The sequence below is a fragment of the Heptranchias perlo genome, chromosome 27 (assembly GCF_035084215.1).
Source record: "Heptranchias perlo isolate sHepPer1 chromosome 27, sHepPer1.hap1, whole genome shotgun sequence".
NCBI lineage: Eukaryota > Metazoa > Chordata > Chondrichthyes > Hexanchiformes > Hexanchidae > Heptranchias > Heptranchias perlo.
The window spans coordinates 20,812,230-20,956,408 of NC_090351.1; the positions used below are offsets into that span (position 1 = coordinate 20,812,230).

At 41.4% G+C, this 144,179-nt stretch overlaps 2 protein-coding genes across 6 annotated transcripts; one reads left to right on the plus strand and one right to left on the minus strand.

Moving 5' to 3' along the window:
- Nucleotides 1-208: 208 nt before the first annotated feature.
- Nucleotides 209-23,557, plus strand: smim29 (small integral membrane protein 29). Its single transcript, XM_068007826.1, has 5 exons — nt 209-284; nt 10,327-10,648; nt 12,998-13,023; nt 15,483-15,588; nt 22,863-23,557. The coding sequence occupies exons 2-5, from the start codon at nt 10,538-10,540 to the stop codon at nt 22,929-22,931; spliced, it is 312 nt and encodes a 103-aa protein (XP_067863927.1). The 5' UTR covers nt 209-284; nt 10,327-10,537; the 3' UTR covers nt 22,932-23,557.
- An 11,864-nt stretch (nt 23,558-35,421) lies between these two features.
- On the minus strand, nt 35,422-114,034 carry hmga1a (high mobility group AT-hook 1a). 5 transcript variants are annotated; one of them, XM_068007429.1, is made up of 6 exons: nt 113,639-113,917; nt 113,238-113,349; nt 110,814-110,897; nt 92,112-92,162; nt 73,491-73,541; nt 35,422-38,028 (listed from the first exon to the last, which is right to left on the minus strand). In XM_068007429.1, exons 2-6 carry the CDS (start codon nt 113,337-113,339, stop codon nt 37,966-37,968), a joined length of 351 nt encoding a protein of 116 aa, XP_067863530.1. In that variant the 5' UTR covers nt 113,340-113,349; nt 113,639-113,917; the 3' UTR covers nt 35,422-37,965. The 5 variants fall into 5 exon arrangements, with proteins under 5 accessions (XP_067863530.1, XP_067863531.1, XP_067863532.1 ...); XM_068007431.1 differs by lacking the exons at nt 35,422-38,028; nt 73,491-73,541 and adding exons at nt 85,045-85,706; nt 87,477-87,572; XM_068007430.1 differs by lacking the exon at nt 73,491-73,541.
- Between the last annotated feature and the right edge of the window lie 30,145 nt (nt 114,035-144,179).

The following is a 144,179-nucleotide window of genomic DNA, read 5'->3' on the forward strand; positions in this document are numbered from 1 at the left end:
TAACGTTTCCTAGATATTGACAATCCTGACTGTTAATTGAAGCGTTGCTCTGATGCAAATATACTTTCTGCTTTGCAGCTGTCTCCCTCTTTTGTCCAGCACAGTCGCTGCAGTTCTTCCTGACATTTCAGGAGTCCCGCCTTTGATTTTTCCAATTGGTTGACTGCTCGTCTCTAAGCCCAGTGACTCCTTGTCTCAGTGGGCAGATTGACTGTCAATCAGTTGAAAGGTTGTGGAGGGGGATTTTTTTTTTGCGATCTGAAGCAGGGAAGAGCAGAGGGGAGGTAAGAGAGGGTTGGGGTGGGTGTATATTGCATGCTGCTGGATATATCAGGGAGGGGATGGGCTACTTGGCTTTGTGGGGGTTTATGAAGTGTAACGTCTTGGTGTTTCATATGCAATCCCGTTGAGGGTGCACTGACTTCCTGGTATTGAGAGCTGATTGACTGTCGGCCTGCCGCAAAGGGAAACGCAGTAGTAGCGCTAACCTGTTGCATTTAGCAACCTGGCTGCTGTCTAATGAGATCCCGAGAAGCCTCTGTTGCAGTGCTTGCCAAGACCAACTCCAGCTACTGCTCTTCTCCCCTTGCTGGTGCCCCTCCTGCATTTGCTGCTTTTTTAGGCCCTCATTTAACAGAAACAGGAACAATCTTAATGGCTCAAAATAGAAAGGTCATGATGTGGAGATGCCGGTGATGGACTGGGGTTGACAATTGTAAACAATTTTACAACACCAAGTTATAGTCCAGCAATTTTATTTTAAATTCACAAGCTTTCGGAGGCTTCCTCCTTCGTCAGGTTTACAAGTGTTCAAAATAGAAAGAACATCCAAAATAGAAAGAACATCAAAAGCAAAATACTGCCGATGCTGGAAATCTGATATAAAAACAGAAAATGCTGGAAATACTCAGCCAGTCAGGTAGCATCTGTGGAGAAAGAAACAGAGTTAACGTTTCAGGACGATGACCCTTCGTCAGAAATGGAAGAAGTTGAAGATTAAACCGCTTTTAAGCAAGTACAGAACCAGGGGAAGGGGAGGGGAGTTAAGAACAAAAGGAAAGGTCTCTGATAAGGTGGAGGGCAGGAGTGATTAAATGACAAAAGGGATGATTCAAGGGATGACGCAAGGCAAGTAAAGAAACAACAGATCAGTCTAGAGGAGCTGTAAATGTCAACAGCAGAACCATTACCAGCATTTGCTGTCCAAAAAAATGGGAGCAGTGGTTATGATCTGAAGTTATTGAAATCAATGTTGAGTCCAGAAGGTTGTAAAGTGCCTAATCAAAAGATAAGGTGATGTTCCTGGAGCTTCCGTTGAGCTTCATCGGAACAGTGTAAGAGGCCGAGGACAGAGAGATCAGAGTGGGAGTGGGACGGGGAATTAAAATGGCAAACGACCGGTAGGTCAGGGTCACGCTTGCGGACAGAGCGGAGGTGTTCAGCAAAGCGATCACCCAACCTGTGTTTGGTCTCCTCAATGTAAAAGAGACCGCATTGTGAACAATGAATACAGTATACTAAATTGAAAGAAGTTTGCTGTTTCACCTGGAAGGAGTGTTTGGAGCCCTGGATGGTGGGAAGGGAGGGGGTGAAAGGGCAGGTGTTGCATCTCCTGCGCTTGCACGGGAAGGTGCCGTGGGGAGGAGAGCAGGTGTTGGGGGTGATGGAAGAGTGGATCACGGTGTCGCGGAGGGAGCAGTCCCTTCAGAATGCTGAAAGGGGAGGGAGGGGAAGATGTGTTTGGTGGTGGCGTCGCGCTGGATGTGGAGGCTGGTGGGGTGGAAGGTGAGGACAAGGGGAACCATATCATGGTTCTGGGGGGCAGGGGAAGGGGTGAGGGCAGAAGTGTAGGAAATGGGACGGACACGGTCGAGGGCTCCGTCAATTACAGTGGAGGGGGAATCCTCAGTTGAGGTAAAAGGAAGACATATCGGAAGCACTGGTGTGGAAGGTGGCATTGTCAGAACAGATGTGATGGAGACGGAGAAATTGGGAGAAGGGAATAGAGAATAGAATCCTTACAGGAAGCGGGGTGGGAGGAAATGTAATCAAGGTATTTGTGGGAGTTGGTGGGCTTATAATAGATATTGGTTGACAGCCAATCCCCAGAAATGGAGATAGAGAAGTCGAGGAAGGGAAGAGTCAGAGATGGACCATATGAAGGCGAGGGAAGGGTGGAAATTGGAAGCAAAGTTGATGAAATTTTCCAGTTTGGGGTTAGAGCGGAAAACGGCATCGATATAGTCATCAATGTACTGGTGAGAGAGGGGACCTGAGTAGGACTGGAACAAGGAATGTTCCACGTATCCCATAGAAAAGCAGTCATAGCTAGGACCCACACGGGTTCCCATAGCGACACCTTTTATTTGGAGGAAGTGAGTAGAGTCAAAGGAAAAGTTGTTCAATGTAAGAACAAGTTCAGCCAGGCTGAGGAGGGTGGTGGTGGATGGGGAGTGGTTGGGTCTCCGTTCAAGGAAGAAGCGGAGGGCCCGCAGGCCATCCTGGTGGGGAATGGATGTGTAGGGGAACTCGACATCCATGGTGAAAAGGAGACGGTTAGGGCTGGGGAACTGGAAACTGTTAAAGTGGCGGAAGGCTTCAGAAGAGTTGCAAATGTAGGTCAGAAGTGACTGGACAAGGGGAGAAAAAAGAGTCGAGATAGGAAGAAATAAGTTCCGTGGGGCAATAACAGGCTGAAACGATGGGTCTCCCGGGGCAGTCCTGGTTGTGGCTCTTGGGAAGGAGGTAGACGCAGGATGTGCGGGGTTGGGGAACTATCAGGTTGGAGGCTGTGGGGGGAATATCTCTAGAGGAGATGGGATCAGTGATGGTCTGGGAAACTATGGCTTGATGTTCAGTGGTGGGGTCGTGTTCCAGGGGGAGGTAGGAGGAGGTGTCGGAGAGTTGGCATTCAGCCTCTGCAAGATAGGGAGAGGTCTGTTTGGCACACAACAACACCACCGCCCTTGTCAGCAGGTTTAATGACAATGTAAGGGTTGGACCTGAGAGAACGGAGTGCTGCGAGTTCAGAGAGAGTTGGGTTAGAGTGAGTGAGGGGAGTAGAGAAATTGAGACGTCCAGCGTCACGCTGGCAGTTCCCAATGACAAGATTGAGAGGGTAAGAAGCCAGGGGGAGGGGTCCAGGTGGAATGAGACTTCTGAAGGTGGGAGAACAGGTTCGCTGTGCTGGGGAAGACTTAGCCAAAGAAATGGGCACGGAGGCGAAAGCTATGGAAGAAGAGCTCAGCATCATGTCGAGCTCGAAATTCATTGAGGTGGGACGTAAGGGGATGAAGCTATGGCCTTTGTTGAGGACTGAAAGTTTGGGGTCAGAGAGGGGGAAGGTCAGAGGGGATAGTGAAACTATGATAAAGGGGGAGATTGGAGGGAGGGATGGGGTCAGAGGAAAGTGAAGCGGAAGAAGATTAGGAGGGGTGTTTGTTTATTAAGAGTTGTTGAAGCTTGCGGTCCTTGCATCTGAAAGGAAGAAAAAAAGTTTTTTGTTGAAGCACCGGATGAGGCGAAGGATGAAATGGAACTGCGGAACAGGACAACTCTGAAATAGAGTGAGTCGGTGCTGCTGAAGAGAGAGGTCGAGAGCGTGCATGTGGCGGCGGATGGTGTTGAGCGTGGATCTCAGGAGTATCAAAATATGAAAGGTGGAATTTAAGTTGGAATCCTTGCAGAATAAGTCAGAGCCGGAGACAGTTGCTGAACATCCTTATGTTGGGTTTTTAAAACCTCGTCAACGATGCCATGTGCCTGTGATGGTGGCAACATCAGATACAAAGTACCAGCCAAGCATTCTCAAGGACTTTCATGTGTAAGCCTCATCTATTCAGGGACAGAGCTGTGTTAGGGCTTCATCACCGTGTACATTACAGTAGAAAACTGTACCAGGAAGGAATATGGGTTTTACTGGATTTATTTTTTCTGTAAGTTAGATCTTCAATAATGCATTTATGTTTATTCAAAAAAAAATCAAAAGTTGTTGATTGTAGGAGCCTCCTTGAAACTATTGGAAGAATCCACCTCTTGTTAGTTGCTGATCTGTTTCTGTGATGTCCATGGAGCTCTGTACAGTGGTAGGCAAAGTTTGCTGATGTGTTCAAGAATGTAAATAGAAGTACATGATAAAGAATTGTGCGTTGACTTATACCTGGTGAGTGGGCATGCTGAATATATTGTAACTTATGGTCAGTAACATGATCCGTATTCCATGGCTGTTCATCCTCTGTTGAGCAGGTAACATTATAACTACTAATTCTTTTCTCTTGCACTGGTGACATCATTAACTTCACATTTATCTGGCCAGACAACTGGACTATTCCAGCATTTCCAAGAGTGCTGCATCACAAGTGGCATTGTGATGATCATCCAGATAGATCCGGCTGACACCAAACAACCTATTAGGTGTTCAGTCGGTTCCTATAGTTATGATAATTTTTTGCTCAACAAATCTAAATATTTTTGAAGTGAGCTTTATCTAGTGGGGTTTTTGAATGTTTTGTTGGTCTTTTCTGTTTGACATGGCCAATATTGAAAGTGGAGAGTATTCCAATTGAGACCATGTAATGACAATATGTGGTAGTAGATATAGAAAACAAATTGCCTGTTATGACAGTGGTTCAACTGCCCAGGTTTCACTAGTTCACCAGGTCAGTGAACAATGCAAGTAGATTGTAGGCCACATTAAAATAAACATGCTTAGGCCAACATTTGGGCTGAATGGAAAGAAAGGATGTCGTACTTGGTGTACTGGTCATCAAAGGTTTTTGATTGAAGCAGGAAAGTTGTTGAGTTTTGATGAGAGGTTACATCAAAATGTAAAATTGCATTTCCAGCATTTTCTATTTTTATTTGAGGAAAATAGATATTGGATGTGTGCCATGCTATGACAGCCAACCCCTCAGAAAAAGCGGAGTGTTTTTAAAACCCAAATGCAAATAAAAACTGTACCTCACCACCCTATCATTTACATAACTGTACCCCATGCAAGACCTTGGGTAGGAATACAGCAGTGTTAGCCACTTGAGCACATAATCCAGGCTGACACTTCAGTGCAGTACTGAGGGAATGCTACAATATCAGAGGTGGCGTCTTTCAGATGATAAGTTAAACCAAGGCCTCATCTGCCCTCTCAAGTGGACGTAAAAGATCCCACTATTTAAAGAAGAGCAGTGGAGTTCCCCCAGTGTCCTGCCCAATATTTATCCCTCAACCAACATCACACACAAAAAAAACCCCAGATTATCTGGACATGTATCTCATTGCTGTTTGTGGGACCTTGCTGTGCGCAAATTGGCTGCAGTGTTTCCCTCCATTACAACAGTAAGTACACTCAAAAGTACATCTTTGGTTGTAAATGGCTGCTTTAGTATGTCCTGAGGTTGTGAAAGGTGCAATCTAAAAGCGAATCCTTTCCTTTTACAAGCTATTAAACTATGTCAAATGAAAGGAAAGTGGTAATGTAATAATGTCGTCCTCATTATGTAAGTATTCTTTTATCATGTCAGTTACTTTATCACTAATAGTACATCAAATTCTGAGTTTAAAAATAACATTGATAAATATATGATGTACTCCTAGAGCATGTAGACTTAGAACCTATGTGTAGCTGAATGTGAGCTTATGGAGGAAAATAAACTTGCGTATCATAAAAAAGATTGTTGTTGTCCGTAGAACATGTGCTTACATATCTAGAGGGTATCACCCCTCTTCCCATTATGGGTCCTTTACAGACTCTGCCAACACTTTCATCTCTTGTCCTTTTTGATCATGTGAATTGTACGTGATCAAGTATAAATTGTTGCCTTGTGATGTCTTGGTTGTGAAACATCTGAAGCTAAAGGGTTAGAAATGCGTCTTGGGCAGGAGCACAAAACAGGCAGTATCGATTCGACTGCCAGTTATACATTCCGTCAGATATTCAATGAAGTCAATGGGACTGAATATCGAGCGAGGCGTGCAACAGGTGACTGATCTGATACTGACCATTTTGTACTAGCGCCCGAGATAAATTTCTACCCCATAAATTTGCAACTATTAACATGGAAAATTTTGATTATGAAATTGGCAGGAAGAGCTAAAATGGATGATATGATTGCTCTTTTGTAGAATATTTCAGGGTATCTAATCACAGTGGCCTCCTTCTGAAGAGTATTTGAATGCTGATAAGATCAATACCTTCATTGGTTTAATTAAAAATGGATTAATTTTGGAATGTCCAAAATCAGGGGACCTCAGCTCCTGTTTTTTTCATGTATCTGGAGTTATACTGGTTGAAGGCCTTTCCCTTCTATAGAATGTCAATCTGTAAGACCCATCTTGGTGACAGCAGCACATTTATGTCTACAGATGTACTGGATGGGTGTACTGCAGAGATAACAAGACAAAAACATTAGAAATGTAAAACTAAGACCAGAAAATGCTGGAAATGCACAGCACATCAGTTAGCATCTTAAAGTAAATGATTAATATTTTTCCATTACAAAAATGTAGCAAGGTTTCTTATGTTCTATTCAGAGAAGCCTGTGTACTGAGGTTTGGTATGTTTCCTTTAAAGTATTCCATATTCATAATTTGCAGATTGTACTTTTTTTTCTTGTCGTATCTTTTTTAATGAATACTGGTAATTAGATGGGCTGCAGTTGTAAAGGAACAAGGTTTAATATCAGAAATAACACTTTCCAGACAATTTTAAGGTCTCTGTCAAATGCAGGATTATGCCTTGAGGGCTGCTAATAGCTAGAATTTTTGAATTCTAGGTTGTTTCTGGGCTGGGTTGTTCATTGGGTTGCTTAATACAGAGTGCTTACAATAGTAAACACAATCAGTTATGCAAAAGCATATATGCCACATTAAGAGCTTTTCAATGATTCACATGTAGAAACAATGTGCTGCGACTGGTCTATCTATAGCAAGTCTGTCCCTTGAGGTAAATTTGATTGTTTTTTAAGAATCTCCTGCCTTGAGTAGTTTCAAGTTTTCTTTTGTATTTTGTTTACTTGAGCTCTCAAAGTGCGGCTTAAGGGAAGGCTATTTCTTAGGAAATCTTCCTGCGTTTTGATGAAATCTGAGCAATGTTGTTTGACAAGACATTAGGAAGTTGTGTAGCTCGTTCAAGTAAACTCTTGAAAGGTAGTGATGCCATTGATGATGTAGCAATGATAACTGTGCAGAGCAATATGGTCCTTGAAGTTTTACCAACGACAACAGTAACTTGCCTTTATATTGCAACATAACCTAGGATAAGTCCCAAAGTGTTTCACAGAGACGCAATAAAAAAAAGTGGACACTGAGCTAAAGAAGATGATATTAGCAGGGGTAACCAGAAGCTTGGTCAGAGGTGGGTTTTAATCAGGGTCTTAAAAGAGAAGATGGAGGTGCAGAGATAGAGGGGTTCAGGGACAGAATTCCAAAGCCCGTGGACTACACAGCTGAAGGCACGGCAACAGAGGAACAGAGTGTTTGGGGGTAGGGTTGTAGGGCTGGAGGAAGTTAGAGGTAGGGAGGGATGAGACCATGAAGGGATTTAAACATGAGGATGAGAATTTTAAATTTCAGGCTGTGGACTGGGAGCCAATGCAAGACAATAAGGACAGGGGTGATGGGTGAGTGGGGATTGGTGCGGGCTAAATTAAGGGCAACGGTGCTTTAGATGTCACACTTAATTATTTAGTGGCAGCATTCTCGCCTCTGTGTCAGAAAGTTGTGAGTCAAGTCCCACTCCAGAGACTTGAGCACATAGCTAGGCTGACACTCCAGTGCAGTACTGAGGGAGTGCTGCACTGTCGGAGGTGCTGTCCTTCGGATGAGACATGAAGCCGAGGTCAGTCTACCCTCTCAGGTGGACATAACAGACTGTACGGTGCTATTCAAAGGCGAGCAAGGAAGTTTTCTAGTCAACATTTATCCTTCAACCAACATCAAAACAGATTTATTTATCAAGTAACTATTTTGTATGACATAACATTGATTGTATTTGTCATTTATCTCATTGCTGTTTGTGGGATCTTGCTATGCACAAATTGTCTGTCACATTTACCTACATTACAGTGGTAACTACATTTCCAAGGCACTTCATTGGCTGTTCAGTGCTTTGGGACATCCTGGTATTATGAAAGGTTCTATGTAAATGCAAGTTCTTTCTTTCTTGCTTGCTTTGTTTTACTTGTTTTCACATGTTATAGCTGTTCTTCAGTTGTTAGATTTTTGGGGGCTGTGTCAGCTTTTTTGAAGTTGTTGGTCAGATTTTGCTAGTTTTCTAGGTTGGCATGTATGCTGTTAAGTTCCAGAACCTAAGTGAAGACTTGGTGGATAGCTGCTGGCCAAGGTAATGTTTATATGATAGATTAGGAGGGTCAGCTAGGCTGTGGAACATTCTACTTTTTGTGTGAAATCTGTACTGTAGTTTTACTACACCTAACTGTATTTTTGTGTGATTTGACAATTATGCACCACATGCTTTTAAATATGGATAGCACTGGACCACTTTATTTATCAAGTAACCATTTTGTGTGGCATCACATTGAATGTATTTGTTCATTCAGTGTGGTAATTCAATATCCTTACTAAAGCTCAGCATCAGCAGTTTGACAAAGTCTCTTGTCAAATATCCTCAATTAGAGATACTTTCTCAGTGCAGTTACGTGCTGCAATAAGGAATGGGAGAGTTGCTACTTCACATGCACTATTCCCATGTAGAGTAAAAATTGGTGGGCATCTCAGACTAGGTTACTAAGAGATAATCTACAGTTGACCACTTGAATGATGTTTATGGGGCCCTGTAAGTGAGCTGTGAAAACAAACCTACATTTATATAAGCAAAAAAAACAATACTACCTTCAAAATGTTCATGTTTGTTCCACGTCATCATCAGCAGCCAAATACCAAAATAATGCGACTTTACAACACTTTGGGTAGCTGCTGTTTTTGTCACTAGAATTTGTCCTCTTATTGGTCTATTCATTTCTGTATGTGATTTTCTCTTTCCCCCCCCCCCCCATTTGTTGAAGGTTGCAGATGGAGACCTTCGTTAGCAAGGAAATGTAAGAGCATCTTCATAGCAAAGTAACTTTCACACTTAAAAACATACCTTTTAAATATGTCAACTGTTTAGTCAGTATTCACTAGATATATTTTGTGCAGTGGGTTTGTAGACTGGTTATAACAACAATTGCACCCATTTTAATTCTGGCAGCAGTGTATAATAGAAATGGCCAATTTTGTGGCCTGCAAAAATCCTTGTGCTACTTAAAAGAAATTGGAAGTAGTCATCATCATTCTTTGTAGAGTGAGATTTTGTTTAAATTGAAACTTTCAGACTTGCAGTTATGGTTCTCAATTATGTGTTCAGTTATGTTGCCCAACAGGTGTAGCACTAGAGGGGTCTAAATTTAACATCGTTGTGCTGATTTTATGGGCCTAAAACAGGTGCAACAATAACCAATTTAGCGATGCAGAGGCCTGTGCCCGATATGAGATGTGCAAGCTCTGACTGGCAGTTCTGGGTTTTGAGCAGCCTGACCAGCAGTCCTGAATGCTGCTCAAAAAAGCCCAAAAACTTGGAAGATTTTTAGTATTTTGTAGAGTCGGAAGGAGCATTCCTGCTCCTCCTGGCTGCACAAAAATACCTGCAGGCCGCCTCAACCAGCCTGTCCTTGCCTCCCTCCTGATCGTCCCCCTTCCCGGATTTACCTCTGGGCCTCAGCATGGGCCAAAATACGTAAGGCCCCAACAGGGGAGCTGGGTCAGGGCGTCTGATTGGCACTCGCAGCTCACCTGATTTATTCTGATGAGGCCCAAGGACGACAGCTTTTTGTTTCCAGATTTTTAAAAACTTTTCAAACTGCCATGGTGGGATTTGAACTTGCGTTCTCTGGATTGTTAGTCCAGGCCTCTTGACTAGTAGTACAGTAGCATCACCACTATGCTATCGTACCCAGGTTATTATTCCCATAGTTACTGCCTCCTGATCAGCCAGTGACCCGGACACCAGAAAGTTCTTGGCATCCAATAAAAGGAAGGGTGCAAGTGGGGACCACAGAGGTGTCCAAGTCTGGCTCTTGGCCTGCATTCACGCAATTTGATGTGGCAAATGCTGGGTCTAAATATTCACCTGTGTTGCGGGGGAGAGAACTGTAGTTGAAGAGTTCATGAATGTTTGAACATTGAACTGTCTATGCTGTGACACAATGAATCCTTTTACACTAGGTTCTGAGTTACTGTGGTGTAAATTGTGTGTCGCTTCCTATGGATGTTGACAGGAAACTCTCTAATTTGAAATTTGTCTGTGCTTTTTACCTGTTTTGTCTCTTATTTTAGGTGTACTGTGAAATTTCCAAGCATGGCTATAAACGGAGAATTGAAGACCAAATAGAATGACTTAGCTGTGGGTTCTGATGCATCATCTAAATGTAACCAAAGGGTCAACCATCCACATAAGGCCGAGTTCTCCCTTCTCAAAAATCTTGTGAATGAAGACACATAGTTCTGCTGCAGATGAACATTATTCTAGTGGAAGACACATTTGGCTATGCATAATTCTTCAACGACCGTGCCTCCTATTGATGAAAGTAATGCAGTTGCGGGATTTGTTCTAGTGCCTTTCTTTCTTCTGACGTTAATCGGATTCACTGTTGCAATGGTAAAGCACATTTATTATTTGTGCAATCACAGTATAGTTTTGACTTGCTGGAGCTTCATGGATGAGGCTTCTGAGTATGTAGCCGCAGTGAGTGATGGGGTTACGATAAATAATAATATAGGACAGATTGTAAGAATAGCAGATCCAATGTTTTCTGTTTTCAGGATAACTTTATTTTCTTGAAGTATGACAAAAATAATACTGTTATATTGAATGTTAAATGGTTAAGACAATATTGGTAAATGTAATATCCTGGGCCCTTGCTCAAAAACCGTTGGATTATGAAGGATTTATAAAATTTCTTTTTCTTTTCTCTCTATTAGCCATAACAGATTTTTCACATGCCTCAGCAGATTAATGAGGATATTCTAGTATAATTGTTATTTCAAGATTGAGAGTAGTGGATACTAAACTTTGCTTGAAAATAAGAGGACTGCCAAACATGCATAGATATGAAAAATCAGGAAGGGAAGTGTGCAAAATGTAAGGCTATCGATGTACCAAAAAACAGATGACTTTACTGGATTGCTTGAGGTAAAATAGGGAAAGAATAAAAAAGAACATATTCTGTTGTCAACATTAGCAAAGAATAGTTCTTGGTGTAGTATCCAAAGTGAGGATTCTTGGGGGTGTTAATGGTCATGGAAGGAAAAGGAAAGAAATTCTAATACTTGAGAGCTCCAATAAGTTATTTAATGCAATGGAACTATCAATTGAATTTAGGGCCCTGGAAGATGGGCAAGGAAAGAAACAGGCGGTTTAGGAAGAACATATATGAGCAGGAAAGGATAGCAGCTTGAGCAGGAGGAATCACTTCATGTTGAAGATTTGATGTTTACAAATATTAGTTTTAAAGAATAAATCCAAGTTCCACCAAGAATGACACCGTGGCATTTGTTTTGGATGTTTTGTCATCATTGCCCACTGAAAAAAGTTGAAGCCAGCTAGTAATCAAATGAAGATGGTACACCATCTCTCTGATGTAAGAACTCGGTTCATAGAAGCTTCAATTTCGATTAAAATTTGAAATAAACTAAGTTCATTTTTACCTCCTAACATTTCATTTGGGATCCTTCATCAGAACCCATCAGAGGCCTAGGTTTTCTGATCAAAACACCATGGTAAACCATTCATTTTAAATGGGTTAACATCAGTATTATGATCCGAAGCCTTGGCCAGAGTGTCTGTCTAAAATATAAGTAAGTTGTTTTTATTTTTTGGGGGGGGAGGGGGGGAAGGAGAAAGAGGTGGAGAGCTGACACAATGGATAAACTCATTGAATCTCTGATCCCAGCTCAGAGCCTCGCTAAACAGATGTTTGCACTGGAGAAAAGGCTGTAACATGCTTCCATATGGCAAGCCTCACTGAATCTACTTTAATGTCTTGTGCCTTTTTGGTTTGATGTGTTTGAGGCTGATTTATCCATTCTCTGAGACTAGAGACTCCACCTGTAGCTATACCCCCTTTTTAACTTTTTAAAAGGGAACAGTTTTCATTACAGGGGAAAGAACAGCCCAATGTTGCGTTGTCGCTGTGACGTCCAGCATAAAATGATTTTGTGATGCACTGCATATTTTTGATGGGGTTTATGTTATCATCCCAGATGCTTGATCAGGAAAAAGGTTGCCAGGTATTGTTTTATAGAGTTGGCAGCACTTCAGTTGTTTGGTGCTGAAGTAGAGGAAAATTCATGGTATTTTCATACGTCATTACTATTTCCTGTACTAGAACCCTCTGGCCATTCACTCTTGGAATGGATGGCATTCCTTCTCATCAAATTGTTAATAACTATTTTGAATGTTCTAAACAATTAATGTATGAGATTTCCTTAGTGCCCATCAACCAAAGGATCAGTATAGACTGATTGAATTGAATACTTTGAGATGTCCATCCAATAGTAATTCTGAGGGTAGTCAGTAGAGGGTTTCAACTCTATGGCTATCATGCAAGACCCTCTTTCCTGCCAACTACACATTCTCAGCTATTGTGATTTCTCCGTTAGCTATGGATAATAATCGACCAACTTACTGCATTAAACTGCTGGCGTGTTCGTCTTACAATGCCTTTTAGAATTCTATCTTGTCTTGCCAGCAGAGTTCATTCTGGTCTATTGCTACTGACTCTAATGGTTACTGCAGTTAAAAACTCAGTGTTAAGGAATACGATTAGCAAAAGTAGAATGACCGTATTCATTCTGAAGCTGTGCATATAGCAAACTTTCTCATGCCTGTGATTATTTTGACATTACCTCTTGTGCACTGTTGCATACATTCATTACACTAATTTTTTTATAAAAATCAAACTTTGTCTTTACTGAATCACTTTTGTTTGTCTTTTTTTTCAATCAGGTGATGTATATTCAGAAGAGACGCAGGTAACCAATATTAATCTTGAGTGACTAAGATCTGTGGGCTTACTGAAGTTCTGTATCTAAATATAGTTTGGTTTATTGATTTATATTACTTCCATATGTGATAAATGCATGTGATTTGGTTCTTATTTTAATAGGAATGTAGTACAGTTATAAATAGTCCATAAATAGGATGTTACCAGGAAATATATAATGTGAAATCTGATATCATTGCAGTTTATCCACTAGTAAAATAATATCTTGGCTCACCTGAAGATACACCCAGAATTGCTGTCTGTTTGATACCAATTGCCATATGTCAGCCAGTGGACGTACTGCTAAGTATGGTAATGCTGTATGTACTGTAAAGTGTATTATATTGAGATTCAGATGACTGTAAAATACTCCTCAAGCTTCATTCTTAGGTTTGTTTTAATCTGGATCCCCGCCTATAATAAATGTTATCCTGAATACTGCAGGGCTGGCGTCTGTGAAACTGTACTCAAGAGTCAGCACCTTCAAGAGAGAAAGGGAAAAAATTGTGTGGGGAGGAGGGGGAAGTGGAGGGAAGAAATACAGAATGAAAAATGGCAATGACCACAATTTAAGAGATGTTGCAATTCAAGTGACTTAAACTAATTAAATGTAATTACTTTGTGACTCATTTACAGGCAATCACATCCATTTTTGTACTACACTGTTCCCAGGGAAAAAAAAACTTTGTGTACAAGCTTACTATTGTTTACTGTTCACTAGGAAAATTAAATGCAGCAGCTGTTAATATTTAGGTCATATGGAACTAATTTTTAGTTTCCTGCCAGCAGATTTTTGAAACCTAAGTAATGAAGGGGAGAGTACACACCCACATTATTACACAATCATAGATTGTACCATATGTAAATACATTTCCTGTCTGATTGATCTTTATTAATCATATCACTGGATTTATATTGCATAAAACACATTGGGCCAGAATTTGCTGGGAAAATAACAGCGAGTTAAAGGCGCACACCATTATTAATGTATAAAAAAATCCAGCAATTTGTGGCAAGAAAGTGATACGCTGTGAGTTGCAAATCAGCACAAATTGCTGGACGATTTTCACCGTTCTGCCGTTAGCCTCACAAAAATGGGAGCTCACCTTGAACCTCCCCATGAGTTTCAAGAAATTGTTGCAATTGCACTGTAAATGCGAATTAAACTCGCCGCAGAAAGTTAAGGCTGCTCTTTAATGACGTACGGACCCTGTTAATGGGGTAATTTATGTTTCCAATGGTCTTCTACTTTGAAACCAGTTCCCCCTTCCACCCCCTCAATGTATGTGGGTCCATTAATTTGTAAGTAACCAATAATCACCAGGCTGATTCCACAAGTAACATGGTTAAAAACAATGGTAATCTGAACCCAGAAGGCTGTCTTATTCACATGTTTATGTGTCATGTTCCATAGGCAAAAAAACTTGGAATTACACATTTCCTTGCATGTAATTTGTGGATAAACTTTGTTTAAATAATGTCCAAGCTGCCAATTCAGAGCTTTGCTAATCATTCAAATCCTTAAATTTAATTGGTTAAGGAGATAGACTATTGGTCCCATCATTCACCAAGGTCTCAGATGCCCCTTTGACCTCGCATTTCCAGCAATTTGCAGCGCAAAGTTAATTGGAGTTGAAGGGTGAAGAAAATAATCCAATTTGCCCCAAATTCTGGGCCATTGTATTCTTCCGCAAATGAAAAAGAAGGAGGGAAGAGAATATCGGCTACATTTTTGTTTGGTCTTACACGTGTTTGTGTGTCACCAATGTAATGTTTGTCTCATCGGTGTAATGTTTTCCTTTTCTCCAAATATCTTCCCTCTGCCTCTCCTGAGGGCACTGCATCGGGTTGGAATACAGTATCATAAATGCTGGCCGCCCTCCGATCACTGATCCAAGTGGCCTTCTTGATGTGTGAGCAGGGGAGGTTGAGTGCTAGCGTGTTGCACAGCCACTATGGGAGAGGGAGGGAATATAAGGGATACTTGGAGCCCAATTGTGACAGCCCACCATTTAAACTAACTAACTCAGCACAAACTGAGGATCAAATCTGGGATTTTCCTAGTATGTGTGACTTATTTCCACACTGGGCACTGCATTTAGAACATAAGAACATGAGAAATAGGAGTAGCGGTAAGCCATAAGGCCCCTCGAACCTGCTCCACCATTCAATCTCTCCTCATAGGACAACCCTCTCATCCCAGGAATCAATCTAGTATCAATTTAGCAGATCAGCCATCGGGGGAGCCTGCAGCTATATTTATTTTGAATTGGTTTACATATTATTTCCCTAATTAGTCAATAGCATTAATTTTTCTTTTATTTGACTGGGATATTTACATCTAGTTGTTACTCATTAGTTTTGCTTAAGGATGTGTAACCAAAAACAACAACAAAAAATGTAACGTCAGGTTTAATTACGGATTCTTTTCTCGTGGCTTTTTTCAAGGTTGGACAAGCTGCGACACCAGCTGCTGCCCGTTTATACCTATGACCCCACTGAGGAGATGAACGAAGCTGAGCAAGAGCTTCTCCTAGACAGTGACGAGCCAAAGGTGAGCACAGAGTCTGTGAGAGAGTGATTGGTCATTTCACTTTTTTTTAAGAAACACATTGAATTGGCGTCAATGTACAGTGTTCAAGAATCCATTTAAAGATTCAGTAAGTAGCTGAACCATTTGGACCAGGACGGTCCCAGGTTTGATCCCCAGTCAGCAGATTTCAGCTGGGGTGCCAGTAGAATCATAGAATCTTACAGCACGGAAGGAGGCCATTCAGCACATCATGACTATGCCAGCTCTTTGAAAGAACTATCTAATTAGTCCCACTCCCATGCTCTCTCCTCATAGCCCTGCAAATTTTTCCTTTTTAAATATATATCCAATTCCCTTTTGAAAGTTACTATTGAATCTGCTTCCATCACCCTTTCATGCAGTGCATTCCAGATCAAAACAACTAGAGACGCTGCAATTGGCCTCGGTGCTCTCCACTTAGGGAGGGAAACATCAGCCAGGGTGCTGATCACCATCCAGTGACCCCAAGTGGGAAGGCAGATGTGTGAACATCAAATGAGGACAGGATCAAGATTGGCTGTAATGTCTCACATTGTCAAATTGCCCATTTAACTAAACCCCAGCAATGAGGCAATGTCTTCCAAAGGGGAGGAGAGAAAATTGAAGGGAAAAAAAAAGTTGATTGAAAATTTGAAGTAAAGCTATCCTGACGGCTGAGATAAAGGGGCCAATTTTTGTCTCATTACCACCCTATTTACTCCTGTAAATGGGACAGTAGTGAGATGAAAATCAGGGTGAAGAAACATCGACTTATTGCTGGAGGTCCACCCATTTCAATTTACAGGCGGACTTCAATTTAGGTGGTCAACACTCCCACCATAAACTGGCAGGGACCTAATTAAAATATTCAAACAAGTTAACTGATGTTAGAGCCCACAAGGCACTTTTTGTGTCAATCAGAGCTGTCTCCGTAAATCCCTCAACCTCCCACAAACCATGGGCGGTACAGGTTGGGAGGCAGCTATTTTCAGTGCTACTTAAAAGGACCATTAGCTGGTTTGTCACTCATTCTTTCTTCGTTATTTTGGAAGTTTTGAGCCTTAAAAGCGAAACGTTCATCTCCTTGGTATTGGGTGTGTTCATTACATTTCCCTGACAATGTTGACCACCCTCTCACTCCCCTCCTGATCTTTCCAGCCCTCCCCTTTAAGGCGCTGTTGCAGGACCATGATCAATATCTGCCCCACTGGAATTCCTGCCCTCCCAAATAGCCAGCTGCCTAAAAACAGCGCAATTAGTGCTGACAGCCCACCTGCTCTATTAAAATGAGGCCGGACCACTAAAATTGTTCAGGCCTCCTGCCGACATCATCAAAAATCAACTCAAAAATGTCAATTTCTGAGCCATATAAACTAGAAAGCTTCAAGGCTCGATTTCCCTGGTCTCTATTGAATTAGCTGATTTCATCTAAGGTAACAGTAGGGTGTTAATGCTGATCGCAGCATCTCTGGTTAAGGAGTGGAAAATTATCCAGTATTCCCATTCCTGATTTCTATATGGCAATCTCCTACTGGTGTGTGAATACCAGGTGAGGACAGAATTGAGCTCGGACTTGATGTGGGATAGACTGCAGATACTCCCTGTCGATCCTCACACATAAATAATTGATATTTGGCTCAGGTACCAGAGGGCAGTCAGCACCAATTGAACCATACCCTCATGTCTTTAGGGGGGGGGGGGAATTTGGATTGTGTTGGGGGGGGCGGGGGGAATCTACAATAGAAGTAGAAAATTCTGGAAATATACAGGAAGTCAGCCAGAATACAGGAAGTCAGTCAGAATCTGAAAGGGGGAAAATTAGGTTTACATTTCAGGTGGAATCCTTCAACAGGGTTGGCAGTGCCAGGCTGGAGAAGCTTGTTAATAGTTTTGACAAAAACAAAAGAGGGTGGGGCGAATAAATAGAGGCAAAAAGTTCTAATATGCTAACTACTCTCGCATAACTGTTAGGAAATACATGTTCATAGAATACATGATTCTTGCTGAAGAATAAATTCTACTGCACAGTCATCTTCCATTCCTTTCCCCTGAATTATTATTTCTAATATCTACATGAATTTTTTTTTAAAAAGGCATCTACAGAATATTTTTTGCATGGAAGCTATTTCATGGAGAAGGCGCATTTACTGTCCTGGGGTCAGTCTGCTTCTCACTGCTTACTGAAAATCTGGAAGCGCCTATTCTGTTTGGGCAGGGAAGTGGGACTAATTGGATAGCTCTTTCAAAGAGCTGTGACAGGCATGGTGGGCCAAATGGCCTCCATCTGTGCTGTATGATTCTATGATCTGTGTGCCCTTTTGGCTGGGGCTAGTGTTTGGGGGGGAGGGGCGGCGAGAAGAGACCCAAAAGCTCATGGGGAGAAAATAGCTAAAAAGATTGAAAAATAAATTATATGGAAAATGCCTTCTCTTTCTTTTTCTTATTCTCCTTTTTCTCATCTTTTGTCTTTATCACTTTTGCTTTCTTCTCTTTTTCTCTATCTCTTTTTTTGCTGTCTTTCTTTCTCTTTTTTTTCCCTCATAACTCATACTATTACAGGTTTAATTGATATTGGTTTCTTTTGGGCATTTTATTTGTGTTTGACATTTCAGTTGTTAGAACTGAATGAGGTGAGTAGATGGATGTGAGTGCCTCTGGTAGTATGCAGGATGAGTAGCACTCTGAGCTGCGAGAATTTGCTTTTATTGGCCACATTGTGAGATAAGAGCTTTGGGTTCCAAATTAAACTGATTAATTCTAATCTAAGCTGAAAAAGAGCTATCCAGCTTAATCACACTTTCCAGCACTTGGTCCATAGCCCTGTAGGTTACGGCACTTCAAGTGCACATCCAAGTACTTTTTAAATGAGTTGAGGGTTTCTGCCTCTACCACCCTTTCAGGCAGCGAGTTCCAGACCCCCACCACCCTCTGGGTGAAAAAATTTCTCGTCAGCTCCTGTCCAATCCTTCTACCAATTACTTTAAATCTATGTTCCCGATCACTGACCCCTCTGCTAAGGGAAATAGGTCCTCCCTATCCACTCTATCTAGTCCCATCATAATTTTACATACCTCAATTAAATCTCCCCTCAGCCTCCTTTGTTCCAAAGAAAACAACCCCAGCCTATCAAATCTTTTCTCATAGCTAAAATTCTCCAGCCCTGGCAACATCCTTGTAAATCTCCTCTGTACTCTCTCTAGTGCAATCACATCTTTCCTGTAATGTGGTGACCAGAACTGTACGCAGTACTCAAGCTGTGGCCTAACCAATGTTTTATACAGTTCTAGCATAACCTTCCTGCTCTTATATTCTATGCCTCGGCTAATAAAGGAAAGTATCCCTTATGCCTTTTTAACCGCCTTATCTACGTGTCCTGCTATCTTCAGGGATCTGTGGACTGAAGGTCCCTTTGTTCCTCTACACCTCTCAGTATCCTCCCATTTATTGTGTATTCCCTTGCCTTGTTTGCCCTCCCCAAATGCATTACCTCACACTTCTCTGGATTGAATTCAATTTGCCACTTTTCTGCCCACCTGACCAGTCCATTGATAGCTTCCTGCAGTCTACAGCTTTCCACCTCACTATCAGCCACAAGGCCAATTTTTGTATCATCTGCAAACTTCTTGATCAAGCCCCCCACATTCAAGTCCAAATCATTAACATATACCACAAAAAGCAAGGGATCTAGTACTGAGCCTTGCAGGACCCCACTGGAAACAACCTTCCAGACGCAAAAACACCCGTCAACCATTACCCTTTGCTTCCTGCCACTGAGCCAATTTAGAATCCAACTAGCCACTTTCTCTTTGATCCCATGGGCTTTTACTTTCTTGACCAGTCTGCCATGTGGGACCTTGTCAAAAGCCTTGCTAAAATCCATGTACACTACATCAAACGCGTTACCCTCATCGACCCACCTTATTACCTGCTCAAAAAATTCCATCAAGTTAGACAGACATGACCTTCCCTTGACAAATCCATGCTGACTGTCCTTGATTAACCCGTGCCTTTCTAAATGACGATTTATGCTGTCCCTCAGAATTGATTCCAATAATTTGCCCACCACCGAGGTTAAACTGACTGGCCTATAATTACTCGGTCTATCTCTTTCTCCCTTATTAAAAAACGGTACATAGTTAGCAGTCCTCCAATCCTCCGGCACCACACCTGTAGCCAGGGAGGATTGGAAAATGATGGTCAGAGCTATTTCCTCCCTTGCTTCTCTTAGCAGCATGGAATACATTTCATCCAGGCCTGGTGATTTATCTACTTTCTTTCAAAGATGCTAAACCCCTTAATACTTTTTTTTTATTCGTTCATGGGATGTGGGCGTCGCTGGCAAGGCCAGCATTTATTGCCTATCCCTATTGACCTTGAGAAGGTGGTGGTGAGCCGCCTTCTTGAACCGCTGCAGTCCGTGTGGTGAAGGTTCTCCCACAGTGCTGTTAGGAAGGGAGTTCCAGGAATTTGACCCTGCGACGATAAAGGAACGGTGATATATTTCCAAGTCAGGATGGTGTGTGACTTGAAGGGAAACGTGCAGTTGGTGTTGTTCCCATGTGCTTGCTGCCCTTGTCCTTCTAGGTGGTAGAGGGTTTGGAAGGTGCTGTCGAAGAAGCCTTGGCGAGTTGCTGCACCGCATCCTGTGGATGGTACACACTGCAGCCACTATGCACCGGTGGTGGAGGGAGTGAATGTTTAGGGTGGTAGATGGGGTACCAATCAAGCGGGCTGCTTTGTCCTGGATGGTGTCGAGCTTCTTGAGTGTTGTTGGAGCTGCACTCATCCAGGCAAGTGGAGAGTATTCCATCACACTCCTGACTTGTGCCTTGTAGATGGTGGAAAGGCTTTGGGGAGTCAGGAGGTGAGTCACTCACGCAGAATACCCAGCCTCTGACCTGCTCTTGTAGCCACAGTATTTATGTGGCTGGTCCACTTAAGTTTCTGGTCAATGGTGACCCCCAGGATGTTGGGGGATTCAGTGATGGTAATGCCGTTGATGGTCAAGGCGGAGTGGTTCGATTCTCTCTTGTTGGAGATGGTCATTGCCTGGGACTTGTCTGGTGCGAATGTTACTTGCCACTTATCAGCCCAAGCCTGGATGTTGTCCAGATGTTGCTGCATGCGGGCTCGGACTGCTTCATTATTTGAGGGGTTGCGAATGGAATTGAACACTGTGCAATCATCAGCGAACATCCCCATTTCTGACCTTATGATGGAGGGAAGGTCATTGATGAAGCTACTGAAGATGGTTGGGCCTAGGACACTGCCCTGAGGAACTCCTGCAGCAATGTCCTGGGGCTGAGATGATTGGCCTCCAACAACCACTACCATCTTCCTTTGTGCTAGGTATGACTCCAACCACTGGAGAGTTTTTCCCCTGATTCCCATTGACTTCAGTTTTACTAGGGCTCCTTGGTGCCACACTCGGTCAAATGCTGCCTTGATGTCAAGGGCAGTCACTCTCACCTCACCTCTGGAATTCAGCTCTTTTGTCCATGTTTGGACCAAGGCTGTAACGAGGTCTGGAGCCGAGTGGTCCTGGCGGAACCCAAACTGAGCATCGGTGAGCAGGTTATTGGTGAGTAAGTGCTGCTTGATAGCACTGTCGACGACACCTTCCATCACTTTGCTGATGATTGAGAGAAGACTGATGGGGCGGTAATTGGCCGGATTGGATTTGTCCTGCTTTTTGTGGACAGGACATACCTGGGCAATTTTCCACATTGCCGGGTAGATGCCAGTGTTGTCGCTGTACTGGAACAGACTTCCTCTCTCACTATGTTTATCCCATTCCAATATTTCACACTCCTCCTTAACTACAATCTCTGCATCGTCCCTCTCTTTTGTGAAGACAGACGCAAAGTGTTCATTAAGAACCATACTCACATCTTCCGCCTCCAGACGTTGGTTACCTTTTTGGTCTCTAATAGGCCCTACTCTTTCCTTAGTTATCCTCTTGCTCTTTATGTATTTATAAAACATTCTTGGGTTTTCCTTAATTTTACTTGCCAGCATTTTTTCATGCCCTCTCTTTGCTTTCCTAATTTCCTTTTTAATTTCACCCCTACACTTTCTATACTCCTCTAAGCTTTCTGCAGTATTGAGCTCTTAGTGTCTGACATAAGCTTCCCTTTTTTGCCTTATCCTTGTCATCCAGGGGGCTCTAGATTTGGCAGTCCCACCCTTTTTCTTTGTAGGAATATGTTTATTCTGAACCCCTTGAATCTCCCCCCTTGAATGCCTCCCACTGCTCTGACACTGATTTACCTTAAAGTAGCTGTTTCCAGTCCACTTTTGCTAAATCACTTCTCAGCTTAGTAAAATTGGCCTTTCCCCAATTAAGAACTTTTACTCCTGTTCTATCTCTGTCCTTTTCCTTAACTATATTAAATCTAACTGAATTATGATCACTACCACCAAAATGCTCTCCCACTGATACTCCTTCCACCTGCCCAGCTTCATTTCCTAAAACTAAATTCAGAACTGCCCCCCACCTCTTATTGGGCTTGAGGTCTCCTGAATGCAATTTAAGAATTCTGCGCCCTCTATACCTTTTGCACTGATTTTATCCCAGTTAATATTAGGATAGTTGAAATCCCCTACTATTACTGCCCTATTGTTTTTGCACTCCTCAGAAATTTGTCTGCATATTTGCTCTTCTATCTCCCTCTGAATGTTTGGGGGTCTATAGTACACTCCCAGCAGCGTAACTGCCCCTTTTTTGTTCTTTAGCTCAACCCATATGGCCTCATTAGATGATCCTTCGAACATATCATCCCTCCTCATAGCCGTAATTGTTTCTTTAACCAATATTGCCATCCCCCTCTCTATCTCGTCTGAAAACCCTGTGACCAGGAATATTGAGCTGCCATTCCTGCCCCTGTTTAAGCCATGTTTCTGTAATAGCTAAGATATCGTACTTCCACGTGCCCTTAGCTCATCTGCCTTATTCACTATACTCCTTGCATTGAGGTATATACCATTAAGCACTGCCAAACTCCTTTGTTGTCTAGTTTCTAAACTTTGTTTCCTCTGCCTTCCAAACTCACTTACTAATTTTCAGCCTTCCATTTCCAGCTCTGCTTCTCTCCCTTCTGAATCTACACTCAGGTTCCCATCCCCCTGCCAAGCTAGTTTAAACCCTCCCCAACAGCACTAGCAAACCTCCCCATGAGGATATTGGTTCTAACCCAGAGGTTCTAATTCCTAAGTGAAATAACTTGAAATTCAGTGCTAAAGTGTAACTAGTGTTTGTATGCTTCTTGTTTTGACAGATTGTACAAAGCTGGGGGACATCACAACAGTATAAAAGAGCATTTTTCACAAAGAGTATGAAAGCATGATCTTTCAGTTACAATTTTGAATTGACATAGTCAAAGACATCTGGCGGTTGCTGATCTATGTGCTTTTACAGAGGAATCGCTACAAAGTACTGAATCTAAAAGTCGTGTGCAGGATTGAGAACCAGATGACTCGTTATATACAAATGAAATGTATTGTTGGATGGCATGTTTGATGCAAATATGGAGGCCTCGATACATATTTTTTTGCCTTACAGAGGCGCAGCTGTGGTATGCCCTGCCCTATTCATGCTGCATATACATACCACAGGCAGTATTGAGCTCTGGAAAGTTGCAGTAAATATGTATGGCACCATTAAGAGATTTATTTTTCAGTTAAGATTTTTGTTTAAAATTTCCAATAGAATGTAGAGGGTTTTAGTCAATGGAGTACTTAATGCTGGCTGCAGGATTTGTGGGTTATTTGGAGTTTTGGGTATTGTTTTATTTTGAGCTGATTACTCAGTTGCTATAGACAGAAGGTAATATAAAATTTGTTTTTTGTGTAATGTATAAATTTTGAGTGGTCAGTGCAGTGTTTGAAAATAAGCTGTCAACTGAAGGGCAATTTTGTTGAGGTTTATACTGAAGTGTATTTTACAGATTAAACCATCTCCTTCCTTGAATAATTACTGACTTACTGAGACCTTGAATAAGATATGCATCAGAGAGCCCTCAGATAGCCCAGCATTCTGCCTTCATGGAGAGAAGCTGTTGGCCAGTTCCTGTATTTTTAGTAAATATTAATTCCTTTCAGGAACTTGCAGTACAGAAAAAAATTCTGTGGCACAACTTTTCTGTACTCTTGTATGGTCTGTTATACTGAAGATCCTGGTATGCTGTGTGAGGCAGCAGCACTGATCTATACTGACGGCTCTGCTCTTCTCCATGGATGTTTAAATGCATCTTTGAGCTCTGCTCATCAACATCCAAATAGCTGGTTACATTTTTAATATGTAGTACAAATGTCTCCAAAGAGACAGTGGCCTGGATATTAACTCGGAGCTGGGAAGAGAGCGGGGGGAGGGGAGAGGGAGGATTTTCGGATGGGAAAACCAAAAGGAAGAGTTTCTCTCACGCAGTGACAATTTTGACGGTAGGATGTCTTTTAAACTTTATCGACAGGTTTCGTGCCCGACAGTCAGCCAGATTGACAGGCTGGCTGCTTGTCGGGCAAGGAAGCAGCTGGGGAGCGATCGGGATCTTCGGGGATTGGATGGGGGAGGGGGGTTGCCAATCACAGGGCGGGGGGAGGTCGCCAATCACGGGGCACGATTGGGGGGAGGTCAGACATCGTGTGGGGGGGCGTTCGGACATCGCGGGGTCTGTAAAGAGGTTAGCTTTGGGGAGCCGGGGGAAGCACTCCTGCTCCTCCTGGCCCACAAACGGTGATTTAAATGCACTTACCTCATGTCCTTTTTGCTTCCTTTTACCTGCCGGAAATCCCGCAGCCCAGAAAACCCGGCTTCAATGGGTTAAAAATTAAAATTTTGGTATAATGGAGGCACGCAGCTTCCTTAATAGATTTTAATGACTGACCCGCCTCTTGAGAGCGGGTTGGTGACCCGCCTCCATTAAACCTGGAAGGGGGAGCATTGGAGCCAGGTTGTGGTCACGCTGCAAATTTCTACTATTTTAACTTCCCACCCACCCCCCCCCCCCCAATCCACCTGTTTTTGGGTGTTAAAGTTGCCTCAAGTGTCTTCCAGGGGGTCCCCAAACCTCTTTACAAGTCCCTGCATTACATGCACCTTGAAGATAGGCATCCAATTCCTAAATAATCACTGTCCAGAAAGCACAAATCACTGCACATGCTAAACCAGTAGAACAAGTGTTTCCAGTTCACAGTTCCACTTCACTGACCATCTGCTCCCACTTTGGTAAACTTAAGAGAAGGTTTTTAAATTGAAATAGTTTTAAGTTATTTTTATTTGATTTGCAGTTTTTCAATCGATAAATTTAATGAATTAGTACTTTGACTTCCCTGACTGCAGTTCAGGCCCGTCTCTAAACTGCTAGCAGTGAAAGTACACACTTGCGAATGCAAAGTACATTTCTCCCGGGTTGCCAGCAGCAGTGCCTGGCAAATCAATCCTCCATTCCCAGAGACTCCCAGACAACCCAGTAGGTTTGGCAACCCTACTGATAGATACTGAATACTATCAGTAGGGTTCCTTTTGAAAACTAGTTGGTGAGGATTGGATCCGGCTCAGCTGCAGCTCTCACCCCTCCCACCTAAAAGAATAATTTGATAATGGTGACTGTTTAGAGTCACACATGACAAACCCAATAAAAGGAAGTACCAGAAGAAATTCTTAAGATTTACATTCCAACTTTAAGTTTGAGCCCATATCAATCAGTTCAGAAAATGTAGTTGCTGATTTAAAATGCAAATTTATAAGATCACTTTAGAAGAGCATTTTTAAAATTACACGTTTATAAGTACTGAAAAATTGAGGAAATGAATAAAAGATAGATTTGCATTTAAATGTCAGTGCTGAAACTGCTCCATAAATCTAAATCCAAAGCCTAATCTCATCTAGATTATCCAGGAAATTGAATTGGATTGTAAATAAGAAAGGTAACTATTCAGATGCCCTACTTTATTATGTAATGCTTTATAATCTAATATTTTATGATGGGTGCATTGTAAAAGTCACAAGATCTTTCTATAGATGAGGGAGGAGGAAGACAGAATGAGCGTCACCGTGATGCTCCCTATGAATAGTCAGCTGACACTCACTGTTTAGATGCCCATATGAGGAATGGTCACTTGAGGGAGATTCTAGAGGTTGGTGGGCGGTGCCTGTGGAGCAGTATTCCAGCATGAGTCAGCACCTGCAGGGACGGAAAGTGGAAAATAAGGGAGTGGGGAACAGAAAACAAGATTGAAAATAACTTAATAGTAAAACCTTAGTGTTAGAGGATGTGTTCTTATTTATAATTTACTCCTCAAATCATTAAGGTTCTTTAAACATTGAATATCATATCACAGATTTATTAAGCATAGAGTACATATAATAGTACTTAAACATACAGTACTTACCTCTCAACCTTGCTGGTTTAGTTGAGGGACTTAAACGTGTCACAGTTCTGAGCTCGATATACAGGTTGATCAGACCTTAATCAAATCCAAATACTCATTACGAACAGCCAATCTTTATACATTTCCCTTACTTCCTCCACATGACAAGCCACACAATTCTGCATTACATAATTATATAAAAGTTAAAATACAATTTTAGAAGGCAGAAGGGATAAAATTAATTTATCCCTTATCAATAACTTTAGTTTTAATTACTTAACAAGCTCTTTTTCTGTAGATCGGTACAACTGCCTTACTTTGTTAGCTTATCGATAGTTTCACTCTCATTACATATAATTGATATTCCACCAAGTGAAAACTTTAATTATGTCTGTCAGTATCATTCAATACCATTTTGTACCAGTCAATCTCCTGCTTCTACAGAAACCCAAATTACAAAGGATGATGTATACCCAGATGTTCTCTTTTGCAGAACTGTGTTTCCTGCACTTGTTATCAACTGATTAAATATATGAATCAGTATGCAATGGCATGTCTTTTAATTAGATTTAGTGAAGTGATTAAACTGACCATTGCCTTAAGATCAGTGGTCACTGCATCGAAATTGACTTATACTTCCCCACTTAACAGGCAAAAAGTCTAAAGGTTAATATTACTACAATATGAAGAGAAATCAACAGTAGTATAAAATTAATAGACCTGGTTAGTCTGATTAACCCTTTCCTTACATTAGCAAAGCAACTGTTTTCTTTAAATATTTTAGGGCCTCACAAGTGACACAATTCTCTCATTTAAATTGCTCACATTTTGTTGGGTTATGGACCCACATCCATTAGGATCTGCCCTGCATAAACTCATTTCATGAGCCGTCTGAATTTCATCCTATTACATCTGGAACTTGACACGGCATAAAATAGTGCACAGGATATTTTAAATCTGATTAGATATAAAGTTGCAGAACTAATAGCCAGTGATGAATTTTGGAAATGTGAGAAACAAAATGGATTTCTACCTGAGATTTTACTTAGTTTGTCATGTGACATTTTGGAAATCTTGAGAGGGGTGGGGGTGTTAGCTATTGTAGATTTCAGTGAATTAGTGTGCCACTTTATAACTGAATCTAACTCTGCAAGCATGGGTTTTTCAGTTACTCTGCACACATCTTTGTGAAGGAATGCTGTGCAAAGTTACTACAGGATGAAAAAAATAAAACTTCTCCCCACAGTGAGCCATTCACCGCCACAATCAAGGTTTGCACCCGCAGCTGTAAGCATCTTTCATGAAATCAGTTGGTGCATAGTGGGCATAGGCCCATAACCCAAAACTATTCCTAATTGTAAACTGGCAATCTCACTCAGAGGCAAATGAAGAAATATCACACTGGTGCAGTAGAGGGTGCTCTTCTGAAATTTAATATGAGGCACATTGTTGAGGCAGTGCAGAAAGTTCTTTATTTTGTATCTAATCATGTTATAGCTGATCTGGGAATGCTCAGTGCCGACACTAGGTGCCCAAAATGGAACATGTTGCATTCACGCAGCCTGAAAAATTGAGAACTTTTGAAAAATAAAACTGACGTTACAAGCTGCAGAGCAAAGAGACATTTATTTGTAACCTTCCCTTCACAGCACATGATCAAGCATTTCAGAGTCACACAGAAACAGTGTTCACAGACAACACAGTGGATACATTTTCAAAGCTTACAAAGTTCTTAGAGAAAAGCAAGTAACCATAAGGGAAAGGTTTTATGCAAAGAGCCAACTTGATGAACTAAGTTGCTATAAAATGTTTTTTTTTCTCAGAGGATGTCAATACAGGAGAAACCAGCCTGTGTGCGATGACGAACAGTATGTTGCATGCGCTGTCTGAATTTGTCATAGCAATGATGATGCGTCAGGCCAGTTAATTTAAGAGGCTTACCACACTTGCTTTTCATAAATCAAATGTACAATCCAACAACTTTACTGACTGTTGTAGAATTATTAGGAATAAACAGTAAAACTAAACATTTATAACATACTTATAAACATTACTTAAACTAAATTACAAATTTGGAGGGTTTGAATGATTTGATCTTTTCCCCATCCTCAACATTTTACATGAATCAAAATCCAGACCAAAGGGAGCATCACAATCGTCATTTAACTATTACCATATTACTATTTTACTGAGTATAAATTTCAGAGACTCTTCAACTTGACTGTGAGGACTCTGCTTTATTTGACTTCTGTTTCATTAATTTTGTCAGAAATTTTATTCAGGGATTTTAAAAAGGAATTGTAACCTATGGTACAAGGTTACATGTATCAGAATGTTGAATCATCACAAAATATTTTGTAATCTCCCTCATCCCTGTGAAAGAAGGTAGAAAAAGCTGTGAAAGAAAGCTTACTTTCAAATCTCACTTTTATGAACAGGACCATTTAATTCAAAATGGCTCTGTACAGAATTTCACCTCACCTAGAACAAAAGAAGAATAAGATTTTTTTAAGAAGTGAGTTTTGAAGGAAAATAGCGCTACAAAACAGCGCTCTTTGCATAAATCCTGAGAATAGACATTACACCAATACAAAAGCAGGGAACAGCTGCTGAAGTGTGTGTTATTTTAAACTGCTGGTTTCTGTGAAAATTGCAAGTTAAAACCCTAGGTAAGAGCAGACACCTAAAGTATACGAGGTAGTAGTACACAGACAATTGTTCTACTACATGAAAAAAAACACTGAAAACGTAGATGAGATTTTACTGGTTTGATAGGTTATATTCATGGTGTGTGGCAAAGTTTGGAGTTAAGCTGCGTTATGAAATGGTCTTGCAAGCTGAATTTTATTGACTTAAGACCATGCTTTAAACCAATCTTTACGAAACAGAGTAATGTCTGATGCTTTCTCTCTATGTTGTTGGTATAATGGGATTGTCTATACATTCCGGCCATTTTTGAAGCAGTGCAAGTGTCGCATTTTCTGGCAGGGCAAGCTTGCAATAAAAAAGTACATATTTTAAAGTTTGTCCTCTGATGCATGTTAAAATAAAAAGATTTTTGCTACGTTTCCTAAAGCAATCACTTTCTATAGATGTAGGTATAAAACTAGTTACTGCAAACTGCCTAGGAATCGTTTAAAAAGTTCATCTTTAGCAGTTGTGCTTCCCTTTATATTCCTAACAAGCTAGAGCACTGTGTAAATGATACCTTCAAGACAAGCTATAGCATTTTATAAGTTTGCTATATGAATAATATTTGTAACAAAATGAAATAACAAAGCTGACATTCAGCAGTTTTACATACAGAAAAAAAACTGTCACATACACTTTTATAGCAGTTGTTACTAATAACAGTCGATAGAGAATTCATTTACATTAAAAATTAGTCAACCATTTTATTCAGCCAAGCACCGAGGCAGAGACGTATACAAACATTTGTCTACTTTGGTCGACAACTTTTGGTCATCAGTTTCACTGTGACCAGTTATTGTGGCTGTGATGGAACCAGCCCAGAGAAGCAGCTATTTTGACTGGAGTAAACATTGTGGCAAATGAGACTGTGTAAATGAGGTGGAAAACACAGTTGACAGTGAGGACATCAAATTCAAGTTACCTGCTGAACCAAAATCACTTCAACATGTTATGCTATTAAGGATACAACAATTATATCGTTATCTGCAATGGAGCAGAGAAGAAAATGTAACCTGATTCATAGCTGGGAAAAACAATTAATTCTGGACTTATTGAAATATCTTAAATAATAAACTGCACCAAGAAGGCGCTGAAGGAGTGTGCAGTAATGTAAAATCACACCTCATAATGTCAAGAGATGAATAGTTGGCAAGGTTTAATGTTACTACTCAAATATACCTGATGTATTATTGGATGAAATAAAAGAATAGTTTTGCATTACACTGCTGACTATGCACTTTCCAATATCTGATTTCTTTTCCTTTTAGAATGAAAAGGTGAACCTTGAGGTGCACCATGTAGTGACAGAAGTAATATTTCCACTCTAGTTGACATATTATGGCCTTGAAATAATTGGTGTGCAAAGGCTAGCATATAAATGTATTCATTTGTATGTAATTTCTTTGCCCACTATTTTAAAGGAGATGTTAAAACACTTCCTTGAAATGGTGGTCAAAGGAACTGCAAATGAACAGGTTAATGTTGTGTACACTAATCTTTGCACAATGTAATTTTGACGCCTAAACTTCTTCTCTGAAGCACAAAATACTAGTGGCAGCTTGCAGGACACATTCAAAAATATATACCCTGCAATACCTTCACAAAGCAGTAATAGTTTAGATTTGAAAGATCCAAGCAGAGCAGTGGATTTTTAGTTCCACCTCTCTAAAGACTCTAATCTAAAACAATTTATCAAATATCTGGATGTACATTACAATTATGTCAGGCTAAAGTGTTACAGGATACATTTCTTCATGTTTTGGTATTGGAATCATACACTTCATTATTGAGTCTTTACTTTTGATTATATTTGGAAAGAAGATTTGAAAGATGTACATAATAGATTTCTTTTTAAAATCTGTGTGAGTTTCAAATATTGATCACGAAGAGCATGTTACTCTCAGTAGGATCACAAATCATGGGCCGTGACTACGTAAGCCATCTAGATGGAAATGTATGAAACATGTTTCAATGTAACAACGTATAAAAATCAAAGCAGAAAACAGAGGGCACATTGACAGACACCTTTGATCTACTCAAGGTCCTATATTTCAGCATAATTTACACCACCGTCATGTTCAGGGTTACTCTAACTTGATAAGTTTGTAATTTAATAAATAAAGTTAAAAAAAATTAAACAGCTTTCCTATTAGGTCAGGGAATTTATTTGGTTAGTAGCTGAGCCATACAGAACAGGAAGGTTCCAATATAAAATTCTTCAGTTGCCCACAGGCTGCATATTAGTATCTTGGCAGGACCAGGTTGACACCACAATGCATATAACCAATGCTGCCACAGGCGTGAATGTAAGCCTTTAATAATGACCAATGTTTCAACCAATCCAATTGCAGTATTTGCTTTATCCATCCCATCTAGTAACAAAAGAACAATGCACTGTGGGACCAGTTTAAATAATCAGGATCTGCTATTGCCAGGGTTACTCCTGGCAGGTTTTAATAAGCTTGCTTAGTGACTGGTTTGTCAATACTAATTAATATGACCACAGTAATCAAAAATTAATTGAACACACAGTTCATGAAATAGCAAGCCACACTATGTTGTTACCTACTTGCGCAGGATTAATGATGTCACTGAGGTTGTGAAAATGTTCCATTTCATGAAGTTGGGCTTTGAAATTTCAATTAACACAGAAAAGGCGAGTTAAATTCTTCAAATTTTAATCCATGCAACGCAACAGTTAATTTCACTTTGAAATACATACAAAATAAAATCAAACCAGTGCATTAGCACTCCCTGACACAAGAGAACTTGAATTAATGACCCCTAACTCACACAGAGTTCCCCAGATTTTGAGTTCCTGTTTCCAGTTGTATTATTGGGGGGGGAAGAGGCACTTTACCACCTGGACCGATGGAAAACCTGAAGGGGAGACAACACATGCCACGCTCAAGCGTCTCCCAGCAGCTGGTTCAAGATGGTATCTGCATAGTCCTGAAAACGGCACTTGCCCAACTGTTCAGTAGGGAAATGGTGCATGACACGAGGAACCCAAAGGGGTAATTATAAAAATTGGGGGAGAATTTTTTTTTAATTGATTTGTATCAATTTTTAATTTAGCACAAGGTGAAAATGCTTTTTGGAACACAATATATACTGAGAAAACAATCTCAATGCAATTTTGTTAACAGACAAAACAAATGTACTTAGCAGCAAGTTAGGGGCTAATACACTGCACAAAATAAATGTTCAACTTCAGACCATTGTGAAGTATAAATTCTAATTCTGTAGTTGTAAGGATATCATAAGACTGACAATTAAGTGTGAGTAGTTCATAATGGTCATCTGAGCTTGAGATCAGATTGCTTCTTTGAAGTAACTATTTAGTGTTTAATACATATTTTCAATTTTAAAGAGGGGTTTTAATCAGTTTTTGTAAATTGTTCTTTTGGATGTGAAAGACAGTGTGAATTACTGAGTGTACTCTATGGTGAAACAATCAGAACATAATTACTGTAAGTTTTGCCTGCATAACAACAGTCACTGTACCCCTCAAGTAATTCATTACATTAGATGCTGTGAGGTGTTTTGATGTGAAATGTGCTATGGAAGTATTATCAACAAATAAGCTACACTTGATTTATCAGAAAATTCAAAGCAAATATATTTTATAAATCAGTTATTCAAATGCACCATTTGTCAGGTTCTTCTTCCTTATTACAATTTTAGGCCACTTAATTCTGCAACATTCTGCACAATTTATGAAGCTTTTAGTGAAGTTTTCAAGCACCTGCTATGGAAGTAGCTTGTAATGTCAGAGGAATCCAGCAGATGGTGCTCCAGAGGTGTGATTTTGGTTTAAAAGTGCACAACTCCATTACTGGTTCATCTTAGGTTTAACTTTATTGTTGCACCAAACACCATCCAACAAAATAAAATCCTGATGCACTAAGAACTTTAGCAATTAAATACAATTAAGGTATTCATGAACAAACCATATGCCACATTTTATTAATCAGTAAACGTGTTAAAGTACCAAATTCACAGAGTGTCAAGAGATTAGATTTAAAAATGACTGGAATGCAAAATATTTCTGATGGGAAAATATTTAACTTATAACATTGTATAATTGTTGTGTCCTTAAATGCACACATTTATCTAGAATCTCAAACTGTCACAAGCAATGCTTCAAGTTTCTTCTATGAATATAAAATGTTTCCTTGACATTTGTTCTTTGCATCATTCAGTAAAAAGGAGTTTTCAGTAAAACTTTCTAAACTATGAATGTGTTAAGTTAGCAGGATCACCAACATTTGTCCTGAGGTATGCTTTCTTAAATGTGTGATTTGCCTTAAATATAACCAGGTTTTTTATTTAACTGAGGTACAATCCAAATCTATGCCGTATCTCCTTTGGATAACAAGTGATTTTTTTCAATTGATCGATATCCTACAAGAACTTTGCTTTATTTTAATATAGCACTTAGCACATCACTAATATTCAAATATCCGCTAACTTATGAGATGCATAACATCATGAATTCCACAAATTCAAACAGTGAGTTGGTAAAATCATACAATACTTCCGCCATCTCATTCACTCTTGTGTATCTTCCTGTCCTCTATGGCATAGAACACCTTGGGGATGAGTGACACACAAGCACAAAATCCATGCGAACACCAGAACAGATGCTGTATATCTTGGTATTGAACCTATTGGTTTTGACATGGTTAGGGAGAAGGGGAGATATTCTCTGAATGTTATGTGCATCAAAATTATAAGCCTTTATAAACATAGTTGCAATTTCATTCCACAGATTGCACAAAGGAAATCTTTCTCCAGCGTTACAGATTTAATATATCAATGTTTCCTATTCCATTCTTCTGGTACGCTTTGCATGCATTTTGTACCATGGCAGTCTATGTGGTTGCTAAGCAATATAATAATCTCTCATTTCCCACCAATATATTGATAGGAGTTGGGGCTGTAATTCTAATGGCCAGAAGCACCTTGTGTTACCAATGTCAGCAGATTTCAAGTGTTCCCCCCAATGTCAGAAGGCCAACATGACATGGGTGTATGGAGGTCTATGAAGACTTGGGTCAATGGCAATAACTTACACACCAGGCAATTTTCTCTTTCTATCAATTCTGTCAGCCCTGCCTCTATTGTAACAAAAATGTTAGCTCTCTTTGCTAAGGAAGTCATCACGCAGTAACAGGAATCCAGGCTCAAGGCTCTCAAGATCGATCAAATGCATCACACAATGTGGTACTAAGCAATACAATGTCCTAGGTTTGATCCCTGTTCTGAGCTGAGTTAGCTCATCTCAATGGTGAAGTACTACAATTGAGCTTTGAGAGAAAAAAAATCAGCCATGGTTTGCACTCTTTTTCACAATCCAATGGTCCTTGATTAAAATTATGACGCCCCCTATAGTCAAAAAGCCTGCCAATACTTAATTGACTAGGCTTACACACAGAGCATGCCCATTCAGATGAGGTACCAGAGAGCTGCTGGCAGCTGTAAAGTGTACGTTACATGAGTCTTCCCGAGAGGAGGGAAGGAGGACATTCAGGGATAGGAAAGAATCCAGATACAATAATTTAGGTTTATAATTTGTTTTTCAAAAAGTATTTTAAATATATATATATATTTTTAAATTTGCACTTGCTACATTTGTCAAATTACCAGCCCCAGCAAAGGAGATGGGCATCAACATGGGGAAATTTCCATGCCAATTATTTACATATGAGCATCTATCAGTCACTAACTGTCCTGGGAATGTCACAGCCCAGTTACCACCATTAGTTTGTAATAACAGGTGTAATCTTTTATTTTAACCTCTAGTTAGAATTTACATATATGAAATTCAAGCATTAAAAAAACTCTCAATATATTTTGGTGCCAATCCTTAACATGTGCCTCCAGTGCCCTTCATGTGAATTTCAGATGCACATCTAGAATATTTTCTTAGCATTAACACAGCATTTACATTGTAAATTCACTTCCTTTCTCTCCCTCCTTTTACCAACTTACTGTTTTTGCAACGTGGTAAGCAGCAAATTCAGAACCGTTTTACAATTTTTTTTTTCTCTCAATCTGGAATTGTACATGAAACCTGTAGATAGTAATTCAGAAATAACATTATTCACTGTAGTTAAATCACTGTAGTTGAGGAGATGCACAAATGAATTGTATTTTGTGTACAGCAGCAACCAACCGAGAGACTATATGAAACTAAAAAGAGGTAGTTGTGATCAAGGAAACCAAAGAAGTTGCATCTGTTCAGTACAGTACTAATACTGTAAAATTATATGAAAACTGAGTAATGAACTGACTCCTGCTGAAAAACCTTTTAGGTAGATTTCACTCTAAGTAGTATAGAAAGTTGTACTTTGCCAGTATTTTAACAGAAATATTCAGCAAAACTGTGGATGGTCTGTTAAGTTGCCATTATTTTTTTGCCTCATTACATCTATTGTCACTTTAAGAAGAAATATCCCATTTGCTTGTCCTTAGACTGAATATTTAATAACTACCAAACAGCTCCAATTTATTTCAAGTGTGTTTTTGACTAAATATTTAGAAAAACACAGCAATTTATAATAGCAATACTACTGAAATTTGGCAGCCATTTTTGTTCAATGCAAAAAGTACTCTGCTTTTGTTCAAATGTTGTTAAAGGACACAAAACTCAAATTGTTCAATTCAATATCCTGAGTACTTCGTAGAAGAGAGTTTCATAGATTCAAAATTCTGATATTTGAAGTCACAGTAAGCTGCGAAAAAATACTTTTGTTATAGAACATCTGTTTGTTGGGCTATACTGGCTGGCGTATTAAAACTACACTTACAATAAAGTGTACAATATTTAATTGTAAATTAAATACAAGATCACGGGACATGGAATAATCTGTTAATGACATGTTGGCAAAACCATTGAAATTATCCATGTAATGATGCTATCACTGTGCACAATGCTAATTTTAAAAAATAACTTAAAGGGAATAAACGTTTGTTTCTTTGGTTCAGTTCTATTATGTTTTAAATCCATAACAGGTGACATCACATCCTCAGAAATTTGTAACTGAAGCTTTTTTTCCAAATTAATTAAAAGTATGTAGCTAGTAAGTGATGACCATAGGTTTGCCTCCAGGATATGTAATCCAGAAAACAAGATAATAACAGCAAGCAACTTGGTCCTCTTTAGGTTCAACTTGAGTAATATCTATGCATCATTTGAATAAATTGATTAAACAAGCACAATTTGTCATCTCCAACCAGGGAAAAAGTAGAATTACAGCTTAGCTCTAGTCTTTGGTGTTTGTTACAGTAAAGCAATATTACTTGGTTGTAGCTGGTGAGAGGTATTACAAATCTAAGTATGAAGGTACTTTATAAAGCACTATATTTGCAATTAATACCTCAAGTACTGTGTTCTATACGCAATTATTAATGCCATTTTACCATGTCTCTATATAGTTCAGTCTCAAAATTCAGCAAGTCATAAACTAGGACCTAGACATGCAAGAAAAGTAAAAATCAAAATAGAACTCGTATCTTTTAATGCACTTTTATCCCTTTATTAAGCCTTGATCCAATATCTGCTCTAACATGGCTTAATTTTCAGCAACCTACCCTCTTTCTCCTTGAGTATCCAATAAATTTTAAGGGGTTTTATATATATATTTATGTGTGTGTACCCAATTTGTTAAACACAGCCTATACAGTCCAGCAAAAGGGATACTTTCTCTTACTTGCAGAATATTAAAAAATAATTAAACTGTGTTGCCAGAGTATAAATCTTTATATTACCTTAAACACTGAATGGGCTAAAAGAGATGCAGCAATTGTGGTCTTTCATTTAACTGGGCCAATGGATCCAGCTTGACTTTGTGCACTTGAATACATATTGATCAGTAGGGCATAGGAAAGTCAGTTAAATCACAAGCTGACAGTAATGTACTACTTTTGGTGTAACTGTTCTGGGCCAGACAAAAGTTTTTAATCCTGTGTGTAATTAATATCATCATTTCTATGTAAAAACAATAGTATTTTCAATGTTGGAGTTTAAGATAATAGTTTAGAAATAGAATTCTTATAAAGTGGATTGGTTTCAATAGCTAGTAACTTTTATTTTGCAGGCATTACCTGAGCCCCTATAGTATTATTATAGTTTTGAAATGAAATAATTCACTCACTGACATTTTGCCTCATGCAACCTACAAGTTCCTCTGGACTAAAGATCACTACAGAAAGGGGGAAATAATCTTTGCCTGGCCACAAAACACTTCTTCACTGTCAATGGCACATTACTGCACTGCATGGGCATTTACTGATAAACCAAATCCTAATCTAGTTGCTTGCAGCTCAGAGATTCTGTGGTCAAATGCCTTTCCTTAGGCAGAAAAGATCTTGCTGCTTCATATTATGGAAAATTATACATGCATTCAAAATAAGAAAAAAGTAACAGGGCAAAAGTACTTGATAATAAAATGTTACTCTTTTAAGTTTCACATCACTTAAAATGTATTTGCATGTCACATAAAGTATGGTTTGCAATAACATAAAAGTTAATTGATAATGTAGTATAAAAATTACTAGCTCCAGGCAAACAGTTAACTATTATATAGAGCCTAGAGAAATGCCTAGTCCTCCTAAAGAGTCAGAGAGACAAGTCTACAAAATAAGAGATCATAATCTATTTCAAAGACTAACATAGATTCACCTACGTGATCCTAAGCCATGCCAAAAACAATTTTAGTGTATGCTCATTAAAAAAATGATTCATGAAAGAAAAATAAAATAAAAAGTGGATAGTTTTGTGGCCTTGAATATGGTGGCCATTTTGATTTGTGGGCATTCTACAATCTAGCATGGAATTTTAATGCGGAGTTTGCATTAACATTCTATTACAATGGCAGGTTTGAAGAGTTGCTTTGTGGTGTACCACTATAACATCATTATCTTCATGTTTGCCAAGGTCATCACCTCCAACATGTGAAATACATTTTCTACATGAATTGTCAGCAAATCCCTATTTGTTATATGATATTTCATAGAACTAAAATGTTGATTGGCATGGTCCTTTTACTGGTTTTACTTGAGAACTAATGCTTAGAAGCTTACCAGAATGAAAAAAAAATGTGGTATGTGAGCTTGAATGTTTAGACTTCGCCCTTTATTAAATGTCAATTTCTTTGAAATACCTTGAACTGTACTAAAAGAAAAAAAATACTGTAGTGTTCCAGTGCTGTTGTAGTCCCCTGTTAAGACTATGATGAAAACAGTGTGATAGGGCTTTAGTCCAGTCATTGACAGGAGCCATCTGTTGAATGAGGTAGTGCCAGTCTCGCAGATTTACTGATCTTCTTCAGAGGATTCTTGGGAAGCATGCTCTTCTTCTTCCTGCTCCACCTTTTCCTGCAAAAATAAAAATGAGATATACAACCAAAGAACTTGGATAGGGTTTGTAAAAAAAAAAATCCCTATAAATCTAGTTGATTTGGGCATCCAAGTACGTTTCCCTCATGTTTGTCTTTTGCACTGTAGAATCCAGGCCAATCTGCAAGGCCGTAGTGTAGCTATAAAACGAAAGTGAAAGGAAGTATGAATGATCAGCAAAAAGGAAGAAAAATAGAGAAACAAAACGCACACAAAAATACTGAATGAAGACATATGAATGGGAATGAGCTGAAGTACTTGTGTAGGTCACTTTGTAGTATAAGTTAAAGGGGAGTTACTCTAGTGTTAAGTACAGTGAAAGGTAACCCCCAGAAGTGTCCAAGGGAGTTGAGAATATTTTGTTTAAAAAATGCATGTGCACGATGTGGCATTGAGCTAAGGGATAATAATTACCCCTGGTGTCACTTTTTCCTATAATTCTCTTATTCTGCATGAATTATATACTTCTAAATTTGAAACAAATGCTCAGCGGGCAATTACATTGAACTCTTATTAAACACCAACATCTTCTTGAAGAAGCAGCTCAACTGTAAAATTTAACTGGGATAGACAACAGGGGTCAATCCTAGCATTGAGTCCTTACATTTCCCCAAGTGTGCTCCCATCAAAGGCAAAGTATTGAGTAATTAATATACCCACAGTGTCAGCTGAAAGGTCATCATGAAAAGTCTGCCTTGCAGAATAATAAAGATGGCTACTGCCATTGTCCCAAAGATCTGAGCTGGGTCTTAGTTGGGAATCTGTGAAATTATGTGAAGGACGTTAACTCTGAATATCCAAAAAAATGTTCTCCAGGCAGATAGGTTATATCAGGAATCTGATTCCTATTTACAAATTCTCCAAGTTCATTAAATGGACTAGCGTGTCAAATGGAGATTGAATGGTGAACACATCCCCCAATCTGTCCTGAAATATGCTCTTACTAGAAAGTTGTCTGGATGTGGGTTAATGCTTGGCCTTTGAGGCACAGATATGTGGCTTTTATAGGCAAACACAAAGATCCTAAGCTCCAATGCTAGAGAAAGAAGGCCAATCTTGTATGAGTAACACATGCTCACTGTCTAATGCTGGTGGATAGTAGGATTATCTATGAAGAAGTTTTTTTGGATTCCAAAATTTGTAATAGGTCTAAAGTCCCCCACCCCCCCAAAAAAAACCTATTTGAGGATGTAAAACAATGAAAATGGAACTATCCCCTTTTCTGGCTTAGTACCTCTCATGTTCTTAACAGGAACAGGAGTAGGCCATTCAGCCCCTCGAGCCTGTTCCACCATTCAATCAGATCACGGATGACCTGTACCTTTATTCAATTTACCTGCTTTTGATCCATATCCCTTGATACCCTTCCTTAACAAAAATATATTGATCTCAGTCTTGAAAATATCAATTGACCCAGAATCCAGCCTTTTGTGGGAGCGAGTTCCAGATTACCACTACCCTTTGTATGAAAGACTGCTTCCTGAATTCACTCCTGAATGGCCTAGCTCTAAATTTAAGATTGTGCCCCTTGTTCTGGATTCCCCCACTAGAAAATAGTTTCTCTGTATCTACTCAACTGAATCCTTTTAAACACCTCGATTAGATTATTCCTCAATGTTCTATACTCAAGGGAAATGAAATTATATACTTAATGACAGTATTTATCTTTTTCTAGTCTTGTGTTGAGCTAGCTGATCTCAACTAGGGTGGCAGTAGAGCTGGTACAATTCTAGAATCATAGAATGTTATAGCACAGAAACAGCCACTTGATCCATCAAGTCTGTGCCGGTGCTTTTCTCCATGTGAGCCACCTCATCTAACTCTCCAACTTAGTTCCCATACCCCTTAATATTCCTCTTTTCCAAGCAACTAATTCCCTTTCAAAAGTACTTGTGGACTCTGCTTCAATAATGAATTGCGGCAGAGAATTCCACATCCTAACCATCTGTTGTGTAAAGATATTGTTTCTAACCTCCCCTTCGGCTCTTGTGCTGCTGGTTGAACATTGTCATGGATCGGCTCACAGATCTTCAGTGAGTCAGAGTCCATTTGAATAATTAGGGCCTGCTGTTGTTGGAAATGCCTCTGATTGGGAGCTTGCTTACTGGGGGAAATAGTGTGCTGATGCAGGATTTAAAGGTCTGCAGCAGCTTCAAGGGCCAGGCATCATCAGCATAATTTTTGGTGCATGAATCCAATTTATTATCGTCCAAATGTCAGAAAGATCTGCTGTAGGGTACAGAGTCCCTCAGACTGCAGATTCAGATGGTACAGTGCTGCAAGAGGAAGTTATGTCTAGAAGGAGAGCCCTCTTTGGAACAAACAAAGAGGAAAGCTGCTCAGGACCAGTAGAAGGAGATGGCTGGAGTGGTGAGTGCAAGCACAAGCATCCATACATGGCCATTCAATGCTGCAACAAGTTTAATGATCATACAAGATCAGGCAAGGTGAGAGGAGCCAACCATACCTTCCAAAACTGCATTCTACTAAGCCACTTGCACTGACCTCCCCTTCATGTTAAAATATTTCAGTTGCTTATCAATGCCCATGAAATAGGAAGGTGCCCTCTACAGCAGCAGCCTTCATCTGGAAGTGTTTATTCACTCACATCCTTCCATGCATTCACACCACATAAGCCACACATAGCATGTAACTGTTTGTTGTATTTGCCTATCATCGTACCCATTATGATATAGTGACACTACAGTTTTATTGCAAGTCATAGGTAATTCTCATTTTTACTTTCTTTTTAAGCTCATAACAGCTAAGAGAGATTGGTGACAATGAATCATATAATGAAACTCTCACATCACTCCTTCTACTGAAAGTGACAAGTTTGCTCCTCAGGAAATCATTCTAACTCCTCATCTTTTTGTTCTCTAGAAGTGCCACAAGAAGGGGAAGAAGCAGACTCTCAGCATCCGGCAATGTCAGCACTTTGCAGAACACAACCACACTGTACCTCTACCCAGCACCAGCTGAGAGACAATCGCCCTGGAGGAAGTTATAAAGTGAGGCAAAGGAGAGTGCATTGGGTGACCAAAAATTATGCTGATGATGCATGGCCCTTGAAGCTGCTGCAGACCTTTAAATCCTGCATCAGCACACTATTTCCCCCAGTAAGCAAGCTCCCAATCAGAGGCATTTCCAAGTGAGTAGGAGCAAGAAGACATTGCTCGCAGGAGGATTGGAGGCACATTACCTCTTGGTTGAAGAGCCTGTTGATCAGAATCTCACAGCTCCTGTGTTTAAAAGGATAATCCTGGCAATGCATTAGGAGGGAGTTCATTCATTGAAGACTATTTCAGACTGTGTGATACAGATGGTGGCTTGAGACCACTAGCAGCATGCAGAGTGCACTGCAGTCCACCATGGAATGTGTGGCAGCTCAGGAACATCACAGAATTCCTAAGGGCAATCTGTACTTCCTCTACGGATGCTCAGACCGGTGTCATAGAGGCCTGGTATGCCAGATTGCAAAGGATCATATGAGATCCTAGGTTTACTAAATAGAAGAAAATAAAAGAGGATATACTAAACCTATACAAATCAATGGTTAGGCAGAATTTAGAACATGGTGACCAATTTTGGGCACCTTACTTTAGAAAAGACCATAAGGTCATGGAAAGGACACAGAAGATATTCACTAGGACGATGTTAAGAACAGGATGGTTTTGTTATGGAGAGACAATAGAGAATCTGGAACTCCTTCAGAAAGCAGGTGAAATTGCAATAGGTTGAAAGGCCCCTTTTTGTGCTGTACAATTCTATGATTCTTGTTGATATAGATCATTGGTGAAGGGAGTATTGCAATGTAAGTGCAATCTATGACTTCTTGAACCTTTGAGAATCCAGTCACTCTTAAGATTGTGGTGCCTTGTCAAGCAGTTATTGGTTGTCCATGGGGAAGAAGATGAAATTGCTAGCTTTAGCAAACAATGCATCTGTGCCTTGCTTAATGAATCTGTGCACTACTGATTGGCTAATGTTAATGATGTCCCAAGTGGCAGCCTGAAACGACCTCTTAGAATAAAAGTTCAGGGTGGTTGCGATCTTAATAGTAATTGGTAATTTGGTGCCTGTGAGGCAGCTTGGCCGTAGATTGGGTTGCAGCACATAGCATAACTCAGTGATGAGTTCTTTTGTAAAGCGAAGCCTCTGAAAGTACTGCTTCTAGGACAGCTAGATGTCGGAGCATCTCTGACTGTATATGCTGGTGTGAGGGTACCTGCGGGCTGGTACGGTACGCTTCAGTCAATGCTGACATTCCTCCATTGCTCTTTCTCTTCTTCCAAAAATCAAAGATACAAGGGGCTTCCTAATGAGAAACATATTAACCTCTGGCTGAAATGGAGGGGGTTAGTAACTGGTAGCCCCACAGCAAAAGTCACAAAGCAGGAAGGTAAAGTAGTTTACAATAGAAAATAAACAAAAAAGAACATCACCAAAGTCACTTCAGAAATAATACCTGAGTATCTGCTCCATCGGCATAAATGCAGCGGAGCAGAACCCCCGGCCCACAGTAGCCCCAGGCCAGAGACCCTGGGGGAAAAAAAATTGCATTGGGCCTATTATTGGGCGGGGTTAGCACGATCCGCTATTACCCCATGCCCAATGGCCCCTGCGCAGGCAGGACGAGACTTTCGAGAGGCCTGAGGACTTACCTTCAAGCAGCGTTCCGAATCAGCATTGACATGAGGATTCAATTCAATTCAATTTGCACTTTCCACCAGCAAGGGGAGCTCCAATCTCTTAAAGGCAGGCTGTCTCTTAAAAATCTCTTAAAGGTTGCCGGTACCTGTTATTTGCTGAAAATAACAGTCTGCTGTCTGCACGGAGTCGTAACAGAGATCAGACAACGCACATGCAAAACACAGATGCAGCTCCTGTCCCTATGTTTACAAACTGATGAGTTATGTTAAAACATTCAATAAAGGTTGCACACTACTAAATCCCACATCCTCCAATCTGCATGCCAGACCTCACCAATCTGCCGATCTGAGTTTGTACCAGGCCTGCGAGAGAGCATGCACCAAGGTTCTCTGCTGATGCATTAGAGGCCATGGTGCAAGAGGTGGACAGAGGAGGGACATCCTATATCCACAGGAGGGGCGGGGGGGGGGGGGGGGGGGGGCGGGCAAGAGGTCCTCCAGACATATACCCAAAAGGCAGTGGGAGGCAGCGGGGGACGAAGTCAATGCCAGGTGCATAGCATCATGAACATGGATGCAGTGCAGGAAGAACATCAATGCTTTGACATGATTGGTCAAGGTGAGTGAGGTCAACTGTCAAGTGGTATCTCCTACCAACTACACCACTAACCGCATCCACTGCTCCACACACTACACCCCCATCACCCACGTACCAACAAACTCTTTCCATCAGTACTCAACTCTTCCAATCAGATGCTTCCTCTCACCCTTACACATTACCACTGTTAAAAGCCGCCCACCCACAACTCACAGGCCACACACATTGGCAGCTATTCAACCATGACAGGCACATCACCCAGACACACATCCCGCTTTCTTGCAGGAGAAGGTAGCGCATATCAGGAGGCAGCAAATGGCAGTGGCATTTAGCCCCTCAAGCCTGTTCCACCATTCAATAAGATCAAGGTGAACCTGTGACCTAACTCCATATACCCAAATACCCTTGATTCACAGAAATCTATCAATCTCAGATTTATAATTCACATTTGACCTAGCATCAACTGCCGTTTGCAGAAGAGTGTACCAAACTTCTCCCACCCTTTGCGTGAGGAAGCATTTCCTAACTTCACTCCTGCATGTCCTAGCTCTAAATGTTAGGCTATGTCCCCTAGTCCTAGTATTCAAGTATAGGAGACCTCCAAAGACAGTTACAAATGTCACGGCAGCCAGAAGTTGTAATCCAGCCACTAACCTGTAAATCCTACCTGGTCCCTTTAAATAGCCCTGGTCGGGGTTAAGCGTTAAGTACCAAAATGGTGTCGATCACTTTAAATCAACGTTGCACACTGATTGTATCCATTTTCTCCTTACTTTACATGCTTCCAGCATTCGGTATTTGCACATGCGCTAACTCCTATATCAAGATGGTGTCCAGTGCACATCACACTGGAAACGTGCATGCGCAGCCAAGACGACATCTTGGATGTTGGAAAGACCGTGTAGCGTCGAAACAATGGGCCCTACATAGCCCAATTTAGCGCCCCTTGTTCCAAATCCCGGGGACAGGGTTTGCATTTCTGGAGCTGGCCACCAGCGCTTGCAAGGGTACATCAAGTCTGGCTGGAGTGAGTGCTGCTGATCAGCCCTTCTAAGACGGAGCAGTGCCCTGCCGCTCTGCCTGAAGACCCCATGGCCCAACTGGGCTGAGGAGAAACATTTTTTTTAAGATTTAAAAGTCTCCAGCTCACACTGGAGCCACCCTGATGCTAAACAAGGGATTAGATTCCCTCCGGGATTGACTGCCCTTTCTATTAAAGGTATGCGGCCTTCAGAGGGCTAGGTCTGAACAGACGGCATTTTGTTGAGGGCTTTCAAGGGCATAAGGGGAGGAATTTCCAAGCGTATCCCAGGAATTGTCCCCTGACGTCCCGCACCCCCCCCCCCACTTTGCCATAGGGGATTTGGGTAGAACTGACCAGACTTTAAAAGTTCAGTCTAAATGGGGCGGAACCAAGTTCTGGCCCATATTCCAGGTCCCCATCCCAGGAATTTTGAAGCCAAGGCTTCTGGAAATCCTACAAAAATTGTTGCTGAGCTCTTTAAATTCATTTCTGCAGCACTTAGCAACCCTGGAAGATTGATTATATCGGTGAGAACATGAGGTGGTGGAAATGAGGCAGAAATGTCATTAATGCCTTATTCACATTCAGTTGTTCAAAAATGGGCCGGCACTTCCTCCACTTGATGGAAATGACATTGAAAATGGGGGCAGGTGCTAAAATGGGTGGAGTTCCAGCAAAAAGGAGTGGAAGATTCAGACTGGGGTATTGTCACATTGATGTACCTTGCGGTTGAGATGTATTTGGAAATTAATTCTGTTGTGAATGAAGACTGAATTAGATAACCCACTGAACAGAAGAGCAGAGTAGATGTTAGAGAGTAACAGCAAGCTTGTTTGTAAGTTACAGAAAGCTGGAAAACATCAATAAAGACTTGTCGATATTCTGTGGAATTGTTCGTAGAAATGTGTTTTTTTTTAAATCTGTGTCACAGTCCAGTAACTATACCTCTGCTTCTCTTCCACTCTTGTCATTTTTTCTCTGTCCTTCTCTGTTGTACTGCATGTCTCCCACTCTCAGCGTTCCTCTTTCTTAGTGTGAAACTGTCTGGCTCATTTTTTTCTCATTGCCATATATGGCTTCCACAGGCACATCCTATCCTTTTGCATCACAGCAAATGTTCCTAAAACCCTGCCGGTATTTTACCTCAACTTGGATCAATTCAGCCTTACATAAGTTCAATTATGTAGCACATACTTAAAAAACCACTCTAATGCTCAATCTTGTTACCAACCAGCAGCTAAAGGGATACACAGGTGTAGAGATAGGGTAGAGATGCACCTACACCTGAGATGGGCTGGATGCAGCTTACGAATATGCTTATGACTTATGAATTTGCGACACCAGAGCATCCTAGCTTTAATGATCCGCCCCCACCCAACATAGTGAGTTAGGAGGAGAGCGGGATCGCTAGCAGAGTGGACGCAGCACGAACAGAGAACGCGGGAGCTGGAACAGTGAATTTGAACTGTGGCTATTTTAATTTGTTGTGAGATCCTACTTCAGCAGAGAGACTATTTTCAGCAATCCCTCAAGTCCAGTTGACAGCTTTGATTAATTTCAGACCTTCAGTGGGACAGGAAATAACTCTTGAACAACATTGCTCATATGCAGGGATTTCCCCACCCACATCGATCAACTGGTGATAAAGATACAAGACATAACCCCAGTTTACAAATACACTGTCCATTCAAAAGGTGTGGAATATATAATAGGATTTAATCATTCACTGCAATAGCAGGTATTTTGAATAAAATACAGTTTGTATAATATAAGCACTTTAGAAATTCTGGATTTCAGTTTATGGCACTTAAACTGAAGGGAAACCTACATGTGATCATTGACTCCGAGTAATATTTCCTGTGCCAGAAAGACTTATTAAGTAGATTTCTATAGTAAAACATTGCGGTACTTGACAAGACTGCTTGTTCCAAACTACAGCTATGTGGAAAACAGATGAGTCAATTTCAAATGTGACTGTGAGTCAGCATAGCCATTTCCTCCTTGGCACAATGGTTGAGAGAATCAGATGCAGAAAATTCACTGAGTAAAAACAGGACCTAAAGTAGGCCAACACGTCAGTCTTCACTGATATACACAGGCCTAATAGAGAGCTTCAGCTGGATGCCAGCTGCTAATCTTTGTTAGTTTATGCCAGAAAGAATCTGAATTTCTCAGTTTCGTGCCCTACCTTTCTGCATTCTAATGCATTTTTTCACTAAATTGTCTGTGAAATAAAGTGAGTTTCATGTTAGTGTTTAGTCATATACTCCTCTACTTTTCATTTTTATCTCCCTGCCTGTTGAACTTTTTTAAAGTACAATCATAATTTGCCAAATCCAATATAATTTATTGTTAAAAAATAAGACACCACAGTAAAAGCCCGGAACTGAACTTTATACATAAATGTATCTCATCACTCTGGTCTTTAAACTGTAGATGACATGCCACTGCAATTTAATCGTAAGTTTAGAAACAGTTAAGATATTTTATATTTTTCCCACCCTACATATAACTGCTTTTGTCAGAGGTTCCGTTACAGTTACAGAGTATGCACTAATAATCAGGAATGGATAGAGATTTGAGAAAACATCACAGTTTCTGCAGACATCTACAATACACAGCCAGGATGTAACTAAACACCACACGTCTTCTATTTTTTTTTCAGCGAATAAGAAAATCGCCATTAACAAAATCACTCATACAAACATACGAAAATGACAGACAGGAGATGTCCAGCTGGTCCATCAAGCAGGTCCCATACCATCATGGAGCAACTGAGCATCATGACTCCCATCGCCGCTACCCGCCACCCCCCACCCCCAGCCCGCCTCTGCCCCACCCACCATCAGCCATGTAATCTCGTGGGAGAGGCATAAAAAATGGAAGGAAAAACCCTAGGTCAATTTAAGGAAATAAATCTAGGAAATTACCCTCCAACCCTCAAAGGTGAACAGACCATATTCCAGGAGACCACAGTGATCATGAGACACTTTGCTCAATATTCCACCTACCTTTCATATGTTGTGATATCAGCCACAGCTAGGAACTCACTCAACTCCCTTTGGAATCGGGTGAATCCGCACTCATTGCACGAGCCAGCAACTTGTTCCAAAAGTCAATGACCCTCTTAGAAAAGAAAAACCTCCTGACATCTAACCTAGGTCTAAGCTTATGTAACTTACATACATGTCCGCTGGTTCTCCCTAACCTATCCAACTCAAACACTATATCCACATGGACATCATTAGAGCCCGATGTGCACATTTCAATAAGACCCCACCAGCTTTAGTATTGCAGTTGGCCAGATCGAGATGGGAAAGGAATGGGTAAGTCCCCCGTTCCATTATAACTCCCCCACCCCCTTCCCCCACATCACCTAGTTTCCGCCAGGAAATAATATAATTTCCCCATTCTGACTTGTTGCCCTTTTTAAATATTGGCACCACATGGGCCTGCCTCCAGTCCATGAGAACAATCCTAGACCCTAGTGAGCTGCTAAATTTATGAGCAAGGGGCTCGCTGAACATAGCTTCCACTTCTTTGAGCATCCTCAGGTGAATATCATCCGGACCAGCAGCCCGATCTGTTTTGACGTGCCTTATTCTATTCAGGACTATATCTGCGTCCGCTTTGCCAGTTACAATTTTAGAGTCAACTCCACACTGCATTATTGATAGCTGGCTATACACTGTCGGATTTTTGTTTCCACTGAAGCAAATGGAAACAAAAATCGGGCGCTGTGTAAAATGGGCTGCCGATTCGCTATGAGCCCGGTTCGCGCTACTGACGAACACCAATTTCACTCCCTCTGTTTTCCCATTTACAGAGTAGGGCTGAGCATTGACATTTCAGAATTATCCATCAATCCCTCCCATTGACAAACACTGTTGCTTTAGCACAATATTTAGACATTTGAAAAATAAGGTAATCACCCTTACATCAGATTTTCACATATGTGATTGAGGTAACAATAGTTGTGAAAACTTTTGTCAAACCATATAAGCAATAAGTTATCATACCTTTGGAGTTACTCCGTTTAGTAACGATATCTATGAACTGTACTGACCCTAAGATGGGGTGAACCGCTTATCCTTACACTGTTTGCACAATCTGTGATTGCTTTCTAAAGGGGTTTCTAAAGGGAAACAAAATGCATTCAATATGCAGTATGTCAGAGTGGAAGGATGTAGGTCTAGTAGGGTAGATATAGAATTCATGAAGACATGAGACAGACATACGGGCTTGGACACTGAGGGATAGAAATTCGTCCCGGACGGTAACGCAAAACGGGCGGTATCGCATTGGCTGCCTGCTATACACCCCGCCTGATAATCAGTTCTATTGATGTCAATCAACTGAATATCAGACGGGGCGTATAAGGGGAGGCCAAGATGAATTTCTACCCCTGAAGCTTGTCCTAAAAGGAGTACCTTGGGGAATGAAAGAACAAAGTACATTAAACTTTACCCAGCAGAAACCTAGTTCTAATTCTGATAAAAAGCTGGCAATAAAACTTTGCATCTTTGTGGAATTTTAGGAATAAGGTCCAAACGAAATAAAACACAACTGGGTCCTATTATAGCACTTCTCAGTAGTGGTTTGGCCAATTTATGTAGCACCTCAGCCATTTGGACCTCCATGCACTGCACTCCTGTCCCACTTCATCAGCAACTGGAGATTTACTGGTTTTGAAACTCAGATTCACTGAATGTATTACTATTGAAAATCAAACGACTCTGGGGAAAGCACAACATTTGTCCCCAGCTGCTTTTCACTAATAAATTTCTGTGGTGACAGAATAAGGCCCAAATGCAGGCCAAAATTAATAGATGACTGCTAATTAGGGCACCAGTATGGGAGTCTTAAAAAAACGAGGTCAACATCCAAAAGTGACATCAAAAATATGTGTTTCTGAGGGGAAAAAAAGAACAATCTGAATGACACAGCCTCACTCCCAAAATAGGCACATTCTGAGGTTAGTTACAAGACTAACTTTTCTGCCGAAGGAATTTCTAAATTGCAATTCAGAAGAAACCATCAAGAAATTAGTGGTTTTCTTTTTCCTTTTTTTGATACTCCCCCACCCTCAAGATGTTACTTGCATATTGTATTTAGATACAAAGACCCCAAAATTCCCACCAGGAGGTGAAAAGTTTGACAGATGAGATTAAGCCTGATGCAGAGCTTCAGTATTTAAAATTTAAAAAAATCAAAGACAGATTACGAAATTTAGTGGAAATTTAGTTAAGTAGGCATTAATTCTCTGAATAAATGAGCTTCTTTAAATTGGTTAAACTATCACAATTATATAACTGAACGACTTATGACTATTTTTGAAATGACATATTTTGCCAGTAATGAGATAGGTTTGAAATCTATTTAATGTTAAGCTTTTTTAAAAAAATGCCCATCTACAGGATGTACAAATAAAGTACACTTCATATAGCACTCCAATTACATACGGTTATATATAGACAGTTAGGCACAATTGGGAGCAGCACTACAAAAGGACAGAAATAGTGTTGATGTTTGTCAGGTGTTGGAGGCTGAGTGGGGGCAGGTGGAATCAAAACATGTTATTTACTGAGTGCGTGCAATATCTTCCTTGGCCCGTGTAGGTTGGGGGCAATCCGGGGTCGGGGGGGGGTGGTGAGAAGAGGGAACATTAGGGTCAAATGAGCGCATGGGAAGGGTGGTGAGACATAATAGATTAAGATATTGGAAGCCTGACTGGCTTTTTTCCACTTTTTTTTTTGAGTAAAGAGAAAGGGAGTTCACTACTAAACAATTTCATGTCAAAATGTCAACATCCAAAAGATCCTAAATTCTTTCAGGATAGATCAATGGGATATCCGTTCTGTTTGAATGTATTGTTTTGTTTGCTTAGCACTGTTGAAACAGTGAGTGGTGGGTGGTATAGGATCCTAGAAAACATACTTGACATTCTGTGAAAATTCCTGCAGTAAAAAGCCTTGAGCATTAGTGCACGTTTCCTTATAACACTGGATAAGATGTGGATCTGTTGCAACACATGTCAACTCTAAGGAAAGGACCATTGCTATGCATAAGAAAATAAAAGGTCTTTTACAAAAACCTTACATGAGTATAAAATTCAACAAAAGAACAGAATACAGTTGGATGACACCATGCCAATAGGAACTTATAACAAAGTACAATAACAAGTGCAGTTTTCATCTACCAGTACTAATGATGGCATTCAGCGACTCAGCTACAAAGTGTACAGTGTAGGTGCAATCAAAGAATTTGTGGTAATAATCTTGGAATTAACTTCTAGTGCTGTTGGATTTTGGCCATTTCTTCTTCCTCTTCCCAAATAATCTGCCTTTTCCTCTTTTGATAGCTCATGTTGGGGTACAGTTAAATGGGGAAAGCGAGCACTCTATTACCGCACCTAGGGAGGGATTCTTCATGTGAGAGTCTCCTGATATCTACAGGTGCACTTTCCAGCACTGAATAGTAATCGGGAGTGGGAACATCTTGTTCATTCTTCCCTCCCTAAGCTGGAGGCCAGCACTTTATCTAGTGCTATAGCTGGGTTTGCCAAGGTTTTTACTGTCATGTTTTCAATTATCAAAATTACAGGGGGAGGGGGGGGGGGAGGGGTGTACTCTACCCTCAAAATCAAACTGTAGAACAAAAGAGTGATTGCCTGAGGACTAACTTACAGGCTGAGCAGTTATGTTCCTCTTCAGTTCATAGCTACTTTTTGGTGCTGACACAGTTAGCATTAGTGGTGTAATGCCCCAAGGTAAAGGACTTCTCTAGCATTAGAAGATAACTCTTTTTTTAAATCTCTAATACAAATAAAAACAAGCTGAAGAAATCACTTTTAAATCTATTCTTTTTGGTAAATCCTCCTGGGCAATCTCTTAAATAGACTTGCTGAAGTTCTGTGAGCCTTATTTACATTTCATTTTAACATGGTCTTAGTGTCACTCTATTCTGTGCCAGACAGTAATATAGCGCTGTTGCACAATGGTCACAGCCGGATGGTACTGTGCTTGACTTTATAACATTGTCAAGAGCTGAAAATTATGGGTAACATCTGGTACTGGGAAAGGAGACTGTACGGTGGTAGAATCACTCGTCTAGACTACAACATGGGGTTTGGCCCCTGATTAACATATTCAAGGGGTCTCACGCCTTTTAGGCGGCTTTTGGGATGCCTAAAAAAATGGGCAGGACAAATTTAAAAGTGGGCCCAACACTGCACAGATCAGGTGCAAGCCATCCCGCTGCTAAATTCGTAAGATTTGCACCTGTTTTATGCCCTTAAAATGGTTACAACGCTTACCAATTTCTACCTCGATATCTAATTTTAGGGAGTGGCTGCCCTGTAATTGTCATATTTATAAACTGCTTAGAAAATGTCCAGTTTTTCCCATGCTGGATTTTAAAAATGAACCACAAAATGGGCCCCATTGTGCATGTGCATAACAGGACACTCGTGTTATGTGCAAATATGAAACAAGCCCATTTTGTAAGTGCGATCAGCCCCCTGTTTGATGGAGGCAGCTTTTTTTTTTTAAGTACCCATTCTGCTTTTGGACTGGGTAAAAAAGCTGGTCAGCTTAGTCACATCAAAGGCTTACAAGAACTCTCAGTCTGTCAACATCTTGGATACAGCAGAATATGCGGCTTGATTACAAAAAAGGAATTTCTGACTTGCAAGTGAATAAATCTGTACAATGACTCCTTTAATGCAGTCTCTTCAGGGTAACATAACTTTCTCTGAAGATCAGTTTGCCAAAAGAAAAAAAATATTAGAGCTTGACTAAGAAGTAGAATGCTTAAATGTGGTTGACAGCATTGTATGGATGTGAAAACTAGACCTTGAACACTAAAGAAAGAAGGCTGGAGGCATTTGAATTATGGTGTTACAACCGACATGGAAAATTAGTTGAAAAAGATGAAAGACTACCGAGAAGATCCTTGAACTAGCATTAGAAGAGAGAGATGTGATGTGCACATTATTCAGGACTCACAAGGAAAGTTGTTGAGGTTGCTGCTGTCCGGGAAATTGATGGTAATAGATCAAGAGGCAGGCAAAGAAAAATGTGGCTAGACGATTTGATGGAATGGGCAGGTATAACATTCAGAGTTGATATAACTGTATAGATACCAGAAAGTACCAGAGCAGAGAAGGCAGAGAGAAATTAATTGACTACATTCTGCAAACTGGAGGAATTAAAACATGGAGCCCTCAAACTTCTGATTAATATGCTCAAACTATTCAGCACAAAGTACCAACTAGGTACTTTCAGTTATAACCCCGGGTAATCTAACTGGTTAAAGTATATTGACACAGGTAGGTTTGGTAATAATTTTAAGAATACTCAAAACATACTACAAAACACAAAGCAAGGCCCCAGTAAACAGGAAATTTTTATTCTGGATCACTGCGAGTGTTTAATAGATGAAAATACAAAACAGAACAATATACTGCAGCAGGTGGTATTACAATTGTAATAAATATTTGATAACAATCATGAATCTACTTTACTTTCAGAATAGCACAGGAACAGTGCAGCAATTAGTCTCATGCCACAGCCAGTCTCTCGGGAAGAGCCATGCTGCTTACTTGGCACTATGTTTAATTTGTATAACGCTCCAGGTACAAAACAAGACCATAATCAGTTTCCTATCCACCAAAACATAGCAGCTCAAAAGCACTAAATCACAAACAAATTAAAGTAAAACCCCAATGTTTAAAATATATCTTTTTCTTTCACTCAGTGTATCCTTATTAATTCCTCTTTTTTCTCAGAGAAACATTTCAAGAGTCTCTCCAAATATCCTCATGTATATCTCATCCTCTTCCTCTCCACTCTCCTACGAGAATCTAATTACAGTTTATTTTGTTATAGCAGTTACAATATTTACTGTTACTGCTGCAGTCTCCCAATATCACTCTCAACCAGGACCCAACAGTTGTTACACACAGCTCTGCACCTCATACATTCCGAATGTACATTATTGTACAGTGAAACCTGTAAATTAGGGACACCTCAGGGACTTGCATCAGGTGTCCTTTATTTGCAGGTGTCCTTATTTTCAAAATGGTCATTGTATGTACAGTAAAACGGATGAGCCAAATATCCCAGGATTGGCTGTATCTCCTGCAGCGTTCATTCTTTTGTTCACCCTCATCTGGGATCCTGCCTAATTCTGGAGATCTGCCAAAGAGATGCGATTTCAGTTCAATTTCTGTTCATTGGGTTTCCCAGTTCATTGCCATCCCGGGGTCCTTTTCCATTGAGGGAGGAATGTTGTGATCCTGGGATCTGCTACAAGGCCCGGTGGCTGCTGTAGAGTGGGGGAGAGAGGAAACCGAGGAACCCGCCACACCCCCTCATTTCAGAGACTTCCCGATTGCCGAGACTCCTCGATTCCCGGCTCTTCAGCCTCCTCCCGACTGCGCTCCATGGGTGACGTCACCGAGCTGGAGACATATCCAAGAGCAACCGGAGGGGGCACACTGCGGCAGGAAATTTAAATCATTGAATCTCCCAGGCTATTGGAGGCAGCACTTGGGGAAGTAACCCCAGATTCCGGGAAACTCCCGGTCATTCTGGGAGGGCTGGGAACCTTACTCCCTCCGTGTGCTGCAGCTACTAATGTTTGAAGTACTACGAGGTGGTTAGGGGGCTGTTAGCAGCTCATCAGTACCTAACGTACTGGTGGACTGAAGTGTAACGTTACCCAGTGCAGTTACCGACTTTTGTGGAATGGGTCGTTCTTTACCCAACATCCATAGCTGCAGAGAAACCGCTCAATCCCTGGGATAGAGCTGTGCAGGCATTCAATCCCAGAGATAAAGGGCTAGAAATTCGGCCGTATTGTGCCCTTTTTTCAGGTGCTACGTGGCCACCTGAGGTCCAAAATGGCGTCCGGAATACACGCGCATGACGTGCGCCGGACGTCATCTTGGTAAAGGGGTTCGCGCAGGCACAGGTAACGAATGCCAGCAGCATGTAAAGCAGAGAGAATATGCATTACATCAGTGTGCAATGCTGATTTAAAGGGATAGATACCATTTTGGCACTCAACAGTCCACTCAAAATACTGCCTTAATCATGACCAGCTGCACCTGTCTTTGATGCCCTGGAGGACCCCCCCCCCCCACCAGCGCTATTTAAAGAGACCATGCAGGATTTATAGGCTAGTTGCTGGATTATTGCTTCTGGCTGCTGATGCATTTGTAACTGTTTGTGGAGGTCTCCTATACTTGAATACTAGGATGAGGGGACATAGCCTAACATGTAGAGCCAGGAATTGCAGGAACAAGATTAGGAAACGCTTCTACACGCAAAGGGTAGTTGAAGTTTGGAACGCTTTTCTGCAAACGGCAGTTGATGCTAGCTCAATTGTTAATTTTAAATCTGAGATTGATAGATTTCTGTTAACCAAAGGCACTAAGGGATATGGGGCTAACTCACAGATCAACCATGATCTCAATGAATGGCGGAACAGGCTCAAGGGGCTAAATGCCATTGCCACTTGCTGCCTCCTGTTATGTGCCACCGGCTCCTGCAAGAAAGTGAGAAGTGTGTCGGTGAGTGTCCTGCAGGATGTCTGGGTGATGTGCCCGTCATGATTGACTAGCTGCCAATGACCTGTGAGTTGTGGGTGTGCAGCTTGCAACAGTGGTAATGTGTCAGGGTGAGAGGAAGCATCTGATTGAAGAGTTGAGCACTGATTGAAAGAATTTGTTGGTATGTGGGTGATGGGGAGTGTAGTGGGTGGAGCAGTGGATGAAGCTAGTAGTGCAGTTGGTAGGAGGTGCCACTTGACAGTTGACCTCACTTACCTTCACCACTCATGTCAAAGCATTGAACTTCTTCTTGCACTGCTTCCATGTTTGTAGTGCTATGCGCCTGGCATTGACTTCGTCCCCTACTGCCTCTTGAGCATATGTCTGGAGGGCCTCACTCCACTGCGGATATAGGATGTCTCTCCTTCTGTCCCCCTCTTCCACCAAGGCCTCTAGTGAATCAGCAGAGAACCTTGGTGCACACTCTCTTGCCGGCCTGGTACAAACTCAGATTGACAGATTGGTTAGGTCTGGCGTGCAGATTGGAGGATGTGAGATTTAGTAGTGTCCAACCTTTATTCAATGTTTTAACGTAACTCAACAGTTTGTAAACATAGGGACGGGACCTGCATCTGTGTTTTACATGTGCGATGTTTGATCTCTGTTCAGACTCCGTGCGGACCCGTATCTTATATTTTGCACATAAGAGGTGCAGGCTGCCTTTAAGAGTCGTGAGCAACTTATACGATATCTGGGCTTCCCTGCTGATGAGAAGTGCGAAGCTGGTGACAACATCGCAGTTAGGCTTGGTTGCTGCGCTACAATCAGGTAAGTGAGAAGACAGCACGAATCTTACGTGCTGCTTGCACTGGAACCACCGAGCGCAGGTTAATCGTGCACCGCAATGCCCGCGCCCAGATTCGGGGGTTAGCCAATTTAATTCCCGTAGTGCTTTCTCTCACTATGGATGCTGGGTAAAGAGGTCTCCATTCCACAAAAGCCGTTTCTTTCGCCCATTGCCGCCTCGCGCTTACCTCCATGTCCTGCGTTTTAAGCTGTAAACGGATTTGGTGCATTGAAGGCTGTCCGTAATTCGTAATTTGTGAGTGCCCGTGGTTTCAAAGTGCAGCTTTTATCTATTACAATGTAAGTTATTTGGGACTGTCAATAAGTGTCTGTTTTGAGGGGTGTCCGTTTGCACAGGTTTCACTGTAATAATCATAAAATCGCCCAGCCAGTCATTACAATAATGCAACAAAGCCTCATACTTCTCCAGGGCATCACTGCAACAGTGCAATACTTACAAGTGTCCCATTACCAAAATACAGCAGGCCTCAGGCTTTCTCAGTGCACCATCACACCAATGCAATAATTTCCTCAGTGCACCATTACCAAAATACAGCAGGCCTCAGGCTTTCTCAGTGCACCATCACACCAATGCAATAATTTCCTCAGGACACTATTACAAAACTGTTCTCTATTCAGCAATCATACAATATCAGAGGCCTGGCACTTGGCCGACGTAACTGTCTAGTGTCGGAAAAATAATCAATGAATGCCGTATTCCTTTGATTTGAAAATCTAATAATTGAAAAAGTGCATTTCTGAGCCCCTACTGTTATGTTGAAAACAAGAGAAACATTATTAAAAAAGTTACAGAAAATGCTAAGCAGCCTTCAAATTCTTTATAAGCAAACACTAAATAGTAGAATTTTAAAAGAAAACCTGCTTTGCATGGATTGCCTTTAAAAATAATCAAACTTGAAAACTAAAAATTTACTTCAGAGTATTTGGATACATTTCAGTTGGTTCCCACACACTAGTGTAACTTTGATATCAGAGTGTTTTATACATGCATACTGTCCTGACTTAGTATTCTGGAAATCTACACATTACTCTTAAATGCTGGGTGTACATTTGAAATAATTGGCTGGGGCCTCAATTATTATTACTTAGAAAAAACTAAAACTAAAAACTAGAATCCTGCTGCTTAATACCTGCCCTTTATTTAAATAAGCAGACCAATACCACTGTTTATTAAAAAGATGGCTTGGGGGAGAGCAATATAAATAAGGATAATTTTATAGAAATTGCACTTCTAGTGCTGACCCTCACCTCCTGGGAGTGCGTATCGTGAATCTGAGCATATAGTCCCCACGATTTTCTGTCCATTCACTTTAGAAGCTCCCAATGGGTGAGTTCCATTTCAGAAACAAGGTTTTGTAAACTTATATTTTCTCCCCTCGCCATTTATTTTATACCAAAAACTTGGGTCAATACGTCCTATCTTTTAAGAGATATCTTATTTTTGATATTTTTTATGCGATAATTTCAGCAGTTGCAAAATACCCATGAACACGAGCACAAACTTGAACCTTTTTTTCCTTCTCAATGGAATGTATGGAACACAGACTCTCCAAAAGGTGCGCAGTCTGTCGGCACAATAGCATCAGCACTAGCACTAGCACACTGGAAGCACGCCTGAGGCACTTCAGGCACATCTGCTCACTAGTAAGATTGTACATCTGCTAGGAATATTTTTCTCCTAACAGTTTATCACTAGCAGGAAGTTATGTAAAGGGGCCTTAAACATTAAACATTTTTCCTATTGAGTTTCTTTTGTAGTTTTCAAAATATGCATGTTTTTAATCACATAACATCTGCAAGAATGATTTCTAAAAATATTAATAACACGTACTGCAAAATAAGGGTCGAAGGACTGAATAGAATAACGGAAGTTTCCCAGTTTCCTCCCAATAAAGTACTAAACTGTAACTTTGTCAGGGTTGCCATTAGAAAGTTGGACCACCTGGCTCCATCTTTAAAATTCATGTGTTTCCCCTCTTTAGTTTATTTTTGCTTCCCTGGCACTGTGCCCAGAGATGGGACATCTGCGGGGCATCTGCCAAAGCCACTCCTGTGTCAGTCGCTAGAAGGTGCACAGTGACAGCTTCAGGCGATGCCTCCAACAAGTTTCCCACCTGGTGAAGGGGTAGGCTTATCCCAGCACCTTCCCCAGAAGGGACGCCAAGAGTGATACTGTATGTGGAAATTTTTTTTAAAACTGTAACTCACAGGATGGCAAGACATAAGAAATGTTAAGTGTTTTTTTCCCCAATTTTAAGCCTCGTTTAACAAAGTTAAGGATTTGGGTATTTTTTTTACACTAAACCTCGTAGGCAACACAAGTAGAAGAAGTATTCCCATCCTGTTTTGAAATTTTGTGTTTTTGTCTTAGCATGACACAGAAATATATCATTCTCTCTTGATCCATAGAAAGAACACCTCATAATGAAAGCTGAACTGGAGCAATGCTATTTTATCAAATTTCTTCGGTTAATGAGAGGACCACGAACAATTTTATGTCAGAAGTTGTGGTAGAATAGAGTGTTGTTGTGAGTAGTGTATATAAATGATTGACACTGAAAAACAATAACTTTCATGGACGTAAATGAGGCCATGTAATCCCACATGAAGACTGCACCATAAAAACAAAACTACCTATAGAACTGAAAGTGAGGAAGCTTCTGGCTTCCACTCAGCAGTACAGTGGTTATAGAGCAATTACGTAATCGCTGAGCTATGGGTATACTCTGTCTCCATTAATGTGACAGTAAGTCTCTCCCAACTGGTAGAGGCAGAGACACATTAGATAAATGAAAGCAGCAAGAAGAAAAATAAAATAAAAGAGAAAAGTGAAAGAGAAACAAAACAAGTCTTGCCATGCCAGGTGCTGGCTCCCACCCAAGCACTGATGCCCATTAGCATGAAGGGCGGGGGAATGGGACTAAATGGATTGTTCTTACAAAGAGCCAGCACAGGTTCAATGGGCCGAATGACCTCCTTCTGTGCTTCTACGATTCTATAAACATGTTATGGAACCAGTGATAAGCGCTGCTCATTTGGAAGGCAAGTTATAGACATAATTAATAAATAATCTCTCTCTTAACAGGCTTGAGACCCTCCTGTTTTCTGCTGGATTTATAAAGAATTTGATTGGGGCTATAGAAACTGAATCAAACTGACTTGACAAAGTGCCAAGTGCAGTAAATGAAGATTCAATCAAAAGATTCTTAATTCAACAAGGAAAAGAATGCACTGAAGCAGAAGGGACATAACATGGCATGTTTACATTCAGAATGTAAACTTCAGTGATGGGAACAAACAGGCTAAATAGATCTAGCTTTCTTTCTTGTATCATTATTTCTGATTTGCATGTCTGCAAATCTGTGGCATTCTATCCACTACATACATGCGGCAGAGTTGACACTCAAGGTATTACTATTTTCCAGCTTTATAGGTTACATGCCCAAAACTCCTCCAAAAAGGAATGCACACTTAAATTTTTATAATTTAGTGAAAGGACAGAGAAAGACTAAGGGCAGAATTTTCAATACAGAATACTTTCTCATGTGTATTATTTAACAAAAAGCTGTTTGTAACATTTTAGTGGCACATTTCATGTGTAGCATAAACACTGGCATAGGCCAGTTGGGCTGAATGGCCTGTTTCTGCACTGTAAATTCTATGTAATTTCTTCTCCTATGGAGAGCTGCCATTTTGGATCATTGCTCATAAGCAGAGCCATTTCAATTATGTGCTTTCCAGAATAGCTTCATTACGTTATAACTTAAGATCAGTACAGATGCACCTGAAATTTAGTTTTATAGTAGTATGATCTAAAGCACTGACTCCAGGATGCACACAAGTCACCGCTGTGACTTAAGTCATAAGAGAATCTCTTGTTCTGGGTGAAAAACCAAAATGTTGGATCGCCACAGGAGGGAAATTCCATTACTAAAACACCTCCTTCCATGTAGGGGTACACATGTCAAGCTTTCCCAAATCCTGTGTATGTGTCAGCATTTACTGACAAAAATCAGAGCCTCCTGCTGCTTCCAGCACCTCTCCCTGGGATGCTTCAGAATGCCCTGCAATTTGCTTATGCATATTTGCAGAGTTTCACATAAGTATGGGTTTCAAGTGCTTGTGCATATGCAAAGAGGTTATGCATGTGCATGAATGCATTAGAGATCACCCGGCACCCATCAGCAAACTGGTAAGGAAGAATCAAAATTCTTGCTACTATCCATGGTTATTATGAATTCTTCTGCCCTTCAGCAACTTTAGAATATTAGGTTGCAACCAAATCTGACGTTGCTCCTCACTAGAACAGAGGTCACTTACTTCCTTTTTGTGGATTGTAGCAGTAGAGGAGTCCAAATGTATCAAGTGGAGATATGCCACAGAGGCTGGTGTAAAATGTACAGGGAGATGATACATACATGTCAACCAACAGTATACAAGGTGGGGTGGTGGGGGTGCAAAGTTCTTGGAAAACAGTGCTATGAACCATTGACACATCATGGAACTGCATCTTCTGAGGTTGGTGAATGGGACTCTGAGGCATACATATCCTTGGTAGTCCAGAGAGAAGTTGTGGTTTCTATCCACAAGGGAGGAATCTGATGAGCCTGAAAGCCATCTGGAATTTTGCTAATATCAGTGATTTTTATAGTGGTTCTTAGGGTTGTTGTGGCATGTCCATTAGCTGTGTCATAAGGCTCAGAGTAACACCCCACTTATGTTGCTTTTATTGATTTTTACAAGGCTTTCAATCTTGTGCAAGTCGTACTGCCGTCATGGAAAAGCTGTGGTGAAACATTGCCAAATCTTGGATTTTATCTGGATGTGTATTCCAGCCCCAAGGTCCATGTACAGTTATATGGGAAACTCACTGAATCTACCACTCCAAAAAGAAAAGTAGAGCAAGATTGTTCTTTTCCAACCATCCTATTTGATGTATTCAGCAATAATGTGTTGGATAGCATCGTAAGCAATTGACTCAGAGGGCTCGATTTTAGCACCCGCTATCGGGTGCGTTCTCGGCGGGGGGGGCCCCGAAAATCGCGAAATCCAGGAGCGGGACTGGATCACGCCTCGATCCCGCCCACTTCCGGGTTCCCCGCTGACGCGCCGGCGTGCGCGCGCAGCCCCCGCTGGTGGGAATCCCGCAGGCAATTAAAGCCAGCGGGATGTCACTTGACAATATTTAGTTTGGTATTTCAGGTCATTAACTGACCTGATTAAGGGACTGTGTGTGATTTTTGATCAACATGGGACTGTTTCCCACACTGGGGGAAAACACTCCCAGCTCAAATGGACGTGTTACAGCTGTCAGCCTGTGGCAGCTGCAAAGGTCCATTTGACAGGTGGGGGGGTGGGGGAGGAGAGAGACCCTCACCCATTGCAGGAGGCCACTCTGTCACTTGGGACAAAGTTTGGCCCCCACCACCCTCCTCCTGACGGTCAAAGTCATCAACCTGCACACTTACCCCGGGGTCAGGAGACATGTACCTACCTTGAGGACCCCCTCAGATGTACATCTTGCGGATGGGGGCCGCCGTAGCTGCAGTCATGACCTCCTCGGAGGGCGAACAGTATCACCAGCCTCACCATCCACGCCGTCCACCTCTGACACGTGGAGCTCCACAACAGAGTGCTGTGACACATCCACCTGTACAGCAGGAGGGAGGGCTACTGCAGAGAGAGATGCGTCGCAGAGGGCACTACCCTCGCCACAGGTTCCACAGACCGAGGCTCAGCCTCCTGGACCTCTCTGAGCAGCAGTGCACACGGAGGCACAGAGTCACTCGACATGTAGCCGTGGACATCTGCAGCCTCTTTCATGCTGAGCTGCTCCTGGCTGGCCCGTGCACCATCTTCCTACCTGTCGCTGTCAAAGTCACCACTGCCCTCCCGAACTTCTCCTCCACAGCCTTCCAGGGTGCAACCGGGGACATCGCCGATGTCTCTCAGTCGTCTGCGCAGAAGAGCCCTGCAAATACACCTACACCCACTCTGTAGTGACACAATGGGTGGCATCAGTGGTGGGTCCTCATAGTGATACCCAGGAGCGGGCATTATTGCACAAACTGGACAGGATTCGCGAAGACATGGCAGTAGTGGTGCCAATATAATGTGTGATGTGAGTTGTTCTGAAACTCAATATAAGTAACAACCATGACAAACCCTCAAACACCCTTGTGCATCCCCTTCATGCTCACGACACGTTTGCCTTACGCTGCCTACTGCACATATGTGATACATGCCCTGTGGCTGCAGCACAGGTGGTAGCAGGTTGAGTGAGGCTGGCTGTGAGAGAGATGCACAAGAGGGTGAGTACGGGATAGAGGCATGAGATTGTATGAGGATTGGGTTGCGTGGTAGTGGCGGGGTGAGTACTGGTGAGGTGAGTAGGTGCAGGTAAGATGAGGATGGGGTTTGAGTGGGTATGAGGGGTGATGTGACAGAGTAGTGTTGGCAGTGCCAAAGGAGATGTGGGGTGGGGGCAGTGATGTGGCAGACAGAGTGTAGGGGAAAGACTACGTGTACTCACTTTGGCTGACCTACTGAGGTCATTGGACCGCCTCCTGCACTGTGTGCAGGTGGGCGATATGTTGGTGGCGCAGGTGACCCCCTCTGCCACCTCGAGCCAGGCCTTCCTGGTGGCGGAGGCGGGCCGCTTCTTCCCGCCCGCCGGGTGGAAGATCTCTGTCCTCCCCCTCCTCCTCACCCCATGTATTGATACCTGGGGTGAGGCATCATTAAACTGGGAGCAGCCTTCCCCCTGGGCTGCTCCATGCAGTCATCTTTGCTATTGGTTGCAGCATCTGTCAGTGGAGGACTGCCCCTTTAAATAGAGCGCCTCCAGCTGACAGATCTTAAAGCGCATGCGCAGCCCGCCCGACACGCAGATCAGCAGCGGGGAACCCGGAGGAGCAGGTAAGTGAATCCAATTAGTGGGTTGCCTGCTACGATCGCGCGGGAAACCCACTAATTTCACCGGGCGCGTTACCCACGCGCCCGCTTGCCCATCCGCCGAGAACCCGCATCCCTGCTAAAATCGGGCCCAGAGTGTCTGTTCTGGCGATTTCTGAAAGAATCGCAGTGCTCCTTTTTGCAGATGATACTGTGTTGCTGGTGGACTCACCTGGAAATCTAGACCACACTGCTCACTATCATTTTTGGCTTCAAAGGCAGAATTACAGTCGACCTCAGAATGCCAAAAACTCACTAAGGGTCAGCATGCCCCAGGTTCCTCCAGAAAATACATTTAGCACCTTCACTGCTAACTTTTGCCTCTTCAGTCATTTCTAAATCTGCCTCTACAAAAAAATGCACTTTTGTGTAGTTTACTGTTTTACCTATTAAACAAGAGGCGTAATATTGGATACATGTGACTTAAGTTATAACAAGTTCATGTCCACTACTCTCAACTCTTGTGAGTTTTCTGAGTTGGCATGAAGGTAAGAGAAAGCTTCTTCAACTTTCTTTTTTAAATAATAAAATTTCTACTTTTTATTTAAAATAATTCTAACTTTTCTTCTGTATACACTGGTCAACAGAAAAAAAGAAATGTTCTGATTTGTACAGTTTCATTTTTATGTGGAGTATTTTTTTCTTTCAACTAAAACAATGTAGAAAAAGGGGATATGTTCTGTGCCAAATGTGGGAAGCAATGCTATTGATACAGAGCTCGCATAGAACCTCTGGATCACTGCCCACAGCTCAGTGTGAGTAAGACACCCTGTTTATTTTGTGGTGAGTTTGAGGAAATGGGAACCCTTATGACTAATGGCTGACTCTCACAGGAAACAGGAAGAAATGCTGATTGAGATCAGACTCGCACCACAGTGTTGACTACCAGCTCAAAAATCCGATAACCCTGATGAGCAAGAGTGAATAGCAGATCGTGAACTTCTATTGCAAGCTTCCAAGAAAGGAAAAATATCCCATCTTACACTGTAGAATAAACTACCCTTTTATTTCTCTAGCATTAAATCTGGTTTCTTAATTTTTTATGAAACTGTCTGAGATGTAACTGCAATTTATGCTTGTCTTACAATTTTGCAGTGCTGTTATCAATGACAATCCCCCAATATAAATAAGGCGAAAGATGTACTCTCAAACACCATCGAACGGGGGCAGGGGAATGGGAGTTCTTATTTGCTGTCTTTTGGCAGCATAAATCCACTGGGGCAACTCTCAAGTTGCCATGAATTTCAAAGCTGGTACAGCAAATCTACACATGCATGGTGAGCACAAGCCACCTGTAGCACGTTAATACTGTTACACAGATTTGGCTACACATGCTTCAACAGATGTTAAACTCCACATATTCATTCATATAAATAAAACTAGTGCTTCCATGCCCCCCTCCCCCCACCCATTTTGTTCCTCTTCTACAGGTCCTGATTGATGCTGAGGTACAGTCCCACAGGTTTCAACAACCCACAAGTATCCCACCCAAATGGCCTTTTTTCATCTGTGAGCCTAGACAATGAATATCAGCAAGCTAGTTCACTGAGAAGGGCATTTCAGCCAAGCTCAATTCTGTCCTCACACAACTTCTACACACAGAAAAACTGTCAGCAGCAAGAACCCTCATTGATTTTTTTTTAAACCCTTTCTTGCCAAACAATGCAGAGGACAGTTGTCTCAGCTGAGGTCAGCTCACTCAGCATAGGCCAAGGACTGAACCTTGGAGTATCCATGGACTGTATGGCTCAGTACCAAAGCACAAGGGGCATTTATCTATTAAATCTGGTTTCTTAATTTTTTATTTGTCTTAAAAAATGAAAGCCTTAGTAAATTCTAAAATTACGTTTCTTTGGTACAATCTATTTTTACAGAGTTGCTACACGCTGACATAGAGATGCCAATATTTAGGGGGAGGCCGAAAACAGCCGAAGAACCCAGCATGGCTGGAGATGCAGAGGTCCTGCCAAGCTTAACGGCAGGAGCTTATTATTATTTTTTGGATGGTTTCCCACCCGGCAGCCGGCCAAATTGACAGGCTGGCCGGTGGCCGGTAGGAAAAACCAGCAGCAGGGGGTCACAGTCGGGCACCCTTGGAGACGGTCCCCGGCAATCAGGAGATGGGAAAGGTCGGCGATCGGGGCCGGGAGGAGGAAAGGTCGGCGATCGGGGCCGGGAGGAGGAAAGGTCGGCGATCGGGGCCGGGAGGAGGAAAGGTCGGCGATCGGGGCCGGGAGGAGGAAAGGTCGGCGATCGGGGCTGGGAGGAGGAAAGGTCGGCGATCACGACTTGGGGGGGGAACGAGACAACATTGTGGCTGGGGGGTGGGGGTTGATGATCGGGATGGTGGGGGGAGGAGAGGGGCAGTCGTCGGCAGAGGGGAGGTCAAAGGTTTCCTTGAGGAGCACACCTGGCCCACGAAGAGTGCTGGGAAAAGCACTTACCTTATGGTGCCGGCAGCTCCCACCTCCCCGAACCCTGGGAAACCCGCGCAGCAGCAGTTATTTTAAATTTATATTGCACTGTGGGAGCCCGATTTGAATATGTTAATGAAGTGCCCCACCTTTCCACGGCAGGACACTCGGACGCCACAAAACCCGCTGCTGTAAAAACAGCAATGGGTGCGTGCGAGGCAGGTTGTGGTCATGTTTCTTGCATTTGGTGGTTTAACCCCCCCCACCCCCTTCTGACCCACTGCTGTTCATCGTGGGGGAGGGGGGGGTTAATATCGAGGCCATAATTTCCTAATAGTTTTGTCAGGATTCTAACTTTCATTGAGATTTCAATACTAATTGAGGGGGAGAAAATTGTAAGTTCAAAAAACCCTATATAAATAAAACCATTATCCCATATACTGTAATATAGTTGTATCTTTTAGACAGTATCTCTCAGATTCTGTATTACTCACAGGCTTTACGCTGATTTGTTAACTCTTGCTATTGCTGTACACTTAGGGCTCGCCCATCTGGTTTGCAAAAGCAGCAGCACAGCTTTTCTCAGAGATAACAGTTGATAGAAGAGATCATGAGAGCTGGATTTCAAAATGTGTACATTGGAGCTGTTGCACACATACCAACAGGTAATAACACACTACTCTTTTCAATTCCACAGAGACCACACAGGCGATAGAATATCAAACCAGTTCATGATGCACTGCATTACAATCTTTATTCTGGCATAACCTCTAGACTCCAGTTGAACCAACGACATCTTACAGTTTTATAAACACCTTGAACATTTTTATAATGTCTTTAATGTAATAAAATGGCCCAAGATGTTTTACGCAGGATAGCATGACAACTGAACGGTAATTGAAGAGTGACAGAAAGATAGTTTTTAAGGAGACTTTAAAAAAACTGGGAGAAAAGCAGCAATGTGAAAAGGTTGAGGCCGGAGGTTCCAGAGAGTAGGGCCGAGATGACTGAAGACTGTGGCGTGAATGGAGGGGGATGCACAGAGGTCCAGAATTGGGAGACTGACAGAGGCGGGCTGGGACTTGAGGCTGGAGGAGATTGCTGAGGTAGGATAAGATGAGACTAAGACAAAGATTTTAAATTCACTGTGTTGGGGGCCAGGGGTCCATGAAGGTTAGCAAACACAGGGGTGATGGGTGAACAGAGCTTGGTGTAGGATAGGGCACGGACAGCGGAATTGTGGATGAACTGGAGTTTGTGCAGGTAGAGCTGATGAAGCTGGTGAGGGGAGCTTTGGAGAAATTGAGTCTTGAGGAGACAGACAGTTATCATTTCAGTGGCAGTGAGGATGAATTGGGTGGGCAATGTTGTGGAGGTGAAAGTAAGCAGTTCTGGAAATGGATAGGGTGTGGGGCCTGAAACTTGGGCTTATGGTCACTCATCTGGTTCTGCCTGATGAGCAGCTGGAAAGGGGATGAAATCGGGATAAGGATATGGAGTTATTGGTACTTTAGTTATGAAGAGAGACGGGTGGGTGGATGGGAAGGAAGGTAAAAATTGTAAAAATGTAAAACCCGACCCCAACTTGCCTCTAACCCGCCCACTTCCAGTTTTAATGGAGGTGGGTCGGACGAGCAATCCACTCTCAGGAGGCAGGTCGGTCAGTAAAATCTTTTTAAGGAGGCTGTGTGCCTCCGTTTTAATAGCTTTTTTATTTTTAACTTCTGGGGGCCGGGATTTCCGGGCCTTCTGATTCACCCCACATAATCAACATAAGAGGTAAGTGCCTCTACTACACTGCTTGTGGGCCAGGAGGAGCGAGAGTATTTCCTCCAAGCCCAATAAGCTTACCTGCCGCAATTCGACACACGCGATCAATTAAACCTCCCACCCACCGGCCCCCCGATGTCTCCGACCCCCCACCCCCGATGACCGGCCCCAAACTCCCTGATGACCAGCCCCAAAACCCCCGATGTCTGACTTATCTGGCATCCACTCCCCGGCTGCTTTTCCATCTGACAGGCAGCCAGCCTGTCAATCTGACTGGCTGTCACGCGGGAAACTTGCTGAAGAAACTTAAAAGACGCCCTGACATCAAAAGCACCATACTTCCGGATTTCCCATCCGGAAATCCTACCCTCCACAGCTCGGAGTAAAAGTCCAGGCCCAAGGGCTCTGTCAATCAGAGCAGAGATGGTTAAGAGATCTGATAGAGGTGTTCAAAATTATGAGGTTTTAATACAGTAGATAAGGAAAATTTATTTCCACTGATTAGTGAGTCAGTAACTAGAAGACAAATTTAAGATCATCACCAAAACAATGAAGGGACTGGTTAGAACAGTGGTGGAACCAGAATCCATAATAGCTTTTAAAGAGAAGTGAATAAATACTTGAAAAAGTAAAATTTAAATGGGAATGAGAAAAGGGCAGGGGAATGGGAGCAAATGAAAAGCTCTTTCAAAGAGCCAGCATAGTTACAATGAGCCAAATAGACTCCTACTGCGCCATAAAATTCTATAATTCCATGATTCCTTGCTGATCTACATTGGCTCCCTATCTCCCAATAGAGTGAATTTAAAATCCTCGATGTGGGGTCCTCAGTTTCAGATGGAGTACAGTCATATAAATTGCAGAATTACAACATGAAACAATTGGTCAGAACAAGTTTACATCTATCCATAGGACATGCACCTAAATTATTCCCTTTGTGTTTAGAGAACACCGGGCTGTTTCAGAGTCTGGGCGTGTTTTCTGAATTATACTTCATTATATTCTGCAGGTGTACTCACCCTGACACTATAAGGACCCCACATCAATACACCATAATGGCCACAGGCTAAGATTTGTCGAAGGATTTATAGTTCAGTTGCTTCCTACAAAACATTCCTAGCAATTTTGTGGTCGTTGATTAGCTTGTAAGTGCATGAAAAACTTCACATTGGGAACTAAGACAATTTGGGATTGTAAACAATAGCAGAACAGGAATTTGGATTTCTTTTTAAATTACAAGGAATACTGGTTCTAAAGGACAGTTAAGAAGGATACCAGACTTTGCTATTGCTGTAGTACACAGGAACCCAACTTTTTCTGCTGAGCTCCCCATTGGAGACTGATGTCCATGTGCACCCCCCTCTTTCTAAGAGACAGTATTTTTGCATAATTAATGTTAGTGTAGATATAACTGGTAACCCAGAATACTTCAGCAATTTTGTCACTTTAGCTGTTTTATTTCTGCTCCCTTACACTTTCGGTTTTTATGAAGCCCAATCATATCAGTAGAACTCACCAGCTGGGAAATTCCTCAGATCTGCTCCCACTTCATTAGAGTTACTTTGCCGGACAGGAGGGGGGTTCCCGCACATCCGAGGAATTTCCCGGTCACTATGACGTTGTAAGCAAGTTCACTGCAAAGAAACTATGGGTGCAGGATGAATAATCCTTTGCAGATGGAATTAGGAACTCATCCCCTCAAACCTGCTCCGCCATTTAATTCGATCACGACTGATCTCCACCTCAACTCCATTTACCCACCTTTGCACCATATCCTCGGATACCCTTACCTAACAAAAATCTATCGATCTCAGTCTTGAAAGCTTCAATTGTCCTAGCATCCACAACCTTTTGGGAACAGTTTTCCAGATGTCCTCTACCTATTGTCTGGAAAAAGTGCTTCCTAATTTTGCTCCTGAAAGGTCTAGCTCTAATTTTAAGATTATGTCCCCTTGTTCTTGATTCCCTCACCAGAGGAAATAGTTTCTCAGTATCTACCTGATCAAATCCTTTCAACATTTTAAACACCTCAATCAGATCACCCCTCAATATTTGTCAGACTAGATGTCAGAAAAGCAGTCTCGAGATAGCACAGGGGCAGTGGAGGGCTTCAGATAGATGGTGGAGAGGCAGAGCTGGGTGTCCAGGTGTACATGTGGAAGCTGACCCCCTGTCTGCAGATAATGTCATCAAAGGACAGCATGTAGATGAGGTAGAGGGAAGGATGGATTCTTGAGGGACTCCCAAGGTGATAGTGTGGGGTGTGGGAAGAGAAGCCATTGCAAGAGATGCTCTGTGCAATCAGATGGTTAAGTCCCACTGAGGTGGACAACTCCGAAGAGAGATGGAAGAAGGATGGTCTGTTCGACCGTGTCATAAGTTGCAAAGTGGTCGAGGAGGATAACGAGGGATAATGTCATTCGTGACATTGGTTGGGTTGTTCCACTTTTTTTTTTATTCGTTCATGGGATGTGGGCGTCGCTGGCAAGGCCAGCATTTATTGCCCATCCCTAATTGCCCTCGAGAAGGTGGTGGTGAGCCGCCTTCTTGAACCGCTGCAGTCCGTGTGGTGAGGATTCTCCCACAGTGCTGTTAGGAAGGGAGTTCCAGGATTTTGACCCAGCGACGATGAAGGAACAGCGATATATTTCCAAGTCGGGATGGTGTGTGACTTGGAGGGGAACGTGCAGGTGGTGTTGTTCCCATGTGCCTGCTGCTCTTGTCCTTCTAGGTGATAGAGGTCGCGGGTTTGGGAGGTGCTGTCGAAGAAGCCTTGGCGAGTTGCTGCAGTGCATCCTGTGGATGGTACACACTGCAGCCACTGTGCGTCGGTGGTGAAGGGAGTGAATGTTTAGGGTGGTGGATGGGGTGCCAATCAAGCGGGCTGCTTTGTCCTGGATGGTGTCGAGCTTCTTGAGTGTTGTTGGAGCTGCACTCATCCAGGCAAGTGGAGATTATTCCATCACACTCCTGACTTGTGCCTTGTAGATGGTGGAAAGGCTTTGGGGATTCAGGTGGTGAGTCACTCGCCGCAGAATACCCAGCCTCTGACCTACTCTTGGAACCACAGTATTTATATGGCTGATCCAGTTAAGTTTCTGGTCAATGGTGACCCCCAGGATGTTGATGGTGGGGGATTCGACGATGGTAATGCTGTTGAATGTCATGGGGAAGTGGTTAGACTCTCTCTTGTTGGAGATGGTCATTGCCTGGCACTTGTCTGGCGCGAATATTACTTGCCACTTATAAGCCCAAGCCTGGATGTTGTCCAGGCCTTGCTGCATGCAGGCGCGGACTGCTTCGTTATTTGAGGGGTTGCGAATGGAACTGAACACTGTGCAATCATCAGCGAACACCCCCATTTCTGATCTTATGATGGAGGGAAGGTCATTGATGAAACAGCTGAAGATGGTTGGGCCTAGGATACTGCCCTGAGGAACTCCTGCAGCAATGTCCTGGGGCTGAGATGATTGGCCTCCAACAACCACTACCATCTTCCTTTGTGCTAGGTATGACTCCAGCCACTGGAGAGTTTTCTCCCCGATTCCCATCGAGTTGAATTTTACTAGGGCTGCTTGGTGCCACACTCGGTCAAATGCTGTTGTGGGAGAAGTGGTAACCTGATTATCTTTATTCACACAAGAAGTTATGGGAGAAAGGAGCACCGATCCAGGAGATGAAAACACATTCGAGGACAAGAGAAAATGAAGATTGGAGATGGGGAGATAGCACATGCATGTGTTGGGATGAGGTGGGTCTGATGGGTTTTGCTGGTGTATGTGTGGAGGTGAGCTGGTTCTGATGGCTGTTTTTTTGAGAAGGGATGCAGATGGCAGTTTTGAAAAGGAGGAGAAAGGGGGTTAGCAGTTTAGTGGGAATGTGGCCAAGGGAGCAAGAAGTAGGACTCATGGATGAGATGAGATTGGAGAGCATGGGGGAAGATGGGATTAAACATAAAGAGATGGGGGTTCAAGGCTAGGGTAGGTGGGAGCTGGGAGGGGGGAGGAGGTGATGGAAAGTTTAGTTTGGTTAGCAACAGGAAGGAGTGAAGCAGCAGAAGCAGTTGAATGAAAAGTTTCTAACTTGGTGACAAAGAAATCCATGAGCTTTTCTTACTTGTTATTGGAGCTGAGGGAAGCTATTAATAAACAAGATATTAAGTAGTTGCATCTGAATGGAGCAGTAGCAAGGACAGATCTTCTCTGAATCTCTCAGTTATTACTTTTTTCATTAATCCAATATTAGTTTGTACTTCCCTGTCTCTCCTTCTATCCTTGAAGCATTCATGTTTACCTAGCTTTTCTACCTTCATTCGCCTACATTAAATACTAACAAAGTTCCTCTAATTCATTGGCTATAACACTTTGCCTGATGATGAGGGAGAAAGTTTACTGATGGCCCGACTTCTTAATTTCAAAGTGAGAAGAGATCAGCAGAGTTAGTCATTAAGTCAGTTCTGAGTATAGGGAAGGTGCTTTTCCATTAAGCACCTCTCCGATACTCAATACTCGATACTACCTGCAGTCCAGATTCGCTCACAGTGTCTCCCATCTCCAAGGTTTTTGCATTCCAAATTAGCGAAAAAAACAAACTGAAATTCAGGACAAAGAAAGAGGCTGAACCTCAACAGTGAAACTAATCTGTGTTTCAATTCTGAAGTCCATGGAAAGGAAAATCCATTGGGATGTATAATGTCTCACCCACAAGGCGTTATTCAGCAATGAAAGGTTTTCTCAGGCCCTGCATGAACAGGGCTGCAAAAGCTAACTGTGAAAAGCAGACAGTTAGCAACTATATCATCTATTTGTTAACATCCATCCTCAGATCCCTTGGGTGGGATATAATTTCCTTTCTACCTTCCTCTCCCCTCCCCCATCTAGTTTTCAATAGCTGCTTCAATGTTCCTCACGTCTCATGCTTCTCACTCTGATCCTATAACCAGTCCTTTCTGTCCCCACAGCGGTATCAGTTACTTATAGAAACATAGAAAATAGAAGCAGGAGGAGGCCATTCGGCCCTTCGAGCCTGCTCCACCATTCAATATGATCATGGCTGATCCTCTACCTCGATACCATATACCCATGCTCTCCCCATACCCCTTGATGCCTTTTATGTCTAGAAATCTATCTAGCTCCTTCTTAAATATATTCAGTGACTTGGCCTCCACAGCTTTCTGTGGTAGAGAATTCCACAGGTTCACCACCCTCTGAGTGAAGAAATTTCTCCTCATCGCAGTCCTAAATGTCCTACCCTGTATCCTGAGACTGTGACCCCTCGTTCTGGAACCCACCCCCCCAAGCCAGGGGAAACATCCTCCCTGCATCCAGTCTGTCTAGCCCTGTCAGAATTTTATATGTTTCAATGAGATCCCCTCTCATTCTTCTAAACTCTAGTGAATACATGCCTAGTTGACCCAATTTCTCCTCATACGACAGTCCTGCCATCCCAGGAATCAGTCTGGTGAACCTTCGCTGCACTCCCTCTATGGCAAGCATATCCTTTCTTAGGTAAGGAGACCAAAACTGCACACAATACTCCAGGTGTGGTCTCACCAAGGCCCTGTATAACTGCAGAAAGACATCCTTGCTCCTGTACTTAAATCCTCTTGCAATGAATTCTCATTATTACTTCTGTACCTATTCATTACTTGTGTGCCTATTTTCCTGGTAATCTTATCTCCTTTACTAAACACAGGGTGTATGATTGATGACAATACACTGTGTTCCCCATCATTAAGTTTTGAATCAATCCTCACATATGCGTCTTTGAGACCCACCATAGTACAGTGTAAAAGTAAATGATTTGGCAGGGTTGTAGACTAAAAGAATGTTCATTGAAAGAGGGAAAAAAAATCATTCACCTAACAGTTAATTTCAACTGATCAAGAATGATGCAAGTTATTAAATAGAGTAGCAATAATTTGAAATTATAAATGGCCCCAGACTCTGAGAATGCTTTCTGACTTCTTGTAGATAAATTGTGCTCCAGCGGCTCCTAGTTTTCAATCAGCGTCAGCTTTAAAAATGATTTATTTGCAGGGACAGGTTTAACTTCAATGAGATCTGACTTAATGATTCCTTTACACAAAAGTCAATGCATTCAGAAACCAAATACAGTTACATTTAAGATAATAGAGGCTTCCAGTAAGTTAGAAGGTAAAGTTAAAACAAAGCAAGTTGAATTAGTTGCCTTAAATTCACTGCCAGTTGTTGGTTATTCCTGGTAATGTATAATTCAAGTATAACTGTTCTGATAATATTATGGCTGCTTTCATCTTTTCTTCGAGTTATGTTGCAGGTGTGTGATAAGCATGACAGACATGACATAACATGCAAAAAGATAATAAAGTTCATACCTAAACAAATCTGGCTTTGCATGATGGGTAGTGTTGTATTATGAGATTTTTTTTTTACTTATGCAGCAGAGTAACAGGAAATATACTACATGCTTTAATGTAATAGAAAATAAACATTTTGAGGTGTAATGTAGATTTACATGGCTTTGAGAAAGCTACACCACTAAAGCAGAGTTAAAAGCAAGGTTTAAAATGGAAAAAATAACATTGTTAGTGAAGAAATGCTTTTACACGAGAAAACAAATTGCTTACCCTTTTTCTTGGTCTACCTCTGGGTTTTTTTGCTCCTGAGGTTTCAGCCTTCTGGAATTCCATGGAAAACATAGTTAGCATGCAAACCAATGATGGTATGACTCTGGTTTACCAATCTGTTCATTTTCACTGAGTCATTACGAAAAGACTAACTTACACTTATACAGCACTTTTTATGTAGCAAAAAACCCCATCATGCTTCACAAAGCGGCAGCTCGGAAACCATGTAGCAACTGAGAGAAGTTTAGGGAAGGTGACCAAAGATGGAAATCAAAGGGGTAGGTTCTGAGGAGGCTTTTGAAAATGGGAAAAGACACATCATGGAGGAGGGGCTTAAGGAACAGAATTCAAATGTAGGGCCCATGATGATTGAAGGCAGTGTAGGAGAAGTAGATGGATAGTATTCCAGACTCGGAACAATGGAGGATGCAAGCTAGGAAATACTGCTGTAGGAGGATGTAGAGTGCAGTAAGATCATGGAGGAATTTGCAAATGAGAATGAGGATTTTTAAATGAATATATTTGGAATGCGAGGCAGTAGAGGTTGCTGAGTGCAGAGCTGATGTATTAGCATGATTTCATATGGGCTAGGATGCAAGTAGTGAAGTTTTGGATGAATTGGAGTTTACGTAGGGTGGGGCTTGTGAAGTCAGCTAGGAAGGTGTCAGAAAAGTCAATCCTTGAGTGAGAAATGGGTGGATGAGAATTTCAGTGCCAGTGTGGGCAAAGTAGGGTCTGAGGAGGTAATGTTTCAGAGATGGAAATAGACGGTCTTAGAGATGAAATGGATGTGGGCTTTGAATCTCAACTCCTTGTTAAGCAATACGCAGTAGTTGCACGCTATCAAGTTTAGATTGAGTAAGCAACTGAATGGGAGGGCTGTGGAATTGGGGGCTGGGTGCTGTGGATGGGGAGAAGGATGAAGCCTTGAGCCATACCAGACCCTGCAGGCATGAGATGAGAATCCATTATCAGAGCTGTGCTGGACACACTGGGATAGGTAGCAATGAAACCCAAAAAAAGGCATTTTCTTGAAGTTGCACCACAGAGGAGGGGTAACAAAACAGGATGGAGTGACCAACCATATCAAAGACTATGGAAAAGTTGAGGACAATGAGGGATAAGACTTCACAGTCGCAGTCATACAGAATATCTTTGGTATCTCTGCCTATGGTGGTTTCAGAGCTAGGACTGGATGAAAGCCAGAATAAAGGGATTTCAAAAGGGAGTAATGGGAGAGGTGTTATGCCAAAACAGTGAAAATATCCTGGAATGGAATACAAATAGAAGGACATTGTGTTAAAGTTAGAATTAGCCTAAATGGCCAAAATACTTCTAACATTTTATTATAGTGTCACGTAAGTCAGTAAATTTTGCAAACGAAATCTTTAGCAAGTATGTAACAGTCTGCGTCTATGTTATTGTCTGTGTTATTATTAGTGTGCACCCTTAAAATTGTCAGTGCCACTTGCCTCCACAACTGTACAGTCGGATACCAAGACAAATAAAGTAGTAAGCCGACTTTGTATATCTATCTTTGGTCCAAGCAAGATAATGGGAATAGTCAGGCTGCAGACATACAGAAATCTGTAGCTCTAGTTCTTTGATGATGCAAAGGAAAAAGTGGTTCTCTCTCCCTCGCCACCCCAAAAAAAGGGGGGAAAAAAGTTTTGTAATATTATGATCATTATTCTATTGCTACAGGAACCTAGTTCCTTTAAAAATTCTGCAAGGATTCTCTAATGATTCAGTTAGGAAGTCCAGTGTAGATTGAGCCACACAGGCCAGGAAGCACCCAGGTTCAATCACTGGTCTGTGCGGAGTTATCTAACCTTTGCCAGGGCAGTGGTTGGGCACTACTACTGGTGTCAGTACCTTTTTATTGGATGGAGTGAAAGAGAAATCAGCCAGGCTTCCCACTCCCGATTGCTATCCAGTGACTCCTGTTAAAATGTGTGCATGTGTGAGCTTAATTAAAATTACTGGATAATTCAATTAAAAAACAGCTTTGAATTAACAGTAGAATGAAACGTGAATGTACATTTGAACAACTTGCATTGAAAACCTACTATGTATTTCTGTTTAAACAAAAACATTTCACAACTGTGCAACATTTTATAAATTATATGATGCAATTTGGTAGAGATCATCAGAAATTAACAGATAAAAGTAACATTCCGAACTTTGAGTTATTCTGATAGCATCTATGTTACAACTGACTCATGAAAGGGCAAAAAGAATGACAGATTTACAGTCAGAGAATGCTGTAATAGATAAAATGCATCCTCAAGGCTAATCTAGCTCTTCACAACAGAAAAGAATTTCTAAATACAAAATATAATTTGCAGATCGTCATATCTTGTAAAATTTTGTATCTACTTTTTTCTTCTCTCTCCAGAATTATTTAAATTTGTATATTTATAGCAAAACATTGTTTTCATTTTATTCAGTGACAAATACCAAGTCACACAGTAGGGCCAGTATGGTTCAAGTCTGTGGTGATGCTGACCAATCATGACAAAAATCCAGGAACAGAAATTCTGGTGAGTATAACCGACCATAATAACCCCAGTAAAAACCACAGAATGTACTTTCATTCCCTAGATTTGATGAACCCAAGCATGTAAAGAGACAGACTTTAAATCTTAAGAGGCTAATTTACAACAATGAAAATGTACTTCAAAATGTATATATTTTTAAATGGTGGTACACTACCACATAGATACTCTCAAGTGGAAATCATCACAAGATTTTACAGATGCAGTTATGAAAATTCTAGGTCAGTGATAGAAAGAAATATTTATAAAAATTGCATTATGATGCAATTATAAGTCAACCAAAATCAGTCAAATATTATTTATAATAACACTTCCTACTATTCACTGAAATTTATTCTGGTGACCTACAAGCCTGACATTCTGCCCTCTCCTGGCACATTACTTCAATTATGGGTCTTGTTGAATCAATGAAACTGTTGAATGTTTTTGCAACAAGAGAAAAATATGCATACAGCACACATGACCAATGCTCTTTGTTGAAAATTGCTAAGTTGGGCTATAACAATGTCAAAGTCTATGCACTGACTATCATACATATCCAGTATGATTTGTACATTCATACCTCCACCTCCATTGCAAGAATGGATGTATATTAAAAACCATTTGATCCATTGGGTCCAAGGGAGACAGTATTATATCAGCAGAGTTTAATCAATTAATCATGAAAGGATGCAATGAGCACAGATTTATTTTCGTCAAGCGAATGCCACGGCATTAGTGGTCGACCAGCCATACTTGATTTGGCACGAGCCAGCTAGGAAATATCATCTCACCAGAATATAATGGTTCAAAAGGACAGCGTGTATTTATTACATATTAAATTCAAATTCCATCAGGAATTGGAATGAAAGCATTAGGCATAGATTTGCAAAATCCCTTTGCAAATTGGATACAGAATATGTTTCTCTAAACTGTAAAATGCCCTCTGATTGAAATGGATTGCAAGCCAAGTTAAGAAATGTTTTAACATACTTGAGAATCACCAATAACTCACTAGAATCCATGTATCTATCTGTAAACTAAATAACTGAAATTTATTTCATTTAAAACTAGAAGCTGAATTCATAGATCGTTTGTTAAAATTCAATAGGTTTCCACTGCACTGGGTAATTGGCTTTAGCTAGTAATTGTTACTTTTCAATGGCCAGACTATTGGGTCCAGATGAAAAAAAATTACAGTCTGATTGGAGCAATAAATTTCTCCTGAGGGGAAGATTGCTTTGGCTCTACTTAATGTAAGGAGTCATCATAATCAGGTTTATACCCTCCATCTTTCCATGTGGATAACTCTGGAAATCAAAGGAAATGAACAGAAGTTGCACAACAACCACTGCTATCATCAAGCGAATGGCAAACTGTCAAGCATTGGGGCTGACTTGTCCATAAAGCAGGATTTATTTTTACTAGTTGCAGATAGGCCCATTTCTTCAAAACTGCCAGCTCCAGTCTATTTGTGTAGGCATACCCAGAAGCAGTTTGTGCAGTTGGCTAATTTATTGTCCACACTGGCCAGATGTTGAACCATAAGGATGACTGAGCAATTCTGATACCACTGAGTAATGTGGAAGGTATCACTAGCAAGACTTGCCTTATTTATAAAATCAATAGTGGTGGCATTTGAATAACAATGCTTTCTGTTGAAAGTCCAACAATGCTAACTATGTCACTAAAAAAGTTCAGGCCTATTTGTGTGCCATTTGAGCTCTCTTGGAATACAAAGGCCTTTGGTCTAATATGCCTTGTGTGTGTGCTCTGCCACCCTGTTAGAAACACATTTGTTACGAATGTCAACGATGATGGCAGAGTTGCAAACAAGGCCCATGCCATTCAGAACCTTATTGTGGATGATTGCACTGACATCTTAGCTTTGACTGAAACTTGGTTCACATGTGACCACAGCTTGCCCCTTACCGAAGCTTCCCTGCCCCCTGCCCCCTGCCCACCGCCCCCCCCCCACCGACTCCAACCTATACTTTCCACCACCTGATCTGTCTAAACCACCGTGGTGGTTACATGGCCCTCATCACCAAGTCATACCTTAGTCTCTCCCCCGGCAACTACTTCTCCTTCGCGCACCTCTCTCGCCTTTCCTGTAAAATCCTCATTGTTTACCACATTTGACACTCTCAAATTAAGTTTCCACCCATTCCACAGCATGAAACAACCTCACCAAAGTTATGAATGACATTCTGTGTGACTGTGATCAAGGTGCATTATCTCTCCTCATTCTCTCTGCAGCCTTTGACAAAGTCAACCGCACCATCCTTCTCTGCGCTGTTCATTGAGACTGCCCTCACTTGGTGACATTTTTCTACATTAAAGGCGTTGTATAAACAAAGAAGTTGTTGTTGATTCCACTCTTACTTATCCGAACATAGCCAGAACATACAAGCAATGGCTTCCCTTCCCAACCCGCATCGTTATCTCTGGACTCTCTTACCCTTCTCTTCATCATCTACATTCACAGACATTGGGTCAGCTTTCACATATACACTGAGGACAACCAGCTGTACTTCTCCACCATCCTTTTCAACCACTCCACTGTTCTGTGTTGTTATACTGTTTGTCTGATATCCAGTCTTGGATGAGCTGCATTTTTCTCCAGCTAAACATTAGGAAGATCGAAGCCATCATCTTTGAACTCCGTCACAAAGAAAAATAATCAGCAAGGTTTTCCACTTCTAGTTGCGATCAATTGACTTCTGTTGGAAAATCTTTGTTTACAGATGTCGGGTTAAGCTCAGTTTTGATGCCCTCCATAGTCAAATTGCCTGCCAACACTCATTGTCTAGGCTTACACACAATGTTGTGTAGGGTGGACTACTGGTGCCTGTAAAACCAATATCCTTTGGAGTTTGAATCCAGACCAGACTGATGGGATAAAAGTCTCCTCTTTCTGCCATCTACAAGGATCCCAAACTAACGATTTAGGTGAGCCAACCCTGTTCCGATAGGAACCCATAATTCAACATCAACTGAAAAAAGGCAAATGCCATATGTGCAAAATAAAAATATTCACAAGAGGGGTTAGTCTTGTGTGATTGAGGTTAAGACTTTGCTCGGCATCAAATCTATGGCACATTTGATTGGGAAAGTATCTAATACTAATCGTGGAGAAATGCGCTCACATACTGCAAAATGCATGAGTGCGAGGCAGCCATACACTACACAGTGCATCTGTGCAGAGACAACAGCAAAATAGTTATAGTGCCATGCACACACATATTGGCAGTATTTTTATCGGACGTAATGTAAACTTACTAAATGCTATTTCTTCAGAATGAATGTTATCTGTTATGTCTCAACATGTACAACAGCAAAGCACTTAATCAAAAAAACAGAATTAACCCCGAGCGCTGACTAAAGTTAAAGCATCAATAAAAAAGGATTAAAATGGTGTCTACATAATATAAGATCTTTAAATGAAATAAAGCAGACAAAAAGAAATTGAACCAGGACAAATAAAAACAAAACAATGAAGAAAGGCAGAAAATTAAAAAAAACAAATTTAGAAAATAAAACTAAAAGCCCTTTCATAAGTACATAGACAAAAACGATGTAGAATCAGTGAATTTTACAGCACAGAAGGAGCCCATTTGGCCCATACTAGCTCTTTGAAAGAGCTATCCACTTAATCCTATTCTCTGCTTGGTACCCATAAGCCATAAATTCATAAAATTTGTGTGAACTGATATGAGCTCAGTTCCAGACTAAATGAAAATTTGAACCAAGGCCGTTTGATCATTCCTACTTCAAATCAATTTACTAAACAAAGCTTTGTAATGCAGCCACTGTATTTGTCCTAAAAGGTCAAGATTTTCTTTAATTCTATTTGTGTGTGGTACAAAAATCAACATAAAATTGGTTAACAGTATATGTCTCATTGAAAACCACAGGCATGAAAACCCACCCACAAGGCAGCTTTTTGTGGGTTATCACTAGTGGGATTAAGATCTCAAAACAGTCATTACAACGATATATCCTGTATGAAAAAATAAATTACCAGACATCTTGACCACAAAATTTATCTCACAAAAGATGTGACCTCTAAAAAGTTAATTACTTTGATATAATCCAGTCCATCATCTTTGAAGGTCACCTCTGACCTTATTGAGTTATTAGCCATTATCCTATTTAATTATTTTCTTATTAAAGCCATTTAAAATTCAGTGAGCAGCATTAATGTTTATTGGTACCAGTCTTTAATTTTCAGAAAACTTCAAAAGATGATCATTTAACCTTTGATGTAGCCCAGTTTCCAACATACACTGTCCAACATATCTAAATGTTGCTCACCCATCAAATTGGTGTCAGATAATACTGCCTCCCCCCAATTTCCTTTCATAAACTACCAATTCCAATCTTGTAAATAGGCCTCCACGCTGCTCGAAAAATAGTTGCCATGGCAGTATCATTAGTAGCAGAATCCTCACATTTCTCAGTTAATTGGTTCAAAATGTCTAGACCATTTCAAGGGTCACATTCACTCAATGATGAGCCATTTCCTTAACAGAAGGCTTTCAACAGACCGATTGCTCCATGTAGAGTGAAAGGGTTTGGCCATTGTGAAGCCTGGAAGAAACAAATGCTCAATATAGTCCATGTCTATTGTGTGCACACACAATCAGTAATATGCCGAATTAGAAACCAGTCACAGCAGAAATAAACCTCCAAACTTGATCCAATTCTACTCAGTATAAACAAACAGTAAGCTCTGTTGATAACCATTGCAGGATAGGTAATAAACAAGAGCACGCTACATATTAAAGTACACAAAGTATTTCATTTTTTTTAACATTTAAATGTCACAACAATGAATGAAGAGCATGCATCAGTTAAGAGAAATAAGATTGCAGATTGTATTGTAGAAATAACCTTCAAAACTTGGTGCTGACTTTTAAAATGTTTACTATGTTCTAAATGGCATTTATAATTGTCATTCTTAAGAGATTCTGTTTCTGTACTGAGCTTGTGCTTAAAGGGCTATTGGTGACACAGTAAGAAATGTTCTGGGGTGAGGTGGTTAATACTATTTCCTCCTGTTAGACTGACCCAAAGCATGCTGGGAGATCCCAAATTGGAATTTTTTAAAAACTTAGTGTCATATATGGATTAGGCAGCCCAAGAGAAGGGGAATTATAGAATGACTTTTGTGGTTCTCAAACTAGAAAAGTTGAGCACTTTTGATACTTCTTGAAGGAAACACTGCATCAGACTCCATTCCTTTGCACACACCAGGGGAGATACAAAGAGCAGCCTGGTTCATCAGACCAGCTACCAAACTACCAATTCTGACAAAAGGTCATTGACCTGAAACATTAACTCTTGTTTCTTTCTCCATAGATGCTGCCTGACTTGCTGAGTATTTGCAGCATTTTCTGGTTTTACCCAAACTACAAGATTGGTGGGAGAGGATACTAGAAACCATGAGTGAGGAAACAAGGCCAAGCCACCAGTGAGCATGCAGCTTGCACTACTGCAGGAAAACCAGGTAGAAGCCATAATACTGTACCATAGTTAGCCCTTGCTCTTTAACTAGTATGTTTGCAGACATAGCAAGGCAATAAACTTGGAGTCTGGGCACAGTGGTAACAAAGAACTTACATTTATATTGTACCATGTCATGTCCTCAGGGCATCCCAAAGCACTTCACAACCAATGTGTTGAAATTGGTATTACGGTAAGCAAACAGTATGGATGTGTATGTATGTTAATTAATTAAAGAAGACTATGTCACAGATTCAACAAGGGATTAGGCTATTTTAGATCTAGTATTGTGTAATGAGACAGGATTAATTAGTAATCTTATAATAAAGGATCCTCTGGGGAAGAGTGATCATGATAGAATTTCATATTGAGTTTGAGAGTGATGTAGTTAAGTCCAAAACTAGGGGCTTAAATTTAAACAAGGCCAATTATGTAGATATGAAGGGCTAGTTGGCTAAGGTAGATTGGGAAATTAGATTAAAAGATATGATAGATAAGCAATGACAAACAATTAAAGAAATAATTCATAATTCCCAGCAAATATACACACCCTTGAGGAATAAGAACTCCACAAGAAAAGTGATCCAACCGTGGCTAACTAGAGAAGTTAAAGATAGATTAAAAGAAGCTCACAATGTTGCCAAAAAGAGTAGTAAGCCCAAGGATTGGGAGGATTGTAGAAATCAGCAAAGGATAACCAAAAAATTGATAGAGAGGAAGAAAATTGAATGTGAGGGTAAACTAGTAAGAAATATAAAAACAGATAAGAGCTTCTACAAGTATAGCAAAAGGAAGAGATTAGTGAAAGTAAACGTGGGTCGCTTAGAGGCAGAGACGGGAGAAATTATAATGGGGAAATAAGGAAATGGCAGAGGCTTTATACAAATATTTTGTATCTGTCTTCACAGTAGAAGACACAAAAAACATACCGGAAATAGTGGGGAACCAAGGGTTTAATGAGAGGTGGGAACTTAAAGTAATTAATATTAGTAAAGAAAAAGTTTTAGAAAAATCAATGGGACTAAAAGCCAACAAATCCCCTGGACCAGATGGCCTACATCCTGGGGTTTTAAAAGAGGTGGCTGCAGAGATAGTGGATGCATAGGTTTTGATCTTCCAGAATTCCCTAGATTCTAGAACGGTCCCCGTGGCTTAGAAGGTAGCAAATGTAACCCCGCTATTCATGAAAGGAGGGAAGAGAGAAAACAGGGAACTACAGGCCAGTTAGCCTGACATCAGCCATCAGGAAAATGCTAGAATCTATTATTGAGGATGTAGTAACAGAGCACTTAGAAAATCATAATATGATTAGGCAGTCAACACAGTATTATGAAAGGGAAATAGTGTTTGACAAATCTATTAGAGTTTTTTTTGAGGGTGTAACTACCAGGGTAGATAAAGGGGAACCAGTGGATGTAGTATATTTAGATTTACAAAAGGCATTTGATGAGGTGCCATATAAGAGGTTATCACACAAGATTAGGGGATTGGTGGTAATATATTAGCATGGATTGAGAATTGGTTAATGAACAGAAAACAAAGTAGAAATAAACGGGCTATTTTCAGGTTGGCAGGTTGTAACTAGCGGGGTGCCACAAGGATCAGTGCTATTTACGATCTATATTAATGACTTTGATAAAGGGACAGAGTATAATGTATCCAAGTTTGCTAACGATACAAAGCTAGGTGGGAAAGTAATCTGTGAGGTGGATGCAAAGAGTCTGCAAAGGGATATCGACAGGTTAAGTGAGTGGGCAAGAAGGTGGCAGAGTATAATGTGGGGAAATGTGAGGTTATTCACTTTGGAAGGAAGAATAAAAAAAACAGAATATTTTTTAAATGGTGAGAAAGTATTAAATGTTGGTGTTCAGAGGGATTCGGGTGTCCTTTTACATGAAACACAAAGTTAACATGTAGGTATACTAGATTGATTCCTGGGATGAGAGGGTTGTCCTATAAGATTGAGTGGAATGGGCCTATACTCTGGAGTTTAGAAGAATGAGGTGTGATCTCATTAAAACATACAAGATTCTGAGGGGGCTTGACAGGGTAGATGCTGTTTCCCCTGGCTGGAGAGTCGACAACTAGGGGACATAGTCTCAGGATAAGGGGTCGCATATTTAGAACTGCAATGAGGAGGAATTTCTTCACTCAGAGGGTTGTGAATATTTTGAATTCTCTACCCCAGAGGGCTGTGGATGCTCAGTTGTTGAGTATATTCAAGGCTGAAATAGATTTTTGGATTCTAGGGGAAATCAAGGGATATGGGGATCGGGCAGGAAAATGGAGTTGAGGTTGAAAATCAGCCATGATCTTATTGAATGGCGGCGCAGGCTCAAGGGGCCATATGGCCTACTCCTGTTCTTATTTCTTATGTTCTAAAGGGTCTATACTTGTTACTGCTGCTTCTGTTTATCATTTAATATTCTATTTAACATTGTTCATTCTGCAAGTCAGGCAGCTCAGGGGTCACAGTATTAGAGTGTCTTTAATATAATGGGTACATTTTTAATCTGTCGCAAATTTATCACTTTGTGAAGCCTTGTGAAAAAGTGTTTGGTCACAATTCTGTCTTATTTCACCTCCATGTTGTTTTCAAACTGTTCCCATCATGACTCTGGAAATTACAGCAATACAACAAAACAAGTTTAACTATTTCAAATCATTCACAGGATATTTAACAGCCAAGAACAGAGTGAATTTCAACTCAAACACAGAACAGCAGTAAAGGTAGCAACATTAGACTGGACTCAAATGGGAGGGATAAGGACAGGGAGTGTTTCAAAAGAGAACAGAGAACCTAGCACCCTTGGGGACATTCAGGCTTGGAATGATTGAGTTCTGCAAAACTTCTGCTTTGATAAGCAGACCAAAAGGTAGCATCCATAAGATACTCTTTAAAAGGATTTCTAGAGTTATATAGACAAGAGCTATATGCAGCCTAAGTAAAGTGTGGGTTGATTTTGTAGAAAGATGTAAAGTACTCAGCTTGACACAGTGTTGAATCCTACCTTGGTGAGGAGGTGCAATTGACTGCATTATTAATTTGTTGGTAAGACAGATGATTTCCAAGGGACTTTATCTTTATTGTGGAAGTACTGGAACCCAACTGTGCCTTTTCTAACTGGGCAAGTCATGTGTAAATGCCTATTCTATCCTCTTTTTATTCAACCCCCTCCCCCATACTGGCAGTGGACAGTTCTGAATGCTTGTCTGGAAAATGCACAGGACCCACTCCACACTCAGGTGGAGGACAGTGAATGGACTCTAGCCTCTTAAAAGGTTGCACCCTATTGTTTCTACCAATTCAGACAGTCCCTTTTGAAAGAATGCCACATACATCTGGCCATTCACTATGAAACACACTTTTGATTGATAGAGTGGTGAACTAGATTCCATACAGCATTATTCCAAACAATTGCAGTCACAAAATAAGTTCAGAAACACCAGTGTTTTGCAGTAATTAGAGGAGAAAGAGGAGGGCAGAAAAAAAAGAATCAAAGACACAGTTTAAGTTTATAAAGTGTTTATTTCCCTGTCTCGCAAACAATTTAAAAAAAAATACTCTCCACAAATTAAGAATACAATGAGAATTTTGTACAATCTAAGTTTACATCAACAAATTCTAACAACCTAGAAAGAGGAGGAAGAATATAAACACAAGTAACTTGCAGGAAGTAAAATCAAGTTGGCCTGTAGTTACAAAAAGATAGCTGGTAGCAGTGCCTCCAAGCAAATTTCAGAAAGACTAAAGCTGTCCATAATGCCAGCTTCCAACGATACCTCCCAGCCTTTATTCCCAGTGCCAATGGTGCCTGATTCAGGTTTCTTGGATAACCTGACGGATATCCAACAGGGCAGTATTAACTGTGTCCTCTAGGGCTTTAATAGCCCTTTGTATCCCCTCCAATTCCCTCATCACATCTCCCTGGAGTTCTTGAAGGCGCCTCTCTATCCTACTGATGCCATCTATAGGGGGAACATTGTCTCTCTCTTGGATTGCCATGGGGACATCTTCAGCAGAATCATTTCCTGTTAGTCTCCTCCTTCGCCTAGGAGGCGTCTCCAGATCAGAGGAATTAGAGTGGAGTGTGCTACAGGGGTCGATACAGTGATTCAGTTTGCTCCCCAATGGCTTCAAGGTAAAGGACTGCAATTTCTTAGTGGTCATCTATTAGAAGAAAGAAAATTAACCCAATATATCACAGACAAGCATAACTAATCTTGAATAGAACCACTGTCATAACTGACACACTTTTAAGGCTTTACATTTGGACAGTTTCTACCATCACATGAATACAAGTAATCCATGTGATAACTGTATTAACAGTAGCAGAATGTCAAGAATGTGTGTAATAACAGAGTGAAACCTACCAAGGGGCTGGCGTTGTTGCTCCTGGGGGGGATTGGTGTTAGGTGTCCTGCTGGGTCTCTGGGTGTTGCTGCTGGCCCGACGTGGAGGCAGTGCTATAATCCTGCCCGCCACCCATTTGAAGACCTCCAGCCTGAGGGCATGGGCAATCAGTTCCTCCAGTTCTGTAAGCTATTCTTCGATGTTTGGGATGGGGGAAGGGGCAAAGAAAGGGGTCTCACATATCCCTAGTGTTCTGTGCTGCCTTCTCCTCTCAATAGCAACAATATCTCTTACTATTTTCATCACCTAAGACTCAAAACGTTGTAATTAGAAACTGCATTTACTTCTCTGCTATTTTTTTGGGGAGGGAAGAGGATGCCTCAAGTCTGCTTTTTATTTCTCCTCTTGGTCATGAAAGATGGAGCTCTCCCTAACCGAAGAGGTCTCCTCCTTGTAGTTGTGAATTGTCCTCAAGATTTTTCCTTACCACAGTACAAGAAAGGTCATATATTTGAATGGAATTTCTGATTGCCTTACTGTATTCTTGCAAAAGCTGGGTTTTTATTGCAAAGCTCAGAAAACAAAAGTGCTAATCTCAAATATTCTACAAAGCAACAAAACTGCCACAAATTTAAAAATGCACACAGGCCAAAAGGTGCTTACAAAAGTTCTATTTACTTTACTGAAAGGGTTTTAGAATGGTAAGGTATTAGCAGACATATTTGTATAGCCTACTATTAAAATCCCATAAAGTTAACTAAAATTCAAGTTGATTGAATGACTATCCTTGGTTTACTGTTATTAGATTTACAATGCCTGCATTTTAAACACCAAAGGTCTACAAACATCTTACGAGACTGGCACCTAACAATGAGGAGTTTAGAGACTCCAGTCACCTGGTTCATAAATTCTACTATGAATTTTTAATCAAATATAAAACTCTTTCAATGGTGGTTAAGTGAACCTATCACACATACACACTGGAGATTTGGTTTTTGTCTCAACCGGAGCTTTTAACCAAGGGCTAAGAGTTGTAAAACTCTTAATATTTTAATGAGGGAGATTATTAGAGAAACTCCAGGAATGGAATACTTTGACATAAGACTACACAAACTGACTTCAGAAAAACCTGTATATTATCTGTCAACAGTGTAGATTTCTGAAAAAGTCTGTTGGGACTCGTGAGAATTAAGGTCAAGTGTTGTCAGACTTGTACATTTTTGGCCACCAAAGCCTTAGTCAGCATTTTTGTAAGTTTGCATACACATTCAATTAGCTCTAGCACTGTGTGATCACAGCAGGGCTGGATTCTCCACCCAAGGATTATGAATGGGCAGCAAAGAGAGTCCAATTCCTACTGAGAAGCAGATTTGCAGTTACTCAGCCAATCTAAAAACCAGGCGTGCCTATCTTTTAGTACTCCTTGTTTCTCATCTTCCATATCCCCAAGTTTTTCTAAAAAAACATAAACATGTCCACATTCAGTTCCCCCAGTGACTTGATGAATAAACATACAACCTGCTGTGTTGTTGAGCCACACAGACCACAAAAAGTCCCAGATTTAATCCCCAAGTTACTTCATCTCACCTGGAATAGTGGTAGGGCAACCACAATTGGCTTAATGTCCTTGGGCTAGGGAGAGGAAATATCAGAGTTCCCAATTCTGATCACTATCCAGTCACCCTGATGGAAAATGAACATGTGTAAATGTCACGATCAGGCTTGGTTGTGATGTTGGGGATAGGGCAGGAAAGTGGAGTTGAGGTTCGAAGATATGCTATGATTTTATTGACTGGCGGAGCAGGTGCAAGGGGCCGTATAACCTATTCCTGCTCCTATTTCTTATGTTCTTATATCCCCCATTGTCAAGCAGCATGCCAACACTCACTGTCTGGGGTCTAACATGAAGAATAACCACTCAAGACAAGGTGCCAGAGGATTTCTGATGTCCGTGGAAATATGCCCCAGTGTGAGCCCACACCTTCAGGACGTGGAGATGCCGGTGATGGACTGGGGTTGACAATTGTAAACAATTTTACAACACCAAGTTATAGTCCAGCAATTTTATTTTAAATTCACAAGCTTTCGGAGGCTTCCTCCTTCCTCAGGTGAACGATGTGAAAATGAAAACCTCGAAATGAAATCGCATTTATAATTCACAGAACAATGCTTGGTGAGTACAGACAGTTTTTTCAACTGCCCGTTGCCCAACACCTCCACTACTCGCCTTTAAACAGCCACCCAACCTCAAACAGACCATCGTTCGCAGCAAATTACCTAGCTTTCAAGAGAACAGCGTCCACGACACCACACAACCCTGCCACGGTAACCTCTGCAAGACATGCCAGATCATCGACACAGATACCACCATCACACGAGAGGACACCACCCACCAGGTGCATGGTTCATACTCCTGTGACTCGGCCAACGTTGTCTACCTCATACGTTGCAGGAAAGGATGCCCCAGAGCATGGTACATTGGCGAGACCATGCAGACGCTGCGACAACGGATGAACGGACACCGCGCAACAATCGCCAAACAGGAGGGTTCCCTCCCAGTCGGGGAACACTTCAGCAGTCATGGACATTCATCCACCGACCTTCGGGTAAGCGTACTCCAAGGCGGCCTTAGAGACACACAACAACGCAAAATCGTCGAGCAGAAATTGATAGCCAAGTTCCGCACCCATGAGGACGGCCTCAACCGGGATCTTGGGTTCATGTCACGCTACACGTTACCCCACCAGCGAACAAATGTTATCTGTTTTTAATATAACGGGTCAGTTGCTGTCTTTTCTATGTTTCTACATCTCTATCTCTGTTTTTTTTTTGTTTGTTGGTTGTTTTTTTTTTGGTGATTTGTATATTCTGTGAGACCCGGCAGGTAACACCTGTCTGTCTGCACTCTGATTGCCTTGGCAACGGGCAGTTGAAAAAACTGTCTGTACTCACCAAGCATTGTTCTGTGAATTATAAATGCGATTTCATTTCGAGGTTTTCATTTTCACATCGTTCACCTGAGGAAGGAGGAAGCCTCCGAAAGCTTGTGAATTTAAAATAAAATTGCTGGACTATAACTTGGTGTTGTAAAATTGTTTACAACCTTCAGGACAGCAGAGGAGAAAACAAAAAGAAAAAGAAAATGTCCATATTGGTATATGTGGCTCACTAGGATAATGCTGCGTTGTCTTTTTCACGTACTCCATCTCAGCATGCAGGGCACATGGAAACACAATTTTTCTGTTCAGTCTCAACTCAATAAGATCAATACTACAAGGAATGCAGGTTTTGTTATTGTTGATTTAACATAGTTAGCAGGTGTTTTGGTTTCAAAGCTGCATTTCCCCAGAATTTTTATTAATGTTATTATACTTCACAATGATTCTAACAATGTTACGGCTATCAATTGCAAATGTGGCACTGTCACTCCATTCACATTGAGTCTTACAACTTCTACAGGGGTAAAACCTTGAATCAGTCTAAAAAATTAGATAATAGCCACAACTCCTCAAGCTGCGATTTCCTGTTGAGGCATTTAGCAAAGACAGGATGCTTCTCATAGAATGGATGTGGGGGAAAAGTTAAGTCAACTCATCGCTTTCATGCGCTTCCAGTAACTAGTAATAATGGATTCTACAGTGGGACTGGTCGAGGCCTGGGAGCAGATGGTTTCAATGTCTTCTTGAGATAGAAAAATGGTAAGTAGTTTAGGCAATCTAAAAATGGGGTAACAGTACAACTTCAAAATAAAAAAGAATCAATGCCACTCAGCCACATTTGGGGATGTGCCCCATCTACCACTTTTCTGTCAAAATTCAAGCAAATGAAATGACCAAAAGATGGCTTCCATTACAGTGTGGAGTTCACACTTTGAAAAATATTAGTGAGGAGGATATGTCTTAAAAGGTCACTCAAAAGTACACAGATACAGATCAATTTCCACACATTATACATAGCATTTCTTGCTTTCAGTGTTTATTTCTTTTCAGGTTTCAGTGTTTATTTTAGCCATTTTCGGTTGCACTAAGTTCAGCAGTTGTGCAAGTATTAGTGTTCTGGTTATTTTATTGTTGGTGTGGCTCATAAACTGTAATCCAGAATTCTTTAATCAGAAGGGGAAGTAAGGTTATTGGTTTAACTCAGAAATTGGAAAGCCTAATTATACAGAATCCATCTTCTTCTGTGGAATTAGTTTAACTAAGAGACTAATGGGTTCATTGATGGAATGTAGCAAACCAGCACGCAAGAGCAAAATAAAACAACTAATCAGCAAAGATAGGAAGGAGGTGAAAAAACTGCAAGTGTTGGCATACTGGATTAATAATCTGCTACAGAGATGGTTGGTTATTCTTTTAGTTCAATAAATTATGAACCACAAAAAAACTTTTTTGAAATCCCCAAGGAGTGCACAATATACATCTCAAAAATTATGGAAAACTGCAGCAATGATGGAGGAAAATGTACGACCGGGAACAGCTTTTTTCTTTTTACAAGTAATGAACAAATTGTAGCAAACAATTCAAATTAAAGCTTGGAAAGTACAATGTTTTTTCTTCTGTTTTTACAACAGAAGAGAATGTACCCAAATATTATTTATGCTCTTCAGAGATAGTACATTGATGGAAACTATTAAAGTGCAAGTTTGTGAGCTTCATGGGAACATTGTGTAGACACAGTCTATGTAGATGCACCAAAAATGAAATCAAATTTCAACTTTTCTAGGATTGCAGATTAGTTTCCTTACCCAGATACTATCTGGCTACAGAATCCACTACAAATATACTCCTCCAACATCCCTTTCCTGGATTTGAAAGTAAAAGCGGCAAAGATTGGCCTGGGGCTACCCGATGGCTCAGTGAGTTTTTTTTATAAAAGTGAGCCATATAAGTCGAGAAAGTCCTAGGTTAGATCCACGACACATGCTGAATTAGCTGATTCCCAACCGGGTAATGGCAGTGGTGCGACAATTGGCCTCAGTGCTCCTGAGGCAGGATGGTTTACCATTCTTGATCATTATCCAGTGACCTTGCTGGAAGTGCACATGCAGACAAGAGGTCCCATCCTCTCCAATCGAATAGTCAGCCTACACTCACTGTCAAGGCACACGTGATAATGGCCATTTGGACAATTTGGCCAGAAGGCAAACCAGTGCCCATGGTACCATTTGCCAGCAAGCAGTCAACACCTTCAGGAGGAAGAGGAAGGGAAGAACACTGGCAAGACAATAAAATAAAAAGATAGATCTCGTTGCACATATAATGCAACAATGTTGATCTTCACATCTGGGTTTTTTGACTGTCTAGAAACCAGTCATTAAAGTTGTAATTAGCCACTGAAAACCCCTTTTTAAAAACTTATTCCCACCTCCAAAATGGATAACGGAAGCAAGAATTTAAACTTTATTTCTTAAAAAGGGAGAAAAGGTTAGGAAGGAGAGGATAGGTTTTTTAAAAAAGTAAAACTTAAGTGAAAAATTGGAAAGATGGAGAGAGAGAATAGGGCAATAGGGGCAACTGGCCAAACAAAGTAGTGTTAAAAAAATATTTTTTAGTTAAAATTGTATTTAAAGTGTATAATTTAGTCTATACAATTGATAATAGTAAAAGCTACTCCTGATGTTGGATAGCTTTAATACTTTACAATATTAGTGTTACTTCCAGCATCACAGTGCGTGAGCTAAAATTAAAATAAATTAGGTTAGCCTAGGGAGATAGGAATCCCTGGCAGTCTAGAAGTATAAAAGTCTAATATGGGTTCTTGCCCTGCCCCACTCCCCATATGTAAATACACATCACAAAAAGTCCAGTATACAGCAAGTGTCTCATTGGCCTTAAGACAGGCCAATTTATTTTACAAATATCATATCTGAAGATCTTCACACCAAAACCATAGCTAAGCTTGGCATATTACATATCATCTTAAAGTAAAATTTCTATACAATTAGCAATGGGTTAACTGCACTCCTAATATTTTCCAAATAAAATGTGTGTCTCAGTACCACATCAAATGGATGCATCATGTCACCATGTCAGTGAAAGACAGGCACAAAGTGAAAGTGTTATGAGAAATTTTATGTTGGTAACTGCATAATTTTGCTAATCCCAATACTGCTGCCAATTTCCTTGAAGTCACAATCAGCAATGTTAGCATTCGGACATCCAATATATAGGGACTGTTCAACCCAGCACTATGTATAATATTAGAAACAAACATTTAGCCTACCAGTTTTTTTGGTCTACCTCTGGGCTTCGTTCCTCCTGCACCACCAGATTTCTGGGGAAGAAACAAGGAATGAAAATAGAGAATGTGCAATCAACTTTTTTTTTTAAAACTTCTATCTTTAAACAAATTCTACAGATGCTGCTGTGCACATCCATCCAGTAATTTTATTAAGATAGCAAATTAAGAGATTAGCAGCCCACAGGTAAAGGGGAAATACTACTAAAGGGAACTTATGTGGCAAGTAAATATACTTATCACACCTGCATTCTGCAGCTTTTTCTTTCCACCAATAACTGCACGAACAACAAAAATGCCCTTCGGGCAGGGAAATTGCCACCCCAACCCTACCCTGGTCTACCCGTGATTCCTGTCCCAAACTATGTGGTTGACACTTAGGACCCGATTTTAAAGGGAAGGCGGGTACGGTGCACGAGACACGAAGCGGCAGCAGACCCAGGGAGTCTGGGGACGTGCAGGCCCGATCGATCTAAATGGCCAGGCCTCATTTGAATGAATGTTCACCGAGACCCATCCGAATCCAGTGAGATCTTACCTACTGGGCGTGTTCTGGCCCACGATTCCCCTCCCGACAGCTTCCCCTCCAGGCCAAACCGATCACTGCTCCCCCACTCAGGCCTTCAACTAAAATTGCAGTTCGGGTCATGATGAAATTATGCTCCCTATACCCAAGTCCAGGTCATTAATGTATTTCGAAAAAAAGTGGTCCTAATACCGACCCCTGGGTGACACTACTGTATACTTTCCTCCAGTCTGATAAACAAACAATTAACCACTACTCTCTGCCTCTCTCATCCAGAGAAAAAAGAAAGGAAAGTGTGGGCTCAACGGGCAAAATGGCCTACTCCTTTTCTTATGTTGCACAAGACTGCACTGTAGGGTATGGTGCATCCAACATTTAATGGAAGCAGCTGTATGCAAGCAAAAAGTGGAGAATTTTCACAAACTATGTACCATTAGGGTAGATTTATAGACCAGCAGCAGTCCAGATTAATTGTTAGGCCTAGACCAAGAGAATTAATCCACCTCATGAACATCAGATCTACAGAATAGCCTTTCAACAAGTACCCAACCCCCAACATGCAAACATATTCCACTTTACATAAAGGTTTGGAGATGTTACACAAAATGTGACAGATAGAAAATGAAAGTGAAAGAGTAATTGCTCTTCTGTGCATCATATTAAATACTATTTAAGATGGTACGCAAATACAATGCACAAACTAAGGATTTTGCTTAAAAGTAAGGGGAAAAAAAAGTAAAACAATGTAAATTAAACCACCATTTTCATCAACTAGGAGCTTGGAACCAGTAACTTCACTTTTCAAACTTTTTCACATCCTGGGATTGAAACAAATTCAAATCCATCCCTTTTCTAGGCCTGGACATTAGTCACCAAGGTCACAGATTCCACTGCGGCTTGTGGTTCGTGCATGAGCAAACAGAAAGGTGGGGGGGGAAATAAGGGAGGGGAGTTAGGTTTACCAATTGGCTCGATAAAGAATGGACAAAGAACTTAACCACACATGCTGGTCAGAGAGTTGGAATGTTTATACACTGCCAGATCTCAAACCAGAGGTGTCAGGCAAATGGCCACGAAATTCCATGAGATATGCATCATTTGGCTCTTTTTTTTAAACAAAACAAAAACAAACCAAGCAATTTTTTATAAAATGGTTCCAACCCAAATAGTTCACATTTAGCAACCTCCATTCATAAATGTGATTTAAAAAAAATATATAAACTGGCTTTGAAAGCAAATTCTCATGTAATGGTTTTCAAAAGGTTTATGCCATAATACAGTTTCTGTCACATACAAAAAGCACTCTCAGAAATGCATCTAATATAGCCAGGTTCAGGATTTGATGCACATGAAGAAACTTTGTGAATGTTTAAAAAAAAGTTGCTTCTTCTTCATCATCATCTTTCACGATATAATGTATTATGGCATAATTGAATTAGTTCATTACGGTTAATCACTTAGATTTACTGGGATCACAATAGCCACTTATGCAGGAGAGCTGAATGCACCCCAGGAAAAGCAGGTCCAACAGTGGTGTGCCTGGCAATGGGACAGAGATAATTGCAAAAAACATATTGGGCAGGAACTGTCACAAGGACAGGAGCTGCTACCTACAGTATGCAGCAGCAGGACTCAGTTAGGAGTGGCATTGAGGGGAGAAGGAAGACGAAAATGGATGGCAGTGAAGAGAAGAGGGAAGGGATGAGACGAGATGAAGAATGGGGTGACTGTAGGTGGTGAGTGGAGAAGGGAGTGGTGAGAAAGAGTGCGGGGGGGGGGGGGGCGCGGAGAAGTGGGGGTTAAGACGAGTAACAGCCTGAATGGGGAGGTGGAAGCAGCATGCAGGAGAAGAGTGCCAGATTGAAGTGAGGAGGGAAAAGAGCGCCAGTGTGAACTGGGATGGCTGGAGGAAGGGAGAGTGTCACTGTGAGTGGGTGGAGAGTTGGATGGAGTAGTGTCTCTGTACTATGTCCAGAGGGGGTAGAGTGCCTTTGTGAACTGGAGCAGAGGGGCTGGACGAGAGAGGGGGAATGTTCAAGTAACTTTTGGGGAAGTGATGGTCTGATTCGTCTGTTCAACATCAAAATATCACTTTTTTTTTTAAAAAGTCATAAATATAAAAAAAGAAAAACAAATTTAATGTGAAATATAAAAAGATGCTTAAAATTAACCAGTATGCTTCATTTTTAATTGAAAATTCAAAAATTTTCAGGGAACATGCCTCCAGGCTACCTAAAAATACACCACCAATTTTGTGCTTTCAACACTTGGAATGCCCCTCAGGCCTTCGTGTATGTGTTTTTTTCTCCAAAACAAGTGAAGGAATGTTGACTATATCTACAGCTTAAGTTACAAAGTCCATGCAACTACTTGTTTTCACATGTCTTAGGCTTATAATCAGGGCTGTTCTTGAATGGTCAGCTTTTTGGTGGCTGGGTAAGCTTTATTTTTTAAGCTATTGGTTAGCTTTTGCCTAGGTTTCGGTATTGGCATTCATGAAAAGGTGGGTCTGTCAGGTTCAGGCCACCATTTCCTGAAAGTAGAGGCTAAGAGATAGTCTCCTGTGTTTGCACATGCTAGTGAACTGACTGTCTCTATGAAAATTCCAAAATTTCATTGGTAAAATGAACTTTTCATAAAGGCTGTTATTTTACTGCTAAAATTGTCTTCCCAAAGCTCCCTTCAGAACCGTTCTTCCTCAAATTCACCTTCCTTACATCGTTATGGTAACCCCACTGTTAAATATTATTCTGACATACTTTCCTCTCCCTGGATTTCTCTAAAATCCAGCACTTAGTAATCAGACTCTGCACTGCACAGCAGAGCTCAGTGCAACTGGCATCCAACTGAAAATTAAGCAGGAATGGTACAAGGAAACCAGTCCCCCTATGCCAGACAATAAAACCTATACATTGAAAGTACTTCCATTCCTAATCAAATGACAGTGCTTTTTAAATATAAGACTCAGATCCAACATAAAGGCCGCGATATTTACTTGGGGCTGTGAAGAGAACCGGGGTTGGGGGGGAATTTTCCGGATGGGAAACCCAGAAGTATGGGTTTCCCAAATGTACTCCACAATTTAACTGCAGGACGTCTTTTAAATTTTCTCAATAGGTTTCCCATGCGACAGCCAGCCAGATTGACGGGCAGGAAAGCAGCCAGGGAGTAGATGCCAGTAGGGAGATCACTACAAGAAAATTCTGGAAGGATGGAAGGTGGGTAAATGTTATAATTATATTTGTACAGTTAGGGGTTGGGGTGCAGACGTCACATGGGAGCATCGGTGCGGTGTGTGGGGGGGGCGGGAGGGTGGGGCCACTGATCGTGGGGATCCGATCTCCCGAGGTGAGCTTGTTGGGCCTGGAGGAAGCACTCCTGCTCCTCCAGTCCCACAAGCAGTGCCTCAAAGGCATTTACCTCATAATCCGGCCCTTCTCGCCTCCGATTCACTGGCGAGATTCACACGCCCCAGGAAACCCCATTGAAGCATTAAATTTGAAAGTCTGTTAAAATCAATTTAAAAAGACCTAATTAACGTCTCATAATGACATTAATTGCTCCGATAACTGCCCGCCCGCACTAATTAAGGACCCGCCTCCGGCGAGTAGATTACTCGCATGCATCCTAAAGTGCCTCCGTTAAACCCGGAAGTGGCTGTGTTGGAAAATTCATTTATTTAACTTACCACGCACCCCCAACCCACCCGTTCTTGGGGGTTAAAATTCCCCCCAAAATGTTCCCAGGTCTCAAGGGTTTAAACATTTGATATTATAAAAGGCAAATTTCAACGGCCAATCACTTTTTAGTAAATAAGGGTTTTTTTTTAATAAAATCTTCCTTGATATTATTTAGAATAAATTACTGAATAACTAAATGGACTGTGGTACCAAGATCTGAAAGCCAGCTATTATCTGGAGTTGATAGGAACCATGTCCAAGCAGAACACTATTTGGCAAATTGATTGTACCTTTATTAGGATTCAGCAGGACAGCATATCAGATCCATATTATAATACACAAAGGGCATAATGAAAAGTACAATGTTGCCTACTTGCAACAGGACTGTTTTCATATTTCTGTACTGCCATTGCTAATTAGTGTTACTGACACTTTTAATGGCATGCTGGAACAAGTACATGACACTGCTGTGAAGGGAATTAGCATAAAAGTGTATTTCAATGCAACACTTCTGAGGTACTTTTATACTTATTATTTGATCCTTCCCCCCCGCCCCCCCTCAAAGAGAGTGACCTCCAGACGTCACCATTCCTTTTTTACATTCTGCTCAGCTGAGCCAGTCCCTGTCTTGCTGCCAGGTTCCACCATTAACCAAACACATGGGACTGATTCCCCACGTTTATTTTAAATTGGTGTCTAACCCAGTGGTGCATATTTATGCATCTATAACAGTGAGTTTACTCTAGGTCACCTGGTTTACACCATAGAGTGCAGGTGACCAAAGTACCATGTCTGCAGTCAGCTTAAAGCAAAGTAGTGTGAAAGCATCTCAGAATAGCTCAATTAGAAAGGTTCATTTAAAATAAGTAATTTGTTATCATGCAGATCCATTCAAAACCCTCATTTTCATTGTTTCCAGAGTTCATTGTGGCAAACTGTGGTGCTTGAACAATCAAAAATGCTATATGTGGCATTTTTCATGGGTGATCACTCCGCAGTGTATCATTTGCTCTCAGTGTATTTGGACCGTGTAGGTGGTTCTGTTGTATTCTCGAAGTAACATCATCTTGACGTATCGTGCTACTAGCCTACATCTCATTAATCATTTTTTTAAAAAATGTATACTAGATTACATGGGTAACCCAGGATTGAGAGCACTGTTTCTGGCATTTACTACGGTCCCACTGCAGCCTAATGTGACAGCAGTTTACCCATCATTGCAATACGTCAAATTTACTGAATCAATAATGATTCTATAATACTTTTATCTGCCACATTATAAAACTTGCTAAGATGACAGTAACATTTTTTTCAGCAGGAGCTGGAACCGTCCAATACCTAGACACAGGCTCTGGAACTGAAGCTGAAGTTAAATCTCCAAGCACAGAGAAAAGGGGTAGACACTTGCCAGGCAAACTTGTTCAGGCATTTCAAAAATTAAATGGCTAATTTTATAAACAAGTTTTCTCAAAACTGTGCAATCTTTAATGGGTTTGTTATGCTATTAATGTTACTTTTAGATGTATATGCTGATCCGAGTGAGGAAAGAAAATGGCAGCCAAAACAAGTTTGAAAACATTATTTGGAGTGATTTGATTGGTTGGTTTCATGGTAGTTGGTTCCTCATTCCTTAACTGGTAGTGGTGGTAAGCCCTCCTGGGAGGTGTTACTTAGGGGTCGTTTTTAGGATGGCTGAGCGGGTGCATTGGGGGCAGACGGGGTTCGTAAAATCGGGGAATCCCGGAGCCCGTCTCCAACCCGCCCACTTGCGGGTTCCCCAGTGACGCGTTCGGATGCGCCGCAGCTCCCGCATGCTGGACTCCCACCGGCAATTAAATCCGGCGGGATGACAATTTAAATACTTACTTACCTAGCTGAGGTACTTGACAGACCTCATTGACAGGAGATTTTGGCAGGGGTGCAATTTTCATGAATCCTCAGTGTGTTTCCTGTGCTGTGGGAAACACTCCCTGTTGGAGCAGACGTGTTTCAGTCAGCAGCCAGTGGGAGATGCAAAAGATTGTTTGACAGTTGGGGGGGGAATACCTCATTTATTGCAGCAGGGCACTCTGTCACTTCAAAGTTTTGGCTGCAACACCTTTGTCTTTCCACTCAAAATTATTAATTTATACCCTAAACTCTGCTGTGCAAACACATTTACCTACTTTGCAGACCCTCTCAAACTCTCACTGTCAGGAGTGTGTGTGGGTGGGGGGGGGGCGCGCCATGGCTGCATTTATCACTTCATCAGAGGACGAGCAACATCACCAGCCTCGCCAGGCACACCATCCACCTCCACCACGTGGAGCTCCACAACACAGTGCGGCGCCACAGGCACCTACGCAAAATAGTCGTGCAACTACACTTACAGCCACAGTAGGGTGACCCAATGGGTGGCATCAAGTGTGGGTGTTCATGGAGAACCTCACAAAAGGGACTTATTGCACAAGCCAGTCAACAATGGCCAAGACGTGGCAGTAGTGGTGACAATATAATATTTAATGAGAGTTGAACCAAAATCAAATATAAATAAAAAACATGACAAACCATCAAACACCCTTGTGCATCCCCTTTGTGCTCACAAAACCTTTGCCTTACGCTTCCTACTATTCATCCCCTGTGGCTGCAGCAGAGGTAGTGGCAGGTTGGGTGAGGGTGACCGTGAAAGAGACACATCAGAGGGTGAGTATGATACAGAGCCATGACTTTGTATGAGGATTGGGTTGAGTGGTAGTGGTGGGATGAGTACTGGAGAGGTGAGTAAGTGCAGGTAAGTTGACGATGAGGTTTGAGTGGGTGTGAGGAGTGATAGGATACAGTAGTGTTGGCAGTGATATGGAAGACGGAGCGTAGGAGAATGAGTAAGTGTGTTTACTTTGGCTGACCTAGTTAGGTCACTGAAACGCTTCCTGCACTGTGTCCAGGTGCGGGATGTGTTGCTAGTGCTGCTGACCTCCTCTGCCACGTCAAGCTAGGCCTTCTTGGTGGCAGAGGCAAGCCACTTCCTCCTGTCTGCCGGGTAGAAGATCTCTCTTCTCCTCCTCCTCACCCCACCCAGTAAGACCTGGAGTGAGGCATCATTAAACCTGGGAGCAGCCTTTCCCCTCGGCTGCTCCATGCTGTAATTTTGGCTGTTTGCTGCAGGAGCAGCATTGGAGGACTGCCCCTTTAAATAGGGCTCCTCCAGCTGACAGCCTGTGATGCGGGTGTGTTGTCCGCCCACTGCACAGGTTTCCAATGGGAAACCCGGAAGCCAAGGTAAGTGGCTTCATTTTACTTGCAATCGCGTGGGGAACGCACCGATTTTACTGGGCAGGTTACCCACGTGCCCAGTCGACCCCCCCGTTAACAAACCGCCTCCTGGTAATATCGGGGCCTTAGTTTCTGCTTCTGTTTTTTGGCTGCAGGTGTTACATGCTGGACAATGACAGCCAATCTAATCCATATATTGATATCCAAACTGGAGAAATATTAATTGTGACAATTTCTCCAAGATTCTTAAGTGATATAAGGCTGATTACCAGAGAATGTACACTTAGACTTGAATATTATTGTACAGGAGTGGTGGGGGTGGGGGTGGGGGGGGGGGGAAAAAAGAGAGGAAAAGAGTATGGAGTGTATGAATTCCACGTTGGGTTTATGTAGTTGTGTCAGTTGTAGGAATGTTCCATACAGCTCGACAGATTAGCATTAATGTCCACCCCAAAGACTCCCAGAAATACAAGTGCGACATGCATTTATATAATGCCTGTAATATAGAAAATCTCCCAAGGCACTTTAGTAGGGGGAAGCATAGTCAAAACGTTAAATTTTGAGAAGGTTTTTTTTAAAAAAAAGGTGGAGGGGAAGAGTTGGAAAGGTTTAGGGAGAGAATTCCAGAGAGGCAGCTGAAGGGTCTGCCACCAATTATGGGGCAAATGGGAGAAGGGGGGTGTGCACAAAAGGCCAGATTTGGAGGACCAAACGGGATACAAGATTGGATCAGCTTGCAGAAATAGGGTGGGAAAAGGCCACAAAGTAAGTTGACATCGAGGACAAGGATTCTAGACTTAATGCGATTAGAAACTAGGATCCAGTGTAAGTCAGTGAGGACAAGGGCGATGGCCAAACAGAACATAGCACAGAACAAGACACGTAGCTGCGTTTTGAACCAGCGATGAAGGTTATGTAGGGTGGATTACAGATGGCCATCAAGGACATTAGAGAAACTGTGCCAAGAAGTAACAAAAGCATGGGTAAGGATTTGAGTGATGGACGGGCTGAGATGGAGCAGAGGCAGACAATGAAGGGAAATCAGTGATGTATAGGCCATAATGTTTGAAGCCCATGTCCAAATGAAACTTGATGCCATGGTCTGATTCACCTTGAATGAGTGGCCAGTGAAGCAGGTTGGATGGCGTTGGGTGTCAAAGGAGTAGAATTTGTGGGAGGCCGAAAACTATGGATTCAGTCTTCCCAACGTTCAATTGAAATGGTGGGGGAGGTACAGCTACATGTCATCAGCATACTTATGTAAGCTGGCTCCACACCAGAGGATGATGTAACCAAGGGGCAGCATGTAAATTAGGAAGAGGAGGGAGCCAAGGAAAGATTCTTGAGGGACACCAGTGATGATGGCATGGGGGGGGGGGGTGGGGAGAGGGGAGAAAGAGAAGCCATTTCTGGAGATGTGCTGGCTGCGCTGGGACAAGTCAGAGGTGAACCAGCAAAGGTAGTCCATGGAGCTGGATAATGGAGGAGAGGCAATGCAGTAGTCAAATGTGTCAATGCTGCATAGAGGTTAAGGAGACCAAGGCAGGAGAACCCCATGGTCACAGTCACAGAGAATGTAATTCTTGACTATGGCTAGGACCAGAAAGGATCAATGAAGCAGGGCCAAATCAAGTTAGAAAGTGGGCCAGATTCAGCCACAGACTACGGGGGATTGGTGTCGTTGAGCACTGTTGTTCTCACCGATGGGAGGGTGAAAAAATTTAAGCCAAGATTCCCCACCCAATTCTCTCTAGTGATTCCTGCTGGAAAGTGTGTGTACTGGGCTATCAGGTTCATTAGTGAATCCTCCACAGTCAAATAGGCTGCCAACTTTCAAAGTCTAGGTTCATATGCAAAGAATGGGCACTTAGAAGAGGTACTGCAGAGCTGCTCATACAGTGCTGCGCCCCAAACAAGAATCAGTGTCTTCAGAACGAGAGAGAAAACTGGAAAAAAGGTGACTTTTAAAACAAAAGTGCACAAAACTATAGGAACAAACTCAAAAAAAACATCCACATATAAATTTAAACAAGGTAAACTGTAGAAGCAGAACCCTTTTGAACTACTGCAGGATTTCTGAGCACATCAACAAAAAGTACACAAAAGAATAGTTTTCTGAGTTGAATTAAGAAACATCCTGTGGTTCCTTATATTTCTATGCTTTTACTTTACAAATAGAATCAGTTAATTTACAGAAATGTTTGCAGATATTACACTTCTAAAACATTGCAGATGCTATTAGACAAAACAACAGTAACTGCTTGTACAGCATTTCCTTCTGTAAAGCCACTCTATTGGAATCTTTCCATTTAACCGTAAAATATACCAAAGAGGTTTCATGCATTTCCACAAGCAGGCACATAATCAGTGGAAAGGAAAATATGACTCCCACACTGCATATATTTCAATATATGTTAACCTCTACAGATTATAAGCTTATACAACAGATTGAAAGGATAATAGCATGCCCATGGGTTTGCAATTTGGAAAGACCAGTTAAATTAAAGACATAACTTAAAAAATTTATTTGAAGTATGGAAAAAAAACTCGCAATTCTACTTAAAAAAAAAACAAAGATGTGGATTGCTTCTTATTGGGCCTTTCCACTACAGAAATCACAATTAATTATTGTGTTTTTTTTAAAAAAGTAGTACCAATTATAGCCTTTTGTTCTTGCTTATTAAGCATGGCAAGATTGTAATCAGGAATGATGGGCACCGAATTTATACAGTTTTCTCATAACAGAAGAGACTTTTGGACCAGTAGAGGAAATATTTATTGTACAAAATATTTCGCCAAGATTGATATTAAAAATCCTGAAAAATACAGTTACAGCAATGACTGCCTATTCTGTTAAAAAGGTTCATTAAACTGATGTGTCTACAAATTCCACTATCTAAGATGGATCATAATGCATTCACATTATCAGGTATGTGAGTTGGGATGAATTAATTGCAAACAAATGGAAGCTTTTTAAGGCATTGCATCATTTCCTGGGAAACATCCAATGACTCACTATTCCAGCTGTGAGCGTGTGTGGTGTTTTAAATGGATTATAAAAACACATCCACCTACTACTATATTACTGATTAGCATTCCTCCACAAGACTGACAGAAATTGTTCTGTTTAAAAAGAGTCTTCAACAACCGTGGCCAGTTTACGAGAATCCATTTCCTGTTAATTTAAACTTAAACAGGAATCTCCGAGTTCTTTGCGAATCACAGAAGACAAGACTTCTTTCTAGTTACAGCCCTGGGCACTAAAGTCAAATACTATATAGCACAGACCTACAATGTTGCCTTAAGTCCTACAACAATACTTGTCCACATTCCCCATCCTTAGACCTCCCTGACTAATATGGCAAATAAGCAGTGAACTGCTTCTGGTTTGGTTTTGTTTTGTAGACTCACGTTCAGTGTGAAATGGATGAACACTGCCCACACTTATTTCAGTTGGGAACCTTAAAGGGGGTGGGGGTGGGGTCCAAGCAGGTGTCATGGAAGAAATCAGATTCTGAAAAAGCAACAGGAACAGCTTATTCCATGAAGCCACTATATCCCCTGATTCTGCCTAACACTGCTAATATTAATTAGCTCCATTTGCATTAAATGAAATCTTTTAGCCACAAATTTTAAATTGGTTGATCAAAACAAACATGTTCACTTTGCACAATTAGTGAGACCAAGAAAATCATGGTCGTTGAAGAAGATATGACTAAATGCTCTAAAAGTTTTATATTAAGGCTACATTTATGCAGTCACTTTTGGATATGCATCATAAAATAGCACTGTTAAAAATTTTGCGTCTGCCTTAGATATTATCACATGTTCTCTCATAAGCAGACCCCATGTTCTTTACATGCACTTGTCCCATCTTCCAAAAATATATTTTGGTTAGATAAGGCTGAATGTAAATCAAAAAATTGGTTTATTTTACAATTATTAAATGAACAAGCAGAGTAACAATTATAGTAAATCTCAACATTCTTTGACTTAATTCAGTATAACACCTCATAACAATAAAATACACTGCATTGTCCCTTTTAGTGGGCTAAATATCACTCTACTGGTCAATAATGCTACTAATCCTGACTGGCTCTATCTTTAAAAAAAAAGGGAACCTGGCCCCACCAGGTCTTACACAACTGACTAGTTGTAAACAATTTTACAACACCAAGTTATAGTCCAACAATTGTCAACCCCAGTCCATCACCGGCATCTCCACATCACAACTGACTAGACCACATGCTTTGTTTCCTAGCTAGACAGGAAGTCAGCACCTTCAGCTCTGACCATCTCCCAGTTCTCTCAATCCAGGGATTTGCCATTGGCCAGTAGGACTTCTAACATTCAGCTACAACAGCAGCCCCCCCCCCCCGCCCCCCCCAAAAGAGAGTCCTAGAATTCTACCTCTTGCTGAGCTGGAATGAATAAACCATTCTAACACAATGACTGTGGATCGTCCACAGGAAGATTTAAATGACTTCCACTGCCCAAAGATGAAGTGGTATGCAGAGGCACCATTTCACAAAGTGGTTCATCTAGATCCAATGCACATCCTCCTATGCTTCCATTCAGTGAATTTAACCTAGAGAGCCAAAACCAGTCATTCATTTTAGGGCGTTGGGAAACATCTAGCAAGCAAGCAGAGTTATTCTGGATTGACATACATCCGAGAAATTGCGCAAGAATGCTGAAAATTGTAATTTTGTAATTGGGGCCTCTACTCAGCGCCCCCCACTACAGTAACAAAGCTGAGGCCAGGAACTCCGAAGAAATCAATCCTGAGCCCTACCATTCAATAGCACTAGACTCTGGTTATTATTTTCTACACTATAAAGGTATTTTCCTGCATGAAAAGGTAAATTGTGGCACAATGCATTAGAGAATGACCAATACCAGTGAAAAGGCGCAGGTTCGATCTCCCAATCTGCCAAGTTCCTCATCTCAAGTCATGTTACTGTGGGAAAGTGCCAAGCAGCATCAAGAAGGCTCCCTATGCACAAGAGGAAACAAATTACATACAAAGCCGTGCCACCCAAGCCACTGTCAGGTGTTTCCTAACACCAGGCTAGAAGCAACATTGGCAAAGGCCTTGGAGTCGGGCACCTGATCAGCCACAGATAACGTATGGCCCAAGAAAAAAGCGCCAGTATTCTATCTCACAAAAGGTAATGGAGGAAAAAAAAACTTGCATTATACAGATGTGCCAAGCTTAGTGGAAGCATCCTGTAAATGAGAGCATAATGAAGAGTGCTGTATAAGCATTCTACCAGAGTCCTGGAGGTCTATAAAAAAAGGCTCAGTGTCAATGCAATGTTATGCCTGCATTAATTGGAAAGTTCTTTACACAAAATACTCAAGTTTAATGATGGAGCACACTTGCAATCAACAATTTCCAAGTTCTGAGAAAGGGGGCAGGGTGCTGTGCAAGTGTGAAATTAAGAGAGTTTCTAGTTAGTCCAAACTCAATTTAAAACCTTTGGAGATCCAAGGGAAAAAAAAACAGAACGTGGAGGTCCAAATTTGGACTCCATTCTGTCGTTTGTGTGCCCCTGAACTAAAATGTCACTTCAATAAAGGACTATTCAAATGCATTGCATTTAACAAAGCCACATTTTCCTGTTCTCTATAAGAGTATCACAATACATGTTATGCTAATACACCATCGAGCATTATCATGTTGGAATGCAGGATTGCTAAGCAACCAACTTGCTTGGTTGTTAAGGAAGCCATCTGGTTGCTGAAGAGGAATGGCAATATGTACTTGGTTACTAGCCAATAGCATCCTTAGCAACAAAAATCACACAATCCACAAATCAGCCAAGAGAACCTCAGGAATTGGAAATTGATTGTGTAATTACAAAATTCAGATGTCTTTGTATATTAAATCTCAGGATTTGTAACCCAATCTTTTTGACTACTGTGCCCCAATACATCATTACTGGACTTTCAGCTGTATTGAAGAACTTCTCTCTTATTTTGTTGAAGGCAAAACAATGAAGCAGCCCATGCCAGACTACAGCGGGATCTGGATTACATCCATGCTTGGGTAGACAAATGGCAGGTGATATTCACACCACATAAATGCCAGGTAATGATCATTTTAAAACTAGAGAAAGCGAACCACCTTCCTTTCACGTTCAACAGCACCACTTTCACCAAGTCCTCCACTGTCAAACCTTGGGAGTCACTATTGACCAGAAGCTGAACTGTACCAGCTTTAGCAATACCAACACCACAAGAGCAAAGCACAGGCTGTGTACCTGTGAGGAGCTCACCTCCTGACCCCTCAATGCCTTTTCATCACCTACAAGGCTGAAGTCAGGAGTGCAATGGAGTACTCGCCACTCACCTGAATGAGTGCAGCCACATCAACACTCAAGAAGCTTGACATCATTAGGGCAGGCCAGTTCACTTGATTAGTGCCCCTGCCACTGAACTCAATATCCACTCTCTGCACCACCAATGCATTGTGGCTGCTATATGTACTATTCACAGAATGCACTGCATCGACACCAAGATTACTTAGACAGCATCTCCCTCCCCTAAGACCTCTACCACTGAAAAGAACAAGAGCAACAATGTTGTGGGTACACTATCACCTCCAATTCCCCCTTCAAGTCACACCATCCTGACTTGTATATACATGCCTGTCCCTTTATTCCCACTGGGTCAATATCCTGGAATTCCATTCCTAACACCATTGTGGGAGCATCATTTCCATAAGGACTGCAACAGTTTAAGGTGATTCACTACCACCTTCTCGGAGCAACAATGGATGGGTAATAAATGCGGCCTTGCTAGCACATCACCCACATCCAGAGAACAAATAAAAACAAAGACAGCTGAGGGATAGGGCTTCAGGTAGTGTCTCACAGACATAAATTTATATTGCTTCAATTCACCCCTCCAAATGTTGTTGTTACACAAGCGACAGCAATATTTGGTTTTGCCTCAGCACACTCGAGGAAGGGGATAATGAAGAAGTCTGTACGCTGACATGTTAACAGGAGATTGACTAAATATAGTTCATACCTCCCCCTCCTTGTTAGGAATGGATGAATGAACGTTATTTTGAATGCTTCATTCATAGTATATCCAATGCTTCTTTTATTTCAATAGGCAATAGAATGACAACCAGCATGAATCATGCTGTTCAGCTGGCAACCTTTGCCCCATGCAGGATGTGAGCCTGCATGAGGCATGTTTAGAGTTTATGACATATTTAGCGCAGGTGGGCACTGGTATGAAATACTCATTCTTATCGGAATGATGGGCATTTCACTACTCAAAAGAACAAAAATAGATATCTATGCTATACTAAACTAAAAGTCTTGCATATAGTGGCAATTCCTCTAAGCTGTCACACTTTAGTGTATTCTCTAACTCACCATGAGCAACACCAGACATAACAAAATAAAGTGTATTTAGTTCCTACTAGTATGTTGCCACATCTCCTCTCTTGCAGCCAATCCACTGGCTGAAAGTGCCAAAGCGTAGTGTGACTACTGGAAGATTATTTTTTTCAAATCTTAAGCTTTAAGACTTTTTTGCTGACCATTCTACCTGAAGAACCAATAAAATTAAATAAAAGGAAAATCAATCATCAATTTTAAAGCAATTGCCAGGTTCATTTTTCTTTGACAATCTATTTATTCCCTTTGAAGTCAGGGATGACGGTTGACGACTGCAGAATAAAAACTCTTCTGCTTTGGAAGTTCAACATTGGATTCAATCAATGGTGGCCCAAGTATAGCATAGCCAGATGTAGGTTCCCCTATTTTGCCTCAAAGTGTTTTAACCCCAATTTTAGATAAGCAACCCTTACTGCACAGTGCAATTCTTTCCTGCTTTTTCCCCCATGCCAGATTTACCACCTTTAAGTAAGTTTGGCAATTAATGTAATTATATGCTGTGGGTCTCAATGCTCCAGGTGCTGGGTTGAAACTTCCAAATTCATTTCACAACACCCTTACAGCTAGCAGAGAGAGGAGACTTCCATCCCAGCAGTTAGAGTTGGAATCAAATGCAGGTTATAAAGATGAAAGGGCAATGCGCTAACCCAGTGCACCATCCAGTCTCAAGTTTTAACATTTTCCTATTGTCTGTGGACGTGCAAAGTTATGCAATGGTACTGGGAACGAACTGCACTTCATACATAGCAATTCCTTCTCTCACCAGTGTGAGTGTGCACGTGCATGTGACATCACACATGTGTAAATCACCTAACTATCAAATGTCTAGGGAGAATACCATTGCTGTATTGTGGTTTTACAGCAGAGCTGAGTTTTATATGTGGAACTTAAGCAACATTTAGCCATGAAAAATTACATATTTTCATAGGACGTGCTTTTGGCTACTTGTGTAGTAAGGGTTTGTATTTTTAAACTATGTATATTACATTTCAAGAATATAGTAACAAAACAAAAGTACAACGCACATTATTTAAACCAATCACAGTTTTATATTGCGTTCAGTGAACTCCTTAAGTTGGAATGTAGCCTTTGAAAAGAAATGGTTAAATTTCTGCAGGATATCAAATTGCACTCCGTATAGCATATGTGCTATCTAGTTTCAATTGTTCTTATTTATCATCTGCTACCTATGCAAGATACTATTTACATTTCCCCCTTTGATTTCCCCCACCCCCAAGTGCTACTGTAAATGTAAAAACTGGATATACTAATAATAGACGATACCATCCATCAAGTGTTGTTTAAAGAATGAGTTTGTACAAGTGGTGTCATATGCCAACATTTTAATACACCATGGCAGGCAAGACAGGGCATGGATTCACACACACAAGGCAAGTTCCAAATCTTTGCCACACCATCAGGAGAAGCACCAGGCTTCCTCACAGACAAAAATAAACAAAACCATCACCACAAATTTTACTTTTAAAAAAAATTGAAACACAAAGGGAGTGATTTGCAGACAACGATCTCCAGGGATTCAGATGGTAGTTATAAGTGGTTTATGACGTTGACAACCCCCTAACCAAGATTTAAAACTGAAAATGCACAGCAGATCCATCAGTATCTGAAGTGTCAAAATATAGATTCATGTTTTGGATATAGTCCCTTCATTGGAACCCTTGATGAGATTACTACCCTGAAATCAATCATGTATTTATTTTTCCCTACATACATTCAGGCAAAAAAACAAATTTAGTTCTGTGATTGAAAGCTTCCATTGCAAAAGTACCTTTAACCATAAACCCTTAAGATTGTAAGATGTTAACTGTTAGAAATAAAAACTACAAAATATCAACATGAACACTTTAAAGGATATTTCAAAGCATTTCAAAATGTATTGTTGCAAAGAATCAATGCAGTGTACCTCCTCATTTCAGGCAACCATTTTTTCCAAACAAATGTGCCTGTTCATTCATACTCTGAGAAGTTTGTATTCCAGTTAATACTACCATTCTGCTTCCTCTATCCTTCTCTACATCTCCATTTAAATATTTATACATTTTAATTTCAGTGCAGTACCGAGAGAGTGCTATACTGCCTGAGGTCCCATTTTTTGGACGAGACGTTAAACTGGTAGCACTCTTACCCCCGAGTCAGAAGGTTGTGGATTCAAGTCCCACTCCAGATTATCTGGTCATTATCTCATTGCTGTTTGTGGGACTTTGCTGGGCGCAAATCGGCTGCCACGTTTCCCTACAGTACAACAGTGACTACAATTCAAAAAGTAATTCATTGGCTGTAAAGCGCTTTGGGATGTCCGGAGGTTGTGAAAGGCACTATATAAATGCAAGCTCTTTCTTTCTTTCCATGACTAACACCGTAAAAACAACAACAAAGAATTAAGTCTGGAAACTACTCTTGGCGATATTAGTGGATGAACATGTTAAACGTACTCGTATGACATTCTACTGTTTAAAAGAAACAGCTTAACAACTGCTCTAAAAAGCAGACAAAGGAATGTCAAACTAATGCATTAAATGTTCATCCACAAATATTGGCAACATTAATTTCTAGGCCTTACTTTTTTCTATATAAAATTGTGATAAGTGTGGTCATAAGCACTTGATTATCAACAGGTATTACCATCTCAGAATTAGAAATGCATATTCTATCTTCTGCCACCTGATTCCTCATCATGTTCAATACTAGGGACAAATCCAACATGGAGTCTGCCAATGCAACTTGTCCAGAACTGCCAGAAAGTTCATAAAAATAATGATTTATGTATTATACTAAAAAAGTTCTGTTTATACATAATAACTTGTTTAATTTGAGTTAGTCTTAATATCAGGGGTAGCACTAGGATTTCAGCAAAGCAGAACGGTGTATATATGAAATTTTCATGATGTGCCCATTTGACCTTGCGCACCTATAGCTGTACAATAATGAGCTATGTCTTTCCACGCTTGTACTTGTGATCAATTTAACCTAGACAACATTAGGGTGAACCACTTGTGATTACAGGCTCATCACTAGTAATGAATTAAAAGCATTACACAACAACAAGTATCACAATGTTAAAGGGCATTGGTGCATTATTAAAGCTGATTGGCCACAAAACAATATTTTTTCCATAGTATATCGGTGCCAATACATTAAATAAGCCTGCATCTAGTTTGAAATGAACACAATTTAAGCCCAGATTCAGCAGTCAGTTTGCATTTTTACTCAGTCATAAGGGGAGAAACTCAAATGTCATGCTAGCTCAGCAGAGCATAGAGAAGGGATGATTTGCTGGATTGAGAGATTAATTTAGACTGAGACTGACAGGCAATATACTACACCTTCTACTATAAATTAGACAAACTATTTAATAGCATCACTACATAAAAGTAGTAAAAACCTTCCATTTGTCACCACTGACATCCATAAATGCTTTAACAAGACATGAAGTAACATGATGTTGTATTTCTTTACAAAGTGAGCAATGCTACTTGTTGCAAAAAGAGCAATGCTACTTGTTGCAAAAACACACCTGCACTTAGGTACACTCAGGACACTGACTTCAATATACTTATCTGCAGATCTCAGAAACTTCTAATCATAACCAGCCAGTTTGTTATCAAAGTTCCTTGTCTGAAATGGGTTTGACTTGACTATGGTGAATGGCTTGATTTGATCACCCAAAGGTTGAGGAAAAGTAAACAAAATAAAGTATTACACGTACTTTCAATCTCCAACATAAACCATTTTTATGATGCTTTGATTGGTTATACAATATAAAAAAAATATATAGACAGCATGTACTTACTCTGCCAGATTTAGAAGAAACTTTGTTTTTGCTTCCTCTTGGTCTTCCTCGAGGTCGCTTTGGAGTAGGAGCTCCAGTTGGTTCCTATTAGAAGGAAGGCAAAAAAAAAAAGTTTATAAATGAATTACTGACATAGCTAAGGTAAATTAAATCACTTGCCACATGTCTATTCCTGTAATTTTTGCAAACTGCACCATTCTTAATTTGGTTAGAGGAAGACAAGTTTTTATTTGGTTCATCCACTATTATACTTTTATCTTTCACCCAAGACATTATTGGTCTGTAATCACTGTAATCAGAACATGACAGTCACTATATTTTATTAATTTAATATTTGTATTCTTTCATAAAATTGCTGCTAGAGAAACATCAGCCCTTTGTCAACTCCATCTATAATAAACTGGTTAGCCTGGTGGTATAGGATACAATACTAGAGCCCACTCTTCAGTTACTCCCAAGCCTTTATTCACAGAGACCAACATTACCCACTGTACAGCCCCCAGAAAAACGCTCATATAAATGGATACAAGAGAGTCCCCAATTGATACACACCACCTGAATACAATTAACACTAATTGCTATAAATCATATGGATACAATTAATACCACCCACTAAAATAAACACCATGAACTAACAGCTTCAGCCAGCAACTACATTGATGCACTTTGATACAATAAACCAAGCCTTTCTTATTTAACATACTTGGAGAATAAATGATCTCCATCAATTCTCCTACTGCCCCATTAAACATCTCCATCAAACAGGAAGGATCTGAAATTTATATGAGCAGGTTTATAAACCTTGTAAAATGCTAATAGTATTAAAACACAAAAAATTAAAGGGGCATTGTCATATGATAAAAGTGGAAAACATTTTATTAGGTTTGAAAAGCTGCATATAATTGATGATAACAACATCATCAATAGATTGTATCTTCTAACAAATTCTCACTGTAATAAAGGGGAAAAAAAGCCCTAAAACTTTATGCTGCAGCCAAAACAGTGTGTACTTCAGCGGCCAATATGACAGAATTTCAGCTGGGGTTTCAGAACTGGTCACTCAAGAAAATTAGCCTGCCTGAAAATGTCCAATATATCAACATCTCTTTGAAAAGGTACATGGTCAGTTAGTAAAATTTCCCATAAGACAGCTTCTAGCACTATTTAAATGAAACACATGCACTCAATATATTGCAAAAGTTTGCACTGCAGCAGATAGACAACCAAACTACTGCATGAATGGACCCTAGCAGCCAATCCTCAGACTGAGCAATTTCTTCACAAAGAGTTGCTCCAAGAATTTTTTTTTAACACAAGAGTAAGTTGCTCCAAAAATTCAGGCTGTCTGGGACCTGCTCTGCAGTGACATTACTGTTCTAATTACCACCTACCCTCATTTTGAAACAATCAACACGCAATAGATACAGGGGCGAGTGAGATACTTGCATAACTATTCACAAAAGTTATGATTCATTGCCATTAATACAAGATTTATTTGTTTTATAAGTTTTTTTAAAAAGTCTTCAATTACAACTCAAAAAAATGTTTCACAAGATCAAAATTTTAAGATTTGATGTTAATACAATCAGGGGGGGGGGGGGAAAGAGGAAGAAGTCACAATTAAGATAACAAAACCCTCTTGCAATCCTTATTACCATTCTGGCAACAGTCAACCAATTGAGTCCTGTTTGGGCTGCAGCCATTAGCAACACACTGACGTCAACCCGGGGCAGGACAAGCGTAACCTGACTGGATATACTTTTCTCCCGATTGACAGCTCGATCAGCCACACACAACCCGGCGACCTCCGTCACCCAGCCAATTGGCGCAGGGAGGAGGCCGGGACTACCGGTTCACAATGGTTTAAAGGTCTCATCTTCAGCTGGTGCTGAAAGCAACATTGTAACAAAGACAAAACTCCAAGGAAAGGGGGTCGAGTATAACGTGCTTGAACCAGCCTAAGGCAACACAGCCTGTCATCCCCTTAAAAATACCTCGAAGGTCGTGTAAATAAAAATGAGAGAAAATTTTCACCAGGTTATTTATGGCCAGATGGTGCTCCGCAATTCGTAGTAATTGTGAAATTGATAAATTATTCAAAAACGGCCTCATGCATTTTATATTTAACACCAAAATAAACTGCGACCAACTACAACTGGCGTATTTTATGAAGACGTGTTAGCAATCGGACGACTAGATTTACAAATGCAAAAGAGAAAAACTTGCATTAAAATCTAAAAACGTGTTCCTGGGTCGGTAAGAGGAAAAATGTAGTTAAAAAGCGAAATGATAGCTATTAACTTAAAATAGTAACTTACTATTTTTTTACGCGAGTGCATATTTGTCTGGCCAAGTGAGAAGAAAGTATGCAAAGTACAGATTTAAGTAAAACGTATTATAAAATGTAAATTATACATTTCATACTTGGGGTTGCTTCCTGGGTCTGCCGCGTCCTCTCTTTAGCGTTACATCCTTCTCCTGTTTTATTGCTAAAGGCTGGCTGGGCTTTGCACCTGTGTCACTCATCGTTATTTTTCTGCAAAAAAAAATAAAGAGTAAGCCATTAAAAAAATACAGACAGGTGAAGATTAAACTGCTTCACTGCAGCAAATTCAATCTGAAACTTCCATCACCGTGCAATCGATGCAGTAAAAGCTTGCATTATTATATGTAAATAGCAAAACACTCACAAGAAAGCAACGTCAATATGCAATAGAGACCCCCTTTGCTCCTTGATCAAAATAAAACAAAAGCTGCAGCAAATGCAGAGCCCACATATATATATACACACACACACTAGGCCTGTTCCAGTACTCGATTCCTACCCTGAATGATGATCACACTGCTCTAGTACGGCGGGTGGAAGGAAACGGAGAATGAAAATAAAAAAAAACACTCTTGGCTCAGATCCAAAGGCGGGCAATACTATAAACAGTAATAGTATATTTAAAAAAAAATAATAATAAAAAAACCTAAACAATATCAAAGCAGCTGCCACAGCCTGGACCGAGTTACATAGCAGCAAACCAAGTTCTGATTGGATCCCATCCAGCAGGTTATTATACAGAATCCTCCTAAGAGATGATCTACCCACTCAAATATGCACGCTTACTATTATTATTTTCAATAGGGGATCTTTTTAGACAAATTATCACTATTTAAAATATGTTGCAATGCTTCTGTTACGCATGTCGATAATCATAGGTTTATATTTTGCAGCATCACATGCTCTGTGACTGGGCTCGGATTGTCACCTCCCACCAGCCGGCGAGCCTTTGATCACAGCCGCGCACACCATCGCGCGCTCGCTCTACTTGTTGCTTTCCCCAGACCGGAGAATCAGCGAAAAGTTCGCCTGAGTTTTAAGGCGTAGTTCGTCCATACGCTATTTATTTAGGCATGTGCGAGAACTGCACCTACAAATTTGCATTAGAATTTTTACTCGTCCTCCTATTCATTTCAGAGCACTTTAACCCCGATGCCAGGTAACGAGAGACCTTTAATGTCACCAGGCCCTTTGTAAGTACTCAGGAACTTTTTATATGTTTACCATAATTTAACATTAATGTTAAATATATGAAAACAGGCCAATAATTAAACTTTGGTGACCTTCAAATTAAGTAATGTGTTTTAACCATTTGTTTTCTTCCCCTTTATATTTTAACTATTTCTCACACACTATTCTCCAAGTAAAAGGATGGTAGTTACCCTGTTCCCAAGTTTTTCATTTTGCCAGTGCCACTTTGGGACTGGCAGTTAGGATTTTCACAAGATGTTCTAGGTTCGTCTCCCTCCTGATTTTCTATACTCCCTCTGCAGAAGGGCCTTAACTGTTTGTCTTTCCAATGACCTTTGCTGAGATTGGGACCACACTGTATAGGAAATCACTGGTGTACACACATAAACTTTCTTCTTTGAGGTATGCCTTTCTGCTGTGAAGGTGATATAGTGCTGACCAATGTAACATAGGCTGAATCCACCACAATCTTTATGAGAATTCTATTTTTGATAACCTTAGCGTGTAACCTTCAAATAGAGGCAGTGAATAATGATTTAATTGTTTAAACTTGTTGAAAATATTGTTATTGAAAAGAATGTTTTGAGAGTCCAATAACATTTGACGGCACTGTTTTAAACAATAGACTATTTATTTGCATCAGAGTTTTTGCCTTGCTAACCAGATATTCCTGGTAGCAATTATCCTTTTGCATTTCATAATCACTTTTTTAAAAAATAAACTCTATAAATACCACAAGGAATGCAGTCTTATTTTGACTAATGAAAGGTTATGCTCAAAATATTAATCTACTTTTTCAGATGCTGATAGATCTGCTGTGCATTTTTAGTATTTAATTCAGCATTCACAGCTTTTGTTTTCTCTCAGTCTTCTATTTTGACTTACTATTTTATCAAAATATCATTACTCCCCTGAAATTCAATTTTTGAATGGTAAGCTCTAGTTTATGAAATCAGCTTTGTTTTTAACTGCAAGTACAGTTTCATATGTTCTCATTGTGCCTCGCTTTGCTTGGTCGGACAAAAATTACTTAAACTAGTTTAAACCCAATGCAGTTTAATGGGTTAGAGAAACTAAAGTTGAGAAGTGATTACAACAATGCTTTTTTTTCTTGCTTGATATATTTTTAGAGCATTATTACTTTTAATTTGTCTGCTAAATCTTCATTATTTTTAGCATCACATTATAATACAAAATTATTTTGAAAAATAATTCAGTCTTCCTCTGTTGAAACACTTCACTCAATCATCCTTCAGTTTTTTTTGGAGTTCGGTAATAAACTTGATTCTAATCAATTAAAAAACTGCCCCAAGTTTGCAATTTTTTTTTAAAATATTTTTTTCAGTAAAAATAATAGCTCAAGGACAAGTGTACTGCTTTTTCACATGACAATTTTAAATGTGTTTTGAATGGAATAGTTTTTTGGGACATGCAAAAATATAGCACTACAGGGTCCCAGAAACAAAGAGAATTAGATCAAAGTCATGCATAAACAGAGTACAACAATATCCTGCATATTAAGTTATTATGTTTTATTGTTTATATTTTTCTTTTAAAATTTTTCTTGCTACTAGGATCTCCTCGTTAGGCTAGCCTCTGGATTAAACAGCTCTTAGCATTAAATAGTTAAAGGTTTCAGACAAGTTCACTGTTGCAGGAATGCTGCTGTCCATGGTATTATTTGGTATTAATGCAACCTTTTCCAACAGGAATGTTCAAGTTACAAAGAAACAAGTAAAAATCAACTCCCTCTGGTAATGCACATACTTTGGCAGTGGTCCAGTTAGCCAGATTCAGTTGTGAATGATTTGTGTGAAATATTGCCATGGTAAAAAAAAATGTTACTTAATTAATTTTTTTCAAATGGCACAGCAACTCTGGATTATACAGCACACTTCATGCAAACTGTTTTGTCATTTTCTGTTTAAACTTGACTTCCTAATCCTACACCCTTGTTTATACAGGAAATGCGGTCAAATAACTGAGTCATGCCTGTGCTTGGTAAAAGCTCCATGCTAAATTGGAAACATAAGAATTTTGACTTTTGAAATAATTAAAGATATTTGTTCTTTAAAGACAGTCTAGTACATCCTGTGGCAAAACTGTTACCTCAAATTTCTTAATTTTTCAAACGCAATGAAAAATTATTTTTTTTGTAGATTTGATAAAATAGTAATGTTACAGGCGCATAGAGAGAACAGGAAGCTAGTTCACAGCACTAAATGGTTATGTAAACAAGTAACTATGAAAAAGGCTTGCAAACCACAGCAGACAGCTGAGCATATGTAAACAATTAAAAGTAAAGTGGCTGTGAAGCTGGAATCTTTATCTGGTTTTATGTTCCACTCAGGAGAAATCATATGCTTTCTATATTATTTAGATAAGGAAAATCAAAGCTACTATTTAATGCTAGGATGTCAACAGAGTATTCCTTTTGTCTTATTTTTAAGTTCTTTTGAAAAGTAAGTGGGCCAACTTAATTACTGTAAAATACTAGTATTTGAATATTTGTGATGTTTTAAAATAAAAATTGACAGAATTAACAGACAAAATGCTCTTGGTTTAGTTTATGAAGAGGTCAGTACATCTACTGTTTAAATGTGTCAAACTCACTCACATTTGCTTGTTTTCAACAGTAGAGAAAGTACTTTTCTTTCCCCATTAGGTTCATCGCCAAGATAAACCCAGGCAGAAAGTAGGCATGCAACCAGTTACCAAACCTCTTCCAATGGCATTCTTGATCTAGCCACTAAGAAGCGCATAAGAGCAGTCCAAACTGACTCTCCCTCTGATTTTTAATCTCTCCCAGTGCCAAAATGACTGATCTCCATATTTCCGCTCACATTTGGCATGTCAGGTAAGATAAGAACTTGCCATTGGGGAATTCGTGATTTAAAACTGTGTGCTGCCCACCATGCTATAAAGTAACAGGGTACATTAAATTACAATATTTGACAGTTACATGTGCATGATTTCTTCTTTCCTTTCATAGGTTCCCCACACCCACAAAGATTCCTAGGTTTTGGTGATGCACATCCAGAATTGGCTGCTGAGTGGTGTGCATATTGATTTGTCTTCTGATATTTCCCTCACTGTGATGAAGGCTTTTATATTGACTTCACGTGGACAACATGGCTAAATTAGTACCTCTTCTTGGGGGATACAAAAGTTCAAACCCATATCCCACCATTCTGTGTGGTGCAGCACATTGAGCACCAATTAATAATTCAGACTCTGATTAACAATATAGGATTTAAATATTATAATGAAGATGTCTGATATATTACTAATCTGTTGTAGATTAAATTGGAACTTTGCAGTTAGTTTTCCCCAAAAATTAGATCAGAACAGTGCATCTTCTTGTTCCAGTAGCATCTAATTTGCAGTGGAGTACCTCCATCAAAAGCAGATAGATTGGATTGTTATTTTAAGATATTAAATTAGGTTGATGTATGAAATGTACATTAAAGGTGATGGTCAAATGAAGCATTAGAACTTTACTACTTTAAAGAGAATGAGTTAGCTTGTTCAATGCGATCTAAGTGGCTTAGTGACAAACTCTCATCTTTGAGTCAGAAGGTCATGGGTTCAGGCCCCACTCCAGCAATTGAGCATATAATCTAGGCTGATATTTCAATGCCGTCCTAAGGAAGTTCTGCACTGTCAGAGGTGCTGTCTTTTGGATGAGATGTCAAACTGAGGCCTGCCTGCCTTCCCGGGGGATATAAAAGATCCCAAAGCATTACTTGAATATCAACAGGGAAGTACTCCCAGGGTCCTGACCAACATTTATCGCCCAACCAATACCTTTGAAAATAGATTATTTGACCATTTATCTCCTTTCTGTTTGTGGGCCCTTGTCATGTGCAGATTTGCTGCTGCATTTCCCTACATTACAACAGTGCACTTGAAAAATACTTCATTGGCTTGGTGCTTTGGGATGTCCTGAGGTTGTGAAAGATGCTATGTTAATACAAGTTCTTTCTTCTTTCAGAATTGATTTTCACATCAGAATTAGATGATTCAGAACAGATCTAAATCATTAGAAAGAAAGCTTTCCATTCAAATGACAGTCTTTCAGACCTGTAGATATTTAGGGCCAAATACTTGATCTGTGTAGACTGAAAAATCAATGGGTTTCAGCAGACTGCAGAGATGAAAGTCTATATCTAAATGTAACATTCCATAAATGAATTGCACATGAACAAGATACATGTCAATTAAAAGCTCAACAAAACTGCAAAACCTGTAAAATCCTGCCCAAAATATTAGAATCAGCCATAAAAAGTAGATTAATTACAACAAAGTTGGATGATGCTAGGTCTTACCTGGATTAATGTGCACAACAGAGTATGCTTATTATCAGCTTTTAATGTCACTCTTCACTTATAATTACTTATTTTTAAAGTCTCAGTTTTTTCAGTAGATCCATATTCATTTGCTAACCAATGATAGTTCCACGCCTTCACTGTTTGTCCCTCCTTGTGTTTGAAGAATGCACAATACGCCGTAATATGTAAAATTTGCTATTTCTCTTTAACATATAGGAAAATAAAAAACCCATATCACTGCAGTTCAAAACACATGTTTAATCATGGAAACATAGGCTATTCTCTGCTGTGATACCCACTAGCAGCAAAACAAATTAAATGCATCGCTCTGTTGCACTGTGCCACTACCTAGTATCACATCACAACCTTCATGTTATGTTTTCTATATGATACCTTATCACATCATTGAGATACAAGTATTTGCAGCACTCTCTAAATTGTAAATGTAATCAGTATCTTTGAAGAATTGCAGTACTGTAGCAGTCTTTGCAAACATAGAGTATTTGTTTTGCATTGATGTTTGTTGCAAGGCAGTTCATCGTAAATTTCCCTCTGAGAATACCATCATATTGAAGCAAAACAAACTTAGAGTTTGATGGGATGTTTAAATTTCAATAGTAGAAAATGGAATTGTTAGTATATAGTTGACCAATAATCTGGATTGATAAGGAAAAGGCCAGAACATGCTCCAGACTTGAATAAAATTGGTGTAAGACCCATTGAACTCCTTGTGCAAAATGATATGGTAAAATGGCAATTTAGAGAATGGTTTAGAGGCTGAGATGCTTTAAAATTCATAGGCAGATGCATCAGATATACTGTCTAATTCAATCACATCACAGACGAGAAATCGAAGCATTAGATTACATAACAGAAGAGAAATCTAAACATGAAAAGGTACTGTCATCTTGGTAAAACAATTGAAATATAATTTTACCAGGCATTAGCAAGCAGAGTGGTGCAATGACATGGGGCTCGAATTTAGCAGGCCTGCGGGTTCCCAGCGGGTGGTCCTCCGGGAGCGTGGAAAACGCGGACGGCTAATCGTGTGCGTCCCCCACGCGATCGCGGGATAATTGAACTGATTAAGCCCTGCTTCCGGGTTCTGCGCTCCCCAGCTGCGTGCCGGCCGGCTGCGCATGCGCAGTACCGTCGACGCGATGTAGGAGCTCCAGTTAAAGGGGCAGTCTCCCAAAGCCCCTCCTGCTACAAGCAAGCGGTTTGGGACGATGGCTCAGCAAAGGGGAAAGGCTGCGCCCCGTTTTTCAGACCTGGCACTGCAGCTGATGCTGGAGGGCGTGAGGAGGAGGAGGGAAACACTCTTCCCAGAAGATGGACGCAAGTTCCCTGCCGCCGCAACCAGGAAGGCATGGGCAGAGGTGGCGGCGGAGGTGAGCAGCAGGGGCAACACCCCAAGGACTTGGGAGCAGTGCCGCAAGCGCTTCAATGACCTGACTAGGTCTGGCAAGGTGAGTACACCAACGCACCCTCCCACATCCCGTCCCCACCATCACGCCAAACAGATCACAACCCCCTCCTGCACAGCCACCACTGCGCTCCATCAGCAATCCTCACAGCCACTCATTCACCATCCTCGCCGTGCACGCAAGTACCCACCGTCCCTGACCCCACCCAAACACTACCACACACCCCAATCCCCATGCAATGGGATGGGCACGTGGCCCACGCTTCCTCCCATCCATCCGCGCCACGCTCAACCCAACCACACCGATGCTCGATGCGTCTCACGATGCAATACGCACCCACTCACACATCTGTGTTTTGCCTTCACAGGAGAAGAGAAGCAAGAACAATAGGGAAAGGGCACGCACCGGAGGTGGGCCGCCGCAAGTGGTGGAGCTCACCGACGCAGAGGTGGAGGCGCTCGACCTCGCCCGCACGCGACATTGCCTGTCGGTGGGCGATGGCGAGTGTGTCGCTGCCGAAACGGCCGGTAAGGGAAAGCTGACACTCAACACCCATGATCGCGAGTTACCGTCTCATCACCTGCCATCAGGCGCACTGTCAGGTTGGTCCACATGCCTCAAAGTGCCCTCTGTTCTCTTGCAGGTCCGTCTTTGGGTGAAGCGATCGTGGAGGGCGATTCCTCAGAGGACATGGCGGTCTCTGAGGGTGCATCGTCACATCAGAGCCAACCATCCACCAGCGCAGAGACACGCACCTCGGTGGGTCCCCCTCGCCAACTAGTTGGGGTAGCACTTGGTGAGTCACCGCACACGAGTGAGCATGAGCAGACCCTGGTGGCAGGGGCAGCCGCGGAGGGTCCGCGACGGAGGGAGCACTCATCTCCAGGCTCTGCTCAGCCGGACCCAGATGCTGAACCCAGGGGGCCACCAGTGAAAAGGAGAGTCGTCGAGGGCCACCAGCTAATTGCTGAGGTACTGGCAGAGGTGCCGTGCGCATTGTCCACAATAGCGCAGGCGATGGAGGAGTCCAACTCCTGCATGTGGGCATTGGTGGCGCAGGCACAGGAGGGTACCGGCGACACAGTGTCGCAGGTAGGTGCGGGACTGTCTGCGGTGGAGGACAGGCTGGCCTCCCTCGAGCGTCACGCACAGCTCCAGATCGAGTCCATGCAGGCCCTGACAACGTCTGTACGGATTCAGGGTGAGCAACATTCCGACGCCATCAACAGGCTGAGGGATACACTAGGGGTGGCCTTGCAAGGCCTCACACATGCCATCCAAACTGCCGTCCAGCAGGGTGGAAGGGGTGATGTGGGCCGAGGCCAAGAGAGGGATGATGGTGACCGGGGACATGGAAGCGGGGACGCCTCTCAAGGCGCCCCCACGTCCCACCCGTCGCCCACCTCTCAACCAGTACCCGCAATGGTGCCTCCTCTCCAGGTGGCCGAGTCTGCCCCTGCCCCGGTGCAGGAAGAGCAGTCTGTGGAGGTGCCGTCACGGGCACCGAAACCCAGGGGCCGTCCGCCAAAAGCATCTATCCGGTCAAGGCAAGAAGACGAGCAACCTGCCACTACCTCTGCTGGAGCCACAGGGGTAGCACCACGTAGGGGTTCCCGGAAAAGAATTGCAAAGGCCTTATAATCACAAAGGGAATACACCAGGGTGTTTATTAATTTGTACTTTTTTTCTTATGTAATGTCACATTCGAGATATTAAATTATCTATTCTCACCACTCCTGCCACCTCTCGTCCATTCTTCTGCGGCTTGTGCAATAGTTGCGTTCCGTGGAGGCCATCATGACGGCGAACACCTGCTGCCACCCATTGGGCACACTGCTGTGGGTGCAGGATTACTGGCAGAACTCTTCAGTGGAGGGGGCTGGTATGGCCGCTCGCATGTGCAGGTGAGGAGATGCGAGCGCCTCGCAGTGTCTGACTCTAGGAGAACCGTTGACGTATGAGTGCCTCCCTGGCCCGGCGACCATCCCGGTGAGTCGTGGCTCGGCGCATGGGTCGTCCAACATCCTCTGGCGCGTCCGCCTCCTCCTCCTCGCCCTCGCCTTCCTCAATGTGGGTGGCGGGTGTGGATGGGGCCTCCTCCAGCGGCACCCCCCTCTGTTGGGCCATGTTGTGCAGGGCGCAGCAGACAACTATGATTCGTCCCACTCTGAATGGTGTGTATTGGAGCGCTCCCCCAGAACGATCAAGGCACCTGAAGCGCATCTTGAGAAGCCCTATGGTCTGCTCAATTGTAGACCTGGTAGCAGTGTGGCTGTCATTGTACCGACGCTCCGGCTCGGTGATGGGGTTCCTCAGAGGTGTCATGAGCCACGTGTGTAGGGGATACCCCTTGTCGCCGAGGAGCCAGCCGTTGCCGGCGTTGGGTGCCTGCAGGATGGGCGGGACGGCGGACTCCCTGAGGACGAAGGCATCGTGGCAGCTGCCGGGGTATCTGGCGCACACGTGTAGGAATCTCTGGCGGTGGTCACAGATGAGCTGGGCGTTCATGGAGTGATACCCCTTCCTGTTGATGAACAGCCCTGGCTCATGCGGAGGTGCCCGTATTGCGATGTGGGTGCAGTCGATTACACCCTGCACCCGTGGGAAGCCGGCCATGGCATGGAATCCAACCGCCCTCTCCATCTGGCTGCGCTCGTCCATGGCGAAGTTGATGTAGTGGGAGGCCCTGTGGAACAACCCATCGGTGACCTGCCTTATGCACTTGTGTGCAGAGGACTGACAGACCCCGGTGATGTCCCCGGTGGCACCCTGGAAGGAACCGGATGCGAAGAAGTTGAGGGCAGTGGTGACTTTGACGGCGACAGGTAGGAAGATGCTGCTTGGTCCATCAGGGAGCAGCTCGTCGTTAAGGAGGCTGCAGATGTCGGCGACTACCTGGCGATTGACTCTGAGCCTCCGTATGCACTGCTCCTCGGAGAGGTCCATGAAGCTGAGCCTCGCTCCGTACACCCTGTGCGGAGGGTAGTGCCTCCTGCGACGCATCTCTCTCTGCGGTTGCCCTCCCCCCTGCTGTGCAGGTGGGTGTGCCGCAGCACCGTGTTGGGGGGCCCCACGTCTCCGAGGCGGACGGCGTGGACTGCGAGGCTGCTGGGGCTGGTCATCCTGTTCGTCCTCCGACGATGTCAACGCACCACCCATCTGGCAGGTGTTGGTCTGAGGGGTTGTGCAGGGTAGGTGGGTGGGTCCTCGGACTGGGGCTGCGGTTTCGTGTCGGTCTGTCCTCTGGCTTGGCGGGGGGTGGTGGAGGGCAGGGGTTGCCCTATGTGATGCGGTAGCCTCCTGCGTGAGTGAGGGCTCTCCCCCGTGGAGCGCACCTTGGCACCTGCCATAGGCTGCTGGCTGCAACACGCCTGGTTTGAAAGGTACTGTTTCCCCCAGTGTATGAAACTCACTGCCTTGAACCTAAAATCCCACACTTCCTCTTTTGACAGCTGCTTCAGCTCATTAACTGACCACAACGAGCAAGTTAAGTACTCTCAAGTGGAACCCCGCTGGCTTTAATTGCCTGCGGGATTCCCACCAGCGGGGCTTGCGCGCGCAGCCCCGCACGTCAGCGCGGTACCCGGAAGTGGCCGGGATTTCGTCGCGATCCGGTCACGTGACCGGATATCGGGATTTTCGGGGCCACCCCGCTGGGAACCCGCCGGAAACGCGATCGCAAAATCGAGCCCATGATGTTGACTTGATGACATCAATGCTGTTGCATTTCGATAAAGGAAAACTGAACCCCAAAATAAAAGGTTTTCGGTCAACCATTCCCATGGACATTTTCCCCAGTATAGCAGAGTCAGCTGATGATGTCATCAGGACAGCTACTCTTCGTCCCTCCCTAAAATACTACATTACTCAGAATAGGTAACTTGGCTATGAAAGGTGAGGATCGCTGTGATTTTGTTTGCTGTGTGTGGTAAGGCAGCTGCTCTGAATAAATCTACTGTGCCACCAAAGACACCTCTGGAAAGGTTTAGTATTTTGTATAAAAACAGAAAATGCTGGAAATACTCAGCAGGTCAGGCAGCATCTGTGGGGGGAGAAACTGAGTTAATGTTTCAGGTTCATGACCTTTCATCAGAACTAAAAGAAGTTAGAGATTAAACCGTTTTTAAGCAAGTACAGAGCCAGGAAAGGGAGATGAGGAAAGAACAAAAGGGAAGGTCTCTGATAGGGTGGAGGGCGGGAGTGATTATATGACAAAAGGGATGTTGGTGCAAAGCAAAAGGGGGTGGTAATGGGACAAGTAAAGAAACAAAAGATGGGTCTAGAGGAACTGTAAATGGCAACAGCGGAACCATTACCAGCTCCTGTTGTCCGAAAAAATGGGAGCAGTAGTTATGATATGAAGTTGTTGAAATCAATGTTTTAAAGTGCCTAATCGGAAGATGAGGTGCTGTTCCTCGAGCTTCTGTTGAGCTTCATTGGAACAGTGGAAGAGGCTGACGACAGAGAGGTCAGAGTGGGAGTGGAACGGAGAATTGAAATGGCAAGCGACCGGAAGCTCAGGGTCATGCTTGTAGACTGAATGGAGGTGTTCAGCAAGGTGATCACCAAATCTGCGTTTAATCTCCCAATGTTGAGCAGACCACATCATGAGCAGCGAATACAGTATACTAAATTGAAAGAAGTACAAATAAATTGCTGTTTCACCTGGAAGGAGTGTTTGGGGCTCTGGACAGTGGGAGGGGAGGAGATGAAAGAGCAGGTGTTGCATCTCCTGTGCTTGCACGGGAAGGTGCTGTGGGTAGGAGAGTGGGTGTTGGGGTGATGGGAGAGTGGACCAGGATGTCACGGAAGGAACAGACCCTATGGAATGCTGAAAGGAGAGGGGAGGAGAAGATATGTTTAGTGGTGGCATAGCACTGGAGGTGGCAGAAATGGCGATGATCCGTTGAATGTGGTGGCTAGTTGGGTGGAAGGTGAGGATAAGGGGGACCCTATCATGGTTCTGGGAGGAAAGGGAATGAAGGGAGGGCAGAAGTGTGGGAAATGGGACAGGCACAGTCAAGCGCCCTGTCAACCATATTGGAGGGGAATCCTTGGTTGAGGAAAAAGGAAGACATATCAGAAGCACTGGTGTGGAAGTTGGCATCGTCAGAACAAATGCGACGGAGACAGAGAAACTAGGAGAATGGAATAGAGTCCTTACAGGAAGCAAGGTGGGAGAAAGTGTAATCAAGGTAGTTGTGGGAGTTGGTGGGCTTATGGTAGATATTGGTGGATAGCCAATCCCCCAGCTCCTCTAGACCCATCTTTTGTTTCTTGGCCCATTACCATCCCCTTTTGCCTTGCACCATTATTCCTTTTGTCATTTAATCATTCCTACCCTCCACTCTATTTCACACCTACCCCTTTGTTCTTTCCACTGCCCCCCCCCACCCCCAACCTCTTTCCCGGCTTGCTTAAAAACTGTTTAATCTTTAACGTCTTCCAGTTCTGACGAAAGGTCATAGACCTGAAACATTAACTCTCTTTCTCTTTCCACAGATGCTGCCTGACCTACTGAGTATTTCCAGCGTTTTATGTTTTTATTTCAGATTTCCAACATCCACAGTATTTTGCTTTTGTTTTAGTATTTGGTAAATGGATGATAATAACTTAGGTATCTGGTAAACATCATTTGACATGGGCTTTTACAAATTTACTGTTTTCTTTTGAATAAGCTCAAGTTTCCAGTCATAGTATCTACAGTTCACAGGTAACTTCATGGTTCTTGTAAATTGTGTTTAGGTGCTGAGTTATTCTTACAGCTAGTTTGTGCAAATTGATTTCCAGCAACTTTAACATACTTCAAATCATTAAAATTTGTTGATCTTATTTCACAACTTGTTCTTCTATGTAACAAAACAAGCTCTGCCACGGTCTCTTCACTTTTAAGAGAGTTTTATAATAAAATTTAAATAGCACATTGTCACGTCAAAAAGTGTTACAGTACCGCATGTAACGGAATACTTTTTGAAGTACGGTGGTACAAACATGGCAGGAATTCTTCAGCAGTCCCTCTAACATTAATTAGGTTAATTATCAGTTAATTTTTTTTGGCAATACTGATTGAGCCAGGACATCGAGCGAAGGTGCCTAATCTTCTTCAATACCTGAAACCACCAGAAAAGGCAGCCGTGACATTGATTTTAGCAGGAGTAATTTTCTGACTTCTTGCTTCCAACAGGGAGCCTAACTTATTGTGAGCATATATTGGAAATTTGGCTGTGCGCTGTCACTGATTTTCCAAACACTAATTTAATTGGTCAGATAATCATTTGCAGTATGGGCCTAAATTTCCGATATCTGCAACTGGCAGGTGAGGCTCTCTGTCAGGAGCATGAAGTTGGAAAATTACACTCTAATCACCATTCCAAGAATGGTGCCTGCAACATGCAGCACCCCCTCAGTACTGCACCAAAGTGTCAGTCTAGATTATGAGGTCAAATTTGATTATAGAACTCACTCACAATCTTCTGACCCAGAAGCAACTGAGCTAAACTTTTATGATGTTAATGAACGCTTTGTAAAACACTAAAAAAGGTATACTTTCGACATTCCAAAATATTCTGGATACTCTCATGCCTTCTGGTGGGAACAAAATGCCAATTTCCAGATTATGAAACTCCTCTCAACTAAAGCCACTTAGAAGTCTGATGTAGTTCTTTCCAAAGGAGGTTGTTGCTTTAAGAGACTTGCCCCTCTAAGCATTCTGACTTTGCAGCAATATCTACACCAGTGGAGGAATAGAGTCAACAAGCTAGTCAGACTTATTTTCAATGACACCGCGCAACAATCGCCAAACAGGAGGGTTCCCTCCCAGTCGGGGAACACTTCAGCAGTCAAGGACATTCAGCCACCGACCTTCGGGTAAGCATACTCCAAGGCGGCCTTCGAGACACACGACAACGCAAAATCGTCGAGCAGAAATTGATTGCCAAGTTCCGCACCCATGAGGACGGCCTCAACCGGGATCTTGGGTTCATGTCACGCTACACGTTACCCCACCAGCGAACAAATGTTATCTGTTTTTAATATAACGGGTCAGTTGCTGTCTTTTCTATGTTTCTACCTCTCTATCTCTGTTTTTTTTTGTTTGTTGTTTTTTTTTGGTGATTTGTATATTCTGTGAGACCTGGCAGGTAACACCTGTCTGTCTGCACACTGATTGCCTTGGCAACGGGCAGTTGAAAAAACTGTCTGTACTCACCAAGCATTGTTCTGTGAATTATAAATGCGACTTCATTTCAAGGATTTCATTTCCACATCGTTCACCTGAGGAAGGAGGTAGCCTCCGAAATCTTGTGAATTTAAAATAAAAATGCTGGACTATAACTTGGTGTTGTAAAATTGTTTATAATTTAAAATCAACAAACCTTTTTAGAATTGACTTCGAAAAGCTTCAGGGCCATTTTAATCTTTAAGCATAAATACAAATTGTAATCACTTTAAGAATGCAAGTCTTGGATAATATACTGACAATATTCAATCTGAAATAGAAATAAATCACAAAAGCTTCATAACAGTCCCTTAGGACTTATTCCAGTGAATTCATGTAATTAGTCTTATTCCATGTTGAAATAGTCTCTGGCTCTGATAACAGGATTACTAACTTTTTAATATGCCATAGGCATCAGTTTGTGTGGTTCTATAATGGAGGTCTGTAGCATAGTACGCAAAGTTCTCTCCCGCATCTCAAAATTGCAACCCCAAACAATCCCATTGAATGAGGCAGACTCCAGCATACATTTTTCAGGAATTATTCCTACTGAGATCAAGGACAAGTCAGGAAAGCATTCCTCGGACAGCTGGCTGGGAATTCTCTTACTCCGTGCCTTTTAACCCCTAAAATGCAGCAGATAGATTACTGTCATCAGCTTTGATGTGTAGTCCCAGCACTCAAGTTGCCATTTTGCTGTCTGGGACATCTGAGGATATAAGAAGGATAAGTCAATTTGTCACCTTTCCTTTAATTAAAATTGCTAATGTCTGGTAAATAATACTGTGACAAACAACAACTCTACCACAGTAAATGAAGGGCATAGCTGCGTTACAGTTTTTGAAATACACGTCTCATAACTACAGTAGTGCCAAGTATCATGTGGATTACAATAAACTACATATGCTTCAACATCGCAAGGTCCGACTAGTCCAAACAAATTTTAACAATCTGAGCCTGAAATGGGTGCGGGAACCTCATTTCGGTATTAAAATGATGCCTACACTCATTTCAGGTGTCCACCGGAGCCACCTAAAAAAAAAGGCCCCAACCAATTTAACAGTGGCCTGAACACCCTCTTGGGCGCGCGCTTCTGAACGGCTAAACTAGTTATCATTATGCCCGTTTTAGGCCCATAAAATGGGTGCAATGATGTTGAATTTAGACCCTATTAATGTGTCTTAAATTTACAAGGAATCACCTCCTGTTTCATGTACCACATCAATCCCGCCACTGAGTGGCATTGTATTTCTAAACCAATATATGAGGCAGCAACAAGACCGCCATTAAATATTAACATTGTTCGGAATTTGAGCTGCGTGTTGTATCCGGGGACCAACCAAAAAGAAAATCTGTCTTTAAAAACGACATCCTCAGAAATCAACTAATAGATTCCAGGTTTGTGCAAACTTGTTTTTGCCCGGACTGTTTACGACTGGTTCAAACATATGCTGGATGGGGTAGATTTTTTTTTTGTTTCACTCTCAGCAATACGATGAACTTATTCAATTGTAAACAATTTTACAACACCAAGTTATAGTCCAGCAATTTTATTTTAAATTCACAAGCTTTCGGTAAATGTTCAGGAGCTCCTCGAAGCCTACGCATTTATACATTTAGAACAATACATGGTGTTTACAGAATGCCCCTGCAACTGCCCGTTGCCAAGGCAATCACCGTGTTCAGACAGAGAGGTGTCACCTGCAGAACCCCCGAATACACATTCAAAACAGATCTACACTTTTAACACAGTTATGAGACCTACAGAAAAGATGGCAAACAAAAATTTACTATTTATAAACATTACTGCTCTGAAGTTTAATTCTTCTGACATTTCTGCATTTTTTTTCATGCAATTACCTAGCTGTAGAATCACAGCTTCAGGTAAGTTCCAACAGGCTTGGTGAATGTTGGTTGCAAACTTGAGTTTTAAATAAAGATCCCTTCTGAAGGATGGGTAATTGATTTCTTAAAGATTGTATCAAAACAGATGAATTTCCATGTTCAAATATGGTGGCCTATAAGGTCACATTATAGTCTTTTTTATATGATCTTTCCAATTGAATTAAGTGTAAATAATGCAACCTACTGTATCATACAAACCATAAACAGTCACTGGTGAGAGATGTTATCAATATAAAACAATTCCTCTCCCACTGTCTGATTCTCTCTCGGTATGGCTGTGTTCTATTCCAAAAGTGACCCAATGATCGAAGTAGAAAGCAGTATCAATATATAGTAAATCATTTGCATATTTTTCTTTTTAAAAATCTATCAATACAAGAGTATGGGCGCTGACTTCAACCTGTGCCCAAGTTTGGCCTCTATAATAGGTTTTGATAATGATACCAGTGGTCAGCTTTTTGGTGAGATGGCAAGCTGCCGTCAGAATATTTTGAAGAATGTAGAAGATACATATTTCCTTGAGGCTCAGCCTTTTAATGCAATGAATAACTTAGCTGTACAAACCAGAAAGTTCAGAATTTGCTTATCTCAGCTGGGAAAGTGGTAGGGCTACTACAATTGGTCTCAGCACCCCAGTATTATGGAGGGGAAAATTGGTCAGGTTTCCCATTCCTGATCTCTATTCGGCAACTCTTGCTGGAAATACATGTGTGTGGACATTAGGATAGGATTGAACTCGGCTGAATGAGTCATGAAGAATGGCCACAGGCAAAGTAATCCAAACAGCATCTGTGGAATCATAAAGAAAGAAGAAAGACTTATATAGTGCCATTCACAACCTCAGGACGTCCCAAAGCACTTTACAGCCCATGAAGTAATTTTGAAATGTAGTCACTGTTGTAATGTAGGAAAGGTGACAGCCAACTTGCACACAGCATGGCCCCACAAACAGCAATGTGATAATGACCATGACCAAATAATCTGTTTTAGTGAAGTTGGTTGAGGGATAAATATTGGCCAGGACACCAGGGAGAACTCCATTGCTCTTCTTCATTGGAGAGGGTGCAGAGGAGATTCACCAGGATGTTACCAGGGCTGGAGCGCTTCAGCTATGAAGAGAGACTGGGAAGATTGGGTTTGTTTTCCTTGGAGCAGAGGAGGCTGAGGGGGGACATGATTGAGGTGTACAAAATTATGAGGGGCACAGATAGGATGGATACTAAGGAGCTTTTTCCCTTCGTTGAGGGTTCTATAACAAGGGGACATAGATTCAAGGTAAAAGGCGAGAGGTTTAGAGGGGATTTGAGAAAGAACTTTTTCACCCAGAGGGTGGTTGGAGTCTGGAACTCACTGCCTGAAAGGGTTGTGGAGGCAGGAACCCTCACAACATTCAAGAAGCATTTGGATGAGCACTTGAAATGCCATAGCATACAAGGCTACGGACCAAATGCTGGAATATGGGATTAGAGTAGACAGGGCTGATGGCCGGCGCGGACACGATGGGCCGAAGGGCCTCTATCCGTGCTGTATAACTCTATGACTCTATGACTCAATTAGTGCCATGGGATCTTTTACGTCCACCTGTGAGGGCAGATGGGGCCTCAGTTTAACATCTCATCAGAAAGACAGCATTTCCGACAGTGCAGCACTCCTTCAGTACTGCACTGGGAGTGTCAGCTTGGATTTTGTGCTCAAGTCCCTGGAGTGGAACTTGAACTCATAACCTCTGACTCAGTGGCAAGATTGCTGCCACTGAGCCACAGCTGTCTCACTAATAGCTCTGATAGTGATTGAACAGTTTCTTTCCATTGTTCTTCCATAACTTACTTGACTGGTTTCTATATTATTCAAGTTTCATTCTTTACTACAGACACTGAATAGCTACCCCTGCCTCACACAGCAAATTTTCCATCTTTAGTTCTTGTTTTCCCTCAGGTCTTCCCTCAGAGACTAGCCTTTATTCCTATTTAGATCAGTTACATTTTCCCATGTTCCACATGTTATTTTTTGTGATTATTTCTTGTTATCAATAAAATGGAAAAGATATGAACTCTTTGGCTTTAACACTGAAGAACAATAGAAAAGTCCTGATAAGAAACATTACTCATAGCATAATGTACTGAATGCACATAAATATAAATTTACTTGTGTAATTAACATTTCCTCAAGAGTTAAAGATAGCAACAGTGTGATAAGAGACTAGTACAATACTGTTGAAGTCTTTCATCACTGAATTCTCTCAGGGATAATATTGTTAAATAATTTTTAAGTGTTAAACCAATAAAAAAAATTCAACAGCCATGTCCATCAGTGCAAGATTATAATTGAGACTTCATGGCAGCAAATAAATTTAAAGACATTGTTTAAATCTGGTGAGTTATTAAATAATAGATATGGAATATGCTACATTAAATTAAGGCTCATTTCAAATTCTGTGACGTTGAAGAAAAGGCGTGTACTGGTACATTATATCACTGCACTTCAAGTAAAGCCACTGGAATTCTACGGTAGAAATTCTGCAAACAGGTTTATAAATTCAAAAGAAACTCCCCCAACAATTTTACATGAATTTTACTTTGTGCTGATTTGGGTTAAACAAATGTTTGTGAAGAGCAGAAAAGAGAGATTTGAACTTATTTTACTACTTAACTTTTATTCTTTCCACTGCTGCAGGTAAAAACCCAATTGCATTCCTTCACTGTTTCATCTTTTAATGGTAGTAGTTTTGCAGCATATGCAAACACTATTTGTATGCCTTGCAGTCTACAAAACAGGGTTGCTTGCTATTTTGCCTGCTGCACACTACACCCTACACCCTTTAAGCTTATGAGAACTATCACCATTTTGTTGTGCATGTTGATGGAAGTTTATAAGAATATGGCAATTTATCAGGAAAACCTTAAACTTCAACAACTATGGAATTACAGAATTTCAGAGGTCCAAGTGAAGTTTCAGTTTGTACAGACTAAGTCATTGCATACTTTCCTTTAGCCTAGGATTTTACTTCTGGTTCCTAAGAATCTTTACAACATTTCATGGACTCTGCCAGCACAACATTAGCCTTTTCATCATGGGGCTGTTCTTTTCTTAGTCTCTGTTTGTTTTTAAAAGCTTTTCTTGACATTTTCCCTGTTGCACACATGCACAAACAGTACTGCACATGTATGATAACTTAAGGTAAGTATGGACCAAAAAGAGGCCAGATGGTACATCAAGCCTATTCTACCTAATTCCTTCAATCGCCTAAGGAAAAGTTCTGCAGAGTTTCTCTCTTCTCTCCAACGTTCCTAGATAATTATCGAGTCCTATACCCTATATTACAGTTTAAAGTTTAATTTTAATGGATGGAAAATCCTGTGGTGTGTATCAACTTTTGTGCCTGAATTTCCAACATGCAGTCCCGGTTCATGAAGCTTCACCCTTATAAACCAATAAAAAGCCTTTATATACCTTTGACCAGCTGCCTTCCTGGGCATGACATTTCCATGGTCCCAACAGATCAGGAACGATCATGTTCCATGTAGCATTCAATCATCTCTGTAACCTTTAGTCCTATTTCTAACTGGATAATGATCCATTTCTAGTATGAATCATAACAGTATTAACTACTTTAGCTTATTTGTTTCATATTGTGGCTGGGATGTCAATTCAGCTTGGTTGAAGAAAAGTCACACATAATCACATAGAAGAGCTACACGTTTGCACAAAACATGAGTGATAGCACATTACCTTGAACATAGTCCAACGAGCGTATGTGAAAATAAGGGCCTCATACCATTAAATTTGGTTAAGCATATCAATGAGCAGTCCATTGGTGTGTACAATTTTGACAAATGAAAATGTCAATGATGCAATACAATATCCATGAGCCCAAATCTGTGAAAAACATCTCATCATCTTTCTGATCTAAAATTTATTAAAGCCATCACTTTGCAGGCCATGGTTCCATTTTTCACCACCTAACATTTGTTGTAATGATATTCCACGATACAGTACATACCAGTTAATGGGCACTCTGCTATTGGAAACATTTATTCAGGCACTGACTCATTTCCCATGCATTCGACAGTCTTTGTCAAGTAGGAACATTTGGGTAAAGGGAATGTTTTACTCGCCATAAGGTTGTTCCCATTGAGAGGAGTCTACTGTGTAAAAAGTGACTAGAATGATATCAAAAATAAATATGTCTGATTATTATTATTTTAAGGTGAATTATTACAGAAATTCTTCTACAATACATAACATTCCAAAGTAATGTTTTAACAAAAAGGCAAAGTTGATGTAAATGAATGTTGTATAGACTAGGTTTTGTTTACAATGATTTTAAATGCCGTTCCACTTACCCAACAAAATAAGTGCTGCCTCTTTAAATTCCACACTCCCACCTCCCTTATAGGCACATCAGAACAAAACAGGAAAGTAAAGTAACTACTACAGTCATATCAGTTTGTACTGAATTCAAACCACTTTAATATTTTTTTTTCAAATCCGGTTAATGAATTCCATTTTCTGCTCTGCATGTTATTCTTGGCACATGCTCCCCTAATGTATGTTACTTTAGACTAGTGTTTTTTTCTATGCTCGTTCCATATTTTATGTTTGAAATAGAGCCAGATGTTCGTCTATGAGTACTGTGTTGAAAATGCAGGCCAGCTGGTGCAGGAATCCTGACCTCATTCCAAGACGGTTTTAACTGTGGTATTTTAGACAAAACCGATAAGTTGCCACTTAAAACAGAACTTGCAGATACATGTACAAGGATTTAAATACCATACTTTCATTTCACATTCAGTTATTTTAAAAATGTTTAAACACTGTGTAACCCTATAATGCCCTCTCACACCACAAGCTCTGGCTCCATTGTTAACAGGGAAACCACATAAAACTCATATGGCACTTCCCATAGGACAGTACTAGAGAGAGGATCTGAGTTTATAGTGCTTTATGTTACGTCGTAATTTACAGAGAATTACATAGAATTTACAGCACAGAAACAAGCCATTCGGCCCAATCGATCCATGCCGGTGTTTATGCTCCACATGAGCCTCCTCCCACCCTTTTTCATGTAACCTTCTAATCCTTTCTGCCCCATGTGCTTATCTAGCTTTCCCTTAACTGCATCTATGCTATTCGCCTCAACTACTCCTTGTTGTAGTGAGATCCAATTTATCATTTACCCAGGCCATTCTGTCCCATTGTGCCTTGTTGATGTATCCATAGAAGCTCCCTTAGACTTTACCAGCAGTGCCAGTAAATTATCCAGGCAGAAAATTGCATTTTAGGCAGAAATTTCAGTTTTGGTTTATTTTCCGGCAGTTCATATCTTCCACCCCATGTGAAATCAAGTGAAAGTTTTTTCCACAAAGTCTACTATTTAGTCCACCTAATAGAGAAAAAAAAAGAACTTGTTTCTATATAACACTTTATCAGATCCTTAGCATGAAGAGCGCAGTCATTGCCGGCATTCCTTCAGGCCCCCTGGAGTATGAGGACCAGGAGCTTAACTCCAGCTCGAGACCAGCAGGAATGACGTGGTGGCTGACGGGTGGGAGTGGAAAATCAAGCGGGTGGGGGGGAGGAGGTGTCAAGCTGCTGCCAGGGACCCACGGAAACGGCCTGCAACAAGACAAGTGAGGAATGGGGGCGGGGGTGGGTGGAATCAAGGGGAAGCCTAAGATACCCTTGTGGGGCCAAGAGGTACACTCCTCCTAACCCACAAAGATTCCACATAAAAGTAACTTTTTCCAACTAATCGTTGCCTCTTTTAGCCACTCAGCAGACTGCCGTCCTGGTTGAGATGTTGGGGTTGGCCCTGTGCAGGCCTCCCGAAGGCGCAAGTTAAAATGCCGTGCCGGTGCCTATGACATTCAGTGTAAAGAAGGCCCCCCCCCGGCCTGGCAGCCCTCCTTTGCTCATTCTCAGGTACGGTACGGCATGAGAATGGGGGAGGGTGGTGTGTTGTGGGCAGGCGAGAACATCTCGGGAACACGATGTGACACCCCCCCCCAACTATCTTAACCCCCTTCCTGCTGAGTGGGGGATTAAAACCTATCAAAGTCATTCTGGTAAATTGTGGGCTAGCATTAGAAAAAATACCATGAAAGCTGTCGGACAATTGTAAAATCATAACTGCTTCACTAATGTCCTCCAAGGAAGGGAACTTGCACCCCATCTGGTCTGGCTTATGAATGGCTCCAGTCCCACACCATGTGGTGGACCCTTAATGTTCTTAGGGCAACTAAGGCTGCGCAATAAATGCTGCCTTGGTGTTCCACACTTCTGAAGAATTAATAAATAAAAAAGTTTGTAAAAATGAACAGGGATGCAGCTTGGTAGTTTATTTCCTGCCCCAGTTCTGTTGCAAGAGGGTTGGGAAATTCCAGCCATGAACTTTAAATCAAATAAAATATCAAATACACCATCTAAAAGGAAGGTTAGACATTTCTCTAAAATATAATGACATATTCCATTGTCTGATTCTGACAAAGTGACACTCTAGATAAGATTGATAACCTTGATACTTGTTGGTTACAGTCATTTCAGTTGAAAATACATGGGCATTGTATCTGTGAATGAGACATATTTATTATCCCTGTGGATATACAATTGCCAATTTGGCAACACACAAGACATATAGCCGCTTATAACTGAGGCCAGATCCCATACTGGACAGCACTTGAGAGTTCAGAAACCTTCCCTTTATTACAATACAACTTATGAGTTTGGAATCTGAAATCTGAAATGGATTTCGAGGATATTTGCACACACATTGCATCCCTCTTCATCACGACCATTATCCAAAAGAGCTTTCTTCTTAGCTGACCAGGCTGTTAGCTCCATTCTGTTTGGTTTGGTTTCATCTTGCGAGATGCAGCCACAAGTATCCTTGTTAAGACATTGTTATCTTTAGGCAAATTCAAGGGCAAAATAGAGGTGAGGCTGAGTTAGGTGTGGATTGTGGTTATGGCTTGAATTCTGTTTGCTTTGCTGCTGACGAAAATTCATTGAAACCATAGTAACTTTAATAATTATTGACTCAGCATCATAAGAAATAAAAGTAAATGGATAAGATGGACTCTTGTTTTGAAAAAATTGGATTTTTGATGTCCAATTTTCACTTTTGAAATTTCAAAATATGTCCAAAACCAGATCTGTGATATATGTCCACCATATTATTACTGTATTTTCAAGACTTTTTGGGATTGTTTCATCCTACCTAATTGTGAGATCAGCAAATGACATGATTTAATAAAATACATAATCAGGGAAAACCGGAGGTACATTGAGTGAAAAAAGGAGAGCAAATAAGCAATTATCACAACTTGCAGCCTTTGTATAGTTTCTTTAATAATCTGCCTGTATAAAACACACACACATATTAGAGCATACGTGCACACACACTACCGATGGCAACCCTATTAGGCACTTAATGAGGTTCAGGTAGGCTATGCATTTCATCTAATGTCAGGCCATAAACTTGACATTTATCCTCCTACTCCTCCATGTCCACTAACTGAATATGGTTCTGAATGACTCATCATGGAAACTTAGGCTAGTAGGCTTTAGGCCTCCTAAGCATTTAAAACAAACAAACCGCGATTGTTCAGCAACATAAATGAATGACACAAAAGAACTCTTACTCATGTTGAGTGGAGAGCTTTGTCGTCTACTTAGAATTCATTTCAAAAAATTGCAAGTGGGATCATAGTGCAATTCTTACCTTTATGCCAGTTTTGCATTGTTAGCTATGTGAACCCATTCTGATTGGGCTTAAGTACCATGGGCAGGGTGGATGTTAAATGAAAATGGCTTCAAAATACTTTTTTCCTTCCTCCTTTTTCATTATGGATATCATTACAGAGTGTTTTTATGTTTTTTTATTTTATTAGGAGGTGAAGATTAGTATTTTTGGTGCTACCTTTTTTATTATAACCCATCAGTAACTATTTATTTTCTATCCCAAAAAAGTATTCCATTGTTGCCTGATAAATCACCAGCAGGCTGACTGACAGAATAGGACTTCAGCGCAACAGGAACAGCTGAGAAAAAGAGGGCACATGAAAAGGCATTTTTTCAAAATCAACTCTCATGGGAGTTCAGGGAACCATAAAGCAACTAGGGGATACAAATTCTGCTTCTAGATGTGCTGGGCATGCTTCAGAAATACAGATTGGGAAATTTTGCACCATCAACCCATGATTTTCTGCGTTTACCCTCAATTGTTATTTAGCCCCCCTACCCCCATTTGGAATGGGTACTTCAGGGAGGCCCAAGGATGTAAAGGTTTTGCTGCTGGGTGGCCATCTCCCTAATATAGAGCCACCCTTTATTAGTTGCCCAGGTTTTTCAACCTTCAATGCCCCAATCCATCAAAGAGACTTAAGTCCCAGCGGCTGCAAAACAAAATGTTAGCAATGTTCAAGCAGCCAGCAGCTATTCACTGTCCACTGGCACATGACAATTCTGGCCCTCTATTCCCCTCCCCCTCCCAACAACAGTGGCGCTCCCAGTGTGCCAGACACTACACACCAGGAGCGACACTAAAATATTTAAATGAACTGACCTCACATTATGGTGTGAGGTCAACTCATTTCAGTGCAGGTGCATCAAATGCTTAGTGACTCCACTGCACAAGGACTGAATTATCGTCTCTCATGTGTTTCTGGAATACATAGGTGATCCCAAAGGGCATTTTGGCCAGAATACATCGTCAACTTAGCAATAAACCTCCTTGATTTTGTACTTAGCTTCTTGTAAACTGATAGTGGTACAACATTAGGAGTCAGGATAGCCGAGTGGTCTAAGGTGCTGTGTTCAGTTCTCCTGGGGGTGTTGGTTTGTAATCCCATTTCTGACATTCATGGTACTAGATACCTTTTGCTTGTGTGGCTGGTCTATGATGCTTAATTAAGGCTCCATTCTCTATGTGGGTGTGGGTTTGAATCCCACCACTGCCAGAATTTGTAGCTGGCATAGGCTTGTTGGGCTAAATGGTCTCCTCCTGTGCTATAACCATTCTATTATTACATTGACCTAAAATAAGCAACTCTATCATTTTCCTAGAGGTCGACTATCCATTTAACATCATCCCCATCTGAATCATATCCATAAAAAAATAATTCTCACTCTCTCGGACTGCTGTTCCACTCAATGAATGTTTTTTTAATCTTCACTTGTCTGACAAGGTGGTTTTGCTTTGGCTTTGCATACTTTATCAAAATGGTTTCATTTTTTACACCTCATACATGTTTGGCTATACACTGGACCTTTTTTCTTCACATGATTTATCATATTGTACTTTTTAAAATTTTTTGACTTGACATTTCTGCTCCACTAACATTGCTTATTGGATCAGTACTTATGCTACATATTGCTGTCTTCTGCTGCTCTGCAAATATCAACTACTTTCTAAAGATCTTTTTTCTCTTAGTAATCTGGCACTGACTTGATCATCCATTATACTGACTACAATTCGGTCTTTAATGAGGCTGTCTATGAGGGATCCATACTCAGAAGAGGTAGCCATTTTATTCAAATCTATTACGTAATGATCAACGCTTTCTCCATTAGCATGGAACTTTGTATTAAACAGCTGTCTTTCATTTGCAATATTCTTCTTGGGTGTGAAATATTCCTCAAACTTATCCATCAGTACCTTCAGCTTCCATTTTTTGTTTCCCTCGCCATATGTAAAAATATTGTGCACCACTATCACTTCTTCACATATCACATGTTGTGAAGTACTAGCCTGCATACAACTCAAAGGTCTGTTTCCATGACATTTCCTTCTAGTCTTAAATTATCTCTAAGCTTTAAATGTTACAGTTCCATTCTGACACCGCTTAATGGTCTGTAACAACAACACTTAGAGCACTGTCTGCAATATAACTGAAGCTTTATTCCAAAATATCACCTCCTTTCAAAGCATGTAGTGTTTCTACATCAGTGTAAATGGAGTTGAGGTACAGATCAGCCATGATCTGGTTGAATGGCGGAACAGGCTCGAGGGGCTGAATGGCTTACTCCTGTTCCCCGTGTTCCATCTCTTAAGGCCAGATAGCTCTATAGAAATTCATGTCCATCATTACAGTTTCTGCAAAGGAACATTTAATTATGTGATTAATTTTTGGGGTTCAGATATGTTTCATAAACCTTGAGAGCAAAACACAAATTAATTTTTGACGTCATCTGAACCCCGCATCAGCCCGATCAGTCCTTACTTTTATTGTCATAAAAAATATATAAAACATAATTCACAATTATTATTTCTTCATTGGTCAGCTGATTAATTTATTCTGTAACAATATTTCCAGAGAACTGCTACAATACCGAGTGGCCTCCACAGAACAAGCTGTCTTGAATAGCTACTCCATGTGGTATCGTTTTAAATTCATTTCTATCAAATAACCTCAAGGTGGCACATGCTTCATACAACAAAAGATCCTATGGAGTGTGTAGGCAGCTGAGTGCCTTGTAGACAACACGATTTTTTGAACAATTTCACTTGCATTTTCAAATTGAATGTATAAAGTCGGATTAGAGTTCAATGTTTGGAGGGAGCACTATACGTGCAATGAAAACGTATTTGTATGGTTTTGTTGTATGAATATATATAAATAATAAAGTTCTTAATAAATATTATGAAAGGAGAGCATTGACTGCTGCTGTTTCATAGTGCCAGGGGCCCGTGACAGTTGTGATATCATGGGGGTGATTTTAAACCCCAAGAACAGGTGGGTTGGGGGCAGGTGGGAGTTGAAAATAGTTGTTTTATTGGGTCACAACCACAACATTTTCGGACTTTGTTTTCACAGTGGGAAGCCTGTACTTTTACCTGCCGACGTTAAACCCGGAAATAAAGCCGGGTTGCGGTCACAAACCAAAAAAACAACTATTTTCAACTCTCACCCGCCCCCAACTCACCCGTTCTTGGGGTTTAAAATCACCTCCCATGTCTCATGGGGCCACTTGTGTCTTACCTATTCACTGTAGCAACTGCACATGTGGGATTGCATTGTGGCCTTACTGTTAGGCATTGCCCGTACTTGGGTTTTTTTTGAAAAAATATTTTTAACAAGATTTAAAACACATCAAATTCCACAAAATGCTGTGTTATTTAGCACTGCATTGGAAATAGCATTATGTTTTTTTTTCACATCAATTGGCTTGATTTCACTTGTGATTCTGGTGCAACCTGAACTGAATGTCAGAGAGCAGGTTATTGGTGAATAGCTGACACCTTGATTGTACAATTGATGAATTCTTCCATCACTTTGCTGCATTTTCCAACTGGATAATAATTGACAGCAGGAAACATGCCGACCTAGAAATGAGCAAAAGCTGATCAACAGCTTTAAAAAAAAAGGTGACACAGTCCCAAAGCTGATAACTCAAGAATGCTCCTGGCATGTGAAAACAAGTAGTTACATGGGCTTTGCAACTTCATCTGTATGTATACCCAACATTCCATCACTTGTACTGGAGAAAAAAAGAGTAACATTAGTACATGGAGGCCTGATGGGGAAATCCAAATGTTGAAGACATAAAATTGGTGCATTTCTGGGCATGCCCTCCCCCACTGAAAATGTTGAATTTTTATATTAAAAGTGATGCATTCTGGTTAATTTTAAATACCTTACTACTTCACAATTATTAGATTTTTAATTTAAAAAAGGAAATAAAAAGTTACAGACAACCAAACCATCACTTACCTCAGTAACTCTCCGGCATTCAACCCCCCTCTGTTCCAGTTCACAGAGACACTGCACTCCAACCAACTTCCTACACAGTAACTTTCACAGAAATATTCCTTCTCTAACCTTCCCCGTTCCTACTGGTACCATTTTCCCTCTCTCTCAACAATTCAACCTGATACTTGCCTTCACCTCCAACCTAATGAGCTGGTACTCTTCCTCCATGAGCTGGTACTCTTCCCTCCTTCCCAGAGTTAATGCTGGCAGTGTATGTCCCGCACCCAGTCCATGATGCCACAATCTCTTCCCATTCCCACACAGTTAATGCTGGCACTCTCCTTCCTCCCCCGCCCCAAAGCATAACACCAAGCCTCTCCTCTTTTCGCCCCAAAGCACCACTCCCTGCTTCTGCCCCCTTTCCTCTTCCCCATATTACTATCCATTATCCTTTTGTCTTCATTGCAATTGATTTCACCTTCATTACCTTCCATTCCCCTCCTTTCTCTGCATTCCACTTTTCCTCCACTTCCACCAGCCCTCCATACCCCTCTTGCCATGCATTTTGGCCCCTCCCTTCCTTGACCCTTCCCTTGTATGCATTCTACTCCATCCCCTCCCCTTTCCATACATTCTGTTCATTGATTTGAGATGAATTTGCCCCTCCCTGCTCCTACCGGACAGGTCCTGCTCAGCCTCTTTGTGCACTTCCATCGCTAATTGCCAGGATTACCACCACCATATTATAGATGGAAATGCCCATTCTTGTCAGAGTACCTTTCTACAGTGCAGAGGTGGCATTCTAGGCCATTAACACTGGGACCAGCGAAGAGGAGGAGCAAGACCTGTCCAGTGCATTAGCTAGTGGACTTGGGAGGAGCAATTGTGCAACTTTGTATCAGGAAACACTAATAGGCTGACCAAGTCCCCAAACGCTGATGTCAGTGTGAAATGTTGATGGTTGACATGTCCAGGGAGCCCTGGCTGATGTTTCCCCTCCCTAACCCAGGGATTCTAGTACCAAATGAAGCACCTCTACTGCCACTTCAGTTGAAATCAGCTAACTCAGCACAGACCAGTGAGCGAACCTGGGAGCTTCCTGATATATTACATTTGCACAGTAAAACGTGATTTTTGAATGATAAATAAACCTTTCGTCTATAGACACGATCATTAAATGAAATTAAGGATGCTCATTTTATTTACTCAGACACACATGCTATGAAAAATGCTTTTGCTGTGGTTTCTTTGCTCTTGTATCTAGAAAATCATTCTAACGGAAATTTCCTTCGGGTGATTCATTTCAAAAATTGAACAGTTTTGTTTTTCAAATTATTATTGAAGGCTGGGACTTGGCTTTTTCAACTCCCATTCAGCCTCCTCCATATTTGTAAAATATTTTCCAACAATAATATAGTTCAGATGACTGCAAAAATGGATCCTCCTGCACATACTGTGCTAACAAAGCATGTCATTCTCCACGTTATGTTTCCTAAATTCTGACTCAGTAGTCCCTCCTGTATATCTCACTGACAGGTTATGATTAGCTTCTTGTAGTCCACATCCTCTCACAGGAAACTTTCGGAAGCCTGGAATGTGAAGGGCAGCTGTCTGCGCTGATTCAGAAGTCATGAGCACTGCATGACTCATTCAAGCACCTAAAAAGAAACTTTATGGATTAAGGAAATACAAACAAAAACAGGACAAACATTGGCTAGGGGAATTTTAATAAAAGCAGGATTGTCAGGCATTTTGTGACTGAATTCCTACATTGTTAAATTGTGGGGCTTTTTATTATTTTTCCTTCCTTAGCAACAATTCAAACAATGGAAAACACATGGTAATACCATGATGCTTTGCTTCTGTGTTAATGTCAGAGATGATTTATTGAACAAAGAAGCTGAAATTTTCTGTGATGCTAAGCAATTTCCCTTTATATATATTTATATGCATGTAGAGGTAACTTCATTTCAGATTCAGATAGGGTACTGTACTGTAGTAACAATGATAAAAGCAAGTTCTACTTAAGAAGCTGTGGCTCAGTGGTAGCACTCTCGCCTCTGTGTCAGAAGGGTGTGAGTTCAAATCTCCTTGCAGAGACTTGAGCACAAAATCTAAGCAGTACAGTGCTGAGGGAGCACCGCACAGTCAGAAGTGCTGTCTTTCGGATGAGATGTCAAACTAAGGTCACGTCGGCTGTCTCAGGTGGTTGGAAAAGATCCCATGGCACTATTTTGAAGAAGAGCAGGGGAGTTCTCCCTGGTGTCCTGACCAATATTTATTCCTCATACAGAAGCACTAAAATAGATTATCTGGACATTATTACATTGCTGTTTGTGGGAGCTTGCTGTGTGCAAATTGGCTGCCGCTCTTCCTACATTACAACAGTGACTACACTTCAAAAGTACTTCATTGGCTGTAAAGGGCTTTGGGATGTCCTGATGTTGTGAAAGGTGCTACGTACGTGCAAGGCTCTTTTTTTTTTATCCGTGTAAACACTCTTCTTCACTCATTTCAATGTGATCAAATTTCTGCCAAGAAAATTACTTGTTCTTAAGCAAGTCAGGATGATGCAACACAAACCAGGAATCATTTGCATGAGCTCTTCTAAGTCAGATTTCTGATTGTGTTGCAATGGTCTTTAAGGGTTTATTTAAAGGATCGGGGGAAATTTGTCACTGATGCGGATGTTTTTTTGGGGCAGAAGATTAGAGCTGGAGGACCAATTACCAAGTGCCCAGGCCGCCTGCCTAAAGCAGGTGTTATGTGCCTTGACTATGCTAATCAGGAGCCTATCACCAGTTTCAGGACCCCGCTGCCAAATTCAGCAAAAACTGGACAGAGTATGTGCCGCACATACTCCGTGCAGCTTTTCCGGGTCTACGGTGGCCTTACCAGCGGTCCTTAAAGAGGCCACTGAAAGCTGTCAACGGAAAGGTAAATAAACGTTTTTTTTTACTTACATTAATGTGGAGCCAGTTAGAGAAGGAGTCGCTCCTAGCCCGGGGTAGCCCCCACTCTGGTTCACCTCCCCCCCCCACCCCCCAACCCACCCCCCAAGACATACCTGTGGACTGGCTGGATTTTCTAGGGCCCCAACTGGTGGGCTACATTGACATCTCGCAGCTTGCCGGTTTTACTTAGATGAGGCCTGAGGCCCAATTTGAGCGAGGCTCATGTTGACATCGTCGGACATGTGTTCCAGACGTACTATTCACTTTGTATTGGTTTCTGGCGCTAGGTCAATTTCTCCCCCATCAACTCCCCGTACCCTCCCATT

Coding starts and splice junctions, on each gene's coding strand:
- smim29 (XM_068007826.1), top strand. CDS start 10,538: ATGCATAATTCTTCAACGACCGTGCCTCCTATTGATGAAAGTAATGCA. Junction 10,649..12,997: donor TCGGATTCACTGTTGCAATG/GTAAAGCACATT, acceptor TTTTTCAATCAG/GTGATGTATATTCAGAAGAG. Junction 13,024..15,482: donor TATATTCAGAAGAGACGCAG/GTAACCAATATT, acceptor GCTTTTTTCAAG/GTTGGACAAGCTGCGACACC.
- hmga1a (XM_068007428.1), bottom strand. CDS start 113,339: ATGAGTGACACAGGTGCAAAGCCCAGCCAGCCTTTAGCAATAAAACAG. Junction 110,898..113,237: donor GACCCAGGAAGCAACCCCAA/GTATGAAATGTA, acceptor TCCTTCTAATAG/GAACCAACTGGAGCTCCTAC. Junction 85,707..92,111: donor GAGGTAGACCAAAAAAACTG/GTAGGCTAAATG, acceptor TTCTTCTAATAG/ATGACCACTAAGAAATTGCA.